This window comes from Aquarana catesbeiana, linkage group LG03 (assembly GCF_042186555.1).
Source record: "Aquarana catesbeiana isolate 2022-GZ linkage group LG03, ASM4218655v1, whole genome shotgun sequence".
NCBI lineage: Eukaryota > Metazoa > Chordata > Amphibia > Anura > Ranidae > Aquarana > Aquarana catesbeiana.
Window position 1 is genome coordinate 60,363,143 of NC_133326.1, and position 116,334 is coordinate 60,479,476.

General features: G+C 43.2%; 1 protein-coding gene across 3 annotated transcripts; it reads right to left on the reverse strand.

Moving 5' to 3' along the window:
* Nucleotides 1-34,874: 34,874 nt before the first annotated feature.
* Nucleotides 34,875-113,740, reverse strand: USP8 (ubiquitin specific peptidase 8). Of its 3 annotated transcripts, none has more exons than XM_073618582.1 (20): nucleotides 113,585-113,740; nucleotides 106,777-106,949; nucleotides 97,074-97,218; nucleotides 91,407-91,492; nucleotides 90,785-90,917; nucleotides 88,803-88,854; nucleotides 87,670-87,823; nucleotides 85,672-85,834; nucleotides 79,987-80,131; nucleotides 75,307-75,584; nucleotides 72,049-72,468; nucleotides 65,663-65,740; nucleotides 65,089-65,163; nucleotides 64,743-64,996; nucleotides 64,436-64,648; nucleotides 54,166-54,376; nucleotides 47,210-47,446; nucleotides 42,731-42,873; nucleotides 42,490-42,619; nucleotides 34,875-39,383 (listed from the first exon to the last, which is right to left on the reverse strand). In XM_073618582.1, the coding sequence occupies exons 2-20, from the start codon at nucleotides 106,878-106,880 to the stop codon at nucleotides 39,198-39,200; spliced, it is 3,207 nt and encodes a 1,068-aa protein (XP_073474683.1). In that variant the 5' UTR covers nucleotides 106,881-106,949; nucleotides 113,585-113,740; the 3' UTR covers nucleotides 34,875-39,197. The 3 variants fall into 3 exon arrangements, with proteins under 3 accessions (XP_073474683.1, XP_073474684.1, XP_073474685.1); XM_073618583.1 differs by having other exon boundaries at nucleotides 106,777-106,945; nucleotides 113,585-113,719; XM_073618584.1 differs by having other exon boundaries at nucleotides 113,562-113,685.
* Nucleotides 113,741-116,334: the final 2,594 nt, after the last annotated feature.

Here is a 116,334-nt window from a genome sequence, read left to right on the forward strand (position 1 = left end):
TCAAAAAGCCAAAAATATTTTTTTGTGGATTAGGTATAAATATTTAGATATAATTATATTTTGCTACATTATTAAGATATCATTCTATTTTTGTCTATGAACATTTTATACTAAATGCAGAACGGAATGCATAACAACCATTAATAAAAACATCTCCTTATAGGAATTAAATAAATGTGTGGTTTGTTATTTCAAGGCTCAGTATCATTTTAGTTATAATTGTAAAAAAGTTGTTTACAGTGGCAATGGAGCTTATTTAGACATTTAAAATTACAATACAGTTGGCACTACAACTGCTCGACCATAACCTAGGAGACAGCCCAAAAGAAAGGCAAGCAATAAATATAATGCAAGATTTCATCAATAATTTTTTTATTGTCAAAAATTATATATCCTGGCCCATTGCAATGGCCCCCCTACCCATAAAATAATTAACATATTGCTGTCTAACTTGACGGGCACTTTGGGGGGCCAAGCCAGTACGGACAGTATCCAGGCCTGTAAGGTTGGCTTCTATTTGTCCGGCCTCAGGCCCAACTGTGCCTATATAATTTGGAGAATGCTTATTTAAAAAGTTGTGCAGAATGCAGCACGATAAAACGATAAAATTAAGTTTGTATTCCGCCAAATTAATGGCTGTTTGAAACAGGCGGAACCGGCTGGCCAGAATTCCAAACGCATTCTCAACCACTCTTCTAGCTCTGGCCAGCCGGTAATTAAAAACCCTCCTCTCCGGGGTGAGGGTTCTTTGGGGGAATGGCCTCATGAGGTGCTTGCTGAGAGCGAAGGCTTCATCGGCAATGAAGACAAAGGGGAGTCCTTCCACGTTATCCTCATCAGGTGGCAATCCCAGGCCACCACTCTGGAGACGCTGGCAGAACTCCGTCTGGGCAAATACTCCTCCATCCGACATCCGGCCATTCTTCCCCACGTCCACATATAAAAAATCATAGTGTGCCGACACCACCGCCATTAAAACAATACTGTGGAACCCCTTATAATTAAAATAATATGACCCCGAATGGGGTGGTGGCACAATGTGGACATGTTTCCCATCTATAGCCCCTCCACAATTGGGAAAGTCCCAACGGCTGGCAAAATGGGATGCCACAGTCTGCCATTCCTGTGGCGTTGAAGGAAACTGGGAAATCAAACAAGAAAACCAAAATCAATTAATTTGGAAGCTAACATTGCAAGAAAATTAGACAATTAAAAACATTATTCCCCAGCATCAGTATAACATTCAATAATTTAATTGTTCTGGAATAACTAATATGGAAAGGCACACTTATCAGATTGCTCACCCCCTCTGATGGAACATTTTTTTTTTTTTTAAAGATATTTTTATTGATTTTTTGTTTCAATACAAACCAGTTGTACAAAAAGCACAACGATAAACTGTCACCAAATAAATCACAATTAAACATTGGTATACCTTGTCAAGTATATTGTCTACATATGAGGGGGGGGGAGAAAAGGAACCAAACAGTTGGCTGATGGTAATTCGATCTGAGATTGATTACACAGTTATATATAATTAGGTATTAACAAGTAAGAGTTATAGTAGTTCACACATGTATGGTGTTCATTCTGGCACGACATGAGAATGGAATAGACCAAGCACATACTATATAGAGAGGGTCATGGGGCTAGCCAGCCACCTGTCCCATATTTTATGGAACATTTTTTTTCGTTTCCTAAGTTCAAAGGTGAGTTTATATAATGGTATGACATCATTAATTAATTTAAGCCATAGGGATTTCAAAGGTGTTTGTATACCTTTCCAGGATAGTAGTATAGACTTTCTAACATAGAAATAAAGGATACGTAATAGTCTCTTAGCCTGTTTGGGTATCTGTAGATCACCAAAGACCCCCAGTAAACCATTTTTCGGGTGAATAATATTGGGGAGTCCCAGGGCAGAGGAAATGAAAGAACCCACTTCTCTCCAAAAGTCCTGAACCACCGGACAGGTCCAGAAGCAATGTAGGAAATCAGCATCTTCTCCACAGCCCCTGAAACATTCAGCATTGGGTTTCAATCCCATCCTACACAGCCTAGCCGGAGTAAGATGAGATTGGTGAAAAATCTTAATCTGTATAACCCTGTCTCTAGAGGAGATAACAGTGTTTTTGTATGTGTCAGTAAATTCAGTCCAGTCTTCCTCCGTAAGTGAAATGTCCATGTCTGCCCATTTATTTTGCGCTTTGCTGAATCTGGGGTTAAAATCTGCCATTAGGGCAGCATAGTAAGCAGAGACAAGTTTAGTAGGATCGGGGTTTCTTAGCAGTATTTCCAATGGAGGCAGGTCTATGGGGTCGTTTAGGGAGCCAAACTGAGCACGGATAGCATGTCTAAGCTGGTAATAGTGGAATAGGTAGGAGTTTGGTAAATTAAAGTCGAGTCTTAGCTGTTGAAAAGTTTTAAATCCCTGGTCGTTGTATAGATGGCATAAATACTTCACCCCCCTAGAGTACCAATGTTCAGCGTCGGGTAAAGAGCTAAGCTCCTGTAGAGTGGGGTTAAACCACAGGGGGTTGTTCGGGGACGCCGACCAAGCATGTCGAGAGATTTTTTTAACTATGTGTTGAAAGATTGAAAGTGTAGTTGCCAGCATGGAGGTACCTGGTCTATTTGGGACTTTGCCTCTATAAATGATGTTATGAAGAGTTTCCATAGAAGTCGCGATGGCACCCTCAGTGGTGGTACATGCATTTGCCAGAGCTGGATGTAACCAGTCGTGTATATGCACCAGTTGAGACGCCAAATAATAAAGAAAGAAATTTGGAAATGCCAAGCCGGCCATGCAAGACGGCAGCCTTAGTGTCTCAAGTGCCACTCTGGGGGATCCCCCCCTCCACAGGAACTTCACACATATTGTATCAATACGTTTAAAAATAGATTTAGGAATTACACATGGGGAATTAGCCATAACATATAGCAGTTTTGGGAGATACACCATTTTGAGGAGGTTTGCTCTACCCATAAGGTCAAGGGGCAGTTCCATCCATTGTTTAGTTTGCTCCTGTAAGCGATTCAATATGGGATCTAAGTTATTAATGATATATGTGGATAGGGGCGATTGTACTAGGACTCCAAGGTATCGAAAGGAGGACACCACCTGTAGTCTGGAATCCGGATGAATCTGGGGGATCGCTGCTGTATCCAGTGGGAAGAGACTTGATTTGTCCCAATTCACCCGGAAACCGGAGAAATCTCCGAATATGTTAATTTCAGCCAGCAAAGACTGGAGTGACCCGCCAGTATCCGCTAGGTATACTAATGTGTCGTCTGCATAGAGTGAAATTCGCTCTTCTATAGTGGCAATAGGAAGCCCTTTAATAGATGGAGATGAGCGAATACGTACCGCTAGGGGCTCCATGGCTAGGGCAAACAGGAGTGGGGACAGCGGGCACCCCTGTCTTGTACCTCTCGTAATGGGAAATGTCTCTGTAACCGATGAGTTAACTCGAACCTTAGCCTGGGGGGAGGTATAAAGGAGTCTTATCCATGCCACCACACGTGGGCCAAAACCATACAACCGCAACACCCGAAAAAGATACGGCCATTCCACACTGTCGAATGCCTTGCAAGTGTCTAAAGACACTATGGCCCGCGTTGGGGGGCAGTCATGTGGATACTGCAAATTGTGAAACAATCTACGAATATTCATTCTAGTGGATCTTCCCGGTATAAAGCCCCCCTGGTCACTGTTAACCAGAGTAGTGATTACATTATTTAAGCGATTTGCAAGCACCTTAGCCAGTATCTTGACATCCACATTGATAAGGGATATTGGTCGGTACGATTCACATTTAAGTGGATCCTTCCTAGGTTTCAGCAGAAGTATGATCAAGGCCTCACGCATAGTGGGGGGCAGGATCCCGGCATCCAAAGCTTTATTATATGTACGTAATAAATGTGGGCATAGTAATTCTCTAAATTGTTTATACCATTCAGTGGGGTAACCATCTAACCCGGGAGTCTTATGGGCCGGCATTTGTGAGATGGCTGCAGCAATCTCTTCCACTGAAATGGGCGCCTCCAACTCATCCCTCCCCTCAGAGGACAAGGAGGGGAGGGATATGTCAGCGAGGTATGCATCTAGCTGGGTTTCAGAGTACTCAGCCCTAGATGTATAAAGGTCTTTGTAAAATTTAAGAAATGCCTCCACAATATCTCCAGGAACATCACTAATTTGGCCCTGTATGGTTTGGATACGTGGGATGGATACCGGAGGTCGGTCCGGTCGAGTGAGAAATGCCAGGAGACGCCCAGCCTTGTTGCCGTGTTCAAACGCTTTCTGAGTAGTATGTAATAATCTTTTTTGTGTAAGGTCTAGTAAACGAATTTCGTATTCTCTACGCCTCTGTAGCCATACCTTTCTCTTATCGGGGGACGGGTCAGTGGCGTAGCTAGACTCTGCCTGTACCATAGCCGTCTCCAGCTCTGTAGTAAGCTGTTGGTTGTTTTTCCTCAAAACCCCAGTGATGGACATAAAGGTACCCCTCAGTGTGGCCTTAAAGGCTTCCCATTCTGTAGAGGGGTCTGTCGTTCCCACATTGTCTCTCCAGTAATCCACAATACCCCTCCTGCAAGTCACCTGCACCATCTCGTCCTCCAGCCAATAAGAGTTTAGTCTCCAAATGGTCTGACTTGGGCCTGGAAGAATGCCCAGGCACACAGAGAGAGGGGCGTGATCTGAAACCCCTCTGGGCAGATATGTAACCGCAGAGACAAGGGGGAGTGTTTCTTTAGGGGCAAAGGCCATATCGATCCTAGACATGGTGTGAAAAGAGTCTGAATGACATGAAAATTGTTTATCGTCAGGGTGTTTCCACCGCCAAAGTTCTGTAAGGTCATGAATCCGTACCCAGTCTAGAAGGGAGGGAAAGGATCTACCTCCACCTCCCAGACGGTCCATGGCTGGATCCAGTACTGCATTAAAATCTCCTATGTAGAGTAAAGGTCCTGGGGGCCTATTCAGCAAATAGAGTGACAGTTTGGATAACATTTCAACCGAGAATGGGGGAGGAATGTAAACGTTTACCAGAGTGAGTGTCACAGTATAAATTTGTAGGGAGAGGATAACAAATCTCCCATTTGGGTCAGTCTTAATTTGTATAATTTCAGCTGGAAGGGATTTGGCTAGTAGAATAGAAACCCCCCTGGAGTAATTTGTATGGGTGGCATGGTAACATTGAGCCAGCCATGGACGCCTGAGGGCCCTCACCCTATCATCAGTCATGTGAGTCTCCTGGAGACAAATGATGTGGGGACTATGTTTTTTAAGGACTGAAAAGACCAGAGATCTTTTTTGAGGTGCATTCATGCCTCTAGTGTTCCATGACACTATTTTCAGTGACCTGGGCATTTTAAAGCAGATTCTATACCATAATCACATAGATATGTAAATACTTTCGTCCTCAATACCTCACATGCCGTGCCAGACCACCCCCACTCAATCACATCTATATTGCATTGTAAATAATTTTTGCAGAAATATACACTATTAATCAGCAAGGTAGAGAATACCACACAGCTACTCTGAGCAGCAATAAAAATAGAAAAAAAGAGGAAAAAACAGAAAAAGGAAAAAAATTGAAAAAAAATGAACCCAAACAGAACATTCCCTAAAAACCCGTGCCCCCCACCCCGCTCGGCCTTCCCCAACTTAGCGAGCCTTGGATCCCTGAACCTGGTGAAATCCCTCCTACCCTTTAAGTAAAAAAAAGGGAACATGCTCGAGGGATAAACTTTCCCGTGGCCACGCCACTGACTGGTGAGGGGGGGTACTGTGGAGACCGGTGTGGCTCCCAACCGAAAAAAAAAAAAAAAGAGTTAATTGTGTGTGTCCCAGTTCAGGATATTCATCACTGCAGAAAAAAAAAAAAAAAAACACAGTAAGCCGTTCAAGGGAGAAAATAAAAAGGATCATATGTAGAGAGAAAAATCAAATGTTATCCTGGGACTTATAGTGCAGGTGTTGAAGGTAGACAATCATCCCATATTTGTTAGGCACTTTGTAGATAAGGGATCATGGTGCTGCTACAGGACGGGGAGCATCAGGGAATTAATGGACCTGCTGTCTGTTATTTCTTCTTCTGTCAGTGGGTCCGTAGCGGTCATTCAGCCAGGCCATGGCTTCTTTAGGACTGGTGAAGAATTGAGCTTTACCATCATGGATAATACGGAGCTTGGCAGGAAAAAGCATGGCGTATTTCAGACCTTCTTCACGCAGCCGATTCTTCACTGCTGAGAAGGAGATACGTTGGCGTTGAATGTCAGCCGAAAAGTCGGGATAAACTGAAATGGTATTGCCGTTGTATTTAAGTGGACCCTTTTCTCTTGCAATGCGCAGGATAGCCACCTTGTCTTGGAAGTTAAGAATGCGTGCTATTAGGGAACGTGGAGGTGCCCCTTCAGGGGGAGGACGTGGAGGGGTACGGTGTGCTCTTTCAATCACATAGGAGAACGAGGGTGCGTCAGTGCCAAAAATGTCCCTTAACCATGTGTAAAGGAATTTTTCAGGGTGTGTGCCTTCTGCACGCTCAGGGAATCCTACAAAGCGAAGGTTGTTTCGTCTGGAACGATTTTCCAAATCATCAACTTTAGCGCGGAGGGCCGCCATTTCTCCAGTATGATCGCGCACTTTAACAGAAAGGGGATGTACATTATCTTCTATAGAACTAATGCGCTCTTCCATGTCTCCAGCCCTGTCACGAAGGTTTTGGACATCCTGTTTCAGGAGAGAAAAGTCCATCCTTATAGAGGCTATCTGGGACGTAAGTGAGGCTTTGCAATCTTGTATTGCTAGCATAATGGAGGCTAGTGTTGGTTCAGCAGAGGGAGAAGCTTCCTCTGGGTCATTGTCAGAAAAATGTTGGGAGTCCTGTGCTGAGTAGGGGCTAGGGAGTCGCTGGGGGGCTATTTGTGACTGAAATATAGCTGGAGTTGAAGCACTCACCCCACTTGCAGAGCTCCGATCAGCAGGAGGGCCTGTCTGCAGCGTGTCTGACTGAGGAGTCTGTGTCCCGGCGCCATCTTGCCTCCGAAAGCCCGCCAGCCGGTCCGACGTAGATGTGGCCCAGGCCGGACCGTATTTCACCATATTTGCCAGCCTGTCGGGTGCCCACAGCTGTGGGGAGCAATTAGAGACCCTCGGTGAAAGGATAGGACACAGGATGCCTGTAGGATGGCGGTTAGAAGCCGGAGCGGTGTGTCTATGCGTCCGCTCGCTCCACCATCAAGCCACGCCCCCCTCTGATGGAACATTGATTACATTTTAGGGGGTTGTGAAATCCCTAAAAAAAATTACTTTTAGGACACGCAGGAATTTAGGGACTAAAAAGGCTACAAGACTGCAGTTGTCGCACTCTGCAGGTGCAGTTGCTAACCAGCTTACAGTAAATGAGGTAATGTAAAAAGGCATTCATGTTGCAAGGAGTACACAATCACATGCAAGGGCAATTAATGAAAACACTTTGAGGCTTGCATATGATTTGATGATGGAAATCAGCAGAGCTTCTGCTCATTTACTAAAGCACTGGAACAAATGCACTTGTAGAGTGCACATGCATTTTGCAAAGTGCAACATATATTTGCTTTAGACAAATCAACACCACAGAACATTCCAGCAAATTTTAACGAGGGTGGGGGTGGGGGGGTTGTGAAATCTAGATAATTGCTCATTAGCAGCACACTATTTGGAGTGAGTTTAGGTGGGGGGGGGGGGGGGGTTGTGAAATCTAGATAATTGCTCATTAGCAGCACACTATTTGGAGTGAGTTTAGGTGGGGGGGGGGTGGGGGGGTTGTGAAATCTAGATAATTGCTCATTAGCAGCACACTATTTGGAGTGAGTTTAGGTGGTGGGGGGGGGGGGGGTTGTGAAATCTAGATAATTGCTCATTAGCAGCACACTATTTGGAGTGAGTTTAGGTGGGGGGGGGGGGGGGGTTGTGAAATCTAGATAATTGCTCATTAGCAGCACACTATTTGGAGTGAGTTTAGGTGGGGGGGGGGGTGGGGGGGTTGTGAAATCTAGATAATTGCTCATTAGCAGCACACTATTTGGAGTGAGTTTAGGTGGTGGGGGGGGGGGTTGTGAAATCTAGATAATTGCTCATTAGCAGCACACTATTTGGAGTGAGTTTAGGTGGGGGGGGGGGGGGGTGGGGGGGTTGTGAAATCTAGATAATTGCTCATTAGCAGCACACTATTTGGAGTGAGTTTAGGTGGGGGGGGTGGGGGGGTTGTGAAATCTAGATAATTGCTCATTAGCAGCACACTATTTGGAGTGAGTTTAGGTGGTGGGGGGGGGGGGTTGTGAAATCTAGATAATTGCTCATTAGCAGCACACTATTTGGAGTGAGTTTAGGTGGTGGTGGGGGGGGGGGGTTGTGAAATCTAGATAATTGCTCATTAGCAGCACACTAAATACACTCAAACAAAATACATTCCAAATGAGTAGACTAGGTGGATATGTTCCCATCACTTCATGCTGGGAAGGTTATTGAAGGAAAATATACATGCATGACAAAAAATAACAGTAAAAAATTCCAGCATGTGTGAGGATAAAAAGGGGACATTCACACTATATTGCAATGATGGTAAGTAGTGTTTGAAGCAAGAAATACATCACATTATCAAAGATTACATAAAAGAACATGTGATGCTAATAAAAGAAAAATATCTTACCTTAATATAGTCCTTCTGCAGGACCTGTATGATGGCAGAACAGGTCTCTGGGATAATGATCCCCAGAGCCTGGGGGGAGATGCCTGTCGAGAACTTAAGGTCCTGCAGGCTTCTCCCTGTGGCCAAATACCGCAAGGTAGCGACCAGCCTCTGCTCCGGAGTGATGGCTTGCCTCATGCAGATATCCTGCCTGCTGATATAGGGGGTCAGCAAAGCCAACAAACGGTCAAAAACGGGGTCCGTCATCCGGAGAAAGTTCCTGAAATCCTCAGGATTATTCTCACGGATCTCACGGAGCAAAGGCATGTGACAGAACTGGTCACGCTGAAGCAACCAATTCTTGGTCCATGAACTCCTCCTCGCCCTGTTCATGGACTGGTCTTGGGCTGAAGAATAAACTACAGCACCAAGCACATACAATGCACGAGCTCTACGACGAGTACGTACAGGTAACATGGCTTCAAAACGGTCGGCTGGTCAGAACGCACTAAACAGAACGCACTGAAGAACAGCAAGGCCTGTGAAGAACGACCTGAAAATCAGGAACGAGCGGCCAATAAAACAAAGATTTCTCAATGCCAACTGACCAAACGCACTGAAAAGCAGATACAAACCTCACAAGCACAGACTGAACAACAGTTAAAACGAACTGAAAAATACGAGTCTCACAAGCGCGAATCGTCTCTCACCAAACTTCTACTAACACGAGATAAACACGAGATTAGCAGAAGGAGCCCAAAGGGTGTCGTACGGGCTATTGAACTTCCGTTTTATAGTCTCGTCGGACTTGGTGTACGTCACCGCGTACTAGGCTGTCGTACTTTTGTGTGGTCGTGTGTGTGCAAGTCCGTTCGTAAGAAAGTCTGCCGCAAGTCCGCCGAAGGTACGTCGGAAGTCTGTCGGACAGGCTGTCGGACTTTTGTAGACGAAAAGTCCGACCGTGTGTACGCGGCATTAGAGTCTGCAAAAGACTTGAGACTGGGGCATAGGTTCACCCCCCAGCAGATCAACGACCCTAAACAAAGAATATTCATGTGTTAGAATGGCCCAGTCGAAGTCCAGACCTAAATCCATCTGTGGCAAGACTTGAAAATTGCTGTTCACAGACACTCTCCATGCAATCTGACAGAGCTTGAGCTATTTTGCAAAGAAGAATGGGCACTCTAAAGTTGTGCAAAGCTGGTAGAGACATACCTAAAAATACTTCCAGCTGTACTTGCAGTGAAAGGTGGTTCTACAAAGTATAGACTGGGGGGGGGATTATACCCAATAAACCTTACAGTTAGAAAAAAACAACACACACAAGGACCCACTCACATAGCAGTTTAGTGTAATGAGCATTAACACACTATGGGCTCAATTCACAAAGCCAACACGCCAGGAAAAGGATAGATTTATAAAAAAGGGATTTACAGATGGGTTCAATGAGACATAAAAACTCCAGCTGCATGGCCAGAATAAAGATCCTCATCTTTGTGTTAAATCTTTGTGAGTTGAATCTTACATGTATGTTGGGTGTACTGCGATACTAGCTTGTATAAAAGACTTTCAATAGACCACAATAGACACGTCTTCACAATAGTTACATAGTTACATAGTAGGTGAGGTTGAAAAAAGACACAAGTCCATCAAGTCCAACCTATGTGTGTGATTATGTGTCAGTAATAATGAGCAAATAAACAAAAAATGAGCTTTTAGTGGTTGGTTTAGTGTGGAATGCTCTTCAAAACTGAATGCATGTGGGGACCTAGATCCCAAAAAATTGAGAATATAGGAAACCAGTGCTGTTCAAATAAAAAGCTGAGCTTTGCAATAAAAATCCATCAAGTAACCACAAGGAATCGCCCACCCGGCCATATATATGCAGTGGCCGGGTGGGCGATTCCTTCTTGAGTGGACGTTCAGGAACATCCCTCAGAAGGAGGGGGATCGCCCATGCAGCGGTGCGATCCCGATGCGCTCGTGTTACCCGGACATGGCGCATCTCCGATCGGCAGCAGGGCTCTGATTGGCCCTGCTGATCACATGACGGCCGTGTCCAATAACAGCCGTCACGTGATGTAAATAGAGAGCCGGTTGATAGGCGATCGGCTCTCCTCTCCTCACACGGAAGTAGTCAGTGAGGAGAGGAGAGCAGATTTCTGCAGCCAACTGGTGATCAGTGAGCATGAGCGATTTTCCGACGGAAAATGTGTGATAGGACCTTGATGTCAGAAATTCCGACCGTGTGTGGGCTCCATCACACATTTTCCATCGGAATTTCCGACACACAAAGTTTGAGAGCTTGCTATAAAATTTTCCGACAACAAAATCCATTGTCGGAAATGCCGATCGTGTGTACACAAATCCGACGCACAAAGTGCCATGCATGCTCAGAATAAATTAAGAGATGAAAGTTATTGGCTACTGCCCCGTTTATAGTCCCGACGTACGTGTTTTATGTCACCGTGTTCAGAACGATCAGATTTTCTGACAACTTTGTGTGACCGTGTGTACAACCCATGGCAAAAATTATGGAATCACCAGTCTCTGTGGATGTTCCTTCAGTTGTTTATTGTTGTAGAAAAAAAGCAGATCACAGACATGGCCAAAAACTAAAGGCATTTCAAATGGCAACTTTCTGGCTTTAAGAAACTCTAAAAGAAATCAAGAAAAATAATTGTGGTGGCCAGTAACAGTTAGATTTATAGAACAAGCACAGGGAATAAATTATGGAATCACTCAATTCTGAGGAAAAAATTATGGAATCATGAAAAACAAACAAAATAACACTCCAACACATCACTAGTACTTTGTTGCACCACCTCTGGCTTTTATAACTGCTTGCAGTCTCTGAGACATTGACTTAATGAGTGATAAACAGTACTCTTCATCAATCTGGCTCCAGCCTTCTCTGATTGCTGTTGCCAAATCATCGTTGCAGGTTGGAGCCTTGTCATGGACCATTTTCTTTAACTTCCACCACAGATTTTCAATTGGATTGAGATCCGGACTGTTTGCAGGCCATGACATTGACCTTATGTGTCTTTCTTCAAGGAATTTTTTCACAGTTTTTGCTCTATGGCAAGATGCATTATCATCTTGATAAATGATTTCATCATCCCCAAACATCCTTTCAATAGATGGGATAAGAAAAGTGTCCAAAATTTCAATGTAAACCTGTGCATTTATTGAAGATTTAATGACAGCCATCTCCCCAGTGCCTTTACCTGACATGCAGCCCCATATCATAATTGACTGTGGAAATCTGCATGTTTTCTTCAGACAGTCGTCTGCATAAATCTCATTGGAACGGCACCAAACAAAAGTTCCAGCATCATCACCTTGCCCAATGCAGATTCGAGATTCATCACTGAATATGACTTTCATCCAATCATCCACAGTCCACGATTGCCTTTCCTTAGCCCATTGTAACCTTGTTTTTTTGTGTTTAGGTGTTAGAGATGGCTTTCTTTTAGCTTTTCTGTATGTAAATCCCATTTCCTTTAGGCGGTTTCTTACAGTTCGGTCACAGATGTTGACTCCAGTTTCCTCCCATTTGTTCCTCATTTGTTTTGTTGTACATTTTTTGTTTTCAAGGCATATTGCTTTAAGTTTTCTGTCTTGACGCTTTGATGTCTTCCTTGGTCTACCAGTATGTTTGCCTTTAACCACCTTCCCATGTTGTTTGTATTTGGTCCGTGTTTTAGACACAGCCGACTGTGAACAACCAACATCTTGTGCAACACTGCGTGATGATTTACCCTCTTTACCTACATACTAACAAATAGATTTAATCTGATGCAGGTGTTAGTGTTTGTAATGAACATTTACAGGGTGATTCCATAATTTTTTCCTCAGAATTGAGTGATTCCATAATTTATTCCCTGTGCTTGTTCTATAAATCTAACTGTTACTGGCCACCACAATTATTTTTCTTGATTTCTTTTAGTGTTTCTTAAAGCCAGAAAGTTGCCATTTGAAATGCCTTTAGTTTTTGGCCATGTCTGTGATCTGCTTTTTTTCTATAACAATAAACAACTGAAGGAACATCCTCAGGGACTGGTGATTCCATAATTTTTGCCAGGGGTTGTATGTAAGACAAGTTTGAGCCAACATCCATCGGAAAAAATCCATGGATTTTGTTGTCGGAATGTCCGATCGTGTGTACAGGGCATAACTGTAAATACTGTAAAAACACCTGCCTGTCTGTCTGTAGGAAGAGAATAACAGGAATGGATCTAGCTAAACTGAATACAGTGTGTGTGTATATATATATATATATATATAATATATATATATATATATATATATATATATATATGTATATATGTACGTACACATAAACAACACCTGGGATGCATATATATACACAATACACTGTAAGTGCAGCTAACTGACTCGCCTGCCTACTCTAACTTTTAAATCAAATGACACTGTCTCTCTCGCTGTCTATCTCTCTCCGCCACCGCAACACACTTCACAAGGCCGCCACGCAGGCGGCCTTATATAGTGTGGGGCGTGTACTAAACCCCCTGAGCCATAATTGGCCAAAGCCACCCTGACTTTGGCCAATTACGGCTCTCTCTACAGACGGCGCTGTGATTGGCCAGTCATGCGGGTCATAGTGCATGCTTGGCCAATCATCAGCCAGCAATGCACTGCGATGCCGCAGTGAATTATGGGCCATGACGCGCCAAATTCGAGTGGAACGGCCCATAACGTTCGCAATTCGACGAACGGGCGATGTTCGAGTCGAACATGGGTTCAACTCGAACTCGAAGTTCATCCCTACTGCTGACTTTTAATATTTTTTTTTTTTTGCCGGAACTCCACTTTAAGGTTGCATTCACACCTGAGCGTTTCAAAGTCGTGCGTTTTTACCATGTTTTTGCCATGAATTTGAACAGGTCACCAATGTAAAAATCAGAAAACCACCTGTAATCTGCCCCAAAGAAGCTCATGTTTTTTTTGTTTTTTTTAGCTTAAGGCATTTTTCAGGTGTTTTGCTTCAGGTGACAAAACACTCAGATGTGAACAGGTGCCATTGAAATGAATGGGATTTTGCCTGTTGGGGTTTTTTTGGGGGGCATTTTACGAGCTGAAAACGCTCAGGTGTGAATGCCTTAAAAATAATAAACATGTTATACTTACCTCCTCTGTGCAGTGGATTTGCACAGAGAAGCCCGGATCTTCCTCTTCTCAAGTCCCTCTTTGGTGCTCCTGGCCCCTCCCTCCCGTCGAGTGTCCCCACAGCAAGCCGCTTGCTATGGGGGCACCCGAGTCCAGTCACAGCTCCGTGTGTCCATTCAGACACAGAACCACAGATTGGCAAACTGACTTTGATTGCAACAGCAGGAGCCAAAGGCCCCGCTGCTGTCTCAGCCAGGTCAGAAGAGAGAGTCCCAGATGGCCGAGGCATGCACATCGCTTACTCAAGATGGGGCTCAGGTAAGTGACCAGGAGACCAGCTGCATACTATTGCATGGCTTCAGCCTTTCCCCTGACTGCACTTGCTTCCTTCCGTGTTCACTGCTGTTATAAGGTTGCTATATAAAAAAAAAAAGGAAACTTTTGATGCCACCATTGCTATAGCATCCTTAACAATAAAGTATCATTACTGCGCATGTGCGACACAGGGAGCTGTATATTACATAGTAGGTGAGGTTGAAAAAAGACACAAGTCCATCAAGTCCAACCTATGTGTGTGATTATGTGTCAGTATTGCATTGTATATCCCTGTATGTTGTGGTCATTCAGGTGCTTATCTAATAGTTTCTTGAAGCTATCAATGCTCCCCGCTGAGACCACCGCCTGTGGAAGGGAATTCCACATCCTTGCCGCTCTTACAGTAAAGAACCCTCTACGTAGTTTAAGATTAAACCTCTTTTCTTCTAATTTTAATGAGTGGCCACGAGTCTTGGTAAACTCTCTTCTGCGAAAAAGTTTTATCCCTATTGAGGGGTCACCAGTCCGGTATTTGTAAATTGAAATCATATCCCCTCTCAAGCGTCTCTTCTCCAGAGAGAATAAGTTCAGTGCTCGCAACCTTTCCTCATAACTAAGATCCTCCAGACCCTTTATTAGCTTTGTTGCCCTTCTTTGAACTCGCTCCATTTCCAGTACATCCTTCCTGAGGACTGGTGCCCAGAACTGGACCGCATACTCTAGGTGCGGCCGGACCAGAGTCTTGTAGAGCGGGAGAATTATCGTTTTATCTCTGGAGTTGATCCCCCTTTTAATGCATGCCAATATTCTGTTTGCTTTGTTAGCAGCAGCTTGGCATTGCCTGCCATTGCTGAGCCTATCATCCACTAGGACCCCCAGGTCCTTTTCCATCCTAGATTCCCCCAGAGGTTCTCCCCCCAGCGTATAGAATGCATTCATATTTTTGCCACCCAAATGCATTATTTTACATTTTTCTACATTGAACCTCATTTGCCATGTAGTCGCCCACCCCATTAATTTGTTCAGGTCTTTTTGCAAGGTTTCCACGTCCTGCGGAGAAGTTATTGCCCTGCTTAGCTTAGTATCGTCTGCAAATACAGAGATTGAACTGTTTATCCCATCCTCCAGATCGTTTATGAACAAATTAAATAGGATTGGTCCCAGCACAGAACCCTGGGGCACCCCACTACCCACCCCTGACCATTCTGAGTACTCCCCATTTATCACCACCCTCTGAACTCGCCCTTGTAGCCAGTTTTCAATCCATGTACTCACCCTATGGTCCATGCCAACAGACCTTATTTTGTACAGTAAACGTTTATGGGGAACTGTGTCAAATGCTTTTGCAAAATCCAGATACACCACGTCTACAGGCCTTCCTTTATCTAGATGGCAACTCACCTCCTCATAGAAGGTTAATAGATTGGTTTGGCAAGAACGATTCTTCATGAATCCATGCTGATTACTGCTAATGATATCGTACGTATTACTAAAATCCTGTATATAGTCCCTTATCATCCCCTCCAAGAGTTTACATACTATCGATGTTAGGCTAACTGGTCTGTAATTCCCAGGGATGTATTTTGGGCCCTTTTTAAATATAGGTGCTACATTGGCTTTTCTCCAATCAGCTGGTACCATTCCAGTCAGTAGACTATCTGTAAAAATTAGGAACAACGGTCTGGCAATCACTTGACTGAGTTCCCTAAGTACCCTTGGATGCAAGCCATCTGGTCCCGGTGATTTATTAATGTTAAGTTTCTCAAGTCTAATTTTAATTCCGTCCTCTGTTAACCATGTAGGTGCTTCCTGTGTTGTGTCATGAGGATAAACACTGCAGTTTTGGTTACTGAAGCCCCCCGATTCACTCGTGAAGACTGAGGAGAAGAATAAATTCAATACCTTCGCCATCTCCCCATCCTTTGTAACCAGATGTCCTTCCTCATTCTTTATGGGGCCAATATGGTCTGTCCTCCCTTTTTTACTGTTTACATACTTAAAGAATTTCTTGGGATTTTTTTTGCTCTCCTCCGCTATGTGTCTTTCATGTTCTATCTTAGCTGTCCTAATTGCACGCTTACATTTCTTATTGCATTCTTTATAAAGTCTGAATGCTGAGGATGATCCCTCAACCTTGTATTTTTTGAAGGCCTTCTCCTTTGCTTTTATATGCATTTTTACATTGGAGTTAAGCCATCCAGGACTTTTGTTCGCTCTTTTAAATTTATTACCCAATGGGATACATTGGCTAATGCCCTTATTTAATATGCTCTTAAAGCAAACCCATCTCTCCTCCGTATTCTTTGTTTCTAATATTTTATCCCAGTTTATGCCTTTTAGCAAGGTTTGTAGTTTAGGGAAGTTGGCTCTTTTGAAATTCAGTGTCTTTGTATTCCCTTTATGTTTCCTATTTGTGTGATTTATACTGAAACTAATTGACCTGTGATCACTGTTACCTAAATTGCCCCGCATTTCCACATCCGTGATCAGGTCTGTATTGTTGGTAATCAGTAGATCCAGTAATGTTTTATTTCTAGTTGGTGCGTCTACCATCTGACCCATAAAATTGTCCTGCAAGACATTAAGGAACTGGCGAGCCTTAAATGAATGTGCGGTTCCCTCCGCCCAGTCTATGTCTGGATAATTAAAATCCCCCATTATGATAACACTTCCCATTCTTGCTGCTAATCCAATTTGTAATAGGAGATCCGTCTCCACTTCCTCCCTCAGGTTTGGGGGCCTATAGCATACTCCCAGTATTATTTTCCCCTTAGCTTTATCCCTTTGGAGCTCTACCCATAAGGATTCCACCTCCTCTCTAGCTCCCTCAGTGATGTCATCTCTCACATTCACTTGTACATTATTCTTGATATATAGGCATACCCCTCCCCCTTTTTTACCCTCTCTATCCTTGCGGTATAGGGTATACCCTTGAATGTTTGCCAGCCAATCATGAGAGCTGTTGAACCAGGTCTCTGAAATTCCCACAAAATCCAAATCCTCCTCGTACAACAGTATCTCTAGTTCACCCATCTTGTCCGCCATGCTCCTGGCATTGGTGAACATGCCACATAGTTTAGACCGGTCGCATATTGTCCTCGTATTGGGTGTTTCGAGATTGCAACTAGGACTTGCTACTATACTCACCTTGTGTTTTTGTGCTTTGGTTAACCTACCACTAATGCCCCCAATACTAGCCTCTGGAATATCTTCCGCGCTGGCTATCACTGTCTCTGGACCCTCCCCCCCATCGCCTAGTTTAAAAACCCCTCTAACTTTTTGGCCATCTTCCTTCCCAGCAGATCTGCACCCTCCTCATTTAGGTGCAGTCCGTCCCTTCTATAGTACCGGTTACCAACTGAGAAGTCGGCCCAGTCCTCCAGGAACCCAAACCCCTCCTTACTACACCAGCTCTTCAGCCACTTGTTTACTTCCCTAATCTCCCTCTTCCTTTCTGGTGTGGCTCGATGTACCGGTAGTATTCCTGAGAATACTACCTTGGAGGTCCTTTTCCTCAATTTAGCTCCTAAGTCCCTAAAATCGTTCTTTAGGACACTCCATCTGCCTCTGACTTTGTCATTGGTGCCAACGTGCACCATGACAGCCGGGTCTTCCCCAGCCCCTCCCAGTAATCTGTCCACAAGATCCGTGATGTGCCGAACCCGAGCGCCCGGTAGACAACATACTGTTCGGCGCTTCAGGTCTTGGTTACAGATTGCCCTCTCTGTCCTTCTAAGAATTGAGTCCCCTACCACCAGAATCTGTCTTTCCTTTCCCTTTGCCGCCCCCCCACTCTCACTGGAGGAGTTCTTCCCCCGGCAGCTAGGAGAGTCCCTCATCTCCAGCAGTGCTGGTCCCTGACTGGTTTCACCAATGACACTCAAAGTAGCGTACTTATTGGGATGCTCCAGTCCTGGATCGGCCTCCCTGGCTTTTCCCCCTCTACCCCTCCTGACTGTCACCCATCTACTCTTTGCTAGTGCCAGCACCTCTTTGTCTCCACCCGCCTCTGTGCTGGCCCCTGCCGGCACCTGCCGTGTACGTTCCTGGCTCTCCTTTAGTATGGAGGGACTTCTCAGTGCTGACAGTTGCTTCCCCAGATTCAGAACCTGGGCTTCCAGGGAAACAATGTGCTTACATTTTGCACAGCAGTATTCGCCCTCGATCTGATGAGTAGCCATCTGCATGAAAATCTGGAAATAAATGAATACAGGCCGGCTTCAGCTGGCCACACCTTCCATTGTCGCAGCTGGAATCCAGGGTGGAAATAAACAAGCACCAATTTGTAAAAAAAACTTGTATGTGGACATGTACAGCAAAATGCAAAGTGGATGATGCAAATTACACCTATCATGCTGATGTTTTTATTATAAATTTTGATTATGAGACTGGGGGAGATTTACTAAACCTGGAGAGTGCAAAATCTGGTGCAGCTCTGCATAGAAACCAATCAGCTTCCACATTTTATTATCACAGCTTAATTGAACAAGCTGAAGTTAGAATCTGATGCAGCTGTACATGGTAGCCAATCAGCTTCTGAGTGCTCCAATTTTTGTAAATCTCCCCTCTATAGCTCCTTTGAGGTCAAAGGCTTTGCCAGTGCCCAATCACCTGAATGCGTAAGAGTGTATAACCACAGCCTTTGCCCGTTACCATACGTCCTTCATTTGTGGACTAAATTAGAAATGCACTTTTAGACCGTACTCCTCCATTCTTCTACATATGGCGACAAATCTCCAAGTACCATAAAAAAAGGCATCTGGTCAAATGCAAACATCAGAAAAAAAATTAACTTCTTCACTTGGACTTAGGAGTCTTCTTGATTTTATATTTCAGTGGCTGGATTACATAACAGAACAGCTGGATCCACAGTCTGGTGGGCCTAAACAAAGTGCAAAAGGAAAGAGATCAAAAATTAACAATGTATTTTTATAACATAGGCTGATCATCAAGTCTAGATGAGCACAATTTTTTTTTTTTTTGTCATTTAGTCCACACTCACAGTATGTCTAGCACAAAACAATAAGGTCAATTCTACAACGCTCTGTACCCACATTTGCCATCTTATAATAAAAGCACAGAGGGCAATTGTTATTTTTTATTATAATATTCAGTATTTTAGCAATACCAGCGGATGCTTCCACAACAGTAACAGCACAGCCAGTATCACACATGGACACAAATATAGGCCCTTACCCTAAGTTTACATAAGTTATTGGAGACTTGTGACTGAAAGCCTGAATAAGAGGGCTCAAAGACATTCAAGAAAATATATCCAAGGCAGCACATAAAGCACTTCTGGTCCTATTCCTTTAGCAGTAGTTTCCTGAAACCTTAAAGTGGTTCTAAAGCAGCCCCTGTTAAACTTACCTGAGCCCAGTACAGCGCCAGTGGTGTGCACGTGAGCAGCAGCTCTCGCCACTGTCTCCTCCTCACTGGGCAGATTGCAGGCAGCTGTCAATTAAATGCTGTTATGAGGGGGTGGGACCGAGCCTCCCAGGATGTGTCAATGGATGCAGATAGCCCACACATGTTCCCTTTTAGACAGCAGCTTTCTAAGAGGAGGAGCCTGGAGCTCCAGCAGGGGGACCACAGGAAAAGAGGATCGGGGATGCGCTGAGCAAAACCATTGCACAGAGCATTTAGGCCCCTTTCACACTGGGGCAGGGGCGGCGTCAGCGGTAAAACGCCACTATTGTTAGCGGCGCTTTACCGTCGGTATTCGGCCGCTAGCGGGGCGGTTTTACCGAGAAAGGGTTAAAAACCACCGCAAAGCGGCTTTGTCGGCGGTATTGCCGCAGTGTCCCATCGATTTCAATGGGCAGGAGTGATGGAGGAGCGTTATACACACCGCTCCTTCACCGCTCCAAAGATGCTGCTAACAGGACTTTTTTTACCGTCCTGCCAGCGCACCGCTCCAGTGTGAAAGCCCTCGGGGCTTTCACATTGGATACAAAGCAGCGGCACATTCAGGTTGGTTTGCAGGTGCTATTTTTAGCACAATACCGCCTGCAAACCGCCCCAGTGTGAAAGGGGCCTTAGGTATAGGTTTATTATTTTAATATAAATAAAATTAGGGTTTAATGTTACTTTAACATGATCAGTAAGTTGATAGAAAGATATACCGGTGTATGGCGCCTTATAATACCTATATGAGTAAGAACAAAGAAAATTACAAAACTAAAGTATTTGACAACCCTGATCAATATGGCAATAATTAATGAATTAAAATTGTAGCGCCCCCCAGTTGTCAAAGAAAAAATGTCTCCTTACATTGATGGTCAGTGGAGAAAAGCCCCTTTAGATTGGTGATAAATGTAGAAGTGACCCCTACAAGGGATGTTGATGGGAAATTGCCACCTTACACTGGTGATCATTTTAGGTAGGAGCTCAATCTACCACTGCCCAGGAAACCCCTAGCACCCTTTCAGAAGAAACTTGTGGAGTTCCATTGAACGATAGCCTGCTTTAAGGAGTCAGTTAGAGCTTCATGAATTCGTGGCTAATCTTAAAAAGACTCCCTCCTCTCTTAGAACCCATACTAACTAATCAGTAGAAGAAAGATGCATATATGTACTTATTTTCAGGATTATCCCATCCGGTCAAGCAATTCCTTCAAAAGGAACTATCCTTCAATTAAATGTAGAAACAGAACGAGCACATGCTCACCCTACCACCTATATATTTCCCAGGCGGTGAGGAATTGCACACCTGACGAAGGGGTCCTGCGTGACTTTGCACTCTCTTGCTTGTGATGTGATAATGCTTTAATAAAAAAAAAAAAACTGGACTTCAGATCCGTGGTGTGCTGGCAAATAGATTAATTTCATTATCCAGTCTCCAGCTGGGGGTTGCTTTAGAACCCACTATCCTAGAGCTCTCCCTAGGAACATATGCAATGGGAATATGGATTATTACTAACAGTTAAGTGGCACATTTGCACTGACACCTACACTCAAGTACACCAGGCCAAGAATCTTTGTGAAAAAAAAAAAAAAACAGGCCAAGAACGAAACTAGTTAATGTATTTTTTTTCCTTCAGATATTTTTTGTACAGACATCATCTCCAGCAAGGAGGAAGAGATGCACTGTATACTTTCCTCCTCATTAACAGAGAAGTCTGCTGCTTCTTCTTTTCACAGAGTCTGGACAACACAGGGAAGGACTACAGAATGATCACTGGGATATTCATTCACTATACAGTGATCATGTGATCGGCACCTGGTTCCCTCAAGTCCTGGGGATGTCACCGATTGATGCATCCCAGTGCTGTCAACAAAAAAAATAAGATGTCACCTCGGAATCGCCACAGTGCAGATAGCGTGGCCAAATGTTTGGGCCACCACCAAGTCTTCTGTTTAGAACATTCTAGCACTAGAGACTAATTACAAAGTACAGTGCTTTGAAAAAGTATTCACACCCCTTGAAATTTTCCCCATTTTGTCATGTTACAAACAGAAATGTGAATGTATTTTATAGGGATTTTATGTGATAGATCAACACAAAGTGCCACACAATTGTGAATTGGAGGGAAAAAGATAAATGGTTTTAAACTTTTTTACAAATACATATCTGAAAAGTGTGGTGTGCTCTTGTATTCAGCCCCTTTACTCTGATATCCCTAAGTAAAATCTAGTGGAACCAGTTACCTTCAGAAGTCACCTAATTAGTAAATAGAGTCCACCTGTGTGTAATTTAATCTCAGTATAAATACAGCTGTTCTGTGAAGCCCTCAGAGGTTTGTTAGAGAACATTAGTGAACAAACAGCATCATGAAGGCCAAGGAACACACCAGACAGGTCAGGGATAGAGTTGTGGAGAAGTTTAAAGCATGGTTAGGTTATTAAAAAAATATCCCAAGCTATCAACATCTCACAGAGCACTGTTCAATGCATTATCCAAAAATGGAAAGAGTATGGCACAGCTGCAAACCTACCAAGACATGGCCGTCCACCTAAACTGACAGGCCGGGCAAGGAGAGCATTAATCAGAGAAGCAGCCAAGAGGTAACTCTGGAGGAGCTGCAGAGATCCACAGCTCAGGTGGGGGAATCTGTCCACAGCACAACTATTAGTCGTGCACTCCACAAATCTGGCCTTTATGAAAGAGTAGCAAGAAGAAAGCCATTATTGGAAGAAAGCCATAAGAAGTCATTTGCAGTTTATGAGAAGCCATGTGGGGGACACAGCAAACATGTGGAAGAAGGTGCTCTGGTCAGATGAGACCAAAATTTAACTTTTTGGCCTAAAAGCAAAACACCATGTGTGGCAGAAAACTAACACTGTACATCACCCTGAACCCCCACCGTGAAACAGGATGGTGGTAGCATCATCTTGTGGGGATGCTTTTCTTCAGCAGGGACAGGGAAGCTGGTCAGAGTTGATGGGGAGATGGATGGAGCCAAATACAGGACAATATTAGAAGAAATCTGTTAGAGTCTGCAAAAGACTTGAGACTGGGGCAGAGGTTCACCCTCCAGCAGATCAACGACCCTAAACAAAGAATATTCATGTATTAGAATGGCCCAGTCGAAGTCCAGACCTAAATCCAATTGAGAATCTGTGGCAAGACTTGAAAATTGCTGTTCACAGACACTCTCCATGCAATCTGACAGAGCTTGAGCTATTTTGCAAAGAAGAATGGGCACTCTAAAGTTGTGCAAAGTTGGTAGAGACATACCTAAAAATACTTCCAGCTGTACTTGCAGTGAAAGGTGGTTCTACAAAGTATAGACTGGGGGGGGGATTATACCCAATAAACCTTACAGTTAGAAAAAAACAACACACACAAGGACCCACTCACATAGCAGTTTAGTGTAATGAGCATTAACACACTATGGGCTCAATTCACAAAGCCAACACGCCAGGAAAAGGATAGATTTATAAAAAAAAGTGATTTACAGATGGGTTCAATGAGACATAAAAACTCCAGCTGCATGGCCAGAATAAAGATCCTCATCTTTGTGTTAAATCTTTGTGAGTTGAATCTTACATGTATGTTGGGTGTACTGCGATACTAGCTTGTATAAAATACTTTTAATAGACCACAATAGACACGTCTTCACAATAGTTACATAGTTACATAGTAGGTGAGGTTGAAAAAAGACACAAGTCCATCAAGTCCAACCTATGTGTGATTATGTGTCAGTAATAATGAGCAAATAAACAAAAAATGAGCTTTTAGTGGTTGGTTTAGTGTGGAATGCTCTTCAAAACTGAATGCATGTGGGGACCTAGATCCCAAAAAATTGAGAATATAGGAAACCAGTGCTGTTCAAATAAAAAGCTGAGCTTTGCAATAAAAATCCATCAAGTAACCACATCCCACCCGGCCACTGCATATATATGGCCGGGTGGGGGATTCCTTCTTGAGTGGACGTTCAGGAACATCCCTCAGAAGGAGGGGGATCGCCCATGCAGCGGTGCGATCCCGATGCGCTCGTGTTACCCGGACATGGCGCATCTCTGATCGGCAGCAGGGCTCTGATTGGCCCTGCTGATCACATGACGGCCGTGTCCAATAACAGCCGTCACGTGATGTAAATAGAGAGCCGGTTGATAGGCGATCGGCTCTCCTCTCCTCACACGGAAGTAGTCAGTGAGGAGAGGAGAGCAGATTTCTGCAGCCAACTGGTGATCAGTGAGCATGAGCGATTTTCCGACGGAAAATGTGTGATAGGACCTTGATGTCAGAAATTCCGACCGTGTGTGGGCTCCATCACACATTTTCCATCGGAATTTCCGACACACAAAGTTTGAGAGCAGGCTATAAAATTTTCCGACAACAAAATCCATTGTCGGAAATGCCGATTGTGTGTACACAAATCCGACGCACAAAGTGCCATGCATGCTCAGAATAAATTAAGAGATGAAAGTTATTGGCTACTGCCCCGTTTATAGTCCCAACGTACGTGTTTTATGTCACCGTGTTCAGAACGATCAGATTTTCTGACAACTTTGTGTGACCGTGTGTACAACCCATGGCAAAAATTATGGAATCACCAGTCTCTGTGGATGTTCCTTCAGTTGTTTATTGTTGTAGAAAAAAAGCAGATCACAGACATGGCCAAAAACTAAAGGCATTTCAAATGGCAACTTTCTGGCTTTAAGAAACTCTAAAAGAAATCAAGAAAAATAATTGTGGTGGCCAGTAACAGTTAGATTTATAGAACAAGCACAGGGAATAAATTATGGAATCACTCAATTCTGAGGAAAAAATTATGGAATCATGAAAAACAAACAATCAAAATAACACTCCAACACATCACTAGTACTTTGTTGCACCACCTCTGGCTTTTATAACTGCTTGCAGTCTCTGAGGCATTGACTTAATGAGTGATAAACAGTACTCTTCATCAATCTGGCTCCAGCCTTCTCTGATTGCTGTTGCCAAATCATCGTTGCAGGTTGGAGCCTTGTCATGGACCATTTTCTTTAACTTCCACCACAGATTTTCAATTGGATTGAGATCCGGACTGTTTGCAGGCCATGACATTGACCTTATGTGTCTTTCTTCAAGGAATTTTTTCACAGTTTTTGCTCTATGGCAAGATGCATTATCATCTTGATAAATGATTTCATCATCCCCAAACATCCTTTCAATAGATGGGATAAGAAAAGTGTCCAAAATTTCAATGTAAACCTGTGCATTTATTGAAGATTTAATGACAGCCATCTCCCCAGTGCCTTTACCTGACATGCAGCCCCATATCATAATTGACTGTGGAAATTTGCATGTTTTCTTCAGTCGTCTGCATAAATCTCATTGGAACGGCACCAAACAAAAGTTCCAGCATCATCACCTTGCCCAATGCAGATTCAAGATTCATCACTGAATATGACTTTCATCCAATCATCCACAGTCCACGATTGCCTTTCCTTAGCCCATTGTAACCTTGTTGTTTTGTGTTTAGGTGTTAGAGATGGCTTTCTTTTAGCTTTTCTATATGTAAATCCCATTTCCTTTAGGCAGTTTCTTACAGTTTGGTCACAGATGTTGACTCCAGTTTCCTCCCATTTGTTCCTCATTTGTTTTGTTGTACATTTTCTGTTTTCAAGGCATATTGCTTTAAGTTTTCTGTCTTGACGCTTTGATGTCTTCCTTGGTCTACCAGTATGTTTGCCTTTAACCACCTTCCCATGTTGTTTGTATTTGGTCCATGTTTTAGACACAGCCGACTGTGAACAACCAACATCTTGTGCAACACTGCGTGATGATTTACCCTCTTTACCTACATACTAACAAGTAGATTTAATCTGATGCAGGTGTTAGTGTTTGTAATGAAAATTTACAGGGTGATTCCATAATTTTTTCCTCAGAATTGAGTGATTCCATAATTTATTCCCTGTGCTTGTTCTATAAATCTAACTGTTACTGGCCACCACAATTATTTTTCTTGATTTCTTTTAGTGTTTCTTAAAGCCAGAAAGTTGCCATTTGAAATGCCTTTAGTTTTTGGCCATGTCTGTGATCTGCTTTTTTTCTATAACAATAAACAACTGAAGGAACATCCTCAGGGACTGGTGATTCCATCATTTTTGCCAGGGGTTGTATGCAAGACAAGTTTGAGCCAACATCCATCGGAAAAAATCCATGGATTTTGTTGTCGGAATGTCCGATCGTGTGTACAGGGCATAACTGTAAATGCTGTAAAAACACCTGCCTGTCTGTCAGTAGGAAGAGAATAACAGGAATGGATCTAGCTAAACTGAATACAGTGTGTGTGTATATATATATATATATATATATATATATATATATATTTATATATATATATATATATATACGTACACACACACACACACACAACACCTGGGATGCATATATATACACAATACACTGTAAGTGCAGCTAACTGACTCGCCTGCCTACTCTAACTTTTAAATCAAATGACACTGTCTCTCTCGCTGTCTATCTCTCTCCGCCACCGCAACACACTTCACAAGGCCGCCACGCAGGCGGCCTTATATAGTGTGGGGCGTGTACTAAACCCCCTGAGCCACAATTGGCCAAAGCCACCCTGACTTTGGCCAATTACGGCTCTCTCTACAGATGGCGCTGTGATTGGCCAGTCATGCGGGTCATAGTGCATGCTTGGCCAATCATCAGCCAGCAATGCACTGCGATGCCGCAGTGAATTATGGGCCATGACGCGCCAAATTCGAGTGGAACAGCCCATAACGTTCGCAATTCGACGAACGGGCGATGTTCGAGACGAACATGGGTTCAACTCGAACTCGAAGTTCATCCCTACTGCTGACTTTTAATATTTTTTTTTTTGCCGGAACTCCACTTTAAGGTTGCATTCACAGCGTTTCAAAGTCGTGCGTTTTTACCATGTTTTTGCCATGATTTTGAACAGGTCACCAATGTAAAAATCAGAAAACCACCTGTAATCTGCCCCAAAGAAGCTCATGTTTGTTTTGTTTTTTTTAGCTTAAGGCATTTTTCAGGCATTTTGCTTCAGGTGACAAAACACTCAGATGTGAACAGGTGCCATTGAAATGAATGGGATTTTGCCTGTTGGGGTTTTTTTGGGGGGCATTTTACGAGCTGAAAATGCTCAGGTGTGAATGCAGCCTTAAAAATAATAAACATGTTATACTTACCTCCTCTGTGCAGTGGATTTGCACAGAGCAGCCCAGATCCTCCTCTTCTCGAGTCCCTCTTTGGTGCTCCTGGCCCCTCCCTCCCGTCGAGTGTCCCCACAGCAAGCTGCTTGCTATGGGGGCACCCGAGTCCAGTCACAGCTCCGTGTGTCCATTCAGACACAGAACCACAGATTGGCAAACTGACTTTGATTGCAGCAGCAGGAGCCAATGGCCCCGCTGCTGTCTCAGCCAAGTCAGAAGAGAGAGTCCCAGATGGCCGAGGCATGCACATCGCTTACTCAAGATGGGGCTCAGGTAAGTGTAAGGGGGCTGCTAGAGAAGCCTCATCTGCAATCTCAATGTGAAAGCCCAAATGCTTTCACAGTGGGGCGCTGCGCTGGCAGGGCGTCAAAAAAAGTCCTGCAAGCAGCTTCTTTGCCGCGCTTTCGTGTTTTTGCCACTGGGCTGGGTGCACTGATGGCCCAAGCCCTTTCACACTGCCAGCGCCCGAAAAACGCCCCGGTGTGAAAGGGGTCTTAAGCGGCACTTTACCAGCGTTTTTCAGGCGCTGGCAGTGAGAAAGGGCTCGGGCTTTCACATTGGGATTGCAGAGGAGGCTTTTTACAGGCGCTTTTTTTTACGTTAAAACACCTGAAAAATGCCTGAAAAACGCCCCAGTGTGAAAGGGGTCTAAATGTAATGCAATATGGCTACATGGAGTTGTTCTGGACACAGAATGTGTACTGACCACTCCCCAGAAACATCATTTCCTGCTTGTGTGATCGGCTCACCAATTTTCCCAGAAGTCTGCTCTAAGATACAAGTCAGATTTCAGGCATCCCCTGCAACAAAAAATGTCATTTTTGGAGAGATACTTCCAATGGGAACACGTCTAAGGCCAGGTTCACACTGGTGCTACACGACAGCCATCCTACTTTGGATCCGACTTTGCCCTGCGACTAGAACCCGACATGCGTCCGACTTTAATGAACGGGAATCCGACTTGGATCCCCGCCAATACCAGGCACTGTATTTGGTATGAATTTTGAGGGGGAACTCCACGCCAAATTTTAAATAAAAAAACGGCATGGGTTCCCCCTCCAATAGCATACCATGCCCTTCAGTATGGTATGGATTTAAAGGGGAACCCCCTACGCCGAAAAAACAGACCCTTATCTAAACACGCAGCCCGGCCGGTCAGCGCCCCCCCGCCACCTGAACCGTACCAGGCCACATGCCCTCAACATGTGGGGGTTGTCCCTATGTTGTGGGGGTTGTCCCTATATTGATGAAGACAAGGGCCTCTTCCCAACAACTCTGGCCGTTGGTTGTCGGGGTCTGCGGGTGGGGGGCTTATTGGAATCCGGGGGCCCCCAGATCCCAGCCCCCCACCCTATGTGAATGAGTATGGGGTACATCGTACCCCTACCCATTCACCTAGGGAAAAAAAAAGTGTCGATAGCTCCTCCGCTATCTTACCTGCTCTTTTCCGCTGTCTTCTTCCCTCTTCTTCTTCTGATGCTGACACGACGCTCTCTCCAACTGTAATGCCGTGTGCGCGGTCCACAACGACTTATATAGGGATGACATCACCCGGTGACCACGCCCCTTATGACGTCACAGTCCCATCATGCCCCGGGATTGTGACGTGCGGGATCACCGGGTGACATCACCTGGTGACCACGCCCCATCCCTATATAAGTCGTTGCGGACCGCACACACGGCATTACAGTGGGAGAGAGCATCGTGTCAATATCGGAAGAAGAGAAGAGGGAAGAAAACTGCGGAGAACACCGGGCCACCGCTAGCAAAAGAGCAGAAGATAGCGGAGGAGCCCGGCAGAAGATACCGGAGAGCGGGAGAAGAACCAGAGAGCACGGAGAAGGAAGAGACCCCCGAAGTCAGAAGAAGACCCCCGGAGCTGCCTAATAAATTACTTTAAAAACCTGCCTAGTGTGTTTTTTTTTTATTGACACTTACCTTACCCCATGCTCATTCACATAGGGTGGGGGGCCGGGATCTGGGGGCCCCCTTATTAAAGGGGGCTCCTGGATTCCGATAAGCCCTCCGCCCGCAGACCCCGACAACCAATGGCCAGGGTTGTCGGGAAGAGGCCCTTGTCCTCATCAACATGGGGACAAGGTGCTTTGGGGCAGGGGGGGGCCGCAGGACGCCCCCTGCCCCAAAGCACCCACCCCTCTATCTTGAGGGCATGCGGCCTGGCACGGTTCAGGAGGGGGGCGCTCGCTCATCCCCACCCCCTTTCCTGACCGACCGGGCTGCGTACTCGGATAAGGGTCTGGTATGGCCGTTTTTTTCGGCGTAGGGGGTTCCCCTTAAAATCCATACCAGACCCAAGGGCCTGGTATGCTCTTGGAGGGGGAACCCATGCCGTTTTTTTTATTTAAAATTTGGCGCGGAGTTCCCCCTCAAGATCATCTGAGCACAAGTCGCTTGCCAAAGTCGGATCATGCAAGAGCATGATCCGACTTCAATTATAATCAATGGGCTGAAGTAGGATCAAAGTCGGACCAAAAGAGTACAGGGAGCATTTTTAAAGTAGGACCGACTTGTGTCGGACCAGTTAGGACGGCTCCCATAGGGAAACATTGATTTTCACACGTCATGCGACATGAGCTCCCAATGTCAGAGCGTTTGTCGCACTAGTGTGAACCCAGCCTAAAGGGATGTAGGCCCAGCAGCTTTCTTCATTAGAGCCCTGCAGCTGCCACAGCTGACTGATAATTATGAAACCACTTCCATTAGACTCACTGGGCCCAGACAAACACACATGGATTTCTTCAGAATAACAAAAGGTAGGAATCTGCAACAACAGTTGGTGTAATCCTTGTAATGTACATAGATCACCCAGAGGGGAATGTTTTTTTTTCTCAGCAAAAGTGGAGTTACGCTTTAAAAAAAAACATGGGGTGTTTGCTTTCCAAAGTATCGCCATCAGTGCAGCATTTAGACCATGGGGGCCCCTCAACATAGAAATAAATATGATAAATAAACAAGTGAATTGAAATGAATGACATTCGTTGTAAAAAAAAAAAAAAAAAAAAAAAAAAAAAAAACATGGCCGATTCTTTTTTTCAATTTTATTGACTGTAAACATACACATTACACAGGTAATTGGAACTCTATGTCATTCCAATTCAGAGCCAGCCTGTCCCGAATTTGACCAATCCCATAGTTTCGGGTAAAACCTGATGACAACGTTTTATCCTATTTGAGATTGCAGAGTGTCGGATTCACCCCTTGACCCAACTATGGTCACACAGGGGAGCCCTCTTCTCTCTCATGTTTCTCCCATACAATGGGGTTGGGGCTGTTTCCTTAGCATATTCCAACATTTTTTAAAGCTTTTCCCTTGTCTCTCATAAACAAGGCAATAAATTTACACACATAGGAGGTTATTTACGAAAGGCAAATCCACTTTGCACTACAAGTGCACTGCAAGTGGAAGTGCAGTCGCTGTAAATCTAAGGGGTAGATCTGAAATGAGGGGAAGCTCTGCTGATTTTATCATCCAATCATGTGCAAGCTAAAATGCTGTTTTTTATTTTTCTTGCATGTCCCCCTCGGATCTATAGCCACTTTACTTCCAAGTGCACTTTCATCTTGAGTAGTAAAATGATACGAGAAGCTGAAATATAAAACAGCTGCCGGAATGTAGGGGTGTGGGGCAAGGGTAGGATGTATAGATGGTGGTCACGTCCTCCATATTACCCTCCTCATTGGGCACCAAGCAAGGGCCACATACAAGGTCTACCAGGGGGTGGGTTCTTCTGGGCTATGCTAGTCACCTTGGAAGGGGTCACTACCTTACACATGGGGTACCTTTACTTGCACAAACGATTGAACTTTATTAAACTCTCCCGATGTAATATGCACCGCCACGGTCACGATGCATTTAAGAGGGACACGCAGGGGCCAATACCATCTCCACCTGTCCAGCGTATCACTGCTACCTCACTCCCAGTAATGGTATGGGGCTCCGCCGTGCACCTAGCATGGACTCCATTGACCTGTGCAGTGGTGATCTGCTCCCATTGCTATGGGAGGCAAACTTGCTCACAGAGTAACGACAACATCTCCTTCTGCTAGAAGCTATCCCACCTGTCACATGTACATGCTTATGACAGGCTGCTAGAAAAACCTTCATTACCCCTGGTAAACACTGTATCTTCATACTGTATTAACTCGTGTACCACTGATGTCTTCATACCCCCAATGTGTTTAATTGACTCACATTGCAGTCTATGTGTGCTGGTTACTTACTCAGGACCGGAGGGTCGGACCCAAGAAAACCCAGGAAGCAAATAAACATTAGCCTTCCTGGCTGGGGCAGCAATAAAACCAACCTGCCTGCAAAAAAAAAAGCCCTAATCCCTTTCTTTGCTTAACTGTTCCTTATCCTGATACCCACATACACATTGTTCATTTTTTTTAAACATAAAGCTAATTTTATAATTATTACATTTCTTTTAAAAAGTCTGGGGCCCCTTCTGTCGGGAGGGGAAGGCCTCTGTCAGGCAGGTCCGGGGCAATTGCCCCTTTTGCCTCCTTATAAAAAAAAAAAAAAAATGGTTTTCTTTTCAAAACAGTCAGTCTTTTTTCATTTGTTTAGCAAAAAAATAAAAAACCCAGTGGTGATTAAAAAAGAAACCAAAAGAAAGCTCTATATGTGTGGAAAAAATGCTAAAAATTTCATATGGATAGAGTGATGCATGACCGCACAACTGTCATTCAAAATTTGATCACTTCTGTGGTGATCACTTTCCCAGCTTTGCCGACCAATCATGGAGCCCAGGAGCAATGTGACAGGCGGCAACAGCTGCACAGAACAGAGAGAGAGGCTGCATTGGAGGCCTCAAATCTCTCCATAAAGAGGACTTGTTAGGGCCCATGCTCTCACAAGGGATGTCGTTTCATCCCTTGTGATAGCAAGAAAAAAAAAAAAAAAAAAAGAAGTCGTTTTGTAAAAAATAATAAAAGAAATTAAAGCGCCCCCCCCCGTGCTAACGCGCAAATGCGAACGCATGCATTACACATATGTAAATGGTGTTCACCGTAAACTTAACAGTGAAAATAATCATTCTAGCACTAGACCTCCTGTGTATCTCTAAACAGGTAACCTGTAAAGGCGTTTAAAACATAGCCTATGGAGAATTTTAAGTACCGTAATTTGCAGCCATTCCACAGGCAGATGCAACATGTTAGGTATCCATTTACTCGGTGTAACATCATCTTTTATGTTTTACAAAACATGAGGTGTTATATTGTGTTTGTGTGCAATAAACTTAATTAAAGTGCTTTTTTTTTTTTTTTTTTTATAGAGTTAGAAAAAACCTCTGCGCAAATACTGGGTGACATAAAAAAAAATTGCGGCACCCAGCATTTAATTCTATAGGGCCTCTGCTTAAAAAAATATATATATAATATATATATATATATATATATATATATACACACACACATACATACATACACATGCAGTGCCTTGAAAAAGTATTCATACCCATTGTAAATTTTCCACATTTTGTCATATTACAACCAAAAACATAAACATGTATTTTATGTGATAAGCCAACACAAAGTGGCACATACTTGTGAAGTGGAAGGAAAAGAATACATGGCACCCAAACCCAACCCTTCTAAAGCTCTCCTGACACTCCAGCCCTTCCAATGCTCCAGCACCATGCTCAGTTGTCCTGATCCCACTGTACCCTCCTGACCTTTCAGTACTGCGCTTTCTTAACCCCCTGACCCCCCTATACCTTGCCCTCCTGACCCTGATACTACCCACTACTGATCTCTGTACACTGCCCTACATCTACTGAATGTAAAGTGGCATTAGTTTTACTAGATTTTTCTATGTTTTCTTCATGTCTTTACTTTTAATTGGGGGGGTTGCTAGGAAATGTATGTAAACGGCCGGGCAGGGGAAATCAGTTATCAGTGGTGCGGTGTGTCGCTCTGACACACCGCATCTCTGATCTCGGTAAGGAGCCTATGATGTAGGTTCTTTACCACGTGATTAGCTGTGACCAATCACAGCAGTAACCAGGAAGTGCCAGTAATCGGCTTTCCTCATTTTGCGCTGACAAGGTTCGAGTAGAGGAGAGCTGATCGGCGGCTATCCTGCCAGGGGGGGTCTGCGCTAATAATCACCCTAGATGCCAATCAGAGCCCATCACAGATGCCAATCAGTAATGCCTGCGTCCCCCCACTGGTTCCACTTGCTGCCTCCTACAGGACAACTCTGCAGTAACAAAGTAGCGATGTGTAGCTGGGGTTTGCTTTTCAATCAACTTCTGTCGAGGGGTAAGGTAATGTGGCCCCCACACAGAGATCATAAATAGTCGGGCCCTGCTGAACTGGACAAATTATGATCAGTGTATGGCTAGCTTCAGGAAAATCCTGCCAAACCACACCATATTGTGGGCAGGAACGATGGTGTTCCCAATGAAACAGAGACACCCTTCCAGGTTCATGCGTGTCGGTTGTGTGCTTGGCCGGAGCCGCGATGACCGCACTCCCGCGAATGCGCGTGGGAACCCTTGGTTTTCGGCAATGTGTACCAGACCTTCAGAGTGCATACGCAGGTGATGCAACTGGCTGAATCCAGGGTGAATATCTCTGAAATGGTGTATGTTTAGGAGATATTAATTTTACCTACAGATAAGCCTTATTAGGTTTGCAGGCGCTATTTTTAGCGCAATAACGCCTGCAAACCGCCCCAGTGTGAAAGGGGCCTTAAAAAGGAGGTCTGGCACTAGAATTACTGCTCTCACTCATGGTTGTAGAAATCACACGTGTGATGCCATCACCGTTTACATATTTGTGTGAGACTGATATATTTGTTCGCATTTGCACACGAGTATGGGGGTGCTTTAAACTTTGTTATCTTATTCACATTTATGTTTTTTGCACCGCCTCCAATTTAAAAAAAAAAAAAAAAAAAACATTTTAGCAACTTTTTTTGCTATCACAAGAAATGTACAGCATCCCGTGTGACAGAATGGGCAATAACAGATACTCTTTACTGAGTCTAATAGACCCCAGATCTCTCTCTGCCCTCAAAATCACCTGATCAAACTGAGATTAGTTTGATAAGATGCTTTACAAGCCAGTAATGGCTTGTAAACAACAAAGTCAAACAGGAAGTTTCTTCTGGTTTAATCCAACAGAGGAGGGGTGGGTACAGATTAACCTTTCTGTCCTTTATGTCCAGTTGGCCGGACAGGATGCAGCGGTCCCAGGCTACCTGATTGCAGACAGGAGTCCAGGAACGGTTTTGGGTGGGGGGCCTACTTCCACGCCCTGCAGAAGTGATCAGGTAGCTGTAGAGCCGCTCAGATCACTTCTCAGAAAAGCCCATTGCCAGCTGAAAATTTTGATGTTGTGATTATGGCTGCAGCTGCAACCACAATCCCAGTATAACCACTTCAACCTTAGAAAATACAGGTACAAGCTAATGCCCCGTACACACGATCAGAATTTCCGTCAGAAAAAACTTGAATGGTTTTTCAAGAAAATGAAAATGAAGAAAATGAAGTTCAATGCCTCCGAGCATGCATTGAATTGTTTCCGAGCATGCATGGTTTTTTGCGCATCCAAACGCATTTTCGGATCGGAACTTTTTGCGACCGAAAAATAGAGAACCTGCTCTCAATCTTTTGCTGGCTGGAATTCCTCCAGCAAAAGTTCGATGGAGCATACACACGGTCGGAATTTCTGACCAAAAGCTCACATCTGAATTTTGCTGGCAGAATTTCTGATCATGTGTACGCGGCATAAGGGTGTGAAGTGGTTAAAATGCAGTTGGAATGTGATGTAATAACTGTTATATGATCTCCATTATAATAAGGGTCCTTGGTCTGCTGCACTTTTCCTACCGTTGCCATTTGCAAATATTTTCTCATTTTTATTGGACCCCTTAAATGTTTTTTTTTAATCCCCATATGAAGTGGAGCATTAACCATTGTAAACACACCTGTCAGCAAAGTATGTATCCGGCAATACTAACGTGCAAGTTCTTTTTTTTTTTTTTCAAACACAAAAGGGAATCTCAATACAAAAATAAACCTGGTAAGCAGATCTTCCTGGAGCCTTCAAATAAAATATTTGCAGGCTACAAATATCTAGATCATTAGTCAATTAAATAGAAGTTCTTTATTTCATAAAATGCATTTCTAGAGAAAATTAGGTGCACACTTTTCAGCAAAATAATATCATTTTATACAGTTCAGCATGAAATTATTGGAATGGAACATTTCATTGCATCTGAAAGTGGTCAGGCAAATTCAAATATGTATTCCCATAGTTTATTGGGCTCATATAAGACCAAGATGAGCTCCGTGAGATTTTACCTGTTCACAGTTGTGATATCAATATAAGAAGAGACAATAAGGCCAGACTCTTGTAGCTCGTTCACACATTTGCATTTTAACGTGAAATACACCTAAAATGTATATCTACCCAGACGTGACTTTAGTGATTTCATACTGAGTTGTGGTGCTCTTTGCCCATATTGGAATTGTTAGCGTTTATTGCCACCTTGACATTAGTAAATAATCCATCTCTGTATTCCGCCATTTAAAGTAAATGACAAATCCAACAGGGAAAATAGGACCCCTCCTCATAGTGGCTGTAGTTGTACAGTCCTGGAAATGAGCACAGAGATCCAACCATCAGAGTCCATAGGATACAAAAGAAACTGGTGGCTTCAAACTGTAGTATCTGCCAAAAAGTGCAATATCGGCTGTGGGTGAGCTGACCGCAACACACCTTCACATCATACCTTTTTAGTGTACAGAGTAGGATGCCAAACACATGACACTTTATGAAAAAGCAGAATGCTGCATTGAATACAGCACGTTACTAGATCACTGAAAAAGGAAGAAAGGGTCCATAGAACTAATCTATTCTACACAACAGGGAGTGCATAGAAGTGTATTAAAAAAAAACTCTGAAAAACGAGGCAGTGTTTTTTAGTTGACAAATGGAGCAGCTGAATTCAGGTTAAAGTGCAGTTGACACCCAACGTGAAGTCCAGGGGGTACAGGTATTGACATCACACCATATTCATTTCGTTACTGGACCCAAGACCAGTCCAGCTTTGTAGTTCATGGTAGTTATGGTGTCTAATGGATATTGGGCAGCATTAAGAATGCTGATTTCATACTATTATTGTTTATAATATATAGTTTGACTATATATAGTTTGACTCTTTGTCACACTTCAATTTATTTATTTGGGGGGGGTTACATTTTCTGACTTACAAGAAAAAGGGTCAGGACATTTTAAAGGGTTAGTTCACCTTTTTACACATTTTCCAAAAAATCCTTCCATGCTTTCCATCACCCCCAGCACATTGCAAAGAATGTTCAGATTTTAAAAAGCTTCCCCATTTCCCATTACATACCTATATGGTCTTCACAGCCTGCCTGCAAAAAGCTCTAGGTGTTTGATCACCTCTGTCTTGGTTAACCAAGAAGATGAGTTCAAAGACAGGAGTTCACTCCCAGCAGCCGTTCCCAGCTAATTCTCTGTGCCCAGAAGCTTAGTCACTGCTGCTAGAAGGCGAAAGAGCACAATGCACATGGCCAAAATTTGAACAAGCCTGGAATGGCTGAATGCTATATACAGCCTGCTCTACAGTTTAACCGGGAAGGGAGGTGGGTGACCACCTAGATTTTTTGCAGACAGGCCATGTAAAACATGGAACCATGTAATGGGAAAAGGGCAGCTTTTTGAAATCTGAACAATGCTTTGCAAAGTGGTGAAGGTGATAAAAAATAAGTGTAGAAAGGGGAACAAACCCTTTAAAACTGCACCTGTGCCCAGACTATGCAAACTAAAGTATCTACATATCCTGAACAAGTAGTGAAAGCAATTTAAAGGGCCGGTTCAGAAAAAGTTCCTGCGTTTTCCCGTTTGGTGAGATTTTGCAGCCCATTCATTCAAAATTAAAATGTGTCTGTAAGTGAGCTGCTCTATCTGACGACCATACTGAGTATAAAGGAGGAGGAACAGGACTAATGCAAACCACTCTATCACCCTAAAGCCTCGTACACAAGTTTAGATTTTCGGATGACCGAACGTCCGTTTTTTTTGGCATGCTAGCCTCATGTCGATAGTGAAGTGGTTACTCACCATACAAACATTTTCATACGACAGAACACAACGTCAGAAGTGACGTAATGTGTAGAATAGTCTTGTACGTGTTCTTTTGTTTCTGAGCATGCGTAGTCTTGCTCTTACATTTTTTTTCGTACGAAAATCGTACTAATAAAATGAAAATCGGATGTTGAGTTCACATCCGACAAAACTTTTATAGTCTGCACCTCCAGCTTTAGTCAAACGCAAAACCAGAATTGGCTGTTGAAAGCACCATACTAAAGATCTGAAAATCGCCAAATCGGCGGACGAAAATTTCCTTCCGATTTTCGTATCGTGTGTACGAGCCTCAATAGACACTGCAGGCAGGATATTTTCTTTCATTCAGTGTGTTTTTTTCCTGCCCTTATTCATTGCATTATTTGGAGCAGAATAGCCAACATATATACACTTCCCCCAGCACTCTTTGCCGAAAGTGGAACCAAAGTCTAGTATTAAAAATCTGTGAGCAGGCAGGCGGCCTGTTACAGAAGAGATATGCAATGTCCCTCCTGCAATTAACAATCTACCTGCTTGTTCATAGTTTGCTGTAGAATGTACACTAACCTGCTCATGCGCAGCTCAGCCTACATTCCGGCACTGTGCATGTATGCTGGAATCACCGTGTTCCTGTGCATGCATGGGAGTGATGTCACCCCGCACTGATCAATTAAAATGGCTGAAGGCCGGCACCTAGAAGAAGTCCAGGAGAAGATGCCGGTGCTGGAAAGCGGGCATTGGACCGTTGAAGCAAAAGTTTTGAGGAGTTTAGTTCCACTTTAAAACGGTTACATTTCTGGAAAATACCTTCTGCATACACAGCATTATTGCTGAGCACCAACATTCACTTTTATATTTTATACATTTACTTACAATTACCCATGGAAAATAGAGATGGCACCTTTTCTTTCTGTAATCAATGCACTGAACTGAACCCTCTTTAATAGGTAGATGAGAATAGATGTAACAATGTGCATACGGTCCACTATTTTCTACTTGCACGCTCTGCTTTCCAGCAGTTTCATTGGTTGAACCAATATTTGTGAGAAAGCTGAATATCTATTAAAAAGGAGTCAGTGCCTTTTATATTTCTGCTAATGGAGTGTCTAAGGGCCCATTTACACTTGTGGTTAAGGGGGTTTGGGCAGAAAGAACATATAGGCTGCATTTTTAACCCCCCATAACTGATCCCACTTAAGGTGCAAAGGCAGCAGCTGGGGTTTTACACAGGCTGGAGTAGCAGCAGGAATTAAACCCCCTGTCACATTCGACGGGTACTACTACCTGCCAAAAACACAACCTATTCAAGTGAATAGAGCCACGCTACAACTGTCCCACAACCACACGCAATGCATATGGATGAGGTGCGGTAGTGTTGCATGACATATCGAAGGCGACATATCGCTTTCTCAACACCTGTCAGACATGTCTGAAAAGCAATCCAACCACAAAACCCTTCTCAGAGGTGCAGCAGTCCTTTCCACTGGTGTAAGTGAGGGTGTTTTCAATGATTTGGATCCCAGTGCTATTGTTATGTCACAAATAGTTGCTGACCCCATAACCCAAAAAGAGAGTCACTGTGGGGGCTGGGAAGGGCTTTATAGACAATCTAGTGCTGGCTTCATCTGCCTTGCCAGCTGGCTCTCCCCCCAAGGTTTGGGCAGGGGTTTCTTGCATGGACGAGTAGGGCCTAAAGACATACAACCACCCCCAAAACAGTCAGATCAGGGGAGCTTTCTATAAAAGTCTGATTTAGTACACTCTAGTCTAGCTGCTTGTGACAGGTAGATTTTAGCAAATTATAATTCAGATTTGTCAGTTCAGACAAGTACAGGGATTTCATTTAATTCTATATTTCTAAACATCTTCATAAGACCAGACATCCTGTGATAATAGACAACATGTCAGAGCTGAAGAGTAACGCCTTTATATAAATAGAATATCTGACAAAAAGACATTTTAATATTTATATACACAGCAATGATGTGCAAGTATGCAGTCTCGATTCAAATACATTCCAAATAGGCTTGGACCATTTCTATGTCATAGTAGAGAAGCATACGCAACAGGGAAGAGAAGGCCACGACAAATAGAAATGGGTTAAATAAGGACATTTTCAAGGCAAATCTATCTTTTTCTTAAACCGATGAGGCTATAGGATCATTTACAATGCTGATTTCCTCTTATAATTACTATTTCTGAATTGGAATTCTCACTTTTGGACCAGGAAAAGGAATAACAAGTCTTCTTTCCTCTCTGTGGCCATTAGCAATGATTGGCCATCCAATCAAGGAATAGATTTGCAGACTGTCCTCTATGAAATCAGCTCTGAGACTCGAAGATCCATTGACGTGTAGAACAGGATATACGCAGCAGACGTCTTTACAGAAGACACCGAGATGTCCGATACTTCGTGGTCATCGAATTTATACCACTTGTGTTTCAATGCGTTTTTACAGAACGCTGTGTAGTGTCCTCCATCCAACCCTCCATAGTGATTCTGGTGAAATACAATAATATGCCATCAAAACAAGTTTGTTTTACAGCTATGCAACCAACACAAAGTTTGGCATAATGTAAAAAAACAAAAAACAAAAAAAAACAAACAAACAATACAATAGATTCTTCAAGAACACTTCCACTCCCTGATAGTCCCTTAGGTAAGGCTCCTCTGAAAATGCAATTATTATTTCTCAAGTCAGGGACTACATGCCAGCTTTACTGAGGTGCCGGGCTGCAAAATGTTGTTTAACCACTGAATCTTAGGTGGGCGTCATAGGACGTCCTTAGGTTGAACTGGAGATTTCTGAACGATGCCTGCAGCTTTTTTTTTCAGCAGGTGATTCCCTGCAATGTAAAAGCAATCATAGCAGCGACTTACCTGCTTGATTACTTTTACAGGTGGCGGGAGGGGATGTTCCCCTGGCTCACCTGTTCGACCTGCAATCCGGAGAATGAAACAGCCTGCGGCAGCAGTTTACCATAGAGCCGACAGTGGACCAGATGGTCTCCAGCCATCTCTTTGAATCTCAGAGGCCAGAATTTACACCATTACATCACTTCCGGCACGTGTAAACCCTGCCATTTTTTTTTTCTGGGAAACCTGTGATAGTTTATTAATCTCAGGCTTTCCAGCATAGAGGAGAGATCTGAGGACTTATAGACCCCAGATCTCTCCGTGAAAAGGACCTGTCATGCCCTATTCCCATTACAAGGGATGTTTACATTTCTTGTAATAGGAATAAAAGTGGGAAAAAAAATAAAAACTTTTAAAGAGCCTCCATCCCCTCGTGCTGGCACGCAGAAGCGCGTAGGTCATGCCCGCATATGTAAACGGTGTTCAAATCATACATGTGAGGTATCCCCGCGACTGTTAAAGTGAAAGCAATAACTCTACTACAAGACCTCCTCTGTAACTCTAAACTGATAACCTGTAAAAATGTACAGCCTATGGAGATTTTTAAGTACCAAAATTTGGCGCCATTAAAAACGAGTGTGCGCAATTTTAAAGTGTGACATGTTAGGTATTTATTTACTCGGCATAACATAATCTTTCACATTATAAAAAAAAAAAAATGGGCTAGCTTTAGGTGTTTTTTTAGTTCATTAAACTGTTTTTCCCAAAAAAATTGCGTTTGAAAAATTATGGCGCAAATACCGTGTGACATAAAAAAACTGCAACGACTGCCCATTTTATTCCTTAGGGTCTCTGATAAAAAAATATATATATAAAATGCTTGGGGGTTCTGAGCAATTTTCTAGCAAAAAAATGATGATATTTACATGTAGGAGAGGATTGCCAGAATAGGCCTGGGCTGCAAGTGGTTAAAGCCTATGCTTTAAAAAAAAAAGAAAAAGGTAATATTAAATAAAAAAAATTAAAATAATAAAAAAAAAAAAAAAAAATCAACACAAAAATCAAAAGCAACATTACTAACATTTAATTCAAAGTGTCCCTTGTGCCTCTGCCGGCTGTATTTGTGGAAATCCAAAGTCCTCTGTCCTCCTCCCATACCCTACAGCTGTGACCATCCGGTGCTGCAGGAGTTAATACATGTGCTGGACCTGTGACCCCCTTTCCCTCCTCCATTCATTGAAGCTGTACTATGAATAAAAAGTGATCTATGAAAGACATGCACCTTTTATTCATCCGCCTGTCCTCCATTCATAGACCGCTTTTCATTCATGGAACTTATAGCAGTTTCTCTAAAATAAAGGAGTCGGCACATTCAATGGGCACCTATCACAGGTCCAGCACTAGTACCGAAAAATTACAGCAGTGGGGTATGGGAGGGGAGACAGAGGACTTTGGATCACAGCTGGTACCAGCAGTAGGGACACTTCGGATTAAAACCGACTTCCCTTGTGCTGTTGATTCAAGCAGAATCTCTCATCTTACCTGTACAATCATATTACACAATGCCTAGAGCAGTGGTCTCCACCTGGGGACCAAGTGTGGCCATTTGCTTGCTTTTATCCGGCCCTTGGGGCACTATTTAATCCACTGACGCCAACAAAGGCACCCCACCCCCCCCCCGAGAGAGCAATGAAGGGGCACAATTGCAGTGACGCCATCATTGGGGCACAATTCCTCCCAATGGCATCAAGTGGACCCGATGACATCAATGATAGGGAAAATTTCTCCCAACGACACCGACAATGGGGCACAATTTCTCCCAATGGCACAAATGAAAGGGCACAATTCCTTCCACCGACACAGATGATGGGGCATTGTTTTTTCCCACTGACGCCGGGACCTTTTCTATTCCCAATGGCTACAGTCCTGCCCCCCCTGAAGTCTAAAGGATAGTAAACTGGCCCTTTGTTTAGAAAGTTTGGAGACCCAATGACACAGATCAGAGACCACGTTGTCTTGCATCCACACAACGCACTGGGTGGCTGGCAGAGCGATCACATCATCGAGTACATGTAGTTTAAGCGTTCTACCAGTATCTCAGTACTGGTTACTGTCCTGCCTTATATTCAAGTTAAAATGAGTTGGGGGGGCCACATAGCAGAACTTTCTTGCGTTTTGGGTCTTCATCATTCTGTGGTAGGCCCCACATTCGTCTGTTAATTTGTTAACCTGACTCATTTGGAGCAAGCAAGGATTGTTCACAGCTCTATCAACAACCCTTTACTGTGTTACTAAATCATTTAATAAAAACCATTGAAACAAAGTTTGGAGACCCCTGGCCTAGAGTGTTATGTAATGTGTCAAAACTGCAACGTTTTCCATGCAGCAGGGTTTGGAGACAACTGGACCATAACTAAATGAGGCCATCATCAGTAAGAGTCAGTTACTTGCGGTTACTGGGACAGTGAGTCTGGAAGTACTAGTTGTGTGCAGTGTGACCACCCCACCCAGAACCAAAAGTGGTCCAAACTCAAGCTGGCCATACACACAGCAACCTACTGGCAATTTCCACCAATTAAAATGCTTGCACTGCAGTTTTGTCACGGTAGACACTAGACACTTTGTACAGTACATGTTGTAGGAAAAAAGGACAGATCATTTTTAAATCCCCGAAATTGATATTCATTTTTTAAATCATAGAAAATTGTTTGATGATGAGAAAAAAAAGCGTAGTAGCAAAATTACTTACAGAAACTCCAAATAAACTGTACTTCTTAAATGTCTTGGGTCCTATGACATACTGTGACAGATCAAGGTTATCCAAGGGAAAATCCACAGATGTCTGAAGTTTTTGCTTCCATCGGCCCTCATAAGAAAATCTAGAACCGCACACAGAAGTGCAAATGAATAAGAGTAAAATAGTTTTACTTCTCATTGTGCCTCCCCCCACACGAAAAAAAAAATTATTATGGTGAAGATAAGAAAATTACCTCTTTAAGTGCACTAGGAGAACGGGAGGGAGTTTCCATATTTCAATTTTCTTTGTGGAATCTCTTCGAGTTTTGCAATTGCTACAGTAGAATCTATTATTGTCTGTGAGCTTCTCTTCCTTGGAAAATGACTTAAGGCAATCCTGAAAAAAAAAAAAAAAAAAAACATGAATTAGAGGCTACTTCATAGTGGTGACCAGAAGGCCAGACAAATGCAAGAATATACAAACTGTATAGGTCATGCAGAAAGAGTGCTGCATGTGTTGTGGTTGGTGTGTGTGATAATAAAGTCTAAAAGTCTGGTGGAAAATAAATGACAGAAATGGATGGGAAAATAAAGTAAAAAAAAAAAAAAAAAATCTAACTGGTTGCTATGGCTTGTTTCTGATAATCTTGCTGTGGCTTGTTTCTGATGATCTTACCTCTGATTTTGTATTTTTTTTTAAATAACTAAATTTATGGATCTGGTCAGAAACCAAACCTGACATTCTATACCAATTTATCAAACACTATAATGTCATCTTCTAACATTGTATTTGTTTTTTTGCAGAATGAAAAGCACAGAAAAACAAATAGTAACAGCCGCACTGACCATCCTACCTGAACAAACAAGCTCTTGTGATTACCTTAATTGACTGTCATGGTGACCACAAGATCAGAAAACATGCAGGTTTCAAGTTTTCAATCACCACCTAGAGATATGGGGTACTCCAGGTAGCAAACTTGTAGTACAGAGAAGTTCACATTACTGGGTAGTGATAGTTCTAGCTTGACAAAAACACCTGTGATAACAGGAACCACGCTGACTGGTTCCCATTCAGTTGTTGATGACCTGTAACGCTCAGTGAATGTCACACCCGTATTCTGTCAGCTTGTAGTTCTCCCTGAACTACCAGGGCACTTTTATTGTCTAGGTCAGTGATGGCGAACCTTGGTACCCCAGATGTTTTGGAAGTACATTCCCCATGATGCTCATGCACTCTGCAGTGTAGTTGAGCATCATGGGAAATGTAGTTCCAAAACATCTGGGGTGCCATGGTTCACCATCACTGCTCTAAGTAGTTAATTGATGCTTCCTGTCAGTGTGCAACTGTCTGCTCGTACGAGGTATGGGCAGAAAGCTCACACGGTGTCTGTAAGAGCCCTGCATAGCACCCCCGATCTGCTGATTGTGGGTGCAATGCTTTGCAGGCTACTAGTAAATAAAAAAAATAATACATGCACATTTGTTAACTGTAAAAATATGGGCTTTTGTTTTTTTAGCTTACACATTAATCTGTGTGTAACAGCACCATGTCAACCTAATAATTCATGTGAAATGGTAAACTCTCCCAAACTAACTGATCGGTGTACTCAATGGTGCACAGATAGGGACATATTCATGTCAAAAACAAAAATAGGTGACCAAATGCTAAAATCTGTTAAATCACGCATTTATTTATTTTTAGATTGAGGACTTGCTGTTGGGTGAGTACGTGATATACTTGAAGGGAATCACAGAATGATCTATTTGGACTACATTTTTTCAATTCATCTTCATTTTTTATTTACTTTTCGCTTGTCTTTTTTTTTTTTTCTTGCCACATAGTATTTGGGAGATAATAACAAGGCGTGTGAGGGCACGGACGGCACATTGTGGCATTATATGAACTTTTCATATCCATACATTTTTGGAGGATATTTGTATATTATATGTTCTTGGCACTTTGCACTATATATAAAATTTTGTTTTCCTTTTCACACACACACACACACTTTATTTTGCACATAGAAACCCATGAGTTAACAGATTTTAGCATCTGGTCACCTATTTATAATTTTGAATTTTGAATTTTTTCGGATTAGTCAGTTTTGGAGAGTTTACTATTTCACATAGTGTGGTTACACACAGATCAATTTGTACATTTATTTATTCCAGTAAGTGCAGCTTTTTGGTGTTTATTCATCCATTTGTCACGATTTTCTTTATTTGTTTTTTAACAAAGGTGAACATATCCTTTAAATTGCAGAAGAAAATGTAACTAAGAATGGTACTATGCAGGTTGATGCTGTATCTACAGATTTTTAATGGGATAAAGCAACGTTTAACATTCCTAAGAAAGTACTGTGGCTACTTTGAGTATAGAACATATAAAGATATCCATAGCCTTGGTGACTAAACAATCAATACAATTTGTGTGAGGAGAAAGCATATTTATTGCTCTGAGAAGACAATCCCAGGATTGTCTTCATTCCAAAAGAACAATCAGCTGAGACGATCCATCTCAGCCAATGTATTCTGCCCCTTACATTGGTTAGCCATGTGGTGTCTTGCACAAATCATAGCCATTCAGTCATTTCCCAATATGACTGCAATGACCTGGTCTGGGTGAAAATCCTCTCATCACAGTGGCCTCATTCACATGTGTTGGCTGAGGGTTGGTAAAAACAAACAAGGAGTTGAGCGGTGGTTTTACCATCCCGACAGCAGATCTGCAAGTCAACAGGGACAATGGCTATTTTCGCACACTTCTCTGTGGTTGCGGTGTGGTGAAATGTATAAAACCAGTCACACATGGCAGACCATATGACTGCCACATGCAACCTATTCAAGTGAAGAGGACCACCTCACAATAATGTGTAATGCATGTGGTTGCAGCACAGTGGGCTGTGATTAGTTAAAGGCTCATTTACATAAGCAGCATTGTTTAATGCTTCTCTGAATAGTGAACCACAATGAATTGCTTTTCAGAGGCAGCTGGCAGGCAGCTCAGGGTAGATATGCCACCTCCTGTATGCTTTTTTTTTTTTAACCCAACTAAGAGCCCGTCATGCTACAACACATGCATTACACGCGGTTGTGGCGCATTCCCATTCATTTGAATGGGTAGCATTTGTTCGGACTAACTTGGGGCTTGGCACTTGGCAGTTTCTAAAAGCATTGCTCAACCACTTGTCTTTACCGCCCCTCCTTCGCACGTATAAACAAGGCCTAAAACAGGCTCACGCAGATATACTGTGCCACATTGGCTCTCCTGGGCGAAATCCTGTATGGGTACGTCCTTCCCTTAGTGGCCGCCAGAGGGAGCGTGGCCGCTGCACGGCGGGGGACCCGATAGCTTGCATGAGAGCCAACACAGAGATTTGTGTGTGTGTAAACAAACAAATCCCTGTGCTGTCAGGGCAGAGGAGACATATCGTTGTTCCTACTAAGTAGGAACAACGATATGTCTCCTCCCCTAGTAAGTCAAATCCCCATACAGTTAGAACACGCTGAGGGAACACACATTTAACCCCTTGATCGCCCCCTAGTGTTAACCCCTTCCCTACTAGTGACATTTACACAGTAATCAGTGTATTTTTTTTAGCACTGATCACTGTATAACTGTCAATGATCCCAAAAATGTGTCAAAAGTGTCCGATCTGTGCGCCGCAATACCGCTAAAAAATCACCACCATTACTAGTAAAAAAAAATAAAAAATAATAATAATAATAATAATAAAAATGCCATAAATTTTTCCCATAGTTTGTAGACGCTATAACTTTTGTGCAAACCAATCAATATACGCTTATTGCGATTTTTTTTACCAAAAATATGTAGAATAATATATATCAGCCTAAACCGACGAAGAAATTTGTTTTAAAAAAAAAAAAAATTTAATTGGGGATATTTATTATAGCAAAAAGTAAAATTTTGTTTGGGTACAGCATTCCATGACCGCGCAATTTGTCAGTTAAAGCGACACAGTGCCAAATTGTAAAAAGTGCTCTGGTCAGGAAGGGGGTAAAATCTTCCGGGGCTGAAGTGGTTAAACATAACAAACATGTTATACTTACCTGCTCTGTGCAGTTGGTTTTGCACAGAGCAGGCCAGATCCTCCTTTTCTCTGGTCCCTCTTCAGTGCTCCTAAACCCCTCCCTCCTGTTAAGTTGCCCCCACAAGCAAGCAGCTTGCTTCGGGGGCACCCGAGCCGAGTCGCAGCTCCCTGTGTCCTTTCAGACACGGAGCTGAGGCCCGGCCCCACCCCTATTCTCCTCATTGGCTGACTGACTTTGATTGACAGCAGCGTGACCCAATGGCGCCATGCTGCCGTCTCAGCCAATGAGGAGGGGAGTCCCGGGCAGCCGAAACACTCCTACAACATTGCTGGATCTAAATGGGGCTCAGGTAAGTATAAGAGGGGCTGCTGCACACAGAAGGCGTTTTATCTCAATGCACAAAAACCTTCTGGCTTTACAACCAAACCGGCACACAGTGTTTATAACTGACAGCCGTAACCTCACCTACCTTACCTTACTAACTTTGGAATGCAAAAAGAATTTGGTTTTCAGTTTAGGTAAAAGTTCAAAATATAATATGGATAAAACCATGGGTTACAAACAAAAATGAAAAATGTTAAATATATAAAAGTAGAGGTGATCTAGATATGGATACAGCTGACAGTACGATATGATACTAAACACAAAGAAATAAAGAATCATTTGCATTAGAGAAGTACCTGAAGGGAACATTTGCTGGAGGATGGAAGTGGCAATGACAGGTACATAAAAGCTTCAAATGTTCTGGATCTTTTGTGGCAGGTTAGACATTGGACAGTTGACTTGAACTGACCCTGGAAAAGCGCCACAATGATCGATTCGTTGAGTTGCTTGTGTTTGATCCAAGCTGAATCTGCAGCCTGAATATCATTTAAATGGTCGTTGTCTTCTTCTCGGTGTCTCTTCCGGTTATCTGCCTGCAATTAAAATGTGTCATTCCACAAATAACCTCTGCATTTTATTCTACAAACTGTATCATACTTTGCAAGTGAATATCAGCTATGATTACTTATTGACAGCACAACAAGAACATCTACGTGAAAACCTACAGTTTACCATCACTGCGCATGTTGTGTTACCACAGACAGTCTTTAAAGTAAAACTAAAGGCAAAACTTTTTTTTGTTTTTCGGTAGTTATAAACCCGGTCTATTTTTTCCCCCATCTGTGCCCCACTGGAGAGATTTCCCTTCACTTTCCAGTTTAATAGCCACAAAAGAAGTGAAAAGGAAATTCCTTGGTTGTCACCAGAACTAGTGTCCCCATTGAAAGATCTCCCCTCTGGTCCTGTTCTGGTGACATTTTCTTTCACTCTCAGTACAAAGATAGAGAATGAATCTCCCCAGTAGGGGCACAGACAGCAATACAAACCTGACAGGGGTTCTAATCCCGCTCCTTAACTAAAAAATGCTTTTGCCTTTATTATTTAACCATTTAAGGTCTGCCCTATAGCAGTTTTACTGTTATGTTACTTCATTCCGGAGACATAGGACATCGCTGCACCTGTGACACCCTCTAGGTTCACTGCTGGTTATCGATTTAACCAGCTCCCCTATATCGGGGGCATCAACCTTCAAATATGGGATGTCTCTACGGATCCATCTGCGGCGGAGCCTTATTTCAACACTAGTGCCCACTGTTAGGTGATGCGGGTCTGTGAAAGAATTTTTGCACTGCAAAATTCAATCTACAAACTTCAAAGCGATAGATCCGTGCTGGTCTGTCCTCCTGTGACTCCTCTGGCCCCCTTTTGGGAGGTAGTTCTCAGATACGGGAGGGTCCCACCTGGACCTGATTTATTTCCATCCTGCTCTGGCTTGCTTGACGCCATTTAGGCGTCTTTTTTTCCTCTTCTGTGTTCAGCGTATGTTCCCCATTGTTTGAAACACATAACACATGAGATTGATTGTATTCATCTGGAAGTCCTCAGCCCATTCCTTTTCCCTGAAGAAGACCTTTACCTCACTTGTTTAAACACATTGGATTTCATCTGTCTCCCCGACAGTTGGTTTGGGCCTCTTCTATCTATCTATTTGTGAACTGTTTCTTTACATAATGTGTTTCACTTTTACCCATGATGTTATTTACTCTTTGTAATAAATTTGTATTAGTTTATATAAAAAAAAAAAAAAAAAAAAAAAAAAAATTCTACTCCTTTGAGTGTTCATTGTCCTCCAAAGTCCCATTTTTTGAGACACTTTGTTTTAACACGTTTTACTGTTACAGGGCAGCACCTCTGCACCCGATCACGTATATATACACGTGATACGGCTCTTCCGGGTAGAGGGCACACATGAGTGCCGCCACGGCTCACTCGCACACAGCCGAGTGACGGGTACCGCGGACTCAATGTCTGCCGCCACCTACCTATCATGAAGCAAGTAAACAAAAGGCAGATCACCGTTCTTACAGGAGGGAAGAGATGAAATTTGTGTCCTTGTGAAGCAGGGAATACATTTCATCTCTTCCTCTAGTAAAAGTACCTCACACAGTATAGTAAAACACTGGTTAGGCACACAATAAAACCTTTGATTGCCCCTGATGTTAACCCCTTCCCAGCCAGTGTCATTAGTACAGTGACAATGCATATTTTTTCAGCACTGATCACTGTATTAGTGTCACTGGTTCCCAAAAAGTATCAGTTTCAGAATGTCCATCGCAATATCGCAGTCCCGCTATAATGCGCTGAACCCCGTCCATTACCAGTAAAAAATAAAATAAATATATCCCAGTTTGTAGACGCAATAACTTTTGCGCAAGCCAATCAATATAAGCTTATTGGGATTTTTTTTTTACCAAAAATACGTAGCAGAATACACATTGGCCGAAATTTATGAAGAAATTAGATTTTTTCAAATTATTTATTGGATATGTTTCATAGCAGAAAGTAAAAAATATTGGGTTTTTATTTTTCAAAATTGTCGGTCTTTTTTGTTTATAGCAATTGTCAGCTAAAGTAATGTAAATCTTCCAGGGGTCAAGTGGTTAATGGAGAAATCCATTTTATCACGTCTGCCACACAAAAACTAGTGCAAATGTGCACTCTGCCACTACCAGATACGCACACTCTTCTTAGACTTCTGGTCTATCACATAAAATCCCGATAAAATACATTTACGTTTTTGGTTGTAACATGGCAAAATGTGGAAAATTTCAAGGTGTATGAATAATTTCAAGGCACTGTACTTTCGCACAGTGGCCTATACCACCACCCCTTCCTTTACTTTGCTCTCAGGCTATATCTGTCATCTAGTAATAATGCCTGTAAGCTCAGTGAGAAATTGCATATTTTAGGGAGCACGGAGAGGGTGGTAATATAGGCCATGTTGTTACAGACTTAGTCTGGTTGAAAATGTCCTCACAGTTCAACTAACAGAAAAAAAATCACACTCTCCATATACACAATTCTTTACCCACAGTTGATCCAGAGGAAGGCAAAAAAATAAAAAACCCCAATAAAACATGACACAAGAATCCAGGTCTTTTTTTAAAACAATCTACTGGGCTGGCCAAAACCAGCTCTTGAGGGAGTCTATTTCACATTTTCACAGCTCTTACTGTGAAGAAGCCTTTCCTTATGTGGAGACTAAGTTTCTTCCTCATTGGGCATGTGATAGAACCTTTTTTGTGAGTGACAGTTGTCCCTTTGGGAAGATTTTCTGCACACTTCTTGTATGGGTGAAAATCTTCTTACCAGGGTCGGAAGTGATCAAAAATCTACTATGGGGACAAAATCAGCAATAGAAAAAGCCAACTTATAGCCATTTTGTTCTATTTGGGTTGATTTAGCCTCAATTTCTGTCCTGCTAGCAATTTTGGCTCTGGGAAATCTTGGAGCCACAGACTGCAGACAAAACCAATAGAGATTCTACCCCTACCCCACTCTACACAAAACTAAGAAAAAAAGCTTTGCCTTTAATGTTAAAGTGGTTGCTGTGACGGGAGGGACGTTCCGTGACAGTTGCAACCCCTAAAAAAAATAAAAAACAAAGGGATGTCCTGCTCCTTTAAAGCAGGGGTCTCCAAAGTGCGGCCTTGGGGCCAGATGCGGCCCTTTACTTGCCTTTATTCGGCCCTTGGGGCACTTTTTCTACTACTGACATCAACAATATGGCACTATTTCTCCCATTGATGCCAAGGATGGGGCACTATTTCTCCTGTTGTCGCCAACGATGGGGCCATATTCCTCAAACTGACACCAACAATGGGGCACTATTATTCCCACTGACACCAACGATGGAGCACTAATTCTCCCACTGACACCAACAATGGGGCAATTTTCCTCCCACTGACACCAATGATGGGGCAATATTCCTTCCACTGACACCAGTTATGGGGCACTATCCTTCAAACTGACACCAATGATGGGGCCCAATTTTCCCACTGACACCAGAGATGGGGCACTATTCCTCCCACTGACGCTAATGATGAGGCACTATTTCTCCCACTGACACCAATGATGGGGCACCATTTATCCTACTGAGAGCAGCATTAGGACACTATTCCTCCCCCTAATACCAAAGATGCATTGTTTAATCCCACTGACACCAGGATAATTTCTACTCCCAATGGCCACAGTCCGGGCCCCGTAAAGTCTGGAGGACAGTAAACTGGCCCTTTGTTTAGAACATTTGGAGATCCCTGCTTTAAGGCATGATAATAGCATAGTGCTTCTGACGTGTCATTTGTCCTAATCTATGCTGTAAAATACCTGGTTGATCCTGCCTGTTGCTGTGTCCCATTGTGTGTGCTGACCACAGTATTCATGGCTGCTGCTCCCAGATTACCGTGGTCAGTTTACATGCTTCCCTCATCTTGCTGTGTGTTCTGAGTCTCTCCCCTCTTCTCCTCCCTCCCTGCCTGTCATTTCCTAGTCAATTTGAGAGCCGATCTCCTTTCCGCCCCCCCCCCCCTCGCTATTCCGCTGCAATATCAATAACACAATGACTTGTATTCCCTTTGGTTTATAAAGACAAACTACAGTGTGAGTTTTTTTTTTTAAATGATAACGCTAAATACCTCGGAGAAGGAGAATGGAGGGAGATCACGTGACCGCACAGCGGCGGTGTGAGAGAAGGTATTTAGCATTATTCTCAAAACACACACACTGTAGTCTTTATAAACTAGAGGATACCAGTGAGTTCATAATGTGAATCTACAACCACTTTAACCTGTCAGTCAGTTAAATAATTGTAAAATTCCTGCCTGAAATCAGACACTGCATGCTCACTATTAAATTTATTAGCTAGAAAACCTTCTCTGAACACCTCCCTGAAACTGCTTTCACTTTGTTTAACAGTGGCCTGACCCAGGTGCTAATGTCGGGGGTACACGGGCCGAAAATGGTCAGTTTGGCAAGGAACCGGCCGACTTTTGGCCCGTAACTACAGCTCCTCGTCTGACAAAAGTCAGTCTAATGACCAGCTTCTGTTGAACGGGCGTGCTAGAAAACCAGCATCCGATCAACGCTGAAAACCAATGGTTGTCAGCGCTGCCTGGTGTGTTCTGGTGGGGGGGGGGGGATGGGGCTTGGGAGGCGGTCCCCCTGTCGGAAAAAATAGTACAACAATAGTACAGCAGGGGGGATCACTTCAATAACATTACTTGGGTTGAAGGAAACTAAACTGGACACTAAAAAGTATCCAGTGTCTGCTACAGGTTTATCAGGCATTTATCAGCCTGTAAGCCATGATGATCCCAGTAGCCCCTTTTAAAATTAGGAAAAGGAACTCCACCTGGCTAACCAAAAATTAAAGGTCAAGAGCTACTAGGAATAACCAGTGTCTTTGGGAGTTGGCTGTGACTTCCTGATCACTCACAGCCGATTCCCTCCCTAATCCCCCCCAATCCGCCATCACCACCCCCAGAAACGGCAAGGCCCGCCAACTAGGGGGGGAGACTGTTGTGAGGCCTCCTGGATGTGTGACGTGTATCCCAGGAGGTTGTGGGTGGGAAGGGGGTGGACTGAGCGCAACATGATTGATTTAAGGAGTTTAGTGCAGTATGCAAAACAGATATACAATGTATAACCAAGACAAACACTAATAATGGTAACAATGACAGGATAGTCTATACAGCACAGCAAACTACACACAAATGTTATACACATACCCATCTACGGTCAACAACACAGCTGCACTCATTCTAGTTACATGACATATAATCACACCTATATAGTAAAAACAAGACAAATGGTTTTTTTTTTTTTTAACATACACCAATGACTTTGCTTACTTACTCTCTAAAAGGGTCATCAAAGGACACATAAAATGGAAAGTAGAAACAAAATTTAAGAATTTAAGTTGTGCTGTACAGGTAATTTACATACTGTTACTTACCATAAAAACAATTACTGGACATGATATGGTGGAGGTAAGGAGGAAACAGCCAAATCAGCTTTTATTTTATAACCCATGCTAGGTAAACTATAGCTGGAATGTGACTAGTCACTCACCATTTCTGTAAATCAGCACAGCTACTGGATCCCCCCATTCAGTTCATATTTTATTTTAATACTTTTAAAGTAAATTTCAGAAAAAAAAACAAAAAAAACAAAAACACGACTGAACGACCAGATGAGGATTTGCGATGCACAATATAAAATTTGTAGGCATGTTACTTCACTGGCCTAGAAGCATGCACATGTGCTGCAAAGCTCAGGTTCCCAACCAGTGCTAGCTGTACTCCAAGGATGTACTTCTGACTTATTCAGGGAGTTCTCTTCCATGTAAGGCCTTATTCACACGGGTGCTGAGGCCCAATACACAATTATTCAGTCATTTGTTTATGCAGTTGGACCTGCCAGGTGCTGCCTGCACACAGCCCACCCAAGTCTATGGGGATGCATTTACTGCAGAGACACAGCCGCTTTGGCCCAAATGCAATCTGTGTGCGTTCCGGCCGCTCGCCCACACACAGCCGCTTGTCTTTGACGTCCAATGCGCAGTGTACGGGACTCTCTAGAAAGTATTATTTTACTGAAAGGGTAGTTAATGCTTGGAAAAAACTTCCAGCACAGGTAGTGAGAAAGTCAACAGTAAATGGCTTCAAACATGCTTGGGACAAACATAGATCTATACTTAGACAAAAAAGTTAATGAAGAAGAAAAAAAACAAAAACAAAAAAAAAAAAAAAAAACGGGCCGACTCAGTGGACTACTCAGTCTTTTTTCTGCCGTCGCTTTTCTATGTTTCTCTCTGCCCATGTAAATGAGGCCTTATAATTTATACAAACCATTTACAATTGTGTTAACTATTACATCTCATATAAAACAAACAGATGCAAATGTCATGTAGTCAAATAAATAACTGGAGATAATTTACACACAAATTAGTGGGTTATAGTAATCTGCATTTTGGGGGGAATTTGTCAAAAAAGACACACCCCATGAGGTAGTCAGAAAAAAAACATTACTGGGGTATATGCATAAGTACTTGAGATGCAGTGCTGTAGAGTCATAGAAGCAGAAGGGCATAGGAATGCAAAAAAAAAAAAAAAAAAAAAAAAAAAAAAAAAACACTTATTACATATGGAAAATCCTTTCCTACCCATTTCAGACAATTTACAATCTTGATACTATTTTCAATGACATTTATTCAGAGCAATGGTACACACATGTTAAATACACAGAGCAGTACCTTATTGAGATCCTCATGGAGTCCATCCATTAAGAAGAGAAGCAATTCCTGTGAGTCTTGCTGGCTGTATCCAGCAAATTGATCATTGATCTTCCCAATCGTCACTTTAAAATCTCTGGGGCTTATACACTTGTACTGACCATTCCACAGAGCTTTCATTATAATTCCAAATTCTTCTGCTACTTCCCCTTTATGACCCAGAAGATTTGATCTGTAAAAGAACATTTCTTACGTAAATAACTCTGAAGACCCAATACATAAAAAGTAAGGATTGGTACCATCTGGAGTCTAGTAAATATGCATGTTAATCATTATACACTGACAGTGATCAATAGCCACACACTTGCATCCAGGAGCACCAGTGCCTTTTAAGTGGCGGATATTTAAGTATCTCCTGCTCTGTTCAGATAGGAGGAGATGTTCTGCAAGGCTTGCTACACAATCTTAGTTTCCTCTTGTTCAGCCCCACGGGCTGAATGACAGAAATCTACAGAATCCCCCCCATCTACACTAAAACAGCGTTGATGGAGGAATCTTCCCTGACAGCTGGCATCCAAGTCTTTTAGAATAGCTTAACAGCGGCTGTAGCTGATTTTTTTTTTAAATGATAAAACCAGCTAAAAGCTGCTTTTATGGTGCATTAAAGATGAACTGGAAGCAAGCAAAATTTTTTGTATACTTAGAAAAGTTATTTATCCATGCTTTCACCCTGGTTCACATTGATACGATTTGATATGTCAAATCGCATGCCAAGTCGGAGGCTACTGCCCGCAATGGAACCGTCCGAATCGGTGCGACGCCGACTTTGCAGCGCCGCACCAATTCCCAAAAGTAGTTTCTGTACTACTTTTGGCGATTTCAATAGACATCTGTGCAGGAAATCACACAGATGTCTCTGAAATCGTTGGACTGACATGTGGGAATCAAATTGTGCGAGTTCAGCTGAATTTGCACGATTTCAATCCCGCATCAATGTGTGAACCAGGGCTTCAGCTTTTTTAAATTTATTTATTTATTATACTGGATAAAAACGTTATAGCAAAAAAATTTAAATCAAATCAGATTTTGGCTCCCTGTAAACTAAAAAGCTTGCATGTATTTTTTATTTTGTCTTGGCTGACATTCTGAAAGACTACATAGATTTGGACAATTTTAACCATCAATCTTTCGTGTCATACAAAAAAAATAAAAATCTATATCTAGGTTCATTTCTATTAGAAATCTAGCATTTTTCAGGGGATAACAAGACTTATAAAATAATTACCTTTAAGTGAGTACATGTAGTATTATAAAATAAATTGACAGAAAAAACAGGAAGACACTGAAGATGGGCTCTACCCAATGGTGTGCTTTGTGTTATTTCCAGCAAGAATACATGCATACAGTATCTATGCTGCTACATCTGAATTTATAGGACAGTTTTATTATGCAGTTTTTGCTAGTTTGTTCAATATGACAGAAATGTGCTGCTCTTTAGCGCGAGGATACCATTCATTCCTAATGGCATCCCAACGCATTGGGAAAATGCCCATGTTTCCTTGCGTGTGAAACTGCATGGTGCCCCAATGCAACTGCCTATACACAGAACACAGGTCACAATGGTCAAAAAAAGAACTCAAAACTTAAAGTATAACTAAAGGCAAACCTTTTTTTTTTTTTTTTTTTTTTTTTTTTTAGAGTGGAGAGGAATTGGAATGCTTGTCAGTTTCTATTTGCTGTCTGTGCCCCCGTTAGGGAGATTCACCCTCTCCATTTGTCCTATTTGCCATTATCATTGAAAGTGGACGTAAAAGAAAATCCCAATTTTGGGGTTGTCCCCAGAAAAGTAAGAGGGGAAATCTTCCAATGGGGACACTAGCTCGGGTGACCTGGGAGTCCCCAAGGAATTCCCTAAATTTGCAGGGATTTCCTTTCACTTCCTGTTTGGCTATGGGAAAGGAAGTGAAGGGAAATCTCCCCTTTGGGACACAGATGGCGAAAAAAAAAAAAAATCTGACAGGGGTTATAACCCTCCCTTGCTCTACCCAAAATGAAAAAAAAAAAAATATTTTGCCTATAGTTCTTTAATGAAACCATTTTAAATGATAGTTTTTAATAAGGATTCTTTTCTTTAATTTCTCTATTGCGGCAACTACATCTACTGGCCAAGTGAGCATTAATCTCCTTTTATTCTCATTTCCCTCTTTACCCTGGCAGAATTGAGACTCTATTAATGACTGTTTTAGGGTATTTTGCAAATAAAACAATAAAAAGTGAATCTGGCTAAAATTGTAAAGACAATAGTAAAGTGATTAGATAAACTATCACAATAAAGAAGGCCAATCCCTGAGTGAATTTCAGCCGGTTCCCAATCAATTTGTTCCCTGGGTGGCCCGCTCAGCGCTCTCCCTCCAGACATTCTTTGTCTGAAAATATGGAGAAGCCGGGTGTAAAATTGTCAGCTGAAAAAATGCAGCCACTGTTTGGGTATTCTGACAGCTGCCAACACCGGCTGTTAGAATACAATAGTCAGCACTTGAGATTCATTCCTCCACACTGTATAGGGTGGAGAGAGGGACCTGTTAGATTATTTTTTTCATCCAGCCTGTAGGCTGAGTGAAGAAAACAATTTCAGTGTATGGCCAGCATAACACTTGAAGGATGAATTCAGCAGTTTTTTGCTTTAGGATTTGTACTTCCAGGGCTACCCAAAGCCTTTTCCAAGAGACTATGCAAAGTCTGTATCTGTGTAGCTATGCTGTGCCTCCTCTCTCCAAACTGACATTGCTGTGAGGTTGCTTGGGCACTGGACATTATATTATGTGATAGGGGAAGGAGGTGTGCCTAATATTCACTATGAAGAAGAGGAGACACCAGTTGAGCTCCAGTTAGCTGATACAAACACCAAGACTCCATTCAGAGCCTTCATGCATTTGTTTGCATGTACAAATCATGGGTACAACAGTCCATTCATTTAAGAACCATGGCAAAAGAAGTCCCTGATCTTTTTTTCTCTAAATTGTGCTGAACAGTGATGCCAATAAAAATTAATGCACATGTGAACTTAGGCTTACAGTGGTTACCTTAATAGAGATTTTGTTCACAAGAGGCTTGCTTGGGTCCTGACTTCCAAACAGATGAAACTGCTGACCCCTGCTAAGGGGTATCCTAAGATGCCAATTGCTTTGCCATTGGTCACAGTTCAGAGGAAAGATGATATAAAGCTGGCCCTACACAAAACTGCTGCAATCACCTTCATCTAGATTTTCAAAGGAGAAGTATAGCCAAAGCTTGTTTGGCTGTACTTCTTCTATGGATCACAGGAGTGCAATTCATTTTGCACTCTTGTGACCCGTTTTCAGCAGAGAGCGGGCTGAAGTCCGCTCTCTGCTGACGTCACAGAAACCAGTCCAGGCACCATGTCATCCCGACAATGGGAGTCTGGATCCGCCAGGTGCCTGGACTGACACCCGTCTCAGCCTATCAGCGAGCCGCTGAGAGCCTGAGACGGCTGCCCCTGCACAGCTTAGCGCTCCAATGAGTAAGGAGGAAGAAGAGCAGAGAGCTGTGACTGACAGTCTACAGCTCTCTGCTCACAGAGCTCTTAACGGCGGTGTTCGATTGCTTGGTTCTCAGTGCGGAGGCGCCGGAGGACAGATGCAGCATCGGACCCATGCTGCATCCACCTAGGCAAGTATAAATAGGAAAAAAAAAAAAAAAAAACTTCTCTTTTAAAACAACCAAACTGATCAAGACAACCAACCAGCAACAGCTGCCTTGATCATATTTGTGAGTTAGACCCCTTGCAGATGGGACGGACTCCACCAAGTGGATCTGTCCTGCCCAGTGAGGGATCTGTCCACTGATTTTAGTGGACCAAACTGGATGCCGGCAGGTGTCAAGAGAAAAAAGTCCACTGACATCCGCCACTCCATAGAGAGTTATGAATGGTCCGATCGAGTCGAACAGTTCATCAGTGTAAAAGGGGCCTTAATCTTGGTTAAAAATAGGATTTTTTTTAAAACTGCTTACCTGTAAAATCCTTTTCTTTCGAAGGACATCACGGGACACAGAGCCACAGTAATTACTGATGGGTTATATAGGGTATCACTGGTGATTGGACACTGGCACACCCTATCAGGAAGTTCAGCCCCCTATATAATCCCTCCCCTTGCAGGGATACCTCAGTTTTGTAGCCAAGCAATATAGTGTATTAGAAGAGGGGCGGGACCTCTGTGTCCCTTGATGTCCTTCAAAAGAAAAGGATTTTACAGGTAAGCTGTTTTAAAAAAATCATATTTTCTTTCTCGAACATCACGGGACACAGAGCCACAGTAATTACTGATGGGATGTCCCAGAACAATGCTACCTGAGGGGGGGGAACCACGACCAAGTAGGGTGCAATCAGACCTGAGGACCCTGTACCGCTGCCTGCAGCACACTAGGCCCAAAGGCGATATCCTCATGCCTTCTCACATCCACCTGATAAAATCTGGTGAATGTATGGACTGAAGACCAGGTTGCAGCCTTGCAGATTTGAGCCATAGAGGCTTGGTGATGCACTGCCCAAGAAGCACCAATAGCCCTTGTGGAATGTGCCCTGATCTGAAACGGAGGAATCTTCTGTTTCAAACCGTAAACTTGAATGATCAATTGTCGAATCCATTTAGAAATGGTAGCTTTTGACGCTGCCTGTCCTCTATTGGGACCCTCTGGCAGCACAAACAAAACATCCGTCTTGCGGATCTGAGCAGTTGCCCCGAGATAGGCCTTAACTGCTCTTACTACATCCAACGAATGTAGAGATCTCTCTTCCCGGAGAACAGGGATCTGGAAAAAAGGAAGGCAGAACAATGTCTTGGTTTAAATGAAAATCAGAAACTACCTTCGGTAAAAAACTAGGATGAGGGCGCAGTACCACTCTATCTTTGTGTATAATAAAATAAGGCTCCTTACAGGAAAGGGCTGCTAATTCTGAAACTCTTCTAGCAGAAGAGAAGAGATGGCCACCCGAAAAATTAACTTCCCTGTCAACAAGACCAAAGGAATCTGACTTATTGGTTCAAAAGGCTGTTTCTGTAACACAGCCAGGACCAAATTCAAGTCCCAGGGGTTTAGGGGCGCTTTAACTGGAGGATTAAGACGCATCACCCCCTGCATAAAGCTTCGGACCAAAGAATGCGAAGCAAGTGGCCGCTGAAATAATACTGATAAAGCCGAGACCTGGCCCTTGATGGTACTCAAGGCCAGCTTCATCTCCAATCCTAATTGTAGAAAATCAAGAATTCTACCTATGACATATTTCCTGGGATGCCAACCTCTGGATTCACACCAGGTTATATAAGCTTTCCAGACTCTATCATAAATCATCCTGGAAGCTGGCTTCCTTGCATTAATCAAGGTAGATATGACAGGACCTGAGAGCCCACGACTCTTCAGAACGTGGGTCTCAATAGCCAAACCGTCAAATTTAGCGTTTGTAAGGCAGGATGGAACACTGGACCTTGAGATAACAGGTCTGGGCGTACCGGTAGGGTCCGCGAGGAACCCACTGTCATCCTTACTATTTCTGCATACCAAGTCCTTCTGGGCCAAGCGAGGGCCACCAGAAGTACAGACTTCCTTTCCTGCTTGATCCTGCAAAGGAGTCGTGGCAGTAGCAGAATAGACAGGAATGCGTAAATCAGTGAGAACTGATGCCACGGAATCACCAACGCATCCGTCCCACATGCAAGAGGATCTTTTGTCCTTGCCACAAATCTGTCTATCTTTTTGTTGAATCGGGATGCAAAGAGATCTACATCTGGAACCCCCCATCTTTGGCATATGGCCCAAAAGACATCGGGATGCAGAGACCATTCCCCTGGAAGTAACTGCTGGCGACTTAGGTAGTCCGCCTGCCAGTTCTCTATTCCCGGGATGAAAACTGCCGATATGCATGGCACATGCATTTCTGCCCAGACTAAGATCTGGTTCACCTCCTTTTGAGCAGCTCGGCTCAGGGTGCTTCCCTGATGACTGACATAAGCCACTGCTGTGGCATTGTCGGACTGGATCCTGACCGGACAACCCTGTAGCCTGATAGTCCAGGCTTTTAGGGCTAGATATATCGCCGGATCTCCAGAATGTTGATGGGTAAGGTCCTCTCGGTCTTGGAACATATCCCCTGAACCGCAGACTGTTCCAGAACTGCTCCCCAACCTGACAGACTGGCATCTGTTGTTACCACCAGGTAACCGGTAGGAAGGATTTCCCCTTCTGTAGGTTTTCGGGTATGAGCCACCAATTGAGGCTCTGACGCACCGCATGCGTCAGGTGCATCGGAAAGTCTAATGCCTGAACCTTCTTGTTCCAGGTCGACAGAATACTGTGTTGCAGCATTCTTGAATGAAACTGAGCATAGGGAACTGCTTCGAATTAAGACACCATCTTCCCTAGTAGCCTCATACAAAGGCGGACAGAGGGACCCTTCTTGGTCCTGACTGCCAGAATCAGCTCCCTTAAAGCAGCGATCTTTGCCTGGGGTAGAAATATTTTCTCCTGGCTTGTATCTATAGTCAGACCTAAATACTCCAGTCTTCTTACTGGTTTTAGGAAAGACTTTTCTAGGTTGAGGATCCAACCCAGGTGTTCTAGGTACCTGACTGTGGTCCTCAAGTTTCCATTCAAAGAGGCTACCGACCGGTCTATCAAGAGCAGGTCGTCTAGGTATGCTATGACAGCTATACCCTGAGCCCTTAATCTGGCCTGAGGAGGAGCCAAGATCTTTGTGAACACTCGAGGTGCAGTGGCTATCCCAAAAGGCAGAGCCACAAACTGGAAATGGCGCCCTCCTACCTCGAAGCGCAGAAACTTATGATGAACAGGAAAAAGGGCACATGCAGATATGCATCTCTGATGTCTATCGTTGCCAGAAATTCTCCTCCCTGCAGGGTGGGAACTACTGTCCGAATTGATTCCATGCGGAAGGATTGAATCCTTAAGAATCGGTTCAGATCCCTTAAATCCAGAATGGGTCTGACATCCCCATTTGGCTTTTGGACTGTAAAAAGGTTGGAATAGAAACCCAATCCCTGGTCCTTTGCGGGAACCATCATAATGACCTCCTGCGACAAAAGTCGCTCTAACACTAGAAGGAGCGACTGCTTCTTCTCTGGATCTCTGGGGACACTTGATCTGAGGAACCGAGGAGAGGGAAATTCCTGAAACTCCAGCTTATACCCTAAGGTTACCGTGGAGATTACCTATCTGTCCTGGAAATCCTCCTGCCAGAGCCCTGAGAACTGTCGCAGTCTTCCACCCACTCGAGTGAGCGGGGGCGCCCCCTCATGCAGAGGTCTTAGTGTTTTGCCTAGTAGGCTTCTTCCCCCAGGACTTCTTTTGTCCCTGGGGTTGACTCTTGTCTCTGGACCCAGATGGAGGCGGCTGTCGAGACTGCCTGGAGGCTGAAGCCCCCGGCGCTGGGGAAAGAGTCAGTTTGAAAGAGGGACGCTTACTCTTCTTCTTAACAGGTAAGAATGCTTTTCCCACAAGAGATTCTCTTGATATAGTTATCCAAGTCCTCTCCAAACAACCTTTCACCACGAAATGGAAACCCCGCCAGGAGCTTCTTACATGGTGCTTCGGCTGACCAATTTTTCAACCATAGATTCTACGTATATGCACCAACCCCAGTGAAAGACGGGAGGTTTGCACGATATAATCTCTAATGGCGTCAACCACAAAGCATAAGGCCGCTGGAAGGTTAGCAAACCCCTGGGCCTGCTGTTCAGGTAATACTTTGATGACCTGCTTAACATGGTCTCTTAAGTATTGACAGACTCCAATCGCTGCTACTGCAGGTTGAGCCACTGAACCTGCTAAGGAAAAAAACATCCTTCAATAGGGATTCCCTATTTTTATGTACAGGATCCCCGAGCATCTGAGCATTGTCTACAGGACAAGTCAGACTATTATTTACAGAGGAAATGGCGGCATCAATGGCCGGTATTCCCCACATTTTAATAAAATTTTCTTCTATCGGATAAAGTGTTGAAAACTTTCTCGGCGGAAAAAAACGTTTGTCTGGGTGATCCCACTCAGAATAAATGAGCTTTTCAAGTAAATTATGAACAGGAAAAGCCTGTGCTGCTTGGAAAGGTTTCAGTGACCCCAAAGCAGAAGAGGATTCTTTAGCAGTTTCAGGTACGGGCAACTTAGATGTGGAGCGGACCAATCCAGTAAGGATCTGCACTAAGACTTTCTCCTCTTGGTAAGTCGCAGAGGGTCCCTCTCCACCTGATTCCTCCGAAGAGGAATTACCTGTCCCATCCTGATCCTCTGAAAGGGATTCATCTCCTTTATCCCAGAACTCCTCTTCCTGAGGGTCTTGGGGAACAGCGGAAGGCCTAGTGCGTTTTCTTCTACTGAGTGAAGACGTAATCACGGCCATTAATCTTTCCTCTAGACCATTAATGGTTGAGGAAAAAACCTCTTGAGTAATGTATACAGGGGCTGAAGTGCCAGAAGCAGGTGTAGCCCCTGACCCCAACGGCTCTCCCTGGCTAGCCGTCCCTGGCCCTTCAGGGGGGAGGATGCTGCTGACAGGGGGCCCTCAGAACCTGAACGAGATCCCCTAGTGTCTCTGGTTCCTGGGGTGCTTGAACCTCTTCTACCCATAGTGCAAAGCAACAAGGTGTGAGGTATACAAATGAACACTGCCTGCTGAGTGATGTAGTCTGGCTAAAAGCCTTGCTACCCAATGCTCAGTCTGGTGTTACTTCAGTAAATGCTGCCTAGGAGAATGCCTGTGTCCCACCTTACATGCGACCGTCAGCTCTGTGTCCCTCCAAAGGCTGTGTGCAACTGTACAGAGTGCCTTAATAGCCTGCAGCTGGCCTGAGTGGGAGGCTAAGCACCTGTGCTGACGTCCCGCCCCCTCCTCTACCACCCCCCCTTCGAATTTTGAAAAAAACGAGCGCTTCCCGCGCTGGCCGACTCTCCTGAAATACTATGGAGGAAGGCTGGGGGAGGGGGAGGAGGGAGAGAAGCTGGTAGTGAAGACCTGCCTGAAAACGGCAATGGTCAGAAATGGCGGCCGAGGCAGCGGTGCCTGAGCGGTATAACCGCTTTCTAGACCCCTGTGGCCTCTCTCTAGCCTGGGGGGAACATTCAAACATGAGAAATCCCCCCATCCATCCTACCGTGAGCCGGCCTGAAACGCTGAAACATGTGCAGCCTGAACACTGAGACAGACAATCCAGCATGACAAGGTTTGTGCTCTTGGCAGCCCCCGGTGGTCACAATAGGCATAGCATGCATTTACCTTAAAGGAGAAACCTACTAGAATTAGAAAATTCTGTGGAATCTCCCTTACCTTATCCAGCCGCAGGGTTCAGTTTACACAGACCCAATCTTCACCTCTCACGGTGGGCTCCGTTTGAAAAAACCATCAGAGACTGGGGCCTCCTACGAATAGGGGGATCCTGCAGTTCTGGGCCCGTAAAGCACCCAGCTAGAAAACCATTTTCTAATATGCGGGGTCCAGCTCTCTAAAAAGAGAAGCATTACAGGTAAAACCTCGTTTCTTCGGACACGAGGCCCGGGTACCATCCAATTCGGCCTAGAAAGGACAACTTGAATGGATCCGGTCTGCCTGGCTTGCCCCAGTATAGGATATAGGATATTCCCTTTGGAGCTCAGCACAGCACATCTTTACACGTCCATCACCTAAGACACTGGCGTAAAAACTGAGGTATCCCTGCAAGGGGAGGGATTATATAGGGGGTTGAACTTCCTGATAGGGTGTGCCAGTGTCCAATCACCAGTGATACCCTATATAACCCATCAGTAATTACTGTGGCTCTGTGTCCTGTGATGTTCGAGAAAGAAAGTGGTTTTGATTGTTGAAAATTTGCCATGAGCACATATAAAAAAAAGGTGTGATAGGACCTTAGTCATTATAGTCAATGACAGAAAAATGACGGCAATAGTGTCTCAGATCTCAGTCTTTTGTATGCAGTCTCACATGCATTTAACAGTGCCAAAATACCCCATTGTAAATGAGACCTAACTTCCAGGAAGACACACAGGACTAGAGTAAACCTTAAACGTAATACTTGCTGAATTCACTAAAGCCAATATGGGAACAGCCATGTACAGAGATAACCTGCTCTACTTTTACAGCATTGACACATTAAAAGGAAAGCTTGAACAACCACTATACAATTACTGAAATTAATTTAGGATGCAAAATTAAAAATAAATGTTTTCATCATGCAATTGTTTTTTATACATAATTTTTAGAGATTACCTGTTTATGTCTGCCTGGTAACAGTTCTTGTGGAAGTACTCCGCTAAGTGTGGAGTGTTGCACAAACATTGTAAGATGGAATTCATATAACAAGTATTGCCGAGATTCCGCAGGCCGGTGAGAGCTGGGCCAGAGCCTCCAAACGTAGGATTTAGGCTGCGGATCTTAAGTGCTGACAGTTTTGTGATTTCAGTTTTAGTATGTGTTGTTGGCCTACAAAAAAAAAAAAAACAACATTTTCACATTTGTATTAATCTTCAGACACAATTTATGCAGGCATGCAGATTTATAATATATAAATACTTACTTATTTTCACGGTTAATTATAGGAGTTTGCTTCCTCTTTTCCTCATCCTTTATAGCCTGGGTTAAGTCTGGTGAAGAGTAAGATCTCTTTAATTTGGTTTGCTCTTTGTCTACATCTGCATACACCTGAGGCTTGACTTTCTGAACTGGAGTGGACGTAGAAGTAGATGTTGGAGCCATTTCAGGCGGATACATGTGAACCGTGTGAGTTGGAGAATGATAATATCGATAAGTACCAGTTACAGCATCAAGAAACTGTAAAGAATGGCAAACTTGCATTAGTAACTACCTACACAAACCACATAACAGACATGTTATATACATGCACATAAATACAGATGTATTACCTTGACCCAACCTTCTGGCATTCCAGGTACAGTTCTACCCATCTCTTCACTTCGAGCTCGCATCAAAGGCTCCCTCTAAATCAAAACATGTGTAAGTTTAAATGACATTTGCTGGCTTGGTTATCAACTGAAATTAGCTCAACACTTAGAAGCGTAGCTTCCTCTAAAGGCCTCGAAGTGCACATACAGGCAACAGCTACCATCACTCTCTGCTATGGCTGAATTCCAGCGGTTCTAAATGTTTGCCTACCTTCTTTCTACTCACATTTTGATTGGCCAAGGAAGCAATCCATCATAGGAATGGGCCAATAGGAATGTGCAGGGGATAACAAAGTAGCCAGGAAGTTCCAATTATACAATGAAATTGTAGCTTTGCTCGTTCAGAAGAGCCAACACTTATCCATTGCAGAGAAAGAAGAGGGCTGCTGCAGATATGTGCAGGCCCCTCTAGGTGATTACACTGTATATCTATTAGCAGCGCTCCATTTAAACGTTTACAGTGAAAGAGTCACTTTATATAGATATGAATATAAATGGGGGAGGGGAGGAACAAATTTCTAAAAATGATACTCACTTTAGACTTTCCATCTTCATTTATTTCTTTTGTAATAACATTGGCTTTATCATCGGGAGTGTTTTTCTTTGCTTCAGTCTGTAAAGTTATTTAAAAGCATAATTTACAAGTAGAAAATAAACAATAAATATCTGCTTATATACCTAAATACAGACAGAGGCGGCTCTAGGCTTTGTGAGGCCTTAGGCAAAACTTAGACATGAGGCGCCACTTACGCCCATAATAGGAAAAATCATTAAAGCGATAAAAAAGAAATAAATTACATAAATTAAGAGCCTTAAATCCTTTAAAATATGAATTCATAGTTTCTAGAATTTTTCTCCTGATTGTAGCTCCATTATCTCTATGTAGATCTCTCCCTGGAGCTGTTGAGCGGATTGTACAGCTTACAGACTGTCCGGCAGTCGACACCAGAGCTGCTGTTAGAAATCATGGGGCCCTGTACAGCCTTTCTGATGTGGCCCCCCCAGTCCTGCCTACCCCCCCCCCCCCCCCCAATTTACCGGCTAGTTCACACTATTATTGCTCTCCGTCAAGCAATCTGCATCTAGATCGCTCTTCAAAGAGCATTGGGCAGGCGGTAATAAGGCATTGGGGCTGATTTACTAAAACTAGAGTGCAAAATCTGCTGCAGCTCTGCATAGAAACCATTTAGCTTCCAGGTTTCATTGTCAAAGCTTAATTAAACAAACTGAAGATAGAAGCCCATTGGCTACCATGCACAGCTGCACCAGATTTTTTTACTCTCCAGTTATAGTAATTAAATCCCTGATAGTTAAATGGGATCACATTCAGCAGGCAACATGGTGGGTGGTGACAGTGAGGATATTTTTTGCTGCATATTTACTTTCCCCTTTGCTGCCTTTGCAGCATAAGGGCTCTTTCACACAGATCTGCTTGGGGGGGGGAATCCGTGAGTGGATTGCCTTTTTGAACTGGAGCTGGACAGATGTCATTATCTGTACAGCGGACAGGAGTGGACTTGGACCTGCAGTGGACCTGCTCTATGGGTGGCCAGATGTAAATGGGCTTGGTGTCCACTTACATCAGGCTACCTCTGATCCATCACATTTACAGTAGGTCTGGAAGAAAATAAAGGATTCAGACTTGAAGGTAGATGGGTGTAAGGGACACTAGTCTGTTTACATCCAGCCACCTGTAAACCTACATGGAGCTTTCAATTAGGGCTGCATGAAAAACCAAAAGGTGGACCTAAATGGAAAGCTTGAATGAACGGGCCCAGGGAGTGAAGCCATTTGTTTTTACTGCCCCCTAAACACGTGTAAACTAGCATCTCACTATGCTTATGATCATTATGATGATCACAGCAGGTGCTCTATGGCTCTGTCACTGTCCATGGCTGTTGGGTGCTCACTTAGATATGACTGTGCTAGTCTGTAAAACACAGCACAGCCATAAGAAATTGATGATGATCATAAGTACACAGTGAGGAACCTGGGAACAGTACCGTTTTTCCAGAGTAGTTGTGCAGTGTCACTGTGCACCATCACCCACTGCTGGGATTTCAGACTTGTGCCCTCTCAGCTACCTCTCATCAGCCTCTCCCTTGCACCTCCTTGGCGGTTATTAAAGGAGTGGCTGTACAAAGAATCACTTCGCCAGGGAGGGCAGCCCGCCTGAACTAACTGTGCAGCGGGACATGTGGAACTGACTTTATGCACATATGCCCCAAAGCTGCCTGTGCGCCCCTGTTTAGCTGAAGGGGCCTGGGCCCAGTACAACAGGACCAGTTGTACTGGCTTATCAGCGGCCCTGCTCGGCACTGTGCTGATGGCGAGGGTATCCCTGCTGCTAGCCAGTTTTCCAGCTACTATTCACTCAAAAGTATCATCTGCTCTAGCCAGTACTTAATGAATACTTATCAGGTGGAGAGGACGTGATCTATACTGTATAGATGGCATATGACCAGAGGTGGACCTACTAACATTACAGCACAATGTATTTATATATAAATAGATAAAAAACACAGCACTCGCAAATAAATAGATTATATTGAAAACTAATTCATGTGTTGCAGCTGCTAGATAAAAAAAAAGTGCTAACACTTTAAAATTATATAAAACAAAAAGAATCTGCGCTGGCAACTCCCCAAGTGTATAATTGTGAAAAAGTGATATTTTGAATTTTATATCAAAAAGCATATATACCATATGATGTTGCACAAAACCACATTTAGTGGGTATTATATGGAGATGTACCAAGAACTGTGCATAAAACTACCAAACTATGTGAATAAAAATAAATCAATAAACATAAATATTGTGATCTAAGTCAATTCGTCCAAAAAACTCACTCTTGGACGCTATGCGACTAGAAAGTCACTAGACTGTTATAAAGATAATCCCATACATTTGTGAGTGACAATAAATTAATCTCTGGAGAGTAAAAAATATGTGAATCAAAAGTCATAAATCATAACATAAAGTCTGTTAAATTAAACCGTTCCTTCACAGGATGACAATCTGCAGATTTCAAGCTTGATTCATTCAAATGATAGATTCCAAATAGCAGATAAGGCTGATGCCGGTAATGCTTGAGAGGAGGCTTTAGAAATCACAACCCTCGCATTCCACCAGAAAAAGGAGAAGAGAAGACACATAGCATAAAACCTATGACACCGTGAGATCACCTGCGCATAAAAGCGCTACTCACGGAACCGATGTGCAGAGCAGGCATTCAGATAGTTTAGTCGGTGTACGCACGCCGCACAGCAGCGAACACCGACTAAACTATCTGAATGCCTGCTCTGCACATCGGTTCCGTGAGTAGCGCTTTTATGCGCAGGTGATCTCACGGTGTCATAGGTTTTATGCTATGTGTCTTCTCTTCTCCTTTTTCTGGTGGAATGCGAGGGTTGTGATTTCTAAAGCCTCCTCTCAAGCATTACCGGCATCAGCCTTATCTGCTATTTGGAATCTATCATTTGAATGAATCAAGCTTGAAATCTGCAGATTGTCATCCTGTGAAGGAACGGTTTAATTTAACAGACTTTATGTTATGATTTATGACTTTTGATTCACATATTTTTTACTCTCCAGAGATTAATTTATTGTCACTCACAAATGTATGGGATTATCTTTATAACAGTCTAGTGACTTTCTAGTCGCATAGCGTCCAAGAGTGAGTTTTTTGGACGAATTGACTTAGATCACAATATTTATGTTTATTGATTTATTTTTATTCACATAGTTTGGTAGTTTTATGCACAGTTCTTGGTACATCTCCATATAATACCCACTAAATGTGGTTTTGTGCAACATCATATGGTATATATGCTTTTTGATATAAAATTCAAAATATCACTTTTTCACAATTATACACTTGGGGAGTTGCCAGCGCAGATTCTTTTTGTTTTATATAATGTATTTATATAGAACTATATAGTGTATGTAATTATATATATATGTTGTAATATGTTGGTAGATTTATGTGGGATTTTATATTATAATATATATATATATATATTATATATACATACATACACACACACACATACAGTAAGAGATTGACCAGGCCAGGAAGGGGTGAGTGAAATAGGCCACGTTGGTACCTGTTAATCTAATTACACATATCAAAGGGGACTTGTTGATGTTAATATGCAAGAATGCAAATTAGGGCAGTTTATGACAGCAGCTGTTCACGGCTAGGGTTCATTTTCAGTCTGAAATACAGAAAGCATATCAAAGGCCTAAATGGAAACGGCCAATCAAATTGCTCAGCCATTCAGTGTCTAGTAAATATAACATAGCGTTCAGTCTATAGTCTTGTCTGTGTGTGACTATGAAGGCGCAGATCTAGGAAAAATGGGACTCTGAGTTATATTTACTCTGTTGGATTTTTGACATCTGTGGACTTTGGACTTTGTTGTGTTGGAAGTCAATAAAGTGCATCTCTCTGGAAGAATTGGGTTGCTGCGGAAGAGTACTTACATCATCATTATAAGAACTACAAATTAATTATCTACTCACGATACTATATCACTACATTGTTGCTGTGACCCGGATGCAGTGATATATTCTTCCAAAGAATGGGTAGGGGGAAAGATTTATGGCAATTTTATTATTTTTTTTTTTACTAGCAATGGCGGTGATCAGCGATTTTAATCAGGACTGCGACATTATGGCAGATAAATTGGACACTTTTGACACATTTTTGGGACCATTGACAATTATACAGCGATCAGTGCTATAAAAATGCACCAATTAAAAAAAAACATTTCTTCAATCAGCATTGAGTGCAGGTGCCAGCATCTCTAGTAAGGGAAAAGGGAAGTGAAGCCTTGTGGTTGCACAGCCTGTTTCCTACTGCGCATACGCGTGTTATGTTGTGCTTTGTGAATGGTCCCGCAGTCTTCTGGGACCTGTGATGTGTCCCAGAAGACTGCGGGTGAAGGGGTGAACTTCCGGCTCTAATGCCCACAGTGAAGCATGGTGGTGGCAGCATTATACTTTGGGGATATTTTCTGCAGCTGGAACTGGGGATTTAATCAAGGTGGAGAAAATTATGAACAGAGCCAAATGTCAGTCAATTTTGGCACAAGACATTCAGGCCTCTGCTAAAAATTTGAAGATGAAGAGGAATTTCACCTTTTAAAAACACAATGACCCAAAGCATAACTCCAAAATCGTCAAAACAACAACTTCACCAAAAGAAGATCAAAGTTTTGGAATGGCTTAGCCAGAGCTCGGACCTGAATCCAATTGAAAATCTGAGGGGTGACCTGAAGAGGGATGTACATTAGGAGAAGCCCTTGAAATCTGACAGATTTCGAATGCTGTTTTTCTGTGCATGCATGAGCACAGCTCAGCTAAGAACAAAATATGCTGCAGGGTTCTGCCCAGCCCCGAAAGCCAGGCAGAGCCCTTCAGTGTATCTGCGCATTCACTGGACTATAGGAAATGTCAGTGTTTTGGAAAGGGGGCAGAGCCACAATCATGGGGGTTGAAGTTCCTCTTTAAGAATAGGATGGAAGAAAGAAAAAAAAACACATTCAATTTCTGCCAAATGAAAGTAAACCTATAAATATTACAGCCATTTAAAGAAATGTATGGGTTTTTGTTTTTTTAAGAATCATACTTACCTGCCTGGATGCAGCATCAATCTGATACTGCATCTGTCCCCCGGTACCTCTAACACTAAGAACCGAGCGATCGAACACTGCCAATCTCTCGATTCTCACAGCTCCCCGAGCAGAGAGCTGCTGACTGTCACAGGAGTGCAGAACAAACTGATGCACAGGAGAAGTACAGCCAAACAAGCTCTGGCTGTACTTCTACTTTAAGTTGGGCTAACCCGTCACCTGGCAAAGAAAGGTTCCTGCACATAGTAACCTCCCTGCCCCCAGCGTGTCCGTGGATAATAAAGAAGTAGCAGCAGTCGGATAACTTAATACTTTGATCTCTCCTACTGTCAAGCTGGTTCCTTGTTAGCACATTTGCAAGCGTGCTGCTGTAGAAGTGATTAAAGGGGGCCGATACATATCAAATGTTAGCACTTACACTGTTGTGTTAACAAAAAAACAAAAAGGGCCTCTGGCACAAGGGCATCTCAGCCCATGCAATGTAAATTCTAGTGAATGTGCCTGGAAAGCTCAGGTACTGCATACAGCCAGCTATAGACATGTATGTTTGTGTTTAGCTGTACCAGGGTATATTCTGGTGTGTGAAGGAATGTAATGTACATAATGATAATCATAAAAATGCCTATTTTCTTATGTCTATACATGTGTCTATGCAACTCCTTACTTATTATATAGTGAACAGCTCAGCTCTGCTTTGGAACCAAAAGATGGCGTCTACCCCCTACAGCCCCCGCATTGGAGGTATGAGGAAGTGAGGAGGAGAGCCAGCAACAACCAAGCCTCAGCATCAAGTTTCTGCATTCCTCTTGTATTTCAGCCAATAAGATGTATCTTCTAGACTGACCACATTTACATAGTAGTGACATATAATCTACTGTTCTTTGTGTATAAAACATTGAGTACCGCCCTGCAATAAACAGAGATGTGGAAGTAATCGAGCTGAACAGGTGTCAGAGTGGTCACTTCTGGAGTGCATGCATATCTTCACTTCATAATTAGGACCAGCAGCACATATCGAATTTGAACCCGATTGGGGTTTTGAGCTATCACAGATGCATATGTACACATGAGTATAGTGAATGGACATTTATATTGCAGGGGTTCAGGCGCCTGTGTGCAAGGGGCCCACTACTTTTTTCACAACACATAACTGCATTAGTCTTTTATATCTGAATACTGGGTGTTCTGGGCTCAGGACCGTCTGGAAAATAAAGAACAGCCCACTTGAAAGTGATGACAGTTGTGTATATGCAAAGTATGAATATCTCTGGACCCACAGTCTTACCTTCTTTAGAATGGGTGATATGGTCACTTCTTTATTTCTTTCATCAGAAACAATTTGTTCTGCCCCTGTACTTTTTATATCCTTCTTTTCTTTCTCAGTCACCGTCTGCTTTTTTTTCTCCTGTTCTGGTTTCTTTTGAGGGGATTCCTGGTCAGGCTCTCCAATACTGCTCTTAATGGTTTCTTTTTCTTCTGGTGCACCATTGTCTATGAGGTCTTCCACAGGCCTCTCCGTCTTCTCTTTCTTCTCTGGAGTTTTTGTATCTACGTCTACTTTGGAGGGTTTGTTGTTCAGCGCTGGCTTTGTGGAACGATCGGGGATAACTTTACCATTTATTGTTGTTTTACTGTCTTTGACTTCAGTCTTCATTTTTTGGGGGCTTTCGCTAACCACCACAGAAGGTTTCTTTGTGCGGTCGATCTACATCACAAAAGAAAAACAATTAGAACAAACATTATTTTAGTGAAAGTGTAAGGGATCATTCAGTGTGGTGACTCACGCCTTTGCACACTGACTAAATGCTAATCACCTGTTCACATTGCATCGCAACCCAGATGTGTGATGCAGTGAGCTGGGGTAAAATGTAGACATGTAGCATTTTACCGCAAAGCACAAGTAGGCATTGCATGTTACCGCACAACAGCGCAACATACCACACCAACCCTGACAGCTGCACACCACTGAGAGCCGCCCCCACACTAAAGCGGACCATTTAAAATGTGCAGTCAGTGTGGATGAGCCCTAACTGTGCAGTTATTTATTGCGTCTCCCAGATGTCTCAATAGTTCCCATGAGAATGCCTACAAACAGGCTATGGTCATTTTTGTTCAGGGATCACCCAGAGTCAGCATTTATTACTTGGACTAAGTTACTGTCCATAGATTACATTAGCATCTAAAATCCCAATCCCTGTGCAGTTCTTGGCTATGTGTACATATATTTCACACAGATCAGCTCCCTGCTGCTGCCTCCAACCTTGTAACTGGCTACAATGCTACAGTGTTAAGGAATAGCTTCTTCCTGCCTACAGTAGACTTGATGGCATGCTTCCTGAAGCCTAGGAAAAGACACTTGACTGGAGCTGGACTATGGCTTTTTCATAACAGGTACTATATATTGTTTGGCAATTCTAAAGTACCTGCTCCTTTAAATTCTGGTGGGCTTACCCTCAACTTCAGGGTCTAGGTTTCATAAGAATGGACCACAGCCTAGACCTGTATAGCACCTGACTATGCACAAGGAGCTGGTGGAATAGGCCACGTTGGCATCTGCGTTGGAGGGCATACTACTCTGAGCCTGGATGACAGAGGATGAGGAGGATGAGGACGGCTTTGTTATCCACTCCACCAACTCTTCTGCATGTTGTGGCTCAATAACACAGACAGTAGCCTAAAAAGAAGGAAAGCGTGCCCTACGGCCACCTGCAGAAGATGCACCATGTCCATAACTACCACTGTTGGCTGTAGACACAGAAGCTGCTTGCCTTCTTTTAGTGGCCTGTGAGCGTCTGCCTCTCCATGGTGGCCTTCCGGACATGATGTATTAGATACAGCTAACTTCACACATTGCATGAAGTGCTAAGGTTAGGTCACCATTTAGGATCCTGTGCTGAAAGAAACAATACAGGTTGTCCCAACATTGTGGGGTCCAGGTATAACTACTGAGCTTGCAGCGATCCGGGTGCACTAACTCTATTGCGGCATTCGAAGAAAGTGAAGTTGATTGAAGGATCCAAAGATAAAATAAACCAGTTAACTTGAGAATGATTTTTTGTCATAAGGGAAAAGAGGCCCATCACCTTAGGACACTAGCAAAAAATGGTGGACTTAAAGAATGGTATAGGGTTAAAGGGAAGGCTTTCAGAGAGCACATCATCAAAAATTGCACCATTGTCCAGTCACCTTAATGTATCGGCCTATAACACAGGGTCTATGAATGCTCAGCCTGTGTTCTGTACTGTACAGTTAGGATAAAACATTACCCCATTTCTGACAGCCTGTCAATAGCGTTACATTACATGACTGTGTGTATAACTGGGCCTCACCCTCACCCTGTTTTTACTTGTTCATCCAGCTAGTATAGCTGTTATTTTTCCAGGCCAAGCTGTCCAGCAGATGTGATCGTTATAGTAACACTTAAAATAATTCCAGTCTCAACTATTAAATACTCAGAAGCATTGAAAAAAAAAAAAAAACACTTGCACAGCTACATTCTCAGGGTGATAAGAAGGTATTTGAGTTTGGATACACTTTAAAATTAGAGTTAAATGAATTGGTATGAACCTTGTATATCTTGAAGGGCTGTATTGGGGTTCTAGGACACACATCTGGAAGGAGATTTTGCTAATCTAAGGACAACTTTACACACACAGTGCATTAACACGCATTACTTTAAAGTGTTTGCAAAGAAAATTTTTTGGGTTAAATTAAGAAACATGCCATACTTGCTGCTCTGTGTAATGGTTTTGCACAAAGCAGCCCCAATCCTCCTCTTCTCGAGTCCCCTGCTGGCACTCTAGGCTCCTCTTCCAAGCCACTTGCTATGCAGGCACTAGTGTGTGCTTGCTCCTGAGCCCCGCTCTGTGTCCATTTTACATGCAAATATCAAGTTTTTGGGCCAAGTTCAACTTCTTAAGAAAAAAAAAAGAAGTAAAACACTTAGAAGAGAATTTTTTTTTTAAATCATACTTGCCTCGGTGGATGCAGCATCAGTTCCTTGCCGGCTCTAAGACTGAGAACTGAGAGATCAAAGACCACTGATCGGTCGGTTCTCAGTGCTCTGTGAGCAGAGAGCTGGTGACCATCAGTCACGGCTTTTTGCCCTGCCCCTCCAGCACTCACTGGAGAGACAGGCTGAGGAGGAGGTGGGAGCGGCCGGCTCAGGCCCCCGGCGGCTCACTGAGAGGCTGAGCCAGGTGCCGGATCTAGGCTTCTGGGTGGATCCTGACCATATGGTCATGATCTTTTCCCAGCATGGACTGGCTTTGTGACGTCAGCGGACAGCAGGACCCAAAAACAGGTCAGAGGAGTGCAGAACGGACTGCACTCCTATGATCCACAGGAGAAGTACAGCCAAATGAGCTTTGGTTGTACTTCTTTAAGGCCCAATTTACAAAACTGGAAATCAGAAAACAATACCTCAAATTTATATAATAAAGCTGTAACTTTTTTTTAATCAAAAGATTGTACTGCTAAGTAATTCACACATTGTAATAGAATTTGTTCACACGCTATATATTCACACAGTATACATGCTTACATGTGGTATAGGCTTTGCAGAATCTGAGGGATGGACTTGGGGAGCAGGCTCTGGCTTCTGTGTTACAGTGACAGGTTCTTCAATTTTCTCCAATTTAATCGTTTTTATCTGTTCTCCTTTACTGGCTTCAGGTAGCTGGGCAGCTTGAGGTGCTTGTTCAGGAGCATCAGGAGTAGGTTCAGCTTGGGTGGCGGGTGGTAGATTTGGTTTAACTAGTATGGAAGGAGCAGGAACTGGCAGTTGTGGAGGCTCCTCCAGAGATGGGTAGCTGAAATTCACTGCAACAAAAGAAAAATACTTCATAGGAGTACAGGGTACCAGAGACGCACTGTACACATCACTGCACTGTCCACACATTGGACAGGCCATCCAAAACAAAAAAGTTTACAGGTTAAATTTCTGAAAAGAGGAATTGCCTCTGTCAGTAGATCAAGATTTGGAGAGGTTAGAGCAATACTTAAAATTTACACTGGTCTGAGGTTTGGGCCCCTGAATCTCTTATACATGCCATAATGATATTCCACATAAGAGGAGTAGCAGATCACCAACATGTTTGGAGATGCAAGTCTTCTGCAGACAGTGGGCAAGAACACGATGCAGGGAATAGAGCAGAGCTTTGTTCAGAAAAAATAAAACATTTAACATGCATGGGTTGTTAGTGGGGTAATGGAATATCCTGGCTTGGTCAGTACCAGTTGCAACAACATGCTAATTTCTATCTAGATATTTCCAGGTTCTGCTCAGTAACCATTGAGAAACAGGCAAGCCTAGAATCATCAATTATTATTGGCGGCTGTAGTTATTACTGGTCACATAATCAAGTTATGGTCATCTTGATAATAAAATCGAGGAACTATTTTAATTATCCTAATTGTATTTAAAATCATCCGGGGTCCACAACAGGCTGGACACACACATGGGCAAATACCTAAATACCTTCCAACTACACCCAGTAGGAAAGACATCTGTATGTCTTAAAAGTGTATTTGCACTTTTTTTTTTTACATTTCTTCATGTTTTTCAAAGTGATTTCTCAGTAAAATAAAACATGGAGACATGAATGGGTCTGGAGTTTAGTTTTTGAATATTAAAACTGAATTAAATACTTCCAGCTAGACATCCAAGCCTAAATTAAGGTGATCCTAGACATTGATATCCCCGATTTATCACTGCATCTGAGCATGCAATGAATGCATTTATGGCTCATTAGTGTGGAAATCAAGGGGTTAAAGTAGGAGGGGAGGAGGCAATACAATGCCTCCTCGCTGCCTGTCAAATGCTCTCTGAAAAGGCGGATCCAGGCAAATACACTTTTTTTTATAAACTGTTACGTATAGCATTAAAATGCATCTGTAGCAGATAGTATATATATATATACCCAAACCTGTTCATTTAGTCTAACTGCAATACCCTGAGCAGCAGAGCTTAAAAAGTGTTACTAAAGTTTGTTTTTTTTTTATTAAAATAACAAACATGTTATACTTACCTGCTCTGTGCAGTGGTATCGCACAGAGTGGCCCGATCCTACTCTTCTGGGGTCCCCGGCAGCAATCTTGGCTCCTCCTCTTCTTTTGAGGGACTACCATAGCCAGCTGCTGGCTATGAGGAGAGCGTAGTCCCCGTGCTCCCGACCTGTGTGTCTATGGAGTCGCGCTGCATAGACTTAGGCCCCTTTCACACAGGGCGGATCCATGCAACGGACTCCACTAGCTTAGCAGGGGATCGCTCCGTTGATGACAGGTCCATCTCTGCTCACTGTGCAGGGACAGAGCTGTCAGAGCTCCGCTGTCCCCTATGGTGTGATCGGATGACAAAACGGACAGCCTGTCTGTTTTCATCCTAACCCAGCCGCTGGACAGATGGCGAACGTATCGCCACCCATCTGTTTTAAGCGGATCTGGTCGGATCAAATGGCAAGCGGGTGTCAGCGGACACATCTCCGCTGACATCCACCTGCCAATAAAAGTCAATGGGTGACCTGCTCAGATCTGCCTGAAGAGCGGACAGGTGGAACTTTGTGAGCCGATCGTGTGAAAGGGGCCTTACACAGCGGGACTTCCTCCTCACTGCATCTGACTGACAGCAGCAAGAGCCATTGGCTCCTGCTCCTACTAGAATGCTGTGTGAAGAGGAAAAAAAAAAAAAGGGGGAAAAAAGATGCAGTCGCGCGCAGAGCTGATCTCTATTCCCATCTCTTCCTCTTCACACAGGGGAAGGGAGGGCACAGAGAAACTGAAAACATTTATCTTAATGCAAACAATCTATTAAGGTAAAAAACGTTTTTAGGTTTAGTAACACCAAGATTGTCAGAGGTCAGGGTCAGCACTTTGAGACAGTGGAGGCCCTGCTGCTTTGCACAATGCTGAAAATATAACCCTACAATCATCACACAGGAGGGGTGAGCGCAGGGGCAAAATCGTTGCAGTTTGATCAGCAGGCTGGAGGAGGAGAGAGGACTATGGAAATAGAAGTTCAGCAGCCATTTATGCAGACGATAGATGATTGCAGTCAGGAAGGGCACAAATCTTGGGTGATCAACTGGGACCCCAAGAACCTTACTTTTTTCTTCTTAGGGCGTTTTACATTAACCCTTTCACGGCCAAGTCCTACAGAAGTGCCACAGGTGGCCAAGTCAGTACGGCATACAGACCTCTTTTCTCTCTCTCCTATAAGCTTATGGTCACTTCAATGACCATAAGCTTACAGTGGGGACGGAAAGTATTCAGACCCCCTTAAATTTTTCACTCTTTGTTTTATTGCAGCCATTTGCTAAAATCTTTTAAGTTCATTTTTTTCCTCATTAATGTACACACAGCACCCCATATTGACAGAAAAACACAAAATCGTTGACATTTTTGCAGATTTCTTAAAAAAAGAAAAAACTGAAATATCACATGGTCCAATGGTATTCAGACCCTTTGCTGTGACACTCATATTTAACTCAGGTGCTGTCCATTTCTTCTGATCATCCTTGAGATGGTTCTACACCTTCATTTGAGTTCAGCTGTGTTTGATTATACTGATTGGACTTGATTAGGAAAGCCACACACCTGTCTATATAAGACCTTACAGCTCACAGTACATGTCAGAGCAAATGAGAATCATGAGGTCAAAGGAACTGCCTGAAGAGCTCAGAGACAGAATTGTGGCATGGCACAGATCTGGCCAAGGTTACAAAAAAATTTCTGCTGCACTTAAGGTTCCTAAGAGCACAGTGGCCTCCATAATCCTTAAATGGAAGACGTTTGGGACGATCAGAACCCTTCCTAGAGCTGGCCGTCCAGCCAAACTGAGCTATCGGGGGAGAAGAGCCTTGGTGAGAGAGGTAAAGAAGAACCCAAAGATCACTGTGGCTGAGCTCCCGGAGATGGGAGAAAGTTGTAGAAAGTCAACCATCACTGCAGCCCTCCACCAGTCGAGGCTTTATGGCAGAGTGGCCCGACGGAAGCCTCTCCTCAGTGCATGACACATGAAAGCCCACATGGAGTTTGCTAAAAAAACACCTGAAGGACTCCAAGATGGTGAGAAATAAGATTCTCTGGTCTGATGAGACCAAGATAGAACATTTTGGCCTTAATTCTAAGCAGTATGTGTGGAGAAAACCCAGGCACTGCTCATCACCTGTCCAATACAGTCCCAACAGTGAAGCATGGTGGTGGCAGCATCATGCTGTGGGGGTGTTTTTCAGCTGCAGGGACAGGACTACTGGTTGCAATTGAGGGAAAGATGAATGTGGCCAAGTACAGGGATATCCTGGACGAAAACCTTCTCCAGAGTGCTCAGGACCTCAGCCTGAGACAAAGGTTTACCTTCCAACAAGACAATGACCCTAAGCAAACAGTTAAAAAAACGAAGGAGTGGCTTCACAACAACTCTGACTGTTCTTGAATGGCCCAGCCAGAGCCCTGACTTAAACCCAATTGAGCATCTCTGGAGAGACCTAAAAATGTCTGTCCACCAACGTTTACCATCCAACCTGACAGAACTGGAGAGGATCTGCTAGGAGGAATGGCAGAGGATCCCCAAATCCAGGTGTGGAAAACTTGTTGCATCTTTCCCAAAAAGACTCATGGCTGTATTAGATTAAAAGGGTGCTTCCACTAAATACTGAGCAAAGGGTCTGAATACTTAGGACCATGTGATATTTCAGTTTTTCTTTTTTAATAAATCTGCAAAAATGTCAACAATTCTGTGTTTTTCAGTCAATATGGGGTGCTGTGTGTACATTAATGAGGAAAAAAAAGAACTTAAATGATTTTAGAAAATGGCTGCAATATAACAAAGAGTGAAAAATTTAAGGGGGTCTGAAAACTCTTTTTATTCTACTGATCGTGTGCTTTCAGAAAATATATGCTGGGGGGGGGGGGGTGTTCACAAATTCTGTAAGCTATAAGTGAAAAATAAAAATGCAAAGGAACAGTTGCAAAATTGGTCTGGCCACCTGAGTGTACCAAATGGAGCATAGGGCCTGGCAGCAAAAGGGTTAATAAGAAAAGCAATGGTATACAAAAAGAAACAAAAACCCACACATTGGCCATGGCAGTATAATTGAGACAGACAATAGGACTCATTAGGTGCCCAAAGTCTCCAAAGCATCCAAGGAATGGAGCGTGTCAAACAATAGTACAAAACTAACAAGCGGAGTACAAGGCAGGAAAACTGGATTAGCTGTGAACTTACAGGACAACAGCGTGTTTTCAGCTTGGCTTCGCCTTGGTACAGATACCTTCCCATTTGTGGTAAACATTGGATAACAAAGTAGCCAATTCTCATAACCACCATCCAATATGAAAGGTTCACTTTTGAGAATGGTTTTAGTTTCCCACTAGAAGCAAAAAAAAAAACATTTTAAAGATATTGCTTCACATGTACAGTATCTCACAAAAGTAAGTACACCCCTCACATTTTTGTAAATATTTTATTATATCTTTTCATGTGACAACACTGAAGACATGACACTTTGCTACAATGTAAAGTAGTGAGTGTACAACTTGTGTAAGTGTAAATTTGCTCTCCCCCAAAATAACTCAACACACAGCCATTAATGTCTAAAGGGCTGGCAACAAAAGGGAGTACACCCCTAAGTGAAAATGTCCAAATTGGGCCCAAAGTGTCAATATTTTGTGAGGCCATCATCATTTTCCAGCACTTAACCCTCTTGTGCATGAAGTTCACTAGAGCTCCACCTTCCGTTTGAGGATGCCCCACAGATGCTCAATAGGGTTTAGGTCTGGAGACATGCTTGGCCAGTCCATCACCTTTACCCTCAGCTTCTTCAGCAAGGCAGTGGTCATCTTGGAGGTATGTTTGGGGTCCTTATGTTGGACTACTGCCCTGCGGCCCAGTCTCTAAAGGGAGGGGATCATGCTCTGCTTCAGTATGTCACAGTACATGTTGGCATTCATGGTCCCCCCCAATGAACTGGTGCACCCCAGTTGCGGCAGAACTCATGCAGCCCCAGACCATGACACTCCCACCACCATGATTGACTGTAGGCAAGACACACTTGTCTTTGTACTCCTCACCTGGTTGCCGTCACACACACTTGACACCATTTGAACCAAATAAGTTTATCTTGGTCTCATCAGACCACAGGACACGGTTCCAGTAATCCATGTCTTTAGTTTGCTTGTCTTCAGCAAACTGTTTATGGGCTTTCTTGTGCATCATCTTAAAGCTACTTTCACACTGAGGCGCTTTACAAGCGCTACAGCACTAAAAATACCGCCTGCATAGCGCCTGTAAAGAGCCTCACCTGTCTCTCCAGTGTGAAAGCCCGAGGGCTTTCACACTGGAGTGGTGCGCTTGCAGGACCGTCAAAAAAGTCCTGCAAGCCGCATCTTTGCAGCGCCCCTGCCCCTTTTTAGTAAATGTTTCTAAAAATAGCACCACTTTACCCCAGAAGGAAGCTTCCTTCTGGGACGATAGCCATGCAGACCAATTTGATGCAGTGTGCGGCGTATGGTCTGAGCACTGACAGGCTGACCCCCCACCCCTTCAACCTCTGCAGCAATGCTGGCAGCACTTATATGTCTATTTCCCAAAGCAAAGACAACCGCTGGATATGATGCTGAGCACGTGCACTCAACTTCCTTGGTCGACCATGGTGAGGCCTGTTCTGAGTGGAACCTGTCCTGTTAAACCGCTGTATGGTCTTGGCCACCGTGCTGCAGCTCTGTTTCAGGGTCTAGGCAATCTTCTTATAGCCTAGGCCATCTTTATGTAGAGCAACAATTCTTTTTTTTCAGATCCTCAGAGAGTTCTTTACCATGAGGTGCCATGTTGAACTTCCAGTGAACAGTAAGAAATTTAACACACCTGCTGACCACAGGGAGAGAAAATGGCTAATTGGGCCCATTTTGGACATTTTCACTTAGAGGCCTACTCACTTTTGTTGCCAGTGGTTTAGACAATAAAAGGGGTTGTAAACCCTCGTGTTTTTTTCACCTTAATGCATCCTATGCATTAAGGTGAAAAAACTTCTGGCAGTGACCGGCCCCACAGCCCCCCCATTTTACTTACCTGAGCCCTGTATTTCCCTCGACGGGACATGCTGTCCCTTTCTGCACGGGCAGGCTCTTGACTGGATAGATTGATAGCAGCGCAGCCTTTGCTGCTATCAAATCCAATGACACGGGCGCCGGGGCAGAGTCTGGCATTCGTGTCTATGGACGCTGAAAGCTGGACTCGGGCGCGTGCCCGCAAGGTAACTACCGAGAGAGCACTTCTCCTAGGGGGTTATCTGATGCAGGGAGGAGCTGCGAGAGCCGACAAGGGACCCCAGAAGAGGACGATCGGGGCCACTCTGTGCAAAACAAACTGCACAGCGGAGGCAAGTATGACATGTTTGTTATTTAAAAAAAAAAAATGAAAAAACAAAAGGCTTACAATCAATTTAATGGCTGTGTGTCGATTTATTTTGAGGGGACAGCAAATTTACACTGTTATAGAAGCTGTACACTCACTACTTTACATTGTAGCAAAGTGTCATTTCTTCAGTGTTGTCACATGAAAAGATAGAATAAAATATTTACAAAAATGTGAGGGGTGTACTCACTTTTGTGAGATACTGTATATACACATATTCTTCTAATCCACATTCAGGTTTTGTAAAATAGATGGACCACCCCCAAACAAAGCCAGGGAATTTAAATAATGAAGAAAAAAATAAACACACACAAACCTGGAGGCTTCAAATGCTGACTCTCTATTTGCTTGGATATAATTCTAATTCTCTGACTCCAACACAATCTTAGCTACAGACATGCAGCCAATAAAGTAAGAACTTCTGATCTGCATGCTTATTACAGGTCAGCGATTTAGGAAAAAAACATCAGCATGACAGCCATGCAACTAGCATTTTCAAAAGGAGAATACAGCAATGGCAGCCTCCATGTTTCTCTAGGCATAGGTTTTATTGACATTATTAACGTTCTTTTGCAAACAAATCACTGTTGCTTACACCAGCTCTAGAAAGCAGTTTTTGTTTTTCCCCACATACTCTTATTATATGAGACTGTAACCTCTCACAAGCATGGCTCTCCTAATCCTCTGGTGTTAAACTTTATTATAAATGCACAATTTCCTTCTACTTTAACATGTTTTGAAAATGGTGCTATATAAATGCTGTAAAAAAAAAAAAAAAAAAAAACACAAAACGAAAACATAATAAAATATATACAGTACAGTGGCTTAGCGGTTAACTAATGCCTTGCAGCAACGGGGTCCTTGGTTTGAAACACAACCTGGACGCTATCAGCGTGTGTGTGTGTGTGTGTGTGTGTGTGTGTGTGTGTGTGTGTGTGTGTGTGTGTATATATGTGTTGGAGATTTTTTATCAGTTTTTGTTTGGATGATCACTGGTTGTTAGGAGGCCATCGGTAGGGAAGGGAAGGGGTAGCAACAGCAAACAAGCTGCTCTGCTAGCCATATACAGAGACAGGCACCCTGCTTGTTTTTGTACATCAAGCTTGAAATGGTTTTAATTACCTTGTTTTCTATAAAATTTGAATTGCTGATTCTCGCAGTATTAGCACCATTTAGTGACAGCGGCGCTATTAAAAAGAATGTAAATCTGTCACATGTGCCGGTAAAGCTAGATAAACTGGCAGTGGGGATTTCTGAACCTGGTGCAGGCCATTTTAAAGGAACATGCTGCCAGAAAAGTATCAATAGCTCCTCCACCCATTGGGCTTTCTTTTCAGTGAGCACATCATTTGCTTTACTAGTGTACAGCTCACCATATATGCTACAATCTGACTGTATAATCCTTATAAAGTCTTATTTCGATTAACCAAAAGTAAAAAAAATATATATATGGAGGGCCCAACTCAATCATCCCATCAATTACAATACAAATCAAACCAAAGAAAACAGATCCATTGAAAAAAAAAGTTTTCATTATTATATAGTGCCTTGAAAAATTATTCAAACCCTTTGAAATGTTCCACATTTTGTCATGTTACAACCAAAAACGTACATGTATCTTATTGGGATTTTATGTGATAGACCAACACAAAATGTTTGAAGTGGAAGGAAAATGTTAAATGGCTTTTACATTTTTTTACAAATAAATATGTGAAAAGTGTGGCGTGCATTTGTATTCAGCCCCCTTTACTCTGATACCCCTAACAAAAATGGAACCAATTGCCTTCAGAAGTCACTTAATTAGTAAATAGAGTCCACCTGTGTGTAATTTAATCTCAGTATAAATACAGCTGTTCTGTGAAGCCCTCAGATGTTTGTTAGAGAAACTTAGTGAATAAACAGCATCATGAAGGCCAAGGAACACACCAGACAGGTCAGGGGTAAAGTTGTGGAGAAGTTTAAAGCAGGGTTAGGTTATAAAAAAATATCCCAAGCTTTGAACGTCTCACGGAGCACTGTTCAATCCATCATCTGAAAATGGAAAGACAATGGCACAACTGCAAACCTACCAAGACATGGCCGTCCACCTAAACTGACAGGCTGGGCAAGGAGAGCATTAATCAGAGAAGCAGCCAAGAGGCCCATGGTAACTCTGGAGGAGCTGCAGAGATTCACAGCTCAGGTGGGAGAATCCGTCCACAGGACAACTATTAGTCGTACACTCAACAAATCTGCCCTTTATGGAAGAGTGGCAAGAAGAAAGCCATTGTTGAAAGTACGCCATAAGAAGTCCCGTTTGCAGTTTGCAAGAAGCCATGTGGGGGACACAGCAAATATGTGGAAGAAGGTGCTCTGGTCAGATAAGACCAAAGTTGAACTTTTTGACCTAAAAGAAAAACGCTATGTGTGGCTGAAAACTAACACTGCACAACACCCTGAACACACCATCCCCATCGTGAAACATGGTGGTGGTAGCATGTTGTGGGGATGCTTTTCTTCAGCAGGAACAAGGACGCTGGTCAGAGTTGATGGGAAGCTGGATGGAGCCAAATACAGGGCAATCTTAGAAGAAAAGCTGTTGGAGTCTGCACAAGCCTTGAGACTGGGGCAGAGGTTCACCTTCCAGCTGAACAACAACCCTAAACATACAGCCAGAGCTACAATGGAATGGTTTAGATCAAAACACATTCATGTGTTAGAATGGCCCAGTCAAAGCCCAGACCTAAATCCAATTGAGAATCTGTGGCAAGACTTGAAAATTGCTGTTCAAAGACGCTCTCCATACAATCTGACAGAGCTTGAGCTATTTTGCAAAGAATGGGCAAACATTTCACTCTAGATGTGCAAAGCTGGTAGAGACATCCCCAAAAGACTTGCAGCTGTAATTGCAGTGAAAGGTGGTTCTACAAAGTATTGACTCAGGGGGGCTGAATACAAATGCACGCCACACTTTTCACACATTTATTTGTAAAAAAAATGTGAAAACCATTTATCATTTTCCTTCCACTTAATTATGTGCCACTGTGTTGGTCTATTACATAAAATCCCAATAAAATACATTTACATTTTTGATTGTAACATGACAAAATGTGGAAAATTTCAAGGGGTCTGACGACTTTTTCAAGGCACTTTATTACAAAAAAAAACTATTATTAAAAAGGATATGATCATTATGTACATTAGCTAAATGCAGTTATCATAATACAAGATTTTTTGTGTTAATGCTGGTATTTTTTTATGAATTGATAAATGTATACAGAATGTTTCTTTTTAAAACTGCCTAGAGATCAGCCAACTTCTGTTTCTAATCTGCACTTACAGGTAGCAATTGGAATCTGACTGGAGAACAGATAATTTCCTTTCTGGCTTTATTATTATAATAAAGGAGCAAGTTCACATCTGCAATGCAAAATTTTATCTCAGGAACACAACTAAAATCCAACAACGAGGGAGAAAGTTCCTATATAATTGTGCATAGCTTGCTTCTTATGGCTTTACCTTATAGAGTGCATCTTTTAAACTTTGAAGTGTTGTTCCAAGCTTTAAATCCGTCACCGAGCTGAACCAGTCAAGAAGCACAATGTAATCGGCATGACCCCTTCCATGCCATACAGCTTTTGATTCCTCTGGAAGGTTACTTTCAATTTTGGATGCTGTAAATCTGAGGACAAAAAAAGGGAAGATCTCAAAAAACTATTTTATGTCTTTATCAGTACTACTGTACTATTTACATCACCACTAGGACCCACACTTGTACACAGCCTGCAGAAGTGACAGCTGCTACATTCTACTCCAGCCCTGCCACTGGCGATGGCAAATGGGCCTATACAGAGCTGTACCCTGCTGGCCTTATGTTCACCAGCGCATATTTGAGTTGTCACAGTTTTATCAAGTAAATTTTACTGTTTTTTTTATTGCACAAGATCCATGCACTTTTCTCTTTTTGTTATTTTTTTTTTTTTTTTTTTTAACACATACCTATTATGCCTGGTGCACACTGAGCGGGCTGAACGAAAAGGAGCTTGCAAGGAGGTCACTGTAGTAGCTATGCAATGTTAGTACAGCGACCTCCCTGCTGAGCTATTATGTTCGGATTGGATGCTGATCGGCAGATGTTTTTTTGGCATGCCCATTCTACAGAAGCCAGACGTTCGGCCGGCTTCTGTCGGACAGGCTGCCGTACACACGGGCCAAATGTCAGCCGGTTTCTGTTGAACCACCCGATATTTGGCCCGTGTGTACCAGGCTTAAACAGAAGTTATAGCCTTGATGGAGGAGACCTAGATACAAACTACTGCAGGGGAATCTTGCCACCGAGGTCTGAGAAACATCTACTGGTATGTACAGTGGCAAATAAAAAAAGTATGTGAACTTCTTGGAATCAACTGTTTTTCTCTCCTTATCCAAGTCACAACCATGCATGGGCAGGCTGAATGTACCCAAGTTGATTGACCAGGCAACTTGGGTACAACCAGCCCACCAAATTTTAACCACTTCAGCCCCAGAAGGATTTGCCCCCTTAATGACAAGGCCATTTTTTGCGATACGGCACTGCATTGTTTTAACTGACAATTGCGCGGTCGTGCGATGCTGTACCCAAACAAAATTGACGATTTTTTTTCCCCACACAAACAGAGCCTTCTGTTGGAGGTATTTGATCACCTCTTTGTTTATAGCACAAAAAATAAAAACCGAAGAGTGACAATTTTGAAAAAAAAAACAAAATAACAAAAACAAAAAAAAAACTATTTTTTTTAACTTTTTGCTATAATACATATCCAAAAAAAAAAGAAATATAGATAGATAGATATAAAAATATAAATATTGCTATAGGCGTGAATTGATTGGTTTGCACAAAAGTAATCGCGTCTACAAACTATGGGATAGATTTAGGGCCTTTTTTTTTTTTTTACAAGTAAGGACAGTGATCTGCGTCCTTACTAGTAAATACGCATGCGCCGTAGACATCAGTGCCTGTCTTTTGCAAATATCTCCAAAACCGTGTAGGTTTAGGAGATATTTCTTGCACCTTAATCTAGGCTTACCTGTAGGTAAAAGTGGTCTGTAAGTGTTTACAACCACTTTTAGCATATTATCTTTGTCTATTGCTGTGACTTGGATGAGGATCCGGTTACAGTTTATGTCAAATAAAAGCAATAAACCAGTTAATTGTTCTTGCCACTGTAAATTGACTAATCATGAGATCTATTTCTGGATGACATTGATCTTTAAGGTATATAAAATAGGGAAAAGGCTTACCACCAAGCAGCTCAGTGGATTCAATAGTATGGCAGATTTTAGTGTAAGAAAATAAGCGAGTGAAATCTATTTACCTATGCACTGGCAAGATATGCCCCCCCCCCCTTTTTTTTCCCCTATGTCTGAACCACCTTTAAAAAAAAACTATTGTCATAATTCATGGTAATCAGAAGTAGCAATCAAGCGAAAAAAAATAAATAAAAAAATAACACATCATAAGTAGGTTAATGTTGGTACCCAGGAGATATGGCCTCTTCAGGTATGCTAACAGAATTCTGAATGTGAGATTCATTAAAATCATTTGCTTTTCGAGCATCCATTATGATAACATTAATTTCGGGGTCCTTCATCATTGCAAATAATTTCTCTGGGGTAATGGATCCTTGAGGCACTATAAAAAGAAACAAGAAAACAAACAGTATATTTAAACAAAGATTGACACCAACCAATTGCACTCATGAAAGCACACTGTAGCAAAACTGAACTGAGCTACTACCACAAGCTACTACCCTTCTAGAAGCTGGACTTCTTCTCTGACATATTAGTTCTGTACTCTGGGGAATGTTAGTATCTGTAATATATTTGCTTTCAATCATCTTATACAAAACATATAGAGTAAACTTACTATGTTAAAGAAAAGGTATAAAATATGAGCAGCTACTGGATATCTAAAGCTCAACTAACCATATATATGGGATGCACAGTGGAGACCTGACTATATTCTGCTTTTTGTTTGTATACAAGATTATCACCAACTAGATATCTAAAGGTGGCCAAATACTGTAAGATTTATCTTGTTCAGCCCAAGATATTTCTGGATTCTCCCATCCATGGTGAACAGTGTGGAGGCAGGAATCTCCCCTGGAGGCTAATGTATTCGGACATCGACATCAGCGACTGTCACAATACTTGAACAGCCGTTGCATCTGTTTGGATTGGAAAAATTTTCCGCCCAGCCCCTTTTTTCCCCAGAATGTCAGACGGGAGGGAGCCGACAAGGCCAGCCGTGGCTTGAATTTACTCTGTGTATGAGTGCTGAAGTCTGTACACCAAGAATACAGGTCACGGGTACCCGAACGCAGACAATGTGAGGTCAGGGCCACGCTCCCGCACCTGTACACTTGTCAACTTAGGACGAGTGGCTGTGTCTTCATAGACTTACATAGCCTCTCTTAACGCAGCACCTGATGGCTCCAGCCGCATAAACCAACTGCTGATGTGCAGTGTGTAGGTCTCAGCATCCATATGAATGAGGTCTATGGCCAGCTTACAGTAAATCTTATTTAGCCACAGATATCAGATGGCAATGGCATGTGCAGTGGGGACCTGATCTTTCACTGAACAGAAACCTGGACTGTTTAAATTCATACCATCTGAAGAGGTTTCCTTCTTGGGTATTAAATCTTTCTTAGCACCGTTCGCCTAAAACAGAGAAAGAAATGAATTTCAGAGTTTAAAACTTTAAACAAGCAAATACATATCAGGCCTAATTCAGAATCCAGACAGTGTAAAAAGCAGTGTCAATGTGGAAAATGTAGCAGCCTGTGGCACTAGATTAGAAATGGAGTTAACAGATCTGACTCAAACTGGGGTCTCAATGTTCATTTACTTTGAACATCAATAGTGTTCCTTCTGTTGTCCTATAATAAATCATTTTGAATCAGATGCAGTCACTGTTTGGATCCCGCCAGCTGCTAAATACAACAGCCTGCAAGGGAGATTTCTTCATTGACAGTTTTTAGTGTTGATGGGGGCATCTACTAGATTTCTCTTGTTTGGCCCCCCAGGCTGAATGTGTATGGCTAAGCGTTACCCTTCAAAATGTATGCATAAATATAAAGTACACTAATAATCCATGGTTATGGATGATGAGGATGATGTTGTTGTGCATGCACAGAGAATTAGCAGTACAACCTTCAAAATTTTAACTAGCAAGACATGTCAGCTCACTGGTGCTATTCACATAACAGGATCTGGTTACAGATAGAAGCTGTTAAATTCAAAGTAAAATCATTTGAGATACAAAAGGAGATTTCAGTTCTGATAAAAGGCAAGATAATAATAACTAAAGACCAGCCAACTTCCTGAGAGTAGTCCCTCAGAGAAGGAACTGCCTCATACAAACTCAAAACCATTAAACCCATTAGAGTGCAGAATTGGCCAATATCTGAGCTGTGGGTGGCCCTGTTGATTCTTCAAATCACATGCAATCACTGTTTGGGTCCCACCAGCTGCTAAATACAACAGCTTGCAAGGGAGATTACTTAATTGACACTGTTTAGTGTGGATGGAGGCATCTACTAGATTTCTTTTGACTGGCCCCTGGTCTGAACGTTTACTCTTCAAAATTAGAAATATACAGAAGAGCTGTAAATAATGCAGTTAGGAGGGTTATGTAAAAGATAGTTGGTGTATGACAAACTCTAGATCAGTGGTCTCCAAACTGTGACCCGGGGGCCGGATGCGGCCCTTTGCTTGCCTTTATCCGGCCCCTGGGGCACTTTTACTTTCACTGATACAAGACACCATTCCTCCCACTCAAACCAAAAATGGGGCATAATTCCTGCTACTGGCATCAACAGGGCACGATTTTTTCCATTGGCATCAACAACGGGGCACTATTCCTTAAACTGACACCAATGATGTGGATTTATTCCTCCCACTGACACCAATGATGGGGAACAATTCCTTCAACTGATACCAATGATGGGACACTATTCCTCCCACTGACACCAATGATGGGTCACTACGCCTCCAACTGACACCAATGATCGGACACTATTCCTCCTACCGAAACCAATGATTGGACACTATTCCTCCCATTGACACCAATGATGGCCACAGTCTGGCCCCCGTAAGGTCCAAAGGGACAGTAAACTGGCCCTTTGTTTAGAAAGTTTGGAGACCCCTGCTCTAGATGCAACAGTAAAAGCCACCCCAAATTTAACCTGGAGACTGCAGGTTCCACTTTATTATGCATAATCTTGTAATAATAATCACCACATGTTGAACTGAAATTATTTCAAGAAAGAACTTCAAGGGACCATTGTCACACTTGTAAGAGATAGCAGATGTCTAGAAATGAAAGGTAATTTTCTATTTGACTATACTGACTGCACAGCATCCAAAAAACAGAGCCAGCACGAAGTACCACATATGTGCCCATACCCATGATTAAGCCATGCTGTGGGTGAAACATGTTTGGGGCATGGCTTTGGGTAATAGTGAGCAGTCTGCTGTCATTGCAATAAATCTTGGCTGGAGATGAAGACTTTGGTGCGAAGCTCATTATTTGGATGGTTAGAATGATTCTAATTTATTATTCTTTGATTACATGCATGGCAAACTTTACCAATAAACTTTTATCGCTATGCTGGGAAATATTCCCCGGAGTTTCCTTTGGTAAGAGCTTTGCATCCTTCCTCTTCTGCTCTTCTTCCCGGTCTAGTTCTTCGAGTCTCTTTCGCACTTCAGCTTCCTCATACCTGATGGAAAAGCAAAAGCATGCACACAGAAAGTCTAGTTTAGCTGCATCTATTTTTTATTATTTAGTTAATAAAATGATAACATCTTGGTTAAAAAAAATTCAAAGAATACAGCAAGACACTGATACTGCCTGCCCACCCAATAGCAGTACGGTTACACTACATAACCTTCACATTCCAATGCCATAGAACAAGCTAGAGAGAAATGAATGGGGTCTGCCATAGTCTGGTCACTATTGGGTGAGAGCTGCCCAATGTCTGGGTAATCAATGACACCTCAGACAAGTACTGGAAGGAGAGGAGAGGCAAGCCCACATCTGACACTGGTAAATCTACACTTCAAAATTAGAAAGCCTTTACCATTCATTATAAAAATGTAATTACTCATGATAAAAAGACAGTATTGCCAAAATTCATTGACGAAATGGCTACCCTCTCCGTTACCTTTCTTCATAAGGAAAAAATAGAGAAATGTAAACTTGTACTGACCTATTTTTAAGGCTTTTTGAAAGTTTTTCAGCTTCTTCAATCGCCTTTACTATTGTATTAGGACCAATCAAGGCTTTGAAGTACTCCTTAAAACAAGCACAAAATGAACAATTACTTATAAATAATAATATAAAATAATGTATATACTGTACATACACACCCATCTGAGTTCTAAGCATGATATACTTTTGTTTACCCTGTAACGCAACAATTGCAGCGATGGGCGTTAATACCCACACATAAGTCTGACAACTAAGGCTTGCTGTTAGCTCCCACCAACAGCTCTTGGTCACCGGTTATCATCATGATCATGTGACCATTATGACAGCCAATCACAGAGGTCACGTGATTAGCAAGTCTGACCAACCCCCACCTTAAGACCTAGTTAAAAAAGAAACAGGTTTGAGTAAAACCCTGTGTCCTTTTCGAATACAGGAACCTCTACAATCACTCCTTGATACACTAGATGATATAGTGCCTGAAACAATAAGTTTCTTTTTGGAGGATCAGAGGGAACGCTGGATCCTAGAAACCTCTGAGGCGGAAAACCCCGCAACTCCAGCTTGTAACCTTAAAACATAATTGAGGTGACCCACTCGTCCTGAATTGTTGTTTTCCAAAGTGCAGCAGCCTACCCCCCACCCGATGGAGTGGGGGCGTCCCCTCAAAATGAGGGCTTGTTGCTGGGTTTAGAAGAATTTTGGACCAAGGGCCTTTTCTGCCCCTGGCCTTGCGCCCTGTTGGCGGCGGAACCCACCCTGACGCTGAGACATTTGAGGAAGCAGTGTCTGGGTTTTTAAACTTTTTTAAACTGTTTTTATCTTCGCTTATGCCATATTTCATGGAGTTGATGTAAGTGCAATATCTTTTTTTAATAAACTTTTTTATAACGATTCACACTATGGAGATTCTTTTTTTTTTATTCCTCTGGGTCATCCCTGTTGAATATCTATACCCGCTGGACGGAGCCTTCCTGCCTGTGTGCCTCTTCTAAGGAGGTCGAATGGGTTATGTCTAGTGATCGGATAGCCATATGCAAACACAAGCTGTCTTGTAGCTTGCCTTTGGTAAGCATGTATTTCTACGGGTGGTGGATTCTTCACTGGGTGCCATTTGATGAATTTTGTTTAATCACTTTTGGATACCGAATTGGCTTTGGGACTCTCTCGGTTTATGAATATTTACTTTTATTATTTTTTAAGTCATTTATTTTTTAAGTCATTTATTTTTTATGTCATTTATTTTTTATGTCATTTATTTTGAAGTCTTACGATTTCAAGTATTTAGTTTATTTTGTTCAATTCAATGTTTGATGTTGTTTGATATACTTTCTATAGTATATTATCTCAATCCTTTAGCACGGTTCTTGTATATTATTTAAACAAGGGACTTTTCTTCACAGGAAACAGAGGACTCTTCCCTCCGGAAATCTTGTGGATATATTTGTCCAAGTGATCACTGAATAAACGTTCCCCATGAAACGGAAACCTGCCAATAACGTTTTACAAGGAAGCTCAGCTGACCAATTCTTAAGCCATAAAAGTCTGCGCATATGTACAGACAAGAGAGCCAAAACGAGAAACCTGCTGTATTGAATCCGTTAAAACATCAACAGTAAAACATAAAAGTCCTATCAGGATGTTCCCAATCAGACTAGGAGACTCCGGAGAGGGGGAATCTGTCACTCTTCTTGTCACCCTGCGGGATGGAGGCAATCATGCCGGCAAATCCTGTGCTCTAACCTGGCTAGGGTCAAGGACAGTTCATGCTTAGTGATAAAGGGTGAAGCAGCATTGACTGTAGGCACAATACCAGATAGGCGCAGCGGCTCAGATTGCCCGGGAGCCTCTGGTCTTTCAAGGGATATGACTAGGTTCATCAGGAACTACTGATGACAGAGGTGTGCCCTTCCCTATGGTGTTAGTCTGCAAACAAAGAGTACTTGGGTGTAGTTAAAACACATCAGAAAGGAGACCCTTTAATAGGGCTCACCAAGTCCCTATGCAATAATCCCACTAAGCACCTTTAGCCTGCCAAGCAACACTTGGTGACTCACGTGATCCGGGTAAGGTAAAATGAACCACTGCAAGTGTCTGTTCAGAGTCTGCTCTGCGTCCCACAGCTGCCTTCTGGAAGCACCACATGCTTGGCCTGCACAGCTTAAAAAAGCTGGGTGTGCGCCGAAACGTTCTATGCGTGTGTGCACACGCATATGTGGGGTCCCAGCGAGCGGTTGGGACTGTATTCGCGTACGAGGCAAATCTTCGTGCGCCCAGATAAAAGCTACAGCGCATGTGCGGCGAAGCCGCGTGCGCCATAGCTGCCAAACTGCTGAGCCCAGTGGCGCTCTTGCAAATGCACGTGTGCCATGGCGAACCAAGGCAAAATGGCACACCGTAGTGCGCCATCATACAGGTAAAAAACAGCCAGACACAAGCAAAAAAAAAAAAAGGTACACTTTGCAAACACCCACAGCTAGCCCAGAACTCACCCATATGGTCACCGCACACAGGTGTCGAGCCTTTAGCTAGCTTGGCTCAAATGGATCTGATCGGTCAATCCCTTGATTCACTTTTGGAACCGTTTGTGGGACTAGAGACCTGGAGCTCAGAGAGCTCAAACAAACCGTGCCATCCACCTTGCAGACACTGGTAAAAAACTAAAGTACTTCCTGTATGGGAGGGGTTATATAGGGGATCACTTCCTGTCCGAAGACCTTTGGTCTACCAGTGTCCATTCACCTAATGATGGAGTATAACCCAGCAGGTAATGAATATTAGCCTGACTTGGAGTCCCATGATGTATGAAAAAGAAAAAAAGCTTTTCTGCATATTTTATTTACTGGAATGTTACTTATACAATCATGGTCAAACATTTTGGCACCCCTACATTTCTGTCAGATAATGCAGTATGTCGCCCACAAAATTGTTGCAATTGCAAATGTATAGGCATTCTTATGTTTATTTATTTTGTTTGTATTGGCATGACACAAAAAAGTGGAGAAACAAAAAGCCAAAAATGTACTGGACAAAGTTGGCAGCCTCAAATATTTGGTAGCATACCCCTTGGAAAAAAAATAACCAATCGCTTCCTGTAACCATCAAGGCGTTTCTTATGCCGCGTACACACGGTCGGACTTTTCGTCTACAAAAGTCCGACAGCCTGTCCGACAGACTTCCGGCGGACTTCCGGCGGACTTTCGGCGGACTTGCAGCAGACTTTCTAACGAACGGACTTGCCTACACACGACCACACAAAAGTCCGACGGATTCGTACGTGATGACGTACACCGGACTAAAATAAGGAAGTTCATAGCCAGTAGCCAATAGCTGCCCTAGCATGGGTTTTTGTCCGTCGGACTAGCACACAGACGAGCGGATTTCGGGGTCCGTCGTAGTTACGACGTAAAGATTTGAAGCATGTTTCAAATCTAAAGTCCGTCGGATTTGAGGCTGAAAAAGTCTGCTGAAAGTCCGGAGAAGCCCACACACGATCGGATTACCAGCCAGCTTTAGTCCGTCAGCGTCCGTTGGACTTTTGTAGACGAAAAGTCCGACCGTGTGTACGCGGCATTACACCTCTCTACTGGAACTTTGGACCACTCTTCTTTCGCCAACTGCTCCAGGGCTCTCGGATATGAAGGTTTCCTTTTCCCAACTGCTGTTTTGAGAGCTCTCCACAGGTGCTCTATGGGATTTAGATCTGGACTCATTTGCTGGACAGTTCAGTACTCCAGTGCTTTGTCCTAAACCAATTCTGGGTGCTTTTTGGCGTGTGCTTTGGGTCATTGTACAGCTGAAAGATCCATAACCTCTGATGGAGACCCAACTTTCTGACACTGGGCCCTACATTGCACCCCCAAGATTCTTTGGTAGTCTTCATATTTCATAATGCCACGCACACGGTCAAGACATCCAGTGTCTGAAGCAGCAAAGTAATCTCAAAACATTAGTGGCCCTCAATGTGCGAATGTAGGGACTGTGCTCTTTTCTTTAAAAGGCCTCATTTTTTTTTCCTGAAAAACAGTAGAATGATGGGCTTTAACAAAAAGCTGTAACTTTGTTTTGTCTGTCCACAACACATTCTCCCAAAATGATTTTAGCTTCCTCAGGTAAGTTTTGGCAAACGCCAATCTGGCTTTTTTATGTTTCTGTGTCAGCAGTTGGATCCTCCTGGGTCTTACCATAGCATCCCTTTTCATTCAGATAGCGACGTACAGTGCGAGCTGACACAGTTGTACTCAGTGTCTGAAGGTCAGCTTGAATTTGTCTGGAAGTTGATCAAGGTTCTTTATCCACCATTCCAACAATCCTTTGTTGCAATCTCTGATCAATTTTTCTCTTTCGTCCACATCCAGGGAGATTAGCTACAGTGCCATGGGCTGGAAACTTCTTGACACTGTTGCGCACAGTGGACACAAGAACATTAAGATCTCTGGTGATGGACTTGTAAGCTTGAGATTGTCCATGCATTTTCACAAAGCCTTAGACAATTCTTTACTGTTCTTTGTCTTCTCCATGCTCAGTGTGGCACACAACAGAAAGGTTGAGTCAACTTTTCACCATTTAAACTGGTTTCCGGTGTGATTTCTATATTGTCAGCACCAGGGGAGTTTCATTATAAATTACAGGAGGATCACATACTTGGAATGCATTGATTCCTTACAATTTTGGCAATTTTTTTCTTTATGGTCTATTTTTGGCTTTTTTGTTTCTCCACTTTTTTTGTGTTATACCAATACAAAACAGAAATAAATGAGAATGCCTAAACAATTTCAATAATTTTCTGGGCGAAGTGGTGCGTTATCTGACAAATGCAGGGGTGCCACTATTTTTGGTCATGACTGTAAATAGATATACATCATTCATACTGTTTTTGCTATAAGCAGAAAAAAAAAAAAAAAGAAGGATGAAAACTTGGTGCAGGAGAGTGAGAATTAGGTAAATGAATTCCTTATTATTTACAGGAATTTTAAAGTAGTTATAGAAATCACAGTTATGCAATGTTGATTCTTGATTGGGTATGACCGCACTATCAACTACCAAACATTAAAAGATAAGTTCACCCGTTGTAACATGTTAAACCCATATTCAGGGTGTAACATGTTACAGATGCAGCGGCCCTGCACCCCCCCTGATCTGACAGCGAGCTGGGGGATCTTCTCCCCCCCCCAATTGCTGTCACAATCTAAAAAAAAAAAAAAAAAAAAAAAAAAACGCACCGCTCCACCCGTGTCATTCATTTACAGTGTTATGTGAAAACTACAAGTACCGACATCCTTTGAAGTTGAGCGATGTGGTAGTTCATTGAGTCTTCATCTCAAGAGTGTAACTGCCTGCCCATATCGGAGGTACGGGCAGACCGCTACACAGTCTACAGCATTACACCCATGTTCTGCTGATTGTGGGTACAATGCTTTACAGGCTCCTAACAACAAAAAGAAAAAAAATAATGCTGCTATTTTTTTTTACCAGAAAAATGACTTAAATTTGACAGCAATAGTCTATATCCAAGGTAAGACTTTTCTGTTATTAGCCAAATGGATTCCTCTTCTCAGCTACAAATTACATACCCACCCAGCATAACCCTAAATCTACAGGTTAAGGTTAGAAATACAAAACATTATTAACTTATATAAAATGAAAAAACAAAAAATTAGCACCATACCTGGTTTTGCTTGAAATCTGACCTCTTTTTAATTAGTTCAAATACAAATAAAAATTTCATATAGAGAACATAAGATTTTTCCTCATCTCCATCAAGCCGGCACTCTTCTGCTTTCTGAATGATCTTGGAAGCACTGTTGACATAGCTAAAAATATAAATACATAAAAACATTTAAAAAAAAAAAAAATTTATAATATAAATAAATATATATATATATATATATATATATATATATACATACACACACACTTATAATAAAAACAGATATAAATAAATACGCACACCTTTATAGATATATCTTTGAAAAATCTAATATTATAAAAAAAAAATAATAATATATATATATATAAGTATTTAGTCAGCCACCAATTGTGCAAGTTCTCACACTTAAAAAGATGAGAGAGGCCTGTAATTGTCATCATAGGTATACCTCAACTATGAGAGACAAAATGTGGAAACAAATCCGGACAATCACATTGTCTGATTTTTGAAAGAATTTATTTGCAAATTATGGTGGAAAATAAGTATTTTGTCAATATCAAAAGTTCATCTCAATACTTTGTTATATATCCTTTGTTGGCAATGACCGAGGTCAAAAGTTTTCTGTAAGTCTTCACAAGGTTGTCACACACTGTTGCTGGTATGTTGGCCCATTCCTCCATGCAGATCTCCTCTAGAGCAGTGATGTTTTGGGGCTGTCGCTGGGCAACACGGACTTTCAACTCCCTCCAAAGGTTTTCTATGGGGTTGAGATCTGGAGACTGGCTAGGCCACTCCAGGACCTTGAAATGCTTCTTACGAAGCCACTCCTTCGTTGCCCGGGCGGTGTGTTTGGGATCATTGTTATGCTGAAAGACCCAGCCACGTTTCATCTTCAATGCCCTTGCTGATGGGAGGAGGTTTGCACTCAAAATATCATGATACATGGCCCCATTCATTCTTTCATGTACACGGATTAGTCGTCCTGTTCCCTTTGCAGAGAAACAGCCCCAAAGTATGATGTTGCCACCCCCATGCTTCACAGTAGGTATGGTGTTCTTTGGTTGCAACTCAGCATTCTCTCTCCTCCAAACATGACGAGTTGTGTTTCTACCAAACAGTTCTACTTTGGTTTCATCTGACCATATGACATTCTCCTAATCCTCTTCTGGATCATCCAAATGCTCTCTAGCAGACCTCAGACGGGCCTGGACATGTACTGACTTAAGCAGGGGGACACATCTGGCACTGCAGGATCTGAGTCCCTGGCGGTGTAGTGTGTTACTGATGGTAGCCTTTGTTGCTCACCGTTCTTGTGATCATTTTGACCCCACTGGGTGAGATCTTGCATGGAGCCCCAGATTGAGGGAGATTATCAGTGGTCTTGTATGTCCTCCATTTTCTAATTATTGCTCCCACAGATGGATTTCTTCACACCAAGCTGCATGCCTATTGCAGATTCAGTGTTCCCAGCCTGGTGCAGGTCTACAATTTTGTTTCTGGTGTCCTTCGACAGCTCTTTGGTCTTCACCATAGTGGAGTTTGGAGTTGTGGACAGGTGTCTTTTATACTGATAACAAGTTCAAACAGGTGCCATTAATACAGGTAATGAGTGGAGGACAGAGGAGCCTCCTAAAGAAGAAGATACAGGTCTGTGAGAGCGAGAAATCTTGCTTGTTTGTAGGTAACCAAATTTTCCACCATAATTTGCAAATAAATTCTTTCGAAAATCAGAAAATTTGATTGTCTGGATTTGTTTCCACATTTTGTCTCTCATAGTTGAGGTATACCGATGTATATATATATATATGTGTGTATGTATGTGTGTGTGTGTGTGTGTGTGTGTGTGTGTGTGTGTGTGTGTGTGTGTGTGTGTGTGTGTGTGTGTGTGTGTGTGTGTGTGTGTGTGTGTGTGTGTGTGTGTGTGTGTATGTATATATATATATATATATATATATATATATATATATATATATATATATATATATATATATATATATATATATATATATATATATATATATATATATATATATATATATATATATATATATATATATATATATATATATATATATATATATACACACACACACATATACATACATACACACACACACAGCTTAAGTAAGATCTAAATACAAGAGATATTTGTATGCTTAGGCCCCTTTCACATGGGGCGGGCTCCGTAATGTGCATCCGCCTGCTCAACAGAGGTTCTCTACTGATCCCCACTGAGCAGGCAGATGACAGGTCCGTGTTCGCTCCACTGAGCAGACGGGTGACAGGTTCACATCTGCTCTGCTATGCAGAGTGGACACGGACACAGCCCCACTGTTCTCTATAGGCCGATCTACTGGAGATGGTCCACCTGTCATCCGATCCACCAGACGGATCGGGAATGGATTCCCCATCCATCTGTTTTTTAAACCAGCCTTATTTAATCTTAGGGATCCAATTATAAAACATTCGACTTTGCAAACTGAACAAAATGTATGTTTTGTAAGCGATTAATGCCTGCATCATTGGCTCTATCTAGTGGCTAAATTCGGTACAATTTCCTTAAATACCTCCACGAGACAACTAGACCACATTTTGGCCACTCAGCACGGACCCAAAAGTAAACAGCGATCGCTGTAGTGGTGGTGCCTACTCCAGTGATTTCCAGCTTCTCGAGCAGGGTGCATTGAGGTTATTTTTCCCAGGAGTGCCTTGGCAAAATATCTACAAAATTGCCCAAAAATTGTATACAAGCCAGCATGTGGCTGAAGGCTGCCTATTAGTTACATAAAGCCACAGGTTTTCATTGTGCGTCATTACATCCTTCTAGCTGACAGCGTCCTAATGACCAAAGGCATCATCTGTTGATAAGGAGGATGTCAGTCGCCTGCATATCATCCTTGTTTGACCCTCCCCTGCCCCTCTCCATCAATGTACGGGTCACATTAGCTAAGTGATGGAGAAAAACTGAGGGAGAAGAGAAACAATGGAACACTAGTCAGTACCAGTTTGCAAAAATGTATTTGTTTTGGAAGAATAAATCCCCTCTAATGTTGGGTGTCCTACTTGGACTTTTGGATGTTGCTACATTATGAAAAAAATATTAGAATAGTTTTTACATTTTAGAATGGGGTGCCTCAGGACTGTTCATAATTATTAAAGGGTGCCTTAACTGAAAAAAAGATTAAGGCCCCTTTCACACTGGGTCAGGGGCGGCGTCGGCGGTAAAACGCCGCTATTGTTAGCGGCACTTTACCGTCGGTATTCGGCCTCTAGCGAGGCAGTTTTACCCCCCCGCTAGCGTCCGAGAAAGGGTTAAACACCACGGCAAAGCGCCTCTGCAGAGGCGCTTTGCCAGCGGTATTGCCGCGGTGTCCCATTGATTTCAATAGGCAGGAGCGGTGTATACACCGCTCCTTCACCGCTCCGAAGATGCTGCTAGCAGGACTTTTTTTATCGTCCTGCCAGCGCACTGCTCCAATGCGAAAGCCCTCGGGGCTTTCACATTGGAGACAAAGCAACTGCACTTTCAGGTCGGTTTGCAGGCGCTATTTTTAGCGCAATAGCGCCTGCAAACCACCCCAGTGTAAAAGGGGCCTAAGAAACACTGATCTAGAGGAATCCCACAGCTATGGCACATACATACTTACATTGGCCCAAGCTGGACTAATGTACCCAGGGCTTTCTTTCTCAGAGAATAGGTGCAGGAACTCACCCCCCTAATGCCATATCCCCGATGTGGTACACTGTGTGCATCGCGTCATGAGGTGGGTGTGGCCAAATTGCACAGTGGGCGGGTCCTAAAGGAGCATTGTAAACCTCTGCCCCCCTTCCCAGGCTCACTTCTGTACCCCAACTATAACTCATCTCTGCATCCCCATCCACAACTCACTTTCTGCGCTTTGGTCCGCAACTCACTTCTGTACCCCCCACTACAACTCATCGCTGCACCCACCATCCACAACACGCTTTGGCAACCCTGTCCAAAACTCACTTCTGCATCCTCTGCCACAACTTTCCACCCACCACTCACATCTGCACCCCCTGTTTGCAAATCACCTCTGCACCCCCACCAATCCACAACCCACCTCTACACCCCTGCACAACCCATCTCTTGTCCGCAACTAACCTCTCTCTCTCTCTCTCTCTACACAGTGTACCGTCACTTGGGGCTGTACCTCCTGCCGGTAGGAGAGATGCGCTGTCACTTATAAACAGAACGGTGAGCAAATGGCCGGTGAAGGAGGTGGTGGAACAGAGTTTCCGCCATGTATTGTTAAATCCGCCATACCAAACGTCAACTTTAAATCTGTTCAGGTTATCAAGTCTGGTAAACCAAATTTTTTTTTTTTTTTTTTTTTACCTTGAAGACCCCAGAATCACCTAAAATTACTCTTCCATAACACTCATTCAGCACCACTAAATTATAGAGAACAGAATTGCAACACAAGAACAGCCATCGCAAAATAAACTACTCACAGGAAATCTGTGCTTTAGATAACAGCGATTGCTAAACCTTCTGATGCGGGTTCATGGAAAGGCAAAACTAGTATTCATTATAAGATAATTCACAATGGGGCCAAGCCGTTCAAGTATATCTAAACCCCAAAAAATGTATTAGACTTCAGCTTACTAGTTCTCATATGGGATGGATTTGTAAGTTTTCATTTTCCAGGCTAAGAACCTTTTTATAACAAGTACAAAATATACCGGATCTTGCCAGAAATGTCATGTCCTTGTCACTTTCTGCCTATGTGGAAACCATGACTCACCCCACCAAAGATGCCGTGGAGGAGTGAGGGTAACCACCCAGGGACAAATGTGTTTTATCTGCAAGATTACCAGGTGAAAATCAATCAATCAAAAAAAGCCTGAAAAGGGAAAACTAGTACAGACACACAATCTAATGACTGTTAGGCTGCACTATATTAAAGTAGAAAGAAAGACATCACAATAACTGTCCCGTTAAAAAAATGGTTCCAATTAGCACTGATCTGTTCTGTATATATTTTGTAAAAAAATAAATAAATTCAGGAGGATTTTTTTTATTATTTTGTTTTTCTTTGAGGCTGCAGGACCGCAAATCTGCAGCACTTTTCTGTACAGAGGTGGGTCCAACAACAGTGTTGAATATCAAGAAGCCACCGGCATCCATAGCTCCCAGGGTTGTCAAGTGTTTTTAGATGGAAAGAGTTCCCATCCAACATCTGCAGAGAGAGAAGGCAATGAACCGAAGCTTTGCAGTCATGTGACCTCATAGAAAATTAGAGATCAGAGCTAAAGGCGGAGCAAGATTTAACTGGATTTACCTTCTACCTTAATTTTGTGTTTTGGGGCTCACATATGTTTTAAACTGATTGCAATGCCCTCCATATACTCAGTGAAGTGACTGGCCTCTGGCGATACACAAAGATGAAACAAATTCTTCTAAATCTATGCCTGTATATTACACACTGCAGAGCTCAGTGAGGAGAGCTCTGAGAGCTGATTGGAGGGAAGGGACATACACCCTGTACACAGCACACTGGAACAGAGCTGAGGCGGTCAATCCACTGGAGTTCCCTCCCCTGTCACTATGTTTCTCTTGGTGTCAGGAAAACTTGGCAGCAGTGATTCAGGCTGATAGCAGAGGAAGGAGGCAGCAGAGAGAAATTACACTTAGTGCTCTTAATTGAGACAAGTACACAATATAGGATTTGTTTGTTTTTTTAAATGTGAGGTTTACGACCACTTAAATGAAAAAAAAGTTACAAAAAGTTAGAAAATGCCAGATCTTCTTGAACCCTTAAAAAAGTATTCATACCCCTTGAAATTTTACACATTTTGTTGTTACAACCAAAAACGTAAATGTATTTTATGTGATAGACCAATAAAAAAGTGGCACATAATTGTGAAGTGGAAGGAAAACGATAAATGGTTTTCCACATTTTTTACAAATATCTATCTGAAAAGTGTGGCATGCATTTGTATTCAGCCCCCTTTACTCTCATACCCCTAAGCCTCGGTTCACACCAGAGGCGGCACGACTTGCAGGTCGCCTCACCGAGGCCTGCACACGACTGCCGGGGCGACTTGCAAAACGACTTCTGTATAGAAGTCTATGCAAGTTGCCCCCAAAGTCATACAGGAACCTTTTTCTAAGTCGGAGCGACTTGCGTCGCTCCGATTAGAACGGTTCCATTGTACTGAACGGGACGCTACTTGTCAGGCGACCTAGGTCGCCTGACAAGTCGTCCCAGTGTGAACCGAGGCTTACTAAAATCTAGTGGAACCAATTGCCTTCAGAAGTCACCTAATTAGTAAATAGAATCCACCTGTGTGTCATTTAATTTCAGTATAAATACAGCTGTTCTGTGAAGCATGATTTGTTACAGAATCGGTGCTTGTAACTCCCCCCACCGCAGCACCGATCATCCCCTGACTGTCCCCTGTATACTTCTCCAGGCTCCTCTGGTCCCCCTCCGTGTATACTGCTCCGGTCCCCCCTCTGTGTCAATTCCAGGTATCGGATAAAGCATCGGAGCATTTGTCCTAATACAAGTACTTGGGCAAATACTAGTATCGGTACAACCCTACCGCAAACCTACCAAGAGATGGCCGTACACCTAAACAGGCCAGGCAAGGAGAGCATTAAATAAGAGAAGCAGCCAAGAGGCCCATGGTAACCCTGGAGGAGCTGCAGAGACTCACAGCTCAGGTGGGAGAATCTGTCCGCAGGACAACTATTATTCGTGCACTCAACAAATCTGGCCTTTATGGAAGAGCAGCAAGAAGAAAGCCATTGTTGAAAGAAAACCATAAGAAGTCCCGTTTGCAGTTTGCGAGAAGCCATGAGGGGGAAACAGCAAACATGTGGAAGAAGGTGCTCTGGTCAGATGAGACCAAAATTTCACTTCTTGGCCTAAAAGCAAAATGCTATGTGTGGTGGAAAACTAACACTGCACGTCACCCTAAACACACCATCCCCACCGTGAAACATGGTGGTGGCAGCATCATGTTGTGGGGATGCTTTTTTTTGGCAGGAACAGGGAAGCTGGTCAGAGTTGAGGCAAAGATAGATGGAGCCAGGGCAATCTTAGAAGAAAACCTGTTAAAGTCTGCAAGACTTGAGACTGGGGTGGAGGTTCACCTTCCAGCAGGACAATGACGATAAACATACAGCCAGAGCTACAATGGAATGGTTCAGATCAGTGGTTCTCAACTCCTGTCCTCAGGACCCACTAACCGGCCAGGTTTGCAAGATAACTGGAATACATCACAGGTGATATAATTTGCTGCTCAGCGATTGCATTATTCTAGTCTGCATCTCCCCAAGGTAATACTTAAAATCTGGCCTGTTAGTGGGTCCTGTGGACAGTAGTTGAGAACCACTGGTTAAGATCAAAGCATATTCATGTGTTCGAATGGCCCAGTCAAAGTCCAGACCTAAAGCCAATTGAGACTTGAAAATTGCTGTTCAAAGATGCTCTCCATCCAATCTGACAGAGCTTGGGCTATTTTGCAAAGAATAGGCAAACATTTTAATCTCTAGGATGTGCACAGCTGGTACAGACATGCAGCTACAAGTCTTTTTGGGTAATTGCAGTGAAAGGTGGTTCTACAAAGTATTGACTCGGGGGGGGCGCAATACAAATGCACGCCACACTTTTCACGTATTTGTAAAAAATTTGGAAAACCATTTATCATTTCCTTCCACTACACAATTATGTGCCACTTTGTGTTGGTCAAAATCCCAATAAAATACATTTACGTTTTTGGTTGTAACATGACAAAATGTGGAAATTTTCAAGGCACTGTAAGTTTACCTTGCCAGGAAAAAAGAAAAGGTGAAGGTAATCCAAATAACCAGGGCACCCCTCCAGACCCCGATGTACACTGCAGCCATGATGCTGATGCAGAGGCCCATACACCCAATACACAACCCTGGAGTGAGTATACATCATAATACTCGTGAATGCAAGTGCTCATTGGTCAGTGGAGCCACGTGACCATGCTTACCAATGAGAAGCCCATCTCTGGTTTCTTCCTCCGGTAAGGTGTCTCAAAAGAAAATAAGCGCTTCTTATTGATCAGCATGGTCACACTGACCAATGAGCGCATTAAAATGGATATTCACTCCGGGGTGTGTATTGTAATGTACAAACGGGTCCCGCGATCGTCTCGCGGAGAGGGGAAATGCTGATGTAAACAAGCATTTCCTTGTTCTGCCTAGTGACAGAACACTGATCACAGCTCCCTGTATTCGGGAGCGGTGATCAGTGTCGTGTCACACATAGCCCCTCCCCCCCCACAGTTAGAATCACTCCCTAGGACACACTTAACCCCTTCACTGCCCCCTAGTGGTTAACCCCTTCACTCCCAGTCAAATTTACACAGTAATCAATGCATTTATAAATGCACTGTTCGCTGTATAAAATGAATGGTCCCAAAATCGTGCCAAAAGTGTCCGATCTATCCGCCATAATGTCGCAGTCACGATAAAAAAAAAAAAAATTAAAAAAAAAAAAAAAAAAAAAAAAAAATCGCTAATCGCCGCCATTACTAGTAAAAAAAAATATTAATAAAAATGCCATAAAACTATCCCCTATTTTGTAGACGCTATAACTTTTGCGCAAACCAAACGCTTATTGCGATTTTACCAAAAATATGTAGAAGAATACATATCAGCCTAAACTGAGGGAAAATGTTTTTTTTTATATATTTCTGGGGGATACTTTTTATAGCAAAAAGTAAAAAATAATGCGTTATTTTTTTCAAAATTTTCAAAAAGTTTACAGCGCAAAAAATATAAAACCGCAGAGGTGATCAAATACCACGAAGAGAAAGCTCTATTTGTGGGGAAAAAAAGGACATCAATTTTGTTTGGGAGCCACGCTGCACGACCACGCAATTGGCAGTGCCGAATCGCAAAAAGTGCTCTGGTCTTTGGGCAGCCAAATAGTCTGGGGCTTAAGTGGTTAAAGTATAACTGGAGGCAAAACATTTTTTTTTAGCTTTGGATAGAGTGGAGAGGGATTAACACACCTGTCAGTTTTTTTGTTTTTTTTTTTTTAATTGCCATGGTCCTTCACCCCCCTACCTAGTGACCATTATCACCAAAAAAGTAAAAAGAACTTCCCGAATTCTGAGTGGTAACCAGAAAAGAATAGAGGGAAAATCTTCCAATGGAAACACTCACTATGGACTATGGATTTCCCCTCACCTCCAGTTATGGCTCCAGGACAGGAAGTGAAGGGAAATCTCCCCAATGGGACAGCAAAAAAAAAAAAAAAAACTGAGAAGGGGGTTAAAACTCTGCCTTACTCCATCCAAAATAAAAATATATATATATATATATATATTTTAGCTTTAGCTCTGCTTTAATGGGAATTTAGCATTCTTATTCACACTTGAGCGACACCTATCGCGTTGCATTTTTGTGGCTTTCTGTGGAGTGTTTTTGGAGCACTACCATTTGAATGGGTTTTCCGCCGCTCCAAAAATGTGCTGAAGAAGCTCCTATATCACAATTTGGATGAGCCACATGTATTTTGCATTGCGTGTTTTGTCATGTGGAAATGCCCGGCAAAACGCATGGCTGCTACCCGCATTTGTGGTGCTATTAAGAAATAGTGGCACTGCAAGCGTATCACATATTTTTTGCAGAAACACTTGTTTCTGCTCGGCTTTCCGCTACGCCCAAAGTGTGGACGGGGTGTAGTAAATAGAACAGAAAAGAACATACCTCTTTGTACTAGTTGAGTCGGCTTTAACTTCAGCTTTCTTATTCAGTTCAGACAGGGAAGTGGAAAGATAGAGCTCTTTGGGAAGCGTTGACACGGTAGGCATCTTGGACTGGGAGTTGCTGCTCAACAAAGGCCGGATTGTCTGATCATCCTAGTCATCATTTATATCTGTCTAACAATAAAGTTACACAACACAGTAAGATACAAGGTAATAACTGATAAATACTGACATAATCATATGCTTGTCACTCATTACAAAACAACTCTGTGAGGGTAATACAACTTAAAAAAAATTAAATGGAAAAAATAAATAAAACTGGTCAGCCTTGGGGAAGGAATCCAACACATTATTAAGCAGCTCTAAAGTGCACTAAACAAACATGAATGTATGATATAGGAATGATCCCGACATACATTATCCACTTTAAAAACAGGCCTTTTTCTGACACTTGTTTACAAGTAAAAATAATTTTTTTACTAGAAATTTGCTTTAGAACCCCGAAACATTATATAATTATTTTTTTTTTTTTTTTTTTAGCAGAAACCCTACAGAAAAAAAAGGCGGTCGTTGCAAAATTATTTGTCATACTGTATTTGAGCAGTGGTCTATCAAAAGCATTTAAATAATATACCTAACATGCTTTAAAATTGCGCACGCTTGTAGAATACCGACAAATTACGGTACTTAAAAATCTCGAAACATTGTAAAAATTTTTTTTTACAGGTTATCCATTTAGAGTTACAGAGGCAGTTTTGTGCTAGAATTATTGCTCTCACTCTAACAATCGCAGCAATACCTCCCTCATATGTGTCGTTTGAACATCCACAGTGGTTCACATAGAGCAGAGTTAACTGCCGGCGATTCAGGAAACTTCACTGAATTCGCAGGGCAGGGTTTCCCGCATCGCACCAGTGTTAAAAACGAGCCTAAAGAACAAGTTTGGTAATCATTTTTGCTTTATAGGATTTGTCACACCTGCCTAAAACGTTTGCACAGTACTGCATGTTTTTTTTTTGTAGAATATTATATATCTATACAGATAGATATATCTATATTCTACAAAAAAAAAAAAAAAAAAAAAAAAAAAAAAACATGCAGTACTGTGCAAACGTTTTAGGCAGGTGTGACAAATTCTATAAAGCAAGAATGATTTCCAAAAACGTGTGTGTATATGTATATATATATATATATATATATATATATATATATATATATATATATCTCAATTTTTTTTTTAATCAATTTACAAAATGCAAACAAAAGAAAAAAAAAAAAAAACAATCAAAATTTGGTGTGACTACCCTTTGGCTTCAAACTAGCATGATTCTTTACACAGTCAAACACAGGCAAAGGTGGAGATGGTGGTCAGTCATCAAGCAGGGCATCATTTCCTGTTTAGTGAGTTTGCCCATGCTATGCAGAGGTGGTGGACTGGCTTACTAAACCTTCCTCATCCTCTGTCACGCAAGCAGAGACAAGTGTGCAGTCCCCTGCAGTTCCCAGAGTAGATAAACCTGCCTCCTTGTCCACATCTATTCCTGCCATAGCCCCAACATCAACCATTGAGGCGTCAGCTGAGTTATTTGACCACAGCGTCAGCCACTTGCTCCTTGATGATGCCCAGCCATTACTGGATTCAGATGTTGGTTCTGAGGTGGAGGATGACAGGAACTTGAGCCTAGAGAGAGGGAGGAACACTGGTAGACAAATTGGCATTCATGTTCCCCAAGCCGCAGCGTATTGCCAAGTTGTCTCCAGTGGTAATGATGAAGATGGAGGAGATGGAGATGATGATGAGGTCACTGATGCGACTTGGGTGCCAGATAGAGCAGAGGAGGAAACTGAAGGTGAGGCGGCACAACCCCAAGGAGGCCGACATCAAGAAAGAGTAAAGAGCAGCCACCCTATTCCATCACATTCTCCAGCTGTTATCTCCTGGCCCACTCCCCAAAGCTCAGCTGTCTGGGCCTTTTTCAGCACATCTGCAGCAGATCGCACTGTTGCTATCTGTAAACTGTGTCTCAGACACATCAAACGTGGCAAAAACACCAACCATTTGGGTACAACATGCTTAACAAGGCATTTAACGTCTAACCACTCGGCCCGTTGGCAAGAGCACCTAACAGCCACACAAAAGGGGCACAAATCTGTTCCTCCTCCTTACCCACTTCAGTATGCCCCTGTGATACCGAGTCATTACCTCTCAGCAGCCTCCACTGGACAGGGATAATGGTATAGCACAGGGTGTCCCAGGTTCTAGCAGCACATCTGCCAATAGCACACCACCAGCTGTAGACTGTAGCCGGTAACTTTCTCTGCCCCATCTGCAGCAGCGGGAAAAAAAATAAAAAAATACAGTCCCTGCCACCCACATGCCCAGCGTCTGAATACAAGCTTGCCAAACCTGTTGGCTCTCCAACTTCTGCCTTTCAGTCTGGTGGATTCTGCTCCTTTCCGTGAATTTGCACAATGTGCTGTACCACAATGGCAGGTTCCCAGTAGCTACTACTTTTCACGTAAGGCCGTTCCATCTCTCCACCATCACGTGGAAGGGAGTCTTCCGGCATCGTTGGGCAATGTGGTCAGCCATAAAATCCACCTTACTGCTGACACAAGGTCCAGCAAGCATGGGCAGGGATGATATATTTTGTTCACAGCACACAGGGTAAAGCTGCTTGAAAGGATGCAGGACAGGGCTCAGTGCTGCAGCTTGTTGTGCCCCCATGTTTCCATACAGCTGGTGGTGATGATGCCAGACATGTGAGCTCTACCCCCTCCTCCTCCGCCGTCACCTCCATGCCCTCATCTGCAGAATTGTCCTATGAACATCGGGTACCCCTTAAGTGTTCAAAGAGCTATTCCCAGAGTCAGGCTAAAAGGTGCCATGCAGTGCTTCAGCTGGTGTGTTTAGGGGACGGGAACCACACCGGAGCAGATTCACACCACGCCAGCTGGAGCCAGGAATGGTGGTGTCCAATTGCTCAAACCTCCTGTTCGCCCTTAGACAGGGAAAGTTGACACATGTGCCATGCCTGGCACATGTCCTCAATTTGGTGGTGCAGCGTTTCCTAAGTACGTACCCAGGGTTGCAAGATGTACTAAAACAGGCCAGAAGAGTCTGTAGCCAGTTCAGGCGGTCATACGCAGTTGGCTGAAATTCATTATCATTCAATTCATTCGGTTGGCTGAAATTCAGCAGGAATTCTACCTGCCCGTAAATCGCCTGATTTTTGACACGCCCACCAGATGAAACTCAACTTTGGCAATGCTGCTCATAAGCATGATTACTGGTTGGCAACCCTCCTTGACCACCGTTATAAGGGGAAGGTCTCAGAACTCATCCCACCCCCACAGAGAGTGCAGAAGATAAAATCTCTTGAGGACACGTTAAAGAGGATTTTACTGAACGTTTTTCCTGACCCCAGTAGGTTACAGTGCAGTGGAAAACGTAGTTTTGAGTCTTCTGTTGGTCAAGAGAGTAGCGTTGGAGAAGGCGTCTGCCTAAGTGAGGCATTTCGTAATTTTTTCAGTCCTCGCCGCCCAGGGATGTCAGCTTCCACATCCCATCGGCAGCGTCTGCATCACACGGTGGACGATTACCTCTGGGCCAAAACAGAGATGGAGAGCTTTCCAGCTTACGATCCACTGACTTACTGGGTCATGAGAATAGACCACTGTCCAGAACTTGCCCAGTATGCTACCGAGTTGTTGGGCTGTCCTGCATCCAGCATGCTTTCAGAACGGGCATTCAGTGCTACAGGAGGCTTTGTTACTGATCATAGAACACATTTGTCCACAGACTCCGTGGACCGTTTGACTTTTATAAAAATGAATCAGTCCTTGATTACCAGCTATGAAGCCCCTGATGCTGATGTCACTGATTAAGTCTTTTTGGGATGTGGAATCTCTGTAGGACTTTGAGGCTGCCTAGCTTTGAGGGTGTTCAATCATTTCATCTGGAAGAACGTTTTTGGTATAGGTTTCATGGGCACAATTAACACCCAAAGACCAATTTTTCAGCACCTGTTTGAGAGGTGCATATGATTTCAATTTTTTACAGCAAGGCCAATTCTTGCTTTCATCAAGAGTACCTCTATAGGGTTACGGTAGGAAGGCGCCTCCAACACCCAAAGACAAAGTTTTACGCACGCATTACTTCTATCTAAAGTGACACCAGAATGTATCCCAAAAAATAAAAAAAAAAAAATTTCTAATCGAGTTCCCAGTGCACTACATTGTGGCCTCATCATACACACTGGCTCCCCAGCTGTTGCTGAGCAAAAAAAAAAAAAAAAAAAAAAGGCAGCTTGCAGGGAAAATGTCTTTTTTTGACTTTATAAATGCAATTATTGTTGCATCAGATTCTAGACATGGTAAAGATCTGACACTTTACAGGTAGACTAAGGGGACCCCACAGGCACTATAGTGGAAGGAATTTTTAATTTTTATGCTTTCACTTAAAAAAAAAAAAAAAATCACTGCTCATTTAAAAAAGACGTTTTTCAAACGTTTTTGTTATTGATACATGTCCCCCAGTGCAGTACCAGGACCCCTATAACCATTGTATGCCCAATTACTTGCATATAAGCCTTCAAAATGGGCACTTTTGATTTTTGATGTTCGGGTCCCATTGACTTTAATGGGGTTCGTTATTTGGGTCCGAACTTTCGTGGTGTTCGAAAGTTGTGGGACAACTGCAAACCTACCAAGACATGGCCGTCCACCTAAACCGACATGCCGGAAAAAGGAGAGCATTAATCAGAGAAGCAGCCAAAAGGCCCATGGTAACTCTGGAGTAGCTGCAGAGATCCACAGCTCAGGTGGGAGAATCTGTCCACAGGACAATTATTAGTCGTGCACTCCACAAATCTGGCCTTTATGGAAGAGTGGCAAGAAAGCCATGTGGGGGACACAGCAAACATGAGAAAGAAGGGGCCCTGGTCAGAAGAGACCAAAATTGAACTTTTTGACCTAAAAACAAAATGCTATGTGTGGCGGAAAACTAACACTGCATATCACCCTGAACACACCATCCCCACCGTGAAACATGGTGGTGGCAGCATCATGTTGTGGGGATGCTTTTCTTCAGCAGGGACAGGGAAGCTGATCAGAGTTGGGAAGATGGATGGAGCCAAATACATATCAATCTTAGAAGAAAACCTGTTGGAGACTGCAAAAGACTTCAGACTGGGGCGGAGGCTCTCTGAGAAAGAAGCACAGATAGCAAGCTATGTGCATCCATAGCACGGCTCGGCCCTGCCCCACTCCCTCCTCACAGGATTTGACTGACAGCGGCAGGAGCCTATGGCCACCACCACTGCATGTGTCTGCAAGTCAGGTAAGTGTTTGGGGGGGGAGGGGCACACAAATAGTGGGAAATTTCACATCTTAAATTGGAGCACCCCCCAAAAGAAGAAGCTCTGCTTGTTCACACCCCCCCCCCCCCCTCCACTGCCACATTTGGCAAATTTTTTGGGGGGGGGGGTACCTGGTTTTGACAGGTACCCGCTCCCACTTTTAGGTAAGATCGCCACAGCGATCTACAAGTATATCCAGCCCCTCCTCCTTTCCCCCCAATCTTTATGGTCAGAGGGACAGAAGGACAATCAGCTAACACTGACAGATGAGCTGGCCTCATGCAGGTATTAATATTACACACCCTCCTATATTATATACACGCCATGATCCAGCACGGACTGACCACCAAAGAGTAACAGCAGCAGGAAGACCCGGAGATCCAGGTGGTGACAGATGGTATTGAACTGGCTGTCCTCGTGGTGGTGGTACCATCCTCCGATCAATGCAGTGCACACCTTGGCGGAGAATCTGCAGGATGTGAGATAGCTTGGCTCGGGGTAGACGGCGGGGGTCGTCGTTCTCCTGCTTCCCGGTCTCAGCTCAGTGTCCGTCCGGTTCCTGGGCTCGGTTCCCCGGAGGAAGGGACGGGTAGGAAGCGCCCAGATAGAAGCTGGATGACGGTGACATCGAGCCCAACCAGTCACCGGAGCAGAGGATGTTCTGGAGACCGGACAGTCGCTTCTAATTCTGGCCAATCGGGTCTTAAGACCCACTTCCTGATGGGCCGGGAGGAGAAGCAGGAAGACAATAGCGAATATCGCTATTGTCACCCAACTGGGTGGGTTCAACACCCCCCCGAGCCCACCCTTTTTTAGGCCTTAGGCTCTAATCACATGCTTCTAAAAATAAAAGTCCGGTGACCTGCATGTAGATTAGGGGCCGGGTGATGGATTAGGGGGCCGCCACTGAATCAGAGAAAAAGCTTTCCCATGATGGAGGAGAAGAGTAGAAACAGCTCAGGCTCACTTAGCAACTTCCTGGAAGTTTTCCAGTCAGGCTTCAGGAGGTACATAAATGGCCTCCACCTATAGCAAGGACTTTATCCAACTAGTCAGCGCTGCACACTTTGGTTTTATGTCCGGAAGCCTGCAGTATTTTCATAGAGGTGAACTTATCCATTATATGAATGACATGAGAAGCCTAACATCTCCCACACAACTCCCCCCCATACTGACAGGACATCCTATATACACTATACACAGGAGTATATAGGATCTACAATGTACCACACAGAGGGCCTCTCCCTCCGATCATCCAATGACCTGTCAGTAGGAGGACGGTGCTGGTGTCACGTGTTCGGTATGAAGAGTGATCCTCCTGACACCTCGGTGCTGCAGGACTCGGTCACATGACTCCCCCAGTGTGATGACTGTACAGTCCAGGGATCTCTCCCAGCACCGTCACACCGACAGCAGCCGCCCCTACCTGTACGATCTCCACGAGCTTACCGATCTCATCGCGGTCCCCCGTCCTCTTCCTCTGCCCCGGGGCTCCGCTCATCACACAGCGGACACTGACACACCAAAATGGCTTCACAATGTTTTTCCGTGAGATGACAGAGGGCGGACGGCGTGATGACATCACCCGGGAGGCGGAGCTAAACACAGCTCACCGAGCCGCTATATTCAAACCTTTCCTGTACCGGGATATCGTTTCCCTACCGAGACACTGCTCTACGGGATCTCACCTACCGAGACACTATTTTACCGGGATTTCCCCTCCCTCACCTACCGAGACACTATTTTACCGGGATATCCTTTCCCTCACCTACCGAGACACTACCGGGATATCCCTTCCCTCACCTACCGAGACACTGCTCTACGGGATATCCGCTCCCTCACCTACCGAGACACTACTTTACCGGGATATCCCATCCCTCACCAATGGAGACACTACTTTACCGGGATATCCCTTTCCTCACCTACCGAGACACTACTTAACCGGGATATCCCATCCCTCACCAATCGAGACACTACTTTACCGGGATATCCCTTCCCACACCTACCGAGACACTACTTTACCAGGTTATCCCTTCCCTTATCTACCGAGACACTACTTACCGGGATATCCCTTCCCTCACCTACCGCGACACTACTTTACCGGGATATCCCTTCCCACACCCACCGAGACACTACTTTACTGGGTTATCCCTTACCTTATCTACCTAGACACTACTTTACCGGGATATCCCTTCCCACACCTACCGAGACACTCTGCTCTACCGAGATTTCCTTTCCCTCACCTACCGAGACACTCTGCTCTACCGAGATTTCCTTTCCCTCACCTACCGAGACACTACTCTACCGAGATATCCCTTCCTTCACCTACCGAGACACTACTTTACTGGGATATCCCTTCCTTCACCTACCGAGACACTACTTTACCGGGATATCCCTTCCCTCACCTACCGAGACACTACTTTACCGGGATATCCCTTCCCTCACCTACCTAGACACTACTTTACCGGGATATCCCTTCCCTCACCTATCGAGACACTCTACTCTACCGAGATATCCCTTCCCACACCTACCGAGACACTCTGCTCTACCGAGATTGCCCTTCCCTCACCTACCGAGACACTACTCTACCGGGATATCCCTTCCCTCATCTACCGAGAAACTGCTCTACCGAGATATCTCTTCCCTCACCTACCGAGACACTGCTCTACCGAGATATCCCTTCCCTCACCTACCTTGACACTGTTCTACCAAGATATACCTTCCCTCACCTACCGAGATAGACCTTCCCTCACCTACCTAGAAACTGCTCTACTGGGATATCCTCCTCTACCAAGACATCTTTCTCCACTGAGACAATCTCCTTTACTGCGATATCCCTTCCCACCAAGACACCCTCCTCTACCAAGATATCCCTTTCCCACAGGGATAAACCTTCCCTCACCTACCAAGACACTGCTCTACTGGGATATCCTCCTCTACCAAGATATCCCTTCCCCTACCCGAGAATCCCCTTCCCTACCAAGACATCTTTCTCCACTCCTTTACCAGGATATCCCTTCCCACCAAGGCACCCTCCTCTACTAAGATATTCCTTCCACACAGAGATACCCCTTCCCTAACGAGACACTGCTTTACCAGTATATCCTTCTCTACCAAGATATCCTTTCCCCCTTTCTCCACTGAGACACCCTCCTTTATCGAGATATCCCTTCCACACCGAGCGAGATGCCCCTCCTCTACAGAGATATCCCTTCCAAACCAAGATGCCCCTCCTCTACCGAGATATCCCTTCCACACCAAAATGCCCATCCTCTACCGAGATATCCCTTCCACACCAAAATGCCCCATCTCTACCGAGATATCCCGTCCACACCAAGATGCCCCTCCTCTACAGAGATATCCCTTCCACACCGAGATGCTCCTCCTTTACCAAGATATCCCTTCCACACAGAGATGCCCCTCCTCTACCAAGATATCCCTTCCACACAGAGATGCCCCTCCTCTACCAAGATATCCCTTCCACACGAGATGCCCCTCCTCTATCGAGATATCCCTTCCACATTGAGATGCCCCTCCTCTACCGAGATATCCCTTCCACACCGAGATGCCCCTCCTCTACCAAGATATCCCTTCCACACCGAGATGCCCCTCCTCTACCGAGATATCCCTTCCACACCGAGATGCCCCTCCTCTACCGAGATATTCCTTCTACACCAAGATGCCCCTCCTCTACCGAGATATCACTCCCCATTGAGATATACCTTCCATGCTGAAAATATATCTAATCCCTTACCAAGATACCCTTCCCTGCCAAGTAACCCCTTCCCTACTAAGGCATTCCTTCCCCTTCAAGATATAACTTCCATGCTGAGACACCCCTTCTCTAGATAACCTTCCCTACTGAGACTCCCCTTTCCTACCAAGAGCCCCTTTCTTACTGAGATACCCCTTCCCTGTCGAGATTTCCCCATCCATACTGTGTTGCACTTTCTCTACTGCGATGACCCTTATTATTTTATTAATACTTGTTTAATTTCATCATTATTACTGAAAATATGTTTGTCATATAGAGCTGCATTTGGTGTAAAGTAAACTAGATATACCTCATCCCTAATTGTTGGTCTTTTTTTCTATCTTAACCTATTGTTTTTGATAATATCCTGTGCAGATAAAGAAATCATTAGCAGGGATTCCCTAAGACCTGGATGTTATTTGTATCAAATCTCTTTTTATTAAAT

Excerpts from the sequence above, each read along its gene's own strand:
- USP8 (XM_073618582.1), bottom strand. The coding sequence starts at position 106,880 with ATGCCTACCGTGTCAACGCTTCCCAAAGAGCTCTATCTTTCCACTTCC. Across the intron at positions 85,835-87,669 it reads GAAGAGGCCATATCTCCTGG|ATTTACAGCATCCAAAATTG; the intron begins GTACCAACATTA and ends TTTTGTCCTCAG. Across the intron at positions 39,384-42,489 it reads ACAGTTTATTTGGAGTTTCT|AATCACTATGGAGGGTTGGA; the intron begins GTAAGTAATTTT and ends GTATTTCACCAG.